General features: G+C 34.7%; 1 protein-coding gene across 1 annotated transcript; it reads right to left on the bottom strand.

Annotated features, from left to right (window-relative positions):
* Window positions 1-65,084: 65,084 nt before the first annotated feature.
* On the bottom strand, window positions 65,085-133,552 carry LOC111149188 (gamma-aminobutyric acid type A receptor gamma1 subunit). Its single transcript, XM_022506133.1, has 9 exons — window positions 133,285-133,552; window positions 119,091-119,239; window positions 105,287-105,354; window positions 85,101-85,321; window positions 84,197-84,279; window positions 80,670-80,807; window positions 80,411-80,563; window positions 75,030-75,241; window positions 65,085-65,937 (listed from the first exon to the last, which is right to left on the bottom strand). The coding sequence occupies exons 1-9, from the start codon at window positions 133,386-133,388 to the stop codon at window positions 65,668-65,670; spliced, it is 1,398 nt and encodes a 465-aa protein (XP_022361841.1). The 5' UTR covers window positions 133,389-133,552; the 3' UTR covers window positions 65,085-65,667.
* Between the last annotated feature and the right edge of the window lie 10,627 nt (window positions 133,553-144,179).

The following is a 144,179-nucleotide window of genomic DNA, read 5'->3' as shown; positions in this document are numbered from 1 at the left end:
CCACTTTGGAAGTGGTCCACACATCTGGAGTTCAAAGAAGGTGAACTCAAGTAGGCTTAAAAAATTTCTTCTTTTGAGTCTCTCACCTCCATCTTGCCTGTGTTCTATTATTCTGCATGCAGTTCAACCCGAAATGGGGAGTAAAGGAAGAATCAAGGACGTTCTGTCATCTGACTTCTTATCCTCTCTTTTCTGTCTTTTCTTCTTTCTTTCAATGTCTTAAAAGTGCTCATTCTTTTTGTTCAGTGGGTGAAAATTCCCCTCTGTCTCATTTTGAGACCTGTATTCATTGAGACTTATACAGTCTTTAGGGGCTTGACATTTTTGACGTAAAAATGAAATCTGGTGAGCCTGGGTGGCTCAGTCAGGTAAGCATCTGACTTGATTTCAGCTCAGGTCATGATCTCAGGATCCAGAGATGGAGCTCCAGGTGGGCTCCACACTCTACACTCAGCACAATCTACTTGAGATCCTCTCCTTCGCACCCCCCCTCTCCTAGGTGCACATTCATGTTCTTTCTCTCTAAAATAAATAAATAAAAATAAATCTTAAAAAAATGAAATTTGAAAAACCCTTTGTCTCTCTACACAAAGTCTGTCATTTGAGGTTATTATCTTACTTTACAGACACACACACACACACACACACACACATACATCATATTTCTTATAAGTTAACAGCTGATTACTGTACACCACCCCCCGACCCTGTGCTTTCTGACTATGACAATTCTAGTTCTCCCTTAGGCATTGGATGATTGGGTGACTTGGGTAAAATATAAGTTAGATCCTTAGGTGGAAAAATACTGGAGAAAAAGGATATTAAATTTTTAAAGATACTATTCTATTTGATGAATATGAGAAATATTTATAGTTGAAACTGTATCTTCCATTTATTCTCCCATTCAATCCGGGAAAATTTGTGTTGAACTCCTACTATATGCAGTCACTGTGTTAGAAAGTTGGAGAATAAAACAGGAACAAAATGGAAATAGTCTCTGGCCTGATGGATAAGGCAATCATAGAACAAGTAATTAAAATTGTGATAAGGATCACATAAGGAAAAATGTAGAATAGCTTTGAAATAATTGAACATTTCTTTTAGGATTCTTTTGAAATGTAGAAATTTTAATTTACTTATCTTATTAGCAGAGTCAATTATAAAAATGATAACAAGTACACATTTTCCCCCCAGACTAGTAAGCCTTTCTATTAATGAAGAATATTTCATTACCTGAAGAAAACTTTTAAATGAAATATAATTTTTAAATTTAGCTGAATATAAATAAAGGACGAGAACATATTTAAGGAATGACTCCTGTGAATTGAACAAGAAACACATTAAAATAGATTGAATAAGTTTGTTGTGGTGAATGTCTATGTTTGCATTTTTATTAACATTGTCATTTAGAGTGGTGATAATTAGACTATGCCCATTAAGGCAAATGTGAATTATAGATTTATAGCCCTTAAACTGTATAATTTTTGATGTTTAGACAAAAAAAAAATTTGGTTGCATGGCAAAAGTGTTCTCTAAGGACAAAAAGAAGCTGAGAAATGAGAGAGCCAACCAATCCAGCACCATCCAGAACAAATATGCACTTGTGTTCCAACCTGTTCTTTGTCTAACACTACACAAATGGAACAAACATGCAATGATGAGACAGGTTATAAGACCATAGTATGCCATGTTTCATCACCTCTACCTGACTGAGAATGCATCAGTACGATAAATTATATCAAAGGATAGAAATAATTTTATGCACCATTGCTTTGATTTAGGATTCTGAGTCCCAAAAATGCTGGACCTCTCCAACATACAGAAAGCTTTCTGGTTTAACTTTGACATAATATTTCAAATATATGGGGCTTTAGTGGTATCAAAAATCATTTCTATCAAAGTGAAATATATACACCTTTCTCTGGAAGAAGAAAAAATGCTAACTGTCATTTACTAAATACTTATACTATGTTGGGCCTTAATATAAAAAATATTATATACATTATGTCACGGAAGCATCAACAAGCCCTATGAGGAATAATTATCCTCATTTTTCTAATGAGAAAGTGAGTTTTGAAAGGTTAAAAAATTGCTGAATAGTATAGACAAGTTAGTAGCAGAATCTGTCTGATTTCCAAGTGCATGCATTTAACTGCTAATTTTCCTGCACATACTTTGTTAAGGCCATACTTCATTGGAATTGCAATTTGTTTTTTCAAATACCTATAATGTTCACAATCTTATTAAAATGCCCTGAAAATTAGGTAAGTTTAGAAGGGCAGGTATTTTACTCCCACTTTATATAGTTGAGAAACTTCAGGATAAAAAAATCATGTATTTTGGTATGATATATATATCATATATATCATACCATATATATATATATATCCATATATACCATATATATAATACACACACACACACACACACACAATTTACTAAGTGATAGCAGCTAGACAAACCATGACTTTTGGGCTCAAACTCACTTTTTTATTTGTTCATTGGCTTGACTTTGCCTCACACACGTTTTCTTTGTTTAGAGGAGAGAAGCCAGGAAGCTTGGGCTTTCATGCTCTTTGAACAAATTCAAAGGAAGGTAATAAGCACAACTACATGGAAATGAGAGGGGGAAAAAAATAACTTTTAACATTCACGCTCCTCTCTAAACATCTTCTACTCTGCTTTTCCCCAAATTGTAACCCAACTCCTTGATACATGATCTAAATTTTCTCCAACACCTGAAATTTAAATATTACCCAAAACCTAAATCATTGACATTTTTATAGGTAAGAATGCCATAGATTTCTCTTTTTTCTTCCTTTTGGTAGGATAGCCCCTTTATTCCAAACTTATGTTAAGCTCTTGAGATACACTAAAAGGGGGGGGGCATTTAAAAGGAGTTATAAAAGGTAAAACCCTATTTTAGAGATGTCTCTAAAGAGCAGCTTTCTCATTGGCCTGTAAGAGCTTCTAGTGGGACTCTGTCACCTTGTAGAATATAGGCACAGCCGTGAGAGGGGGAACCTACTTGCCTCCATCTAAACAAAAAGGGTCTTTGAGTACATGAGGAGGACCCCTACTGCAAAACTAAGTTTTTCTGATCACCAGGACACACCTAACTCCTTACAGTTCCTGACACAGAGTAGGAACTTGACTGAAATATAGCAAAACTGGTAACAGGAGGAGCCAACTTGAGAGTTCAGTCCATTGTAAGAAGGCTAGGCACAGAAGCTTCATACTCGTGGTCATCACCAAGAGGCGTTCTTTGCTCAGCAGGGTTTACTGAGCATGTCACACCCACCCCATCACCACAGCCCATGATTTCCTTTTTGTTCAAGTCCCTGGGAGGAATTTTCCAGAACCCTAGCCCTGGAATAAGAAGAGAAATCTTAAAGGAAAATGTTCCTGACTTGGGGGAACACACTCTCACTTTTTACCTAGAGGTGTTTATTGGAATAAGAATATTTGGTTGTGTGGAAGAAAACAGTTTGAGACCTTTCGCCACTTATTACTGGCTGAACAAGTTCTTAGCTTCCCTCCTCCAGGAAGAAGCAATGAGAGGGAGAAACCTCCACAAAGTTTGCATGGGTGGGGAGCCTATCCTGGATGAATATGAAGATAAGCAAATGCACAAGTTATACAAGTTAATGAAGTACTGAAGAGGTCTTCAGTAGGGCTGGTAAATCATTGATTTTGAAAAGAGGTTTCTTGGGGTGCCTGGTTGGCTCAGTCGTTAGGTTTCTGCCATCAGCTTAGGTCATGATCCCAGGATCCCCGGATTCCTGGGATAAAGCCCCCCATTAGGCTCCCTGCTCAGCAAGAAGCCTGCTTTTCTCTCTCCTCTCCCCCTGCTTGTGTTCCCTGTCTCCCTGTGGCTCTCTGCGTCAAATAAATAAAATTAAAAAAAAAAAGAGGTTTCTTGTACACAAGAAATATCTATTATTTTTACTATAAATGGAATAAGCTAGCCATTTTCCTTAGCAAATGGATGATAATGATAACAGAAAAAAATATTAAAATCCCACTGCTATTAAACTTTTCTATTAATATTTTGTTCCTTCATTTCCAGATGTGAATATGAGAATTGCAACTGCCTATGAATAACTATTATATCAATTCTGTAAGCTATCACAGTGCAATATTATGATTTTGCCCCAATTACACACACAATTTTATTTCAATGGCTGAATATAAAATGTGTCAATTTATTGAATTTCCCTTCTGAATTTAGAATTGTTTACATTTACAATAAAAGCAAGTTAATAAAATACTAAAATTTAGTAAGTTGGCTTTCAACCTTGTTTATGAAATATTAGCAGTCACTTCTGATGAATTTTTAAACTATAAATATATTTTTTTATTTAAAAGTCTGAAACAAAAAGTAAAATTTGGCATTTCTTGTTCAAGAGAGTTTTCATTCATCTTGGAGTGGTTCTGTATACGAGGCACCCTAAAGAAATCAAACCTAAACTTAGCAGTTATCAATCGCTCAAAATTTTTTTTACTAAAATACTTTATTTGATTTTGACCAAATATAACTCTATCAATCTATATTATTTACAAAAACAAAAACTGATTCAATTAAAACCAAACCTAACATTCACATTGTATGTTAAAAAATGAATTAATCTTAAATTCTGTGGTAAACCTATTGATTCCATTCATATTATTCAAATCAGCAAGATACCATAGGCTTTAATGTAGTTAGTGAAATCTGTTTTTGTTTTTATTTTATAAATGATTTTGTAAATGTTTTTATTTTATAAATGATTTATAAGTGATTTCATAAATGAAGTTGTCTGCTTCCTATAAGCAGGCTTATATAATGTTCTAAAAATTCTTGTTAGTGCTCTGGTTATGATTATAGCCCCCCACACACACACAATATTTAACTTGGCATTTAAACACACTTTTACATCTTTAAAACAGATATATTTAATTTGGGGGAAAAAAACACAGGAAGTACAAATTTCCAGCTCATAAAATAAATGAGCCCTGGGTTTATAGTGTACAGTATGGTGATTGTGGTTGGTATTACTGTATTGTATATTTGAGGGATGTGGAAGAGTAGATTTTGCATTTTCATCACAATAAAAAACATTTGTAATTATGCGTTGTGATGAATGTTAACAAGACTTACTGTGGTGATCATTTCTCAGTGTATGCATATATGGAATTATAATGTACACAATTGAAACTAATACAATGTGGATGTCAATTATCTCAACTTAAATTGTTTTAAAACTATTAAAGAATTTAATAAATTTTTGCTTTATAGCTTAGAAGTTTTAACGTCTTAATAATGTCACTTTGCCAATGTTATAATCCAAAGGACATCAAGAGGTGGACACTTATTTGTAAATAGATATTTTAAATAAGAGTTCCCATTTTCTATTATTTAGATGGGCTCTAGGCTAGCATGAATGCTGGAAATTTATAAGAGTTAGATGTGGATGTGTGTAAACAGAATCATCCACCTTCAAAGAGGAAAGGAACATCCCTTACTGTTCAGCTGCAAATCAGTGCTATTAAGAAAATGCCCTCCGGAGCAAAAAAGGAATGGATTTGAATTCTGACTTTTCTTTTAACAGTTTTTTGATATTGACAATATAGTTAACCTTTCTATGCCCATTTCCTTATATGTATAACAACAATGCTTACTTTCTATGATTGTTCTGAGAACTAAACAAATGAATAATTATTGAACCTTAGATCAGTGAAAAGCACATGTTAGGTTAGGTTGAAGCATGTGAAATTGTCATTTTTATAACTAAAAAAATGATTACATATCAGTAATTCCATATATCCCAACTGAATGTCATTATTATTGTCTGCCTAGCTAACTACCACTCATTACTTAAGATTCAGAGCAATGACCCCTTCCTGCTTCCTCCCAGAGCCTCCCTAACCCCATGCCCTCTGCTTTCTGGGGCTAAATTCAGTTCCACATCTCTTTTTTGCTACCATAGTGCAGAGTGTATATCTCTATTAAACCTTAATCATGTGTATTCTCCTGTTTTTTTTCTCAGTCTTGAAATACGTTTTTCAAGATTATGCTTTTTATTTCTGTAGTCCTAGCACTTACCATATATTTCATATGTTAACATATAAAAAATATATTAGAAGTGACAATAGCAATATTTTTTCTTCTCACATTGCCATATGTTTCACACCCACCCTGAGAGCCTATCCCGAAACAAGCCCCTGGCCTAGTTTGCAGACTGCTTTCTGTACACCAAGGGACTGCCTGTCCAGCCACTTGGGATGCAGGGACACGGCAGAAAGCAGCACAGTCACCTTTGCTAAATGCAGAGAAAGGGACAATAAAAAGGAGATTGATCCCACCCTTAGAACTGTTGGCAAGACAATCCTCCAGAATGAATTCGTTCTTTTCAAAAAGTAATTTCCTGGATATAAAATTATGGCTACAGGAGTCATGGGACATTTCATGCAAGCAGAGGGAGCTCGTGATTTCTCCGACAGATTTATTGTCATACAGTGAAAGACAAACACAGCAATAATACAGATTTCTAATCTTGAATACAGGGTGCATTCCATTTCTAAAAGAAGAAAAAATAAAAGACCAAAAGGACACAAGAAAACAAGAAAAAAAGAAAGGAAAGGGAAGGGAAGGAGGGACAGAAGGAAGGAAGGATGGAAGGAAGGGAGGGAGGGGAAAGGACAGAAAAGAAGAAGGGGGTGCCTGGGTGGTTCAGTGGGTTAAAGCCTCTGCCTTTGGCTCCTGGCATCAAGCCCAGCATCACATGGGCTCTCTGCTCGGCAGGGAGCCTGCTTCCTCCTCTCTCTCTGCCTGCTTCTCTGCCTACTTGTGATCTCTGTCTGTCAAAAAATAAATAAAATCTTAAAAAAAAAAAAAAGGAAGAAGGAAGAGAGGAAAAATAAATATAAAATTAACAACAGAGAAAAGGATTTTTCTTTTTGCCATGTGTGCAAGTATCTCACTGTGAACATGATGATTACAGTATCATGAACAGAACAGGAATATAGATTAGGTTCTAGAATCTTCACGAACTTGGTTTGAATCATGTCCTGGCCAGTTATCATCTATGTAATTTTCTGCAAGTTATTTTCCTCTCTATGCCTCAAATATAGCTATACCTCAGATATACATACATGTATCATGCAGTAGCATAGCATCACCAAAGGGTTCTGCTTCACATATGTATATATATGTGGGTATTTTTTATGTATATATTTGTGGATAAATATATAGTATGCATACATTAAATATATAAATGGGGATTATAGTAACTACCTTATAATATCATAAAGAGTAAACAAAGTCACAGGCACAAATTACTTAACACAATTCCTAGAATGTAGTCATGCTTCAGTTAAAGTTTACCACTGTGTGTAAGAGGCAACACACGTTCAAAGTTATGTATATTTTAAGACACAACAATCTTGGATGGGAATATTTTCAGAGACTATCAGAGATTATTATTCAAAGGAGATTTCAAAATGGTTTTAAAAAGTCCTAACAACTATTATTTTATTATGTATGATTAGAACTCTTATTTTAGAAAACGCGAACATAAAAGAATTTAAATTCACATTTGGTGAATGACCCTTGGGGTAGTGTAGAACTTCCCATATAAGCCCATAAGTGGGATCTTAAACAAGAAAGATGTTGATTTCGCTCTTACCTAACTATATAAAAGAACCAAATCTGATTTAGAAGCTCTGCCCTGCTAGAGATCCAGGTTCTCTCCACTTTCTTCTGCCTTTCACAGGATGTTGCTGCTATGCATTTGTTAGTCAGGATTAGCTATCTTAAATTAACAAATTAACCCTGAAGTCCCAGAGGTTTAATGTAAATAGGGTTATTGTCTACTCCAGCAGCAGCATACCCTCAGCAAAGGGTTTTTGCTCAAAAAAGTGACTCAGGACCACTCTGGAAAACAGCATGGAGGTTCCTCAAAATGTTGAAAATAGAACTACCCTATGACCCAGCAATTGCACTGCTGGGTATTTACCTTAAAGATACAAACGTAGTGATCCGAAGGGGCACGTGCACCCGAAAGTTTATAGCAGCAATGTCTACAATAGCCAAACTATGGAAAGAACCTAGATGTCCATCAACAGACGAATGGATAAAGAAGATGTGGTATATATACACAATGGAATACTATGCAGCCATCAAAAGAAATGAAATCTTGCCATTTGCGACGACGTGGATGGAACTAGAGGGTATCATGCTTAGCGAAATAAGTCAATTGGAGAAAGACAACTATCACATGATCTCCCTGATATGAGGGAGAGGAGATGCAACATGGGGGGTTAAGGGGGTAGGAGAAGAGTCAATGAAACAAGATGGGATTGGGAGGGAGACAAACCATAAGTGACTCTTAATCTCACAAAACAAACTGAGGGTTGATGGGGGGAGGGGGTTTGGGAGAGGGGAGTGGGGTTATGGACATTGGGGAGGGTATGTGCTATGGTGAGTGCTGTGAAGTGTGTAAACCTGGTGATTCACAGACCTGTACCCCTGGGGATAAAAATATATTATATGTTTATAAAAAATAAAATTTAAAAAATAAAGTGACTCAGGGACATGGGCTGATGGTGATTCTACCATCTTATAGCACCATCAAATGGAATATAAGTCTTCCCTGGTCACCCTGGCAGAGGAAGAGAATGCAGATTGTCACCAGGGTTTTTCTCTGCCTAAGCAGGTTAGTGATCTCTCAGTCACTTCCCCTCAGAAGTAGGGGGGTAGGGAGAGGGTGGTGGGGTTATAGACATTGGGGAGGGTATGTGCTATGGTAAGTGCTATGAAGTGTGTAAACCTGGTGATTCATAGACCTGTACCTCTGGGGCTAATAATACATTATATGTTTATAAAAAATTTTTAAAAATTATAAAAAAAAAAGAAGTAGTCATTTGGTCCTACCTGATGACAAGGGCTTGGGATATGGTGGGGTTGTACAGAATGTTTTATGAACATTTACTACCTCTGCTGCAGATTCTATTTTCTAAAAGAGCTTGTCGCCATAGCTTCTTTCAGCCATCGGCAAGAGATCAAAAGGAAAGTGGAAGGTATTCTCCTTTTATCCAAGAACAAGATCCGAGAAGATGAGCACATACCTATATTCACAAGTAATGAACCAAGCTTAGTGAGGAGGCTATACCTACCTGTGAGGAAGACCATAGAATACAGTCTTTATTCTGATACCCATGTATCTTGCTAATGTTTAAGGGTTCCCTAACTTGGGCATCCAGGTGGCTGAGTTGGTTAAGCATCTGTCTTATGCTAGGGTTGTGATCCTAGAATCCTGGGATTGAGCCCCACCTCCCGGGCAGGGGGAGAAGGGGTTCCCTGCTCAGCAGGGGGTCTACATCTCCCTCTCCCTCTTCCCCTCTCCCCTGTTCATACTATCTCTCATTCTCTCTCTCGAATAAATAAAGTCTTTTTTTTTTTAAAGGGGGTGCTTTTACTTAAAAAAAAAAAAAAGGAGAGAATGTATACTGAAATAAGAATTCCAGTCCCAGAGGTGCCTGGGTGACTCAGTTTGTTAAGCAACTGCCTTAGACTCAGGTCATGATCCTAACCTCCAACCAGGTTCGAGTCCTGCATCTGGCTCCCTGCTCAACAAGGAGTCTACTTCTCCCTCTGACCTCTCCCCTCTCATTCTCTCTCTCAAATGAGTAAAAAAAAAAAAAAAAAAAAAAAAGAATTGCAGTCTCAGCGGCAAAATTTGTGGGCAAAATTATATAATAAGTTCAGTTCATTTTTAGGAAACATTTGAATATCTGGATTCTGTTATAAATAAAAATTCACAATTCGAAGCAATCTTAAAGTACTTCCTATGTGCCACCAAAATAATATTTTAAAATCAATAAGTAGTCCATTGATCTATTGAAATATCCTCCTTTTTTTTTTTTTTTTTTCCTCTTCACAAGGAATTTCTTCTGAATTTACTAGGTAATGTGCAGGCTTTTAATGACAAGAAATCTTTTGGATGTCAGTGAACTAAAGTTGAATACAGATTAAAGGAGAATGAAACACAGATTTATGGCTCATGGTTTATCTTTCTTTGCAGTTAGACAAGGAAAAACCAGTCATCCATTAAAACAGCTCAGCAGAGTTTTGATGGCTTCTTTTCTCTCTCAAGAAAGGCTCAATTCTTTAAAAGACACACGTTTGACAGTTCCAAGAACTAATGTTCCAGTCCTGTAATTATATCAAAATCAATTTAAGAGAGACAGTTGCTGGTTGTTTTCTTTTTCGACTTCTTTTTTTTTTTTTTTTTTTTTTAAAGACAAGACAACCATTGCCAAAGCCCTTTGTCTGGTTGAAATTCATCCTTAGATATCATTTTTTAAAATATCTTTATCATGGGGCCATCTAGGGATTGCATCAATGTTAATCAATGTTAATTAATTAGTCGAAATTTTATTATTATGCTTACCCTTACAACCTGAAAGAATATTTCAGGCAGTGAATATTTCCTACAGGAAATCCACCCGGCTATCAAGGAGACCTATTCTTCCCTGTTACAGATAACTTCCTTGCAGACTGATTTGCAGTGGACTGGCTTCCTTCAGAATGCCACCTGTCTTTAGTGAATGAATTGATTAGAAATGTGTTCTAGTTAGCACAAAAAGTTACAATTCTAAGGCAAAGTATTATTACCTTAAGTGTGCAACTCAGTTTATGTAACTCTCCAGGTTTGCTCAGCCATCACTTTCTGCTCTATGTTTGTGATGAGCCTCCAAGATTGTCTGGAATTATCTTCATTCTGATAGGTTTAATATTGGTGAAAGGAAGTCCTTGTGGGCTTTAATGCCACCTTGTGGTGAGACCCACGTACAGGTAGCTAGATTCTCAAGCCATGGCTCTTGGATCACCATGTTGTTTATCGACATGAATGGACAGCATTTCACCACACATCTTTAGCTACACCATTTGCTTTCTACCATGTGTTCTCCTATGAATACCATAGAGACCGGCTTTGAGATGGTCTTCTCCAAAAGTTGCCCAGTAACACTGGATGACAAAACCTAGAGCTCTGAGTGTCAAGAACTTTATGAAGTAAACCTGGCCAGTGGTTGGTAGGAAACAGGAACTCAGCACACAGTGGTTGTCTCAAATGTCCCTCACGCTGAGTGACTTGTGCTTGTTTCTGGCTATATAGCCAGCTCAAAAATACATCCTTTCATATGAGGTCTTCCTCTGTCCTCACCTCATTTTACCTCACTCCAGTTTTCCTGGGATTTCACTCACCCATAAAATGTCAACATTTAAGTTTTCACTTCAGGTTTTGTTGCTTTAAGAGAACCTAAAGTGAGACTTCCATAACTTAAATATTCCTAATGGGAATTAAGGATACCTACATTTCTCTTTCTTCCATTTTCATACGTCTCTTCTTTTCTCCTATATTCCTTCCTTCTTTCATCTCCAATTTTTAATCTCTTTTTTTAAATTTTGTAACTCATATTTAGGCTATTCCACAAAGTTAGAAAGAGCCAAAACAAGTTTATAAACACTTGAAGTAAATGTAAGTTATGCTGTTTTTTCCTTTAAATGGAGCTGATATCTTAAACAACCTCCACATAAATATAAATTATTGCTCTCAGTAGAGAGAGCAGCAGAAGATCACCTAGGAAAGTTACTGTCAAGCTATGGGGTCCTGCTCATGAGAAAACGTTATTTATGTGCTCTTGGCCAACATGAAAGTTAACACATTAATCTATATTGATATTTTTTGTATTTTTGTATTTCTTTTTTTTGTAGTTTTATGGTTTTATTAACAAAATATGACATGCACATAAGCTGTCTGTCACATATTCATTTTCTTCACTGCACAGCCTGGCTTTGGGATTGGTGACTCTGATAGCCAACTGCTCTTTCCACAATGGCTTTGCAGTTCTTGGAGGAGACATTGTGAGCAGTCTCTGCACAGGGAGATTTGTTGCACATCAGAAGCCCTTCAAGTTCCTTAACACAATGGATTACGAACTATGGGAAGCCACTGGGCAGCATGTGCTTTGTTTTCTTGTCAGTGTTGAGCATCAAGATCTGGCCCTTGAATCTTCTGCAACCCTATTGCTAATGCCTCTCAATTTCCTCCAGTTGAGGTTAATTTTGACATATTCATCTCACTGGTGCTGGAGAATACTTACTTTTAACCACTGGCATTTAACTGTAAATGTATAAAATGTAATTTTAGGGACTAAAGAGACCTTGGCATTCACTTAGTCCTAAAGTCAATTATTATATAAGGCAATTAAGTCTCAGAGAGACTTAAGTGTCTTTTAAAGACATAATAGCTTCCCAAGTTCAGATTCAGCTAGACCCAGGTCGTCATCTTCATTTTTCTTTTCTTTTCTTTTTTTTTTTTTTTAAGATTTTATTTATTTATTTGACAGAAATCACAAGTAGACAGAGAGGGAGGCGGGGGGGGGGGGTTGGGGGGTGGGGAAGCAGGCTTTCCGGTGAGCAGAGAGCCCGATGCAGGGCTCAATCCCAGGACCCTGAGACCATGACCCAAGCCAAAGGCAGAGGCTTAACCCACTGAGCCACCTAGGCATCCCTAGACTCAGGTCTTCTGTATCAAAGACCAAAGCTCTTAAGTCCCTTGTAGTCATTTTGCTATATGCCTCACCTTTAATGTTCTCTCTACTCTGAATTTTTAGAACTAGAACTAGAAGAGGTAAATTAAACAAATAAAACAACAAAGAAATCTAAAACTGAACAGAAGATTTTGAAACTCTTGTTAAAGAGAGAGATTTTATTTATTTCTCCCTTTAGAGAAATGGCCCATATACTCTTTCTAAACTATGTACTGAAAAAGAGAGAGTTGTGGATTCTAAATTATTTAAACTTGTGTCTTTCTGGAGGCATGGCTTTAAACCATGGTTTCTGACCTAGGCTGCTCTGGAATGTTTGGGAAAGTGTTCTTTTTAACCCATACTTACACTCTGAGAGATAGATGGTTTTCAGAAAATCTTCCATATACAGATAATGAATGACAGCAATTAGGGAAATGTAACAAATTTCTGCTTGCTTATACATGTTTTCTAGCTAGGATGAGCATGTGCAACACTAGCCATGTTTGTTTGTTTGCTTTTTTAATTTTGCTTTTTTTTTCTTCATAAAACAAAATTTTGTTTTTTATTTGAAATGTAAAACATAGTAATGGTATGAAAAACAGACAATATGATTGTTTTTAAGATTTATTTATTTATTTTGAGAGAGACAGAAAGCATGAGTGGGAGCGACAGTAAAAGAGGGAGCAGGAGAAGGAGAAAGAATTCCAAGCAGACTCTGCAGAGCCTGACACAGGGGTCGATCTCACAACCCTGAGATCAGGACCTGAGCTGAAACCAAGAGTTGGAGGCTTAACTGACTGTGCATCTAAGGTGCCCAACAATATTATTAAGATAAAAGGTTGAAATAATACTAGTATCTTGCAACCCAGAATTGGCCAATATTTTGGAGTTTCCCTTTCCAGATACTTTTCTATTCATATATAATTCATTTTTACAATCATGAGATCTTACTATAAATACAATTTTAAGTTGATTCTTTGATTTAAAATGTATAAGGTACATATTGACAAGTTTGAATATTCTTCCATACATTCATGCTAAATGCTTCAAAAATATTCCATTGTATAGACTACATCAAAACGGAAAGGAAAAAATATATAGATAGATATTTTTTTTAAAACAAAAAGTAAACACTAGACTTTGAAAATTCTTGTTAAACCAGTAGATTTTATTTATTTCCATTAAGTAGAGGAAAAAAAAACAAATTAACCGATTTTCTTTCTTTTTTGATGTGTCAGTCAAAAGATGTATACATCTATAAGACTTGTAATATATATATCTTTTATAAAAATAATAACGAGAAAAGTAATTAATGTTGACTTCATGCTTATCGAGGGCCAGAGCTATCACACTGATCAAAGTTACATATTTTTATTATCTTTACAGAAAAAGAGCAGAGACTCTTGAATAGAAGTAACTTGCTACTTAGTTCAGATGATTTTCTTTTATCTTAAAAATTTTGTTTTAAAGTCAGGTTTAGTTATACGTGTCTGTGTATGTATCACAACAGTCCACTTCTTTTAAATAGATAGTTTGAGAGGTTTTTACAAATGTACATTGTAAGGACCTATTTTATATTTTTATATTTTAGCCAGAGGCTTCCATTGAGGTTAAACAATAACCTTGTTGTTTAACCCTTAAACTGTCCCTGCTCCCCTTTCCCCAGGGGACTTGCCTAAAAACAAGTCCCAGAAACCATTCTCAGGTAACAAAGCACAAATACAAGGATGGGTCAGGCCAGGTGGAGACACCCGATCAGTGGGGGGGGTTGCATACTGTCTCCCTAGTTACCAAGGAGTATGGGGCCCGCCCTTTGGGAGCCTTTTGGGCACCAATCCTAACCAAAGTGAAATTGTAATTCAATTGGTCACCTAGCAACACTGTGCAGTTTTCTCTGTGTGTTAGAATTTTATTGGCCACCTGTGCATGGCCAGGCCCAACCACATGGCCTTTGCCCTTAAAATCTAGTCCTTAAAGGAGAGCGGGGTTGCCCTCTCTGTAAGAGGTGCAGCCCTGGCCAGTCAGTTTGATTCTTGATGCTTGGTGCAAAATAAAGCTTTGCTTGACCTTTGCTTTCGTGAAATAAAGATTTGCTTGACCTTTGCTTTGTATCAGTCTCTCTCCTTTAATCATGGACCCATTATTGGGGCATAACATACATGTCATGTCAATAATACCACATTAATGTATAGAGCATTTCTGTCACCCCAGTATGTTCCTTTGTCCCATTTTAAGGTGAATCCCTGGTCTAGGCTACAACTGATAGGCTGTCTCCATTTGCGTTTTCAGATGCCATATAAATAGAATTATACAACATGCAGTTTTTGTGTTTGGCTTCCTTACTTAGCAGAACGCAACCAACATCAACCATGTTGTTGCATATATCAGTACCTCATTCCTTTGCATTACACAGCATTCCTCTGAATGGACATCCCATGCCTTACTTATCTACTTAACGTTTGATCAAGAGTTTCTTTACAATTTTTTTGTGATTATTAATAAAGAAAGGGTTTTTTTGGTACTTTAAAAAATTAATTACAAAAAGAGGTATGTTGAAATCTCCAACTATAGGAGGGCCTGGGTGGCTCAGTGGGTTAAGCCTCTGCCTTTAGCTCAGGTCACGATCTCAGGGTCCTGGAATGCAGCCTCACATCAGGCTCTCTGCTCAACAAGGAGCCTACTTCCCCCTCTCTCTCTGCCTGCCTCTCTGCCTACTTGTTATCTCTCTCTCTGTCAAATAAATAAAATCTTAAAAAAACAAAGAAATCTCCAACTATAATTGTGAAATTATTTGTCTTTCAATTTTTGCCTTGTATACTTCAAACTCTGTTATTTGATGCATTTATATTAAAATTATTTTGTCTTCTTGATGAATTGACTCTTTTATTACTATGTGCTATCTTTATCATTGGAGTATATTTTGTTCTAAAGTCAACTTTCCTGGTATAAACTTTCTTTTAAGTTTTTATTTAAATTCCAGTTAGTTAACATACAGTGTAATATCAGTTTCAGGTAATATCAGTGTATTATCAGTGATTCAACACTTCCATAAACACCCTGTGCTCATCTCAAGTGTTCTCCTTAATCCCTACCACCTATTTAACCCATCCCCCACTCACCTCCCCTCTGTACCAACAGTTTGTTTGCTATAGTTAAGAGTAAGGTACACTGACACTGTGTGTTGAGAAAGCAAGTCTTCTAAACTCCTTTTTTAAATCAATGATTCATTCTTAATTATAACAAAAAAAAAATCTTTAAACATTTAATTATGTAAAATATTGTAAAATCTAAAATAGTAACAGATACATATGAAATTTGAAAAGTCATGGAAGTATTTTGGAAAAAATATAAAAAATTGCAAAACAAAGTAAGAAAGTGTACTTCATTGTTACTTACATATATGCATAAGGAATTTTTTTGGATTTCAAAATAACAATTTATTGGATGATAAGGATGTTACAGAGATTATAGCAGGTATGATCATAGGTACCCTAGACAGAATACAATAAACATCAAACTGAGAAAATATTTAAATATGTACATATGTAATTATTTCCAAACTTATTAACTAGCAATTCTGGAAAACAATACACAGCACATATTTTGTTAATCATCAGTGATGATGTCATTATATTACATAGTCTTCAGAAAAACTTCACTCATGGGGACAAGAGTGAGAGTGAAAAAAAGCAAATCATGCCTTAGTATTATATATATATTCACATCTCACAGACCTCCTGAAATGGTCTTAGTCATCCCTAGGACCATAATTTGATAACCACTGCCATAGTGTTCCATTTCCACTTTTAACAATTTTATAATTTTTTATTTTTTTAAAGATTTTCTAAAATTTATTTTTACAAGAAAGAGAGAGAGAAAGCACACAATTTGGGGGTACCAGGGAAGAAGCAGACTCTTCAGTGAGCAGGGAACACAATATGGGACTCGATCCCAGGACCCAGGAATCATGACCTGAGCTGAAGGCAGACACTTAACTGACTGAGCCACCCAGGTGCCCCAATTTTTATTTTTAAAAACCAATTCCTGGTTACCATTTCTTCTATTAAATTTTCTCAGCTAAAATAACTGGCAGGATTCTGTCTAATTTATACCAATCCAGTGAATGCCTCCTAGGAGAGCACTATGAAGGTGAGAACACTTTTTACCATACTCCCTGAAAATAAAGGCATTGTCTTTGGCTCTACCCTAGATATGCTATATATTAGGTTTGGTTGGATTTAGATTATGCAGAGATCCCCCCTGCACTTGCTCGTCAAAAGTTTAATCACCAAATTTTCCTTCAACAGCTTTTATCATAGATTCCATGAGTAACTCAAAATGGTGAAATATTTCTGAAAAAATGAGATTTAGAGTCAAGTGGCAGACTCAGTATCTCAACTTCATAACTCCATTCAATTTATTTTATTTCTATAAGCCTCAGTTTACTAATTTATGACATGGGAATAATATTATTACCTCTCAACCATAGATATTTTGAGTTAAATGGGCTAATATATTTAAAACTTTCTTAATTTTTAAAAGATTTTGTTTTTTATTTAAATTCAATTAATTAACATACAATACATTATTTGTTTCAGAGATACAGGTCTGTTATTCATCAGTCTTATATAATACCAGTGCTCATTACAACACATACCCTTCTATGTCCATCACCCAGATACCCCATCCCACCACCTACCTCCCCTCCAGCAACTCTCAAAACTCATAATTTTCAAAGCTTTGTAACACTACAATAGTTAGTTATGATTTTTGCCCATATTTAATTATTAACAATTGCATATATTGGTCAATAATGTAAAAGAAACTAAAACATTCATTGAAAGTTTATTTATTATTCAGATGTGTCATATAAAAAAAGCAAATAGCTGATTGGCTAAAATTGAATTTTCACACCTTTTTGATATTACAAATCACAACTTCGTGTTGAAGAGGCATTCATTAATTTAATAAACACTTCTTACATACCTCCTAAAAGCCCATCACACAATTTCTCTTAATTTGACCACTGTACATATGGCAAGGAGAACCTCTCCAGAGATATGGGATGAAGTAATATATTTTACTTTTAGCTATGTGAGTCTTTTACTAAGAATGAGAATTATTTTTGTGGTAGAAAAGTATTTTTATAAAAACTATGTAGAAATAAATGTGAATAAATTATTTTCCCCCTGGAAACAGTGACAATTGCTAATTTTAAATTTTTACTATATGGCCAACATTGTGCTAAGAATTTGGACGTACATTATCTCCTTATTCTTCAGAAAACTTAAATATATAAATACCATCATAATTCTCATTTTACAGTTAAGGCTATTCAATCTCAGAGTAGTTATGCTTCCTCAAAACTGAACAAGTAAATAGCTAGACTCTCAGAATTTTTATACCATTCCAGAACACATATCACTCCAGAACCTATACTCTCAGTTCTGTATTGCTTGTAAGTAGTAATAATAGTAATAGTAATAATAATAAAAATTAATAATAATGTCATTATTTCTTTTTGGTGTGGATATAATACTTTTAGAATTATTCATACCACCACCCTTGTCTCTCAACATTTTAAAATAATAATTGATAGCATAATTTTTAAAACACTGTATATAAAGCTTTGGGTTAATTTAGTGAAAAACTGTTAAAGTCATTTGTGCTGCATTAACTTTACAACTGGTTTTACTGCCAAAGATGGGATTTTTATTAGCAAAAAAAAAAAAAAAAAAATTTCAGAGGCAGTGTTTTATTTTGCTGGAAAACATTTGTACTAATAGCTAAAGAAGGCAGTGACTTGTTCTCTACCTTTAAATACGTGGACCTAAAATTTGAGTACACAGAATGGTTTCGAGATTTCTATTTTTTTATTGCTGAGAAAAAGAGGAGTCAACACTCCTTTATCACAATTGAAAAATGTATCTCAGTTTTCTCTATAAGAAGGAGCTATTTAAATAAAAACTTAAAAAAAGTAAAGAGCATTTAGAATCTCTCCCTTAAGAAAAAAAGTAGTTCTTTATTCTTCGGAGAATTTGTGCTAATCTGGCAGAAACAAAAAGGGAAATTTTTTGGCTCATGTAACTCAGAAGTCCAGAGGTAGGGCTGCCTTCAGGCACAGCTTGATGTACTGGCATAAATGACATTCTTAAGCATCTGTTTTCTCCTCACCACTTGGCTTAACTTGACTCTTCATGCCATGGCTGTGCTCTCTAACAGGCTTAGAAAAACTAGCTGTAGGAGGTCAAAACTTTATATTCTTTCAGCTTCAATTCCCTTAGGAAGAGGCAATGTTCTTTCCAATACAGTTACCATGAAAATCTTATTGTATCTCATTGATTTAAACTGGATACCAACCTTAAACACAAATGTATAACAGGAGAATATGAGTCACCAATTGTCTTAGGGCTAGGTCATATGATTTTCTAGAAGCTGACCCTGAAGACAATGATCCCTCTGTAGGCGATTAAGGCAATACTCCTATGAGAAACCAGAAAGGAGGATGGGGATAGGAAGGAAACAAAGCAAGAGTGTGATTTCAGACAGAGTCCAGACAGAGTGTGTTTCAGGCACTATCCACAAAGAGACATCTTTAATCTTTCTTGCAATTTACTCCTACACTTTTCAATTCCTGGACACAAGTAAACATAAGCTCCAGACCTCCTGTGTGTGAGGTCAGAGCTGGGTGGAGTTGTCCAGGGTCCTAAGGGCAGTCCTCCGAAGAGAAGTCTTATACTCAGGCCACTGGAAGCAAATGCACGTGGAACATGGGCAGGGACACAAAGAAACTCAAAAGGATTGGAGCAACAGTGTTTGCTGCAAACCCTAAGGTCATAGAGTAGCTAGGGATTTTGCCCTGATGAAAAGCAGAATGCAACTACCAGAATATGGGTAAAATGAGTGCTGTGTAGTACAAAACAAGAGCTGTCCACTACATTCTCCAATATAAATTTTAGAAACAAATAAAAATATTGTTTAGTAAAATGTTGGTTAAATGGTTAATTTTGGAAATTTTGTTCTTATATTTTAAAGGGCAGTATTTAGAAAATTAAGCAACTGTTGAGGAGTGGAATGAGCATAAGATTTAGGAAAAAGTTCTGGTTTCAGCCTCTCATTAAGAGTGTAAATTTGAACAAATTAATTAACCTCTCTGAGCCTCAATTCCTTTACCTACAAAGTGAAAATTAAAATAAGACCTCCAGCACTAGTTACAATGAAGATCAAATGAGATAATGAATGCAAAAGAGGTTTTGAAATGGTTACACTGCTTGGAAAGTTAATGGATCCACCTTGCCCATTAGTGTGTAAATGTCAGAAGACCAAGACCTTATCCTCCTCAACTATTCTGTGTTTAGCCCAATACTTATACTTACTTTACCTGAGAGATTTAATAAGGTAACATATTTTTGGCAGGCAAAATTTTTGCTTTGGTATTTATATATTCATAGGCATGACCGTCTTATACCAAAAAACAATCACTTTAATGGAAATATAATAGACTATTTCAGATTTTTTGAGAGAGATAGAGTGCACACATGAACACACAAATGGGGAAGGGCAGAGGAGAAGGGAAAGAATCTTAAGCAGGCTCCACACTGTGGATCACCTAAGGTCGATCCCAGAACCCTATCATCAGAGTTGACATCAGGAGTCAGATGTTTAACTGACTGAGCCACCCAGGTACTCTACGAAGCCATCCTATATACTTTTTGAAGAGAAGAAACAAAGACTATGAGGCAAGTGCTTTTTGATTTTGTATCCTCTGTCTTAAGGCATTATACATTTCTGTTTTATTGAGCAGGAATTAATGAGGCATAAATTCCAAATACTCAAAATAACTAGCAGTCATTTGCTGTCAGAGTAGTAGTCTGGTTCCTCTGGAAAATTAAGCTTATGTGTGTCTAAAAGGAAACCATTAGTGTTTTGCAGAATTAAAAATCACCAAAATGGTCTTAAAGAAAGGAATAAGATATAAGGGAGTGGGGAGAGAGATAAATATAGGTGAAAGAGATTCTAGGGTACGAAGAGTGGCTCATTATCTAGACTTCAGAACCAGGCTACCTGGAGTTATTAATTCAGTTTTGTGCCTCTACTTGCTCTTGCTCATCTATAAAAGGGAACAGTAATAGTATTGCTCTCCTAGGTTGAGGTGGGAACTAATTGTTTTAATACATTCAAAACATTTTATCAAAGCTTATGCCTTATTTTACCCTAAAAGTTCATTGTTAACCTAAAATTACCGTGGGACAAAAGACATTGGACACTGTAGTATCCACAAGGATTAACTGCAGAATACATTAGCACCTATAAAAGCAATACAAATTAAATACAAATTAAAAATAAGAGGCCTTATTCTCCTTGTTAAAATTGAGGGAAAAGATTTCCCTCTCCCTCTACTGCCTTTTTTTTTTTTTTTGACCATTTGCTTAAGAAAATTTGTAATTGTAAATTATTTCTCTCTCATGAATGTACGGAAATTATTTTAAAAGTTAAGGAAGAGTTTTGTTAGCTGTATGAATGGACAGGAATTGCTTTCTCAAGGACCTGGGAATATAAACATCCAAGAAAGATAGGATCCAGGTCTCCCAGTTTCTGTGGGAGGACAGGAGATTAATTTCAGCTGGCTTCAAATTAAAAAACTGTCTTCTGTTACAGGGATATGGAAAGTCTATTTTTCCTTTGAGTAAAGCCAATTAACTAACATAGATGGTCACCCTAATCACCAGGTGATCACACATGATCACACTAAGTGTGTTCTTGATGCGGTCAAGCCCTTTTACTCGAAGACTAGTTATTGTTTACATTGAAAACACATATGCAATAGGTTATATCTGCCTGACTATATGAAAAGATAACTTTCCCTTTTTATCTTTGCAACCTGAGCATACTGTCTCTCAAGCACATCACATTCTGATTGAATGCTTACTCAGTAATAAACTGTTTTCTTTCTCTACTATGTTTGTGGACAGGTTTTCCGGATTGACAGAAGATTTTGCTTTCAATTATATTTTACCAAAGTACCTTTCTCTTTATAGGTGGACCAAGAGCTACTTGGGCATTTATAGCTTTAGAGAGAGCAGACGACAATCAGCAAACAGTTCTGGATTTCTCCCTTACTTATGCTTCAATCATTTTTTTTCTCCTCTGCGTATAAAGCCACAGTCACAAAATCTGACACATCCAGGATTCAGAAAGACAGTCTTTCTAAAGTGTTAGTAAAGAACTGATCCCTCAGAATCACTTGTTCTGTTGATAAAAGTGAAGATGGGGAGCCACTGCTTCTAACTTTGCCCAAGTCCTACTGGCCTTCGATTACCAATCCCATGGATAAATAACTGTTCCAAGTTTCACTTTAATCATCATAAAAATGGGGCTAACAACACTTATTTCTCTGGGTTGTTATGCTTAGTAAACCTTCCGATGCAGTATGTTAGTCCATTTTCACTAACACTGTGTTGTAGATTTGCTGTCCTTGTCGTTATTCTTTTTGTTTCAGTCATGATAATCTGTAATTATCACTGAATTTCTTAGTTCCACTAAGGACATCAGTGATTTGTGATTGTTAATGCCAAAACTGCCAGTTAAAAAAAAAAAAAAGGACTTCAAAAGTCTTTAAAAGATATCTACATTAATATAAAAAATATCCAAGAAACTACTTCAAATCAACAAGAAACCACAGTTCAATACATTAGAAAAAATGGACGAAGAATAGGATTAATTTACAGAACAAAACCCCAATGGCTAAAGCTATATGAAAAGACAATTAAGTCCTCTAGCAAAGAGAAATGGCAAGACCATAGGGATATACCTTTAATCAGACTGGCAAACTGGCAAACCCTATGATAAATATCGAGGCTTGTATAGTAGATAGCAAGATAGTGATGTGGCTGCGTTCCTTTTGGAATGAAAACTGGTATAAGTATTTTGGAGAGTACTTTAATAGGATGTAGTAAAATTTAACATGCATGTTTGGAATGACCCAGCAATTCCACTCCACATCCAAACTGTACAAGCAAGCCTCAAAAGAGAATTTTGTAGAATGTTTACTGCATTACTGTTTGTAGAAGCAGAGTTGAAAATAATCCAGGTGTCTCTAACAAGGAAAAGTTACATAAAATGTAGTTAGTATGTATCATAGAATGGTATGTAGCGGTAGTTGTTGGAAACAATGAATAACATTTTTACACTCTTGGAGACAGATCTTAAAAATGTAGTGTCAAGTGGAAAATCAAGATATGGAAAATAGATCTACATCACAATGCAACACATATAGAGACAGTGTACATAAAGGCAGGTTAAAACTTCCAGATTCAATAGTCACATTATCTGGGTAAAACTTCTTGTTAGCTGTGTGAGCTCTTGCTCTTGTTAGCTCTTATCTGTAAATTAGCTCTTATCTGTTATCTCCTTATCTGTAAATAAAATAAAAAATGATAGTATTTACACAATAAAATCATTGTAAGAATTAAGTAAGTCAGTATATGAAAACTTTTTAAAAGATTTTATTTATTTATTTCAGAGAGAAAGAGAAAGACAATGAGCAGGAGTTTGGGGCAGAGGGGGAGAGAGAGAGAAGCAGATGCCCTGCTGAGCAGTAAGCCCAACATGGGACTTGATCCCAGGACGGGGAGATCATGACCTGAGCCAAAGGTAGATGCTTAACCAAATGAGCCACCTAGGTACCCCTGAAAACCATTTTCAAGGCTGAATAATTCTTAAGACTTTATTATCTATTTTAAGACGTATTTAAAACATGTATATATACCCAACAATATTGCCTGTTTTTCAAAAGATCTATGCGTTTTCCTGGTGATATATGAACATGAGAATCTATTTACAGGGAGGATGGGTATAAAATAAAATAAAATGCAAGAAATAAATAAAATATAATATATCATATGAGAGAAGGCTTGTGAAGATTGATGATGATAGAGTCCTATGAATGGAAGTGCATGCTGAACTAAAATTCTCTACTGAGGTCTAAATAAAACAACTCTGCTATTTTAATAACTTCAACTGTATTCAGGCTTTTTTAGGACAACTTACCTCAATTAGTTAGAATACTATTTTTGTACAAATCCTTAACAAAATTTGCATTTGATCATGTATATAGAGAACAATATCTTAAAACCTTAAAGGAAATCAAGTAAAGACACTCATCAAAATTCAATGTTTTGGGCGCCTGGGTGGCTCAGTGGGTTAAGCCGCTGCCTTCGGCTCAGGTCATGATCCCAGGGTCCTGGGATCAAGTTCCGCATCGGGCTCTCTGCTCAGCGGGGAGCCTGCTTCCCTTTCTCTCTCTCTGCCTGCCTCTCTGCCTACTTGTGATCTCTGTCTGTCAAATAAATAAATAAAATCTTAAAAAAAAAAAAAAGAAAAAAATTCAATGTTTCTTGGTCTTACCACAACAATATACACATACAAAACTTTTGATTGTAAGATAAGCTATTTTTTAGTGTGTAGAAAGGGAAAGGGAAATTCTGGAGTGTAAGCATGTAGTATTTTTTAATAGTTTTAACACTAGCACCTGGAAACATGTCTGACACTTCGATTCTCAGTTATTAACTGTTGAGTTAATGAGTAGATATTATAATCAGATTCTCACTCCTCTCTTACTGGTGGATTTCACTTGCATATTTAAGAAGTTATTCTTTCCTAGGGATTCAGTGATCACTATTTCACCAATAACAAATGTAATCATAGTGCTTTATGATCTCTTTCTCTTCATGCCTGTGCTGAGTTGCCCAGTTAATGAAGCCTGACAGATGCCGATGTAGTTCCTTTCTGTCCCCAGGCAACTAACAATGACCCTGGTAGCGTATTAGAAGCCTTTGGATGTAACGGATAGAGTCAGCGTTTTGTTTTCTGTCTCAAGCCCATTATCTAAAATGGTTAAAGTGAGGCCCCAGGCCTGAATTGAATAGCTCCCCATTCCCCTCCCTCTGCCAAGTGTACAAAATCTGCATGAAGAGATTTCTGCCACAGCATTTTGATTATGCCCTCATTTCATCCTGAACTTGTCAGGAGCTATAACAACTTGTTAAAATCCTCATCAGTATTTTTCCCATGGTTGAGAAGACTCGATTCACTATGATCTCAGTGAGACTTAGTCTCATGATCTCCCCCATTTATGCTTAGAAATGCCTATGATGCATAGGTGCCCCCTGCCAGACCAGTGCCCTCAGATATTTAGTGGGTGTGAATCAGACCAAAGCTTATGCGTTCCATATCTCTGGGTGCAGTGTTCTGGGGCCTTCTCTTGTCAGTTGCTCAAATCTTGGCCATATCAACTCCCAAGCAACTTCCCTCCTCCTGCCCTCCTGATTCCCATACTGAATTGTGATTGGGGGTCTGCGCGTTAACATGACAAATTGTCTGTGTAAATGTGTTTGCTATTTTCTTTTCAATTATCAAAGATCAGCAACCCCAACAGAACTCTGTTAATTAAAACAGAGCATATGACGGTGAGTGAATATGTTTATGGCTTGAGCCGTAACTATAATAAGCAGTGTTTTGTTTTGTTTTGTTTTGTTTTTTTCCTGATGAGAATGTTTATTGTCCTGAGTATTCAAAGGACATAAAACTTCAGGTTCTTCCCTTTGAGTCACTTCAATAATATATAATAATAAAATGTTTTGTACTGTATAAAACATGTCATCATTAACAGACCCTTTATCTCCTCTTATTCTTCGTATTTATTAAGAAATTAGACCTTGGTTTTGAAATTTCCTCACTGCATAAATCTGACTTAGTATTTAAATTTATCATATGTGTCTTTAATATGTATCAAGTACTAATTGTGGAATGATAGCAATGATGAAAACAAATACAGCAGTAATTATAGGTTTTAAATTTGAATATTATGTTTTTGGATCAACAAAAAGTGTTATGGGCATATCTTAATTTCTCTCCAAGTAGATACTAGCACTACTTATCACTAAGGATTGCGGTAAGAATTAAATTTGTTACATATTAAGTGCTCAATACATGTTATATATGATGTCATTGTATACCACAGTGCCATACACTGTATAAGAGAAAATAATCAGCACAGTTTTATATGAAAACACAATAACAAAACAAGTGTGATGCGTGGTAATAATATTCATTCAGGGATTACATCGTTGATAATAGTGGAGAATAATATTTACTGTTTCCTGTGGGTTTTCCTTAAAACTAGCCAATCTAAACAATTGATTTTATCTGTGAATATGCTAATCAAGGCTTTAAAGATTTATTTATTTATTTTAGTGGGGGAGAGGAAGAGGAACAAAAAGAATCTCAGGCAGACTCCCTGCTGAGCACAGAGTTCACACAGGGCTTGAATTCAGGATCCTGAGATTGTGACATGTACCAAAACCAAGAGTCAATCACTCAACTAACTCTGCCACCCAGGCACCCCACTAACCAGGGCTTTAGAGTTGAAATTTCATAACAAAATCTTCTTCTGACATCTCTTATGGTGGACATCACCACTGGTCATGGAACACAATGCCCATCTCATCATGCTATGAAGGAAAATAACACAACAGATTCTTTTCCATGTTGTATTGCTTAACGCGGTTTGTCCTTTTTATTCAAAACCAAGGTCAGAATTTTCAGTAATCAGGATGGATTTTGTGCTTTTTTTCTTTTTCAGTTAGAAAGCTGTAAGTAGTGTCTTTTATACTAATGTAGTTATATAGCCTTTGTTTCATGTACAAAAATTCAAGCTGCAAGGTTTATTTTATGCACTTGCTTGTTTATTTAATGTGCATCATAAATTATTCTGCCACTATATTATCTATTAAATCAAATTGTTTGAGGTTTACACAGTACTTGCTATCTCAAGATTGCAAATAATTTCTCAGGCAACTCATGGGAAGTCAGAGAATCTCTATGAAATAATAAATCCAATATTTATGAATAATGATATTTCAAAAAATACATAGTTAATATTTTTGAATTCCACTCCTGAGAAAATAAAAGTCAAGCAAGATTTCAGCAGGCCATTTTGAACAAGCACAGTTTCACTTTACCACAGCCAGACCTGCATATGAAATTGGAGGGCATGGTGAATTTAGAAGAGATTTTTTTTTCATATTCCCCAAATCTGATGAAAATATTGCTTTTCTACAGTCTTTTAAGTGATTGCAGTCATGTGAATTCTTAGCAATTTCACATGGACATCTGGGACTAATAGAGTTCAGAATTTGGAATTCAATTATTTGTTATGTTATATATCAACATGTAACAATCCAAACTGGTGGAACCACATAGTTTACTACTCAAAAAAAAAAAAAAAAAAAAAAAAAAAATTAACAGTTTTCTGACTAACCTCTAGAACAGTAGCAAATTGTAAAATGAAATAACTCTTTTTTAAAATAATAACTTTTTTAAAGATTTATTTATGAGAGAGAGAGAGAAAATGAGTGGGGAGAGAGACTGAAGGAGAGGGAGAAGCAGGCTTCCCAGCAAGCGGGGAGCCCAATGTGGGGCTCAATCTCTGGACTCTGGGATCATGACGTGAGCCAAAGTCAGACACTTAACCAATTGAGCCAGCCAGGTGCTCACATTTTTTTTCTTTTTAATTTGGATCTTGAGACAGGATGATATACTGCTGAACAGTATAGGTTTTGAAGTCACACTACCTAGTAAGAATTCTAACTTATCACTGCAGATTATTTATCTGTGCATCAGATTCCTGATATCTAAAGTAAGAATAATAACAGTGCTAATTGCATGGGTTAGTCAGAAAAAGCACATGTAAGAGTGATAATATAAGCACTCAAAATAAACTTTGATATCATAAGCTAACATGAAGAACAAACTAGAAAAATTGTTTGCAACAAATATGATGATAATTGGTTATTCTAATTTTTCTCACAAATTTATTAAAAGATAACTCAAAGAAAAGAACATACATTGATTATGGGGAATACAAATTTCACTAGTAAGCAAACAAATCTATATTGAAAACAATGAAATACTTTTTTATCTTCTAAAGTAGCATAGATACAGGAAAATACAAGAATACATTATGCAGGAAGTTTACACTTAAAAACATTCTTGCATTTATATTGCCATTTTGGAAATCATTCTGGCAAAATTTATCATGTAAATTAAAATATTTTTATTATTTGACCTAAAAATTACATTTTGTAATTTTGTTTTTAGGTTACAATAATTTTAGGCAAAAAAATAGTGTAACATAATTTGTAACTGTGAATTTTTTAAAACAATATAAAAGTACACAAGTAATTGTTAAGTATGTTAGTTTAATTTCAATTATTAAAATGTATTTTGGAAAAATATGAAATGTTTATGGGGAATTATTAATTTAGAAAAGAAGGCTCTAAGGGTAGACTATGTGCTATGCTCATGTAGATGCAAGGCTGAGAAAAAGACATCAGAACGTCCGAGTAATAGTTCATTGTGTATATACTACCTCTTCTTTAACCATTCATCAGTTGATAGACATTTGGATTCTTTCCATAATCTGGCCAGTGATGATAATGTTGCTATAAACAGCAGGGTGCATGTGTCCCTTCAAATCAGTATTCTTGTACTCTTTGGAATAAATACCTAGTAGTACACTTGCTGGGTCATAAGGTGACTCTATTTTTTTAGTATCTATTTTTTTTAAGATTTTATTTATTTATTTGAGAGAGCAAGTGAGAGAGAGAACATGAGAAGTGTGGGGAGCAGAGGGAAAAGGAGACTCCCCGCTAGCTGGGAGCTGGACATAGGGCTCAATCCCAGCACTCCAGGATCATGACCTGAGCAGAAGGCAGGCATTCAACCAACTGAGCTACTCAGGCGCCCCATAGAGTAAGCCTATTTTTAATTCTTTGAAGAATCTCCATACTATTTTCCAGAGTGGCTGCACCACTTTGCGTTCCCACCAACAGTGTAAGAGGGTTCCGCTTTCTATGCATCCTTGCCAACATCTGTTATTTTCTGTATTGTTTATTTTAGCCATTCTGACTGGTGTGAGGTGATATCTCATTGTAGTTTGATTTGTATTTCCTGATGCCGAGTGATGTTGAGCATCTTTTCACGTGTCTGTTAGCCATCTGGATGTCTTCTTTGGAAAAATGTCTATTCATTTCTTCTGCCTATTTCTTAACTGGATTGTTTTGGGGGTGCTGAGTTTGATAAGTTCTTTATAGATATTGGATACTAACCTTTATCAGATATATTATTGGAAATATCACCTTCCATCCCAAAGGTTGCCTTTAATTTTGTTGATTGTTTCCTTTACTATGCATAAAGCCTTTTATCTTGATAAAGTCCCAATAGTTTATTTTTGTTTCCCTTGCCTTTAGAGATGCATCTTGCAAGAGGCTGCTGCAGCCAAGGTCAAAGAGGTTACCGCATGTGCTCTGCTCTAGGATTTTGATGGGCTCCTGTCTTACATTTAGGTCTTCATCATTTTGAATTTTTTTTTTTTTGTATCATATAAGAGCAGTCCAGTTTCATTCTTTTACATGTTGCTGTCTAGTTTTCCCAATACCATTTCTTGAAGTGACTTTCTTTTTTTCCATTGGATATTCTTTCCTGCTTTGTCAAAGATTAGTTGACCATATAGTTGTGGGTCCATTTCTGGGTTTTCTATTCTGTACCATTGATCTATGTGTCTGTTTCTGTGCCAGTACCATACTGTCCTAAGCACTATAGCCTTGTAATGCTTCCAGCTTTAGTTTTCTTTTTCAAGATTGCTTTGGCTATTCAGTTCCAAAGTGGTCCCATACAAAGTTTAGGGTGATTCAAGCTCTGTGAAAAATGCTGGTATTACTTTAATAGATTGCATTAAATGTGTAGATTGCTTTGGGGAGTATAGACATTTTAACAATTTGATCTTCTAATCCATGAGCATGGAATGTTTTTCTATTTTTTTATGTGTCATCCTCAATTATTTCATGAGTGTTTTAGAGTTTAGAATACAAATCTTTTACCTCTCTGGTTAGGTATATTCCTAGGTTTCTTACAGAATTTGGTGCAATTGTAAATAGAATCAATTTCCAATTTCTCTTTCTAATGCTTCATTATTGGTATGTAGAAATACAATGGAGGTACCCTGGGTGGCTCAGTTGGTTAAGCATGGAACTCTTGATTTTGGCTCAGGTCATGGTCTCAGGGTCATGAGATCCAGCCCTGTGTCATGGCCATGCTGGCCATGGAGCCTGACTAAGATTCTCTGTCTCCCTTTCTTTCTGCTCCTTCCCCCACACTGCCCCACCACCACTTGTGCTCTCTTTCTCTCTCAAAAAAAAAAAAAAAAAAAGGTAACAGATTTCTTTATATTGATTTTGTGTTCTGCAACTTTACTGAATTTGTGTATCAGTTCTCGCAATTTTTGGTGGAGTTTTTTGGGTTTTCTATATAGAGTATCATCTCACTGAAAATAGTGAAAGTTTGACTTCTTCTTTGCATATTTGAATGCCCTTTATTTCTTTCTGTTGTCTGATTGCTGAGGGTTGGTGCTGTGGTAAATAACACTCATTTGTGATTCTGTTTATTTGGGTCCTATCTCTTTTTGATAAATCTTGCTAAGGATTTATCATTTTTATGAGTTTTTTCAAAGAACCAGTTCCTGGTTTCTTTGATCTGTTTTGTTCTTTTTTCAATTTCCCTATCACTTATTTCTGCTCTAATCTTTATATTCCCCTTCTTTGGCTGGCTTTAAGTTTATTTTGTTTTTCTTTTTTTAGATCCTTTAGTTGTAAGGTTAGCTTCTTCTTTCTTTTTTTTTTTTTTTAGGATTTTATTTATTTATTTGACAGAGAGAGGAATCACAAGTAGGCAGAAGCAGGCAGAGAGAGAGAGAAGGGGAAGCAGGCCCCCTGCCGAGCAGAGAGCCCGACGCGATGCGGGGCTCTATCCCAGGACCCTGGGATCATGACCTGAGCAGAAGCTTAACCCAATGAGCCACAGAAGTGCCCGGAGACTTTTCTTGCTTCTTGAGGTAGATCTGTATTGATATGTATTTCCTTCTTAGGACTGCTTTTGCTGCGTCCCACAGTTTTGGGCCATTGTGTTTTCATTTCCATTTGTTTCCATGTATTTGTTTTTAATTTCTTCTTTAATTTTTTGATTGACCTATTCATCTTTAGCAGGATGTTCTTTAACTTCTGTGTATTTGTGGTACCTCCAATTTTTTTTCTGGTGATGACTGCAAGTTTCATAGTGCTGTAATCAGAAAAGATGCATGGTATGATCTCAATTTTTTTGTACTTGTTGAGGCCTGATCTGTGACCTAGTATCTAACCTATTCTGGAGAACGTCCCATGTATACTTGAAAAGAATGTCTACTCTGCTACTTTATGATGAAATGTTCTTAATATATCTGTTAAGTTCATCTGGTCCAGTGTGTCAATCAAAGCCATAGTTTCCTTGTTGATTTTCTGCTTAGATGATCTGTCCATTGATGTAAGTGGGGGTATTAAGGTCTGCCATTATTGTTGTATTATTCATGGTTACTTTATGTTTGTCATTAATTTTTTATGTATTTAGATGCTCCCAAGTTGGGGACATAAGTATTTACAATTGTCAGATCTTCTTGTTGGATAGACCATTTTATTATGATATGCTACCCTTCTTCATCTCCTGTTACAGTCTTGGGTTTAAAATCTAGTTTGTCTGATATAAGGATTGCTGTCTCAGCTTTCTTTTGACATCCGTTTGCATGGTAAATATTCTCCTTTACCTCACTTTCAATCTGCAGGTGTTTTATGTCTAAAATGAGTCTCTTATAGGCAGCATACAGATGGAACTTACTTCCTTTCTTTTTTTTTTACTCCATTCTGGCACACTAAGTCTTTTGATTGGAGAATTTAGTCCATTTACATTCAGAGAAATTACTGATAGATACGTATTTACTGCCATTATATTACTTGTTTTGTCATTGTTTTTGGAGATTTTCTCTGGTCCTTTCTAGTCTTTGTCACTTTGATTTTTCTTTCCCACTCAAAGAGTCCCCTTTAATATTTTTTCAGGGCTGGTTCAGTGGTCATTAAGTCCTTTAGTTTGTATTTGTACGGGAAAGTCTTTATCTCTACTCCTATTATGAATGACAGCCTTGCTGGGTAGTATTCTTGGCTGCATATCATTCCTATTTAGCACATTGAATATATTATACCACTCTCTCTTTTCAAGTTTCTGTGGATATATCTGCTGTTAAATATAGGGGCCTTCCCTTGTAAGTTAGGAACTTCTATTGTCTTGCTGCCTTTAGGATTTTTTTTCTTTATCACTATATTTTGCAAATTTATCTAAAATATGTTGTAGTGTTGGCCTGCTTTTGTTGATTTTGATAGGAGTTCTCTGTGCCTCCTGGATTTGGATATCTGTTTCCTTCCCCAGATTAGGGAAGTTTTCAGCTATTATTTCCTAAAATAAACATTCTGTCCCCTTTTATCTCTCATCTTCTGGGACTCCTATGATACAAATGTTATTATATTTCATGGAGTCACTGAGTTTCCTAAGTCTACTCTCATGATCCATGCTTTTTCTTTATCTCGTTTGCTCAGCTTCATTATTTTCCATAATTCTATCTTCTATATCACATATTCATTCCCAGGCTTCTTCCAACCTTGTGGTCATTACATCCAGTCAGTTTCAAATCTTGGTCATTGCATTTTCCATTTCTGCCCAATTGTTTTTTAGCTCTTTTATCTCTGTGGTAAGGGCCTTCTTGAAGTCTTCCATGTTTTACTCAAGCCCAGCAAGTATCCTTATGACTATTTATCTAAATTCTGCATCAGGTATATTTCTTATACCTGTTTCAATTAGATCCCTGGCCATGACCTTTTCTTGTTCTTTATTTTGGGATTAATTCCTTCATCTTGTTATTTGGTCTAGGTCTCTGTCTTATTCTATGTGTTAGAAAATCCTATTATGTTTTCTGTTCCTGAGAGTAATGGCTTTATGAAGAAGAAGTCATATAATAATGTTCAGGGTCTGGTGTTTCAGGAAGTGTCTTTGATGTGTGCTGTGTGCACTCTGTTGCTGTGTTTTGGTTGCTCTAACCCTCAGGTCAGTCATCTGCTGAGGTTCTCATTACTTGCTGTGGGTCATATTTGGACCTTGCCCAGCCTTGACCAGAGTGTGGTGAGTTTTAACTAGTTGTGCTTTTTTAATTTTTATGTTCTGTTTTGTTTTTTGATATATATATATATAGAGAGAGAGAGAGAGAGAGTGCGAGCACACGTGCACATGCACAAGTGAGAGGTGTGAGGAGAGGCATTCTGAGAGACAGAAGCAGCCTCGTCACTGAATAGGAAGCCCAATGTGGGGCTTGATCTCTGGTCCCTGGGCTTATGGCCTGAGTTAAAGGCAGACACTTTACCGACTGAGCTACCCAAGAGCCCCTAGTCTGCTTGTTAAATTAGACTTGATGCTGTTTCCACTAGAACTGAAGCTTTGCAGAACTCTATGGTGTATAGACATGGTACATGTGGGGATTTGTGCTGATCTTCTGGAGATAGAGCCCTTTGTGCTGGACCTTAGGTACACTTGCCCAAGTACTAGCAGAGGACAGGGGAGATGAACTTGGTATAAGGATGTGAGGCCACCACTGATGCTTCTGTGTTATTTGCTGAACTTGGTTTATGCCAGGGGTGGAGGAGAGAAATGGTGCCAGCAGCTCCTTTGTCCCTGGAGAAGATAGTCTGTGCTTGCTGCTCTCAGGGAAGCCTTTTCAGAAGAGCAAATAATTTTCCCTCATGCATCCTAGATATTTGTCAGATCACTGCTTTCAGTCTCTGTCTCCAGGTTGCTTGCCTGCCTGGAGCAGTGTTGTGCACTTTGGGCTCATTCCAGCCAAGCCAGCAGACTTTTAAAACTTCAAACATTAGGGATCTGGTGTGGTGGGGACTTGCGCTGGTCCACTGGTGGATGGTCTTGTCATGTTAGGACCAATGCAGATTTGACCAAGAAGGGCAGTTATACCAGAGTGCAGGGGCATGGGCTTTGGAGAAAAGCAAGCTACATAACCAGTTTCCAGGTTAGCTGTGCTCAGTAGGTGTTTCTGTGCCTAAACTGAGGGGTGGGAGATGGAAATACTGTCTGCTGGCTCCTTTGTCCCTGGAGAGCCAATGCTAGCTCTCACAGATGCCCTCTAAAAAAAAGTAAAGTCTCTAGATGTGTGCCTTAGGCAATTCTCAGATCTCACCATCTTCCCAGGTTTGCTTGTTTGCTTGTGTGCCTTCTCTCCAGGAACAGGGCGGTATCCTCAGGTCTCTATCCCAGCCAAGCCAGGGACCTCTAAAACTCCAGTCTTTGAGCCCTACTGGTTGCAAAAATTCATGAAAATCAGCCCCTCTTATTTTCCTATCTTCCCAATGACTTTAAGAAAGCATTCTCCTTGTGCATATTGCAATGGGCTGCACTCTCTCTTGCTTTTCTCTAGGACCAGGATTCCCTCTCCTCTGTAGCATCCATGATCTGTTTCTCCCCTAAACCATGTCTCCACAATTCCTACCTTCCTCTATGTAGCTTCTTCTCTCCCTCCAGTTGTGCCGTGTGTTCTATCAGTCCTCAGGTCTATTTCTTGAGTATTTAGAATGATTTGATAGTTATCTAGTTGTGTTTGAGAGACAAGGCAAGATTAGGGTCCTCCTACTAAGCCAGCATCTTAGCTTCTCCATCAGATCTCATTTTTAATCCATATATTTTTAATAATAACACCTGAGTATCATGTCACTGGTTAAAAAATTATATTTATTTTCAAAATGGTCACTATGGATTCTCTGTAAATATCTTAATTTTGAACTTTATTTGTTTATTAAATTATTGATTTTAAAATCATTTTATTAATCATAAATTGAAATTCAGAAAAGCAAGATAAGTGTCCTTAGGTAACTTGAACACATAAATGGTAAAACTGAAACCCTGGGGTATTCTGATGTTAAATGTATGTGTCTTGCCTTCTACTATGTGGGTGCTTCTCCTCTCTTATTTGTAAGAAATAAAGGGATAAGAAACAGATAAAATATTATACCCATTTTGTTATTTATTCAACAAGTATTCATTGAGTATAATTAGCATCAGACCATTGATAAATATTGACATTGAAAAGTAAATCATTATCCTAAATACATGAATGTTGAAGTTTTTATGGTGACAGGCATATAAAAATATAGGAAATGTCATCCTGGATGTATGTGCCAAATACATACAGGAAACACTACCATGGAGGTGTGTGCCAAGTGCAATGAAAATATAGTAGATTCATAAGACTGTCAACCTGGGGAGTCAGGGAAGCATTCATAGAAGTGGTAATCTATTAACAGGATTTCACCAGATTGAAGAGGAAGTAGAGAAACAAAGTTTCAAATGAGGTGACGCTTTAGAGAACAGTAGGCAGTCCTCTAAGCTGCAATTACAGTGGACTGAAAAGGTTATACATAAAGCTGGGACATAAGCTCATTGTGGAATTACAGGTGATTCAAGTGAGATTAAAAAATATGGCGTAGTGAAAAGTACATTAGCCTGAAAAGTAGATTCAATTCCAGTATTGCCTTTCTTTTATAAGCAATTATGGCGAGTCTTTTATGTGCTAAACACTGTACTACTTGCAGAGCTTATGGAAATTAACAAGGACAAATAAAAGCCCTGCCCCAATGGAGTTCATAGTCTAGTGGATAAACATACGTTTGTTTTTTTTTTTAAAGATTTTATTTATTTATTTGACAGAGATCACAAGTAGGCAGAGAAGCTGGCAGAAAGAGAGGAAGAAGCAGGCTCCCCACTGAGCAGAGAGCCTGATGCGGGGCTCGATCCCAGGACCCTGGGATCATGACCTGAGCTGAAGGCAGAGGCTTTAACCCACTGAGCCACCCAGGCGCCCCAAACATACATTTTTAAAAGTATTTACAATACATATTATAGTTGCTAAGTGGTATCTGGGAAAGGGGTTGGTGTATGTAAGGAACTAAGGCAGTATACAGGAGATATTAGTGGCATTCAAGTTCTGACCTCTAATCTGTAGGAGCTAGATTTAAGGGAAAAGTAGAAGTCCATTTAGAGCAAGAGAATAGCATTTACAAAGTCCAGAGGCACGCAAGAGCATGTTGAGGTCAGTAAAGGGTAGTGAATAGCCCTTGAGAAGGAGAGATGAGAAGAGTTCAAGCAGAAAATCAGAAGTGGTCAGATGAGTCACAGTCCTGTAATGGAGTTAGAGGTTACTTTAAGGCAATGGTAAACCTTAGGGATTTTATGACATCATTGTGAAGAACGTATTTTTGAATGATCACTCATTTATCAGTGTGGGGATTGGACTGAAAAAGGCAAGTCTAAAGGCAATGATAACACTAACTAGGTGGCATAGTGAAGAGAAGATATAGTGGCAGTTTCAAGTCACTAGGGTCACAGAGATAGGGAAGGCAATTTCACTTTATCCTCCTGAGCCTCAGGTTCATCTTCTAGCAAATAGAAATGTTGAGTTGGATGGACTCCTATTATCTTTCCAATGCAAAAATTCACCCCAGAGTGTTCAGCTGATGTACTACAATGAAAGGAGCATCTCATTCCCACCAGGGGCATTCAGAGAGTGGTGCAATGAGAATCTGACTTACCACATAGCTATGAGGGTCTAAGCTATAAGAGTTTGAAAGAAAATAAATAAATAAATAAATAAATAAATAAATAAATAAAGCAGCCACAAGAGAAATAGGAAGGCTAATAAAGTGGATGTCTGGTGGGAACTGCTTCACATAGGCTCAGTTGTGAAGATTCCTGGGGGAAACCAACACACTAGAACAGTGTGAAATTTTTATCAGAAAACTCCAAACCACATGAACACTCTTTCCTTCTACTTTATGCACAAATGTCATGCCACAGTGAATTCATTCAGATTTGGGGACTATTTTCCCCTTAGCCCAGGAACCTTTCATCTAAGCAAAAAAGAGAGACCTGTTACCCTGTCCAGAGAAAGTGCTCTCACCAGGTTGATTGTGTGCTTGCAGTCTATCAAGAAGTGGAGATTTGACGTAGGTGTTCGGCTTTTTTGTGTTACCACATGGAAAATCAGAGCAAGCATATTTTAATAATACCTGAAAGGAGAACCAGGTTCCTGCCATTCATGGTGGGAATGGAGAAAGAACTGGATAAAAGTTCTCAGTTAGCCTTCCCATTCTTACATAACATTCCCCAACTCTGTTGCTACCCTCCCCATCATTTATGACCTTTCCCCACAAGAGGTCCATACACTTTTCTTTTCACCTGGTTGTCAGTATTTCTTTGGTTTGGTGATCTACTGGGCCCACCTCCAGCTCTGGGGTGCCTCTTTTGCAATCTGCCCTGTACCTACTTATTCTGTTATGACCAGATATATAAAATCGTTAACTTCAAAGATCTTTAAGAATCTGATAATCCTGGGGTTATAGACATTGGAGAGGGTATGTGCTATGGTGAGTGCTGTGAAGTGTGTAAACCTGGCGATTCACAGACCTGTACCCCTGGGGATAAAAATATATTATATGTTTATAAAAAATAAAAAATTTAAAAAAATCTGATAATCCAACTACTTATTCGTACTGCCATAACAACTGAGTTGGGAGTCTATGGCATCTTCTGCCTTATCAACCCTGTTCTGAACCAGGACTGAATTAATGGGAAAATGATGCTACATGCTGAGTCACAATACTGATTAAGGCTCCTTTCTTCTTTTACCAAGAAGGCATCCTCTTTGCCATCATGCTGAATTTAACATAGGGAAATAAAATGGTATTTCTGTTTCCAAAACTTTCTAATTCACATATTAGTGTTTTTCCTGAATGTTAGAACTCATTCTGCCCCTATCTTCATGGAATTTTACCCTGGGGGTTAATTGTGAAGTTCTTGATGAAAATTAGTTCAGAAAAGCATTAATGTATATCAACATTAGAGATAATTGATCTATTTATTCCCTACATCCCATAAACTTTTATTCATTATATTTTTTCACTCATTATTTTTTTAGGGCTCCTCTTGTGCTGTTCACTCATATATCTCATTACATGTCTGTCTTCTTTTTAAACTGTAAGCAACTTGATGGCAGAACCCATGCATTCTTCATTTTTATATTTTCAACCTCTAAATTGTATCTAGCAAATAGGGCTGAGTGAATAATTGTAGAGTGAGTAAATAATTCGGTTTTGAACTGAAGAGACAGTGTCACCTATATTAAATAGAGGTAGTATAAAAATCATGCAAAAATACATATGTCAATGAATTTCATTTAAGATAACTTTAGAGCTTTGGTGTTAATTAAGGCATGAGAGAAATTTGAAAAGTCAATTTATGCTACTTTTACATGCTTCCAATTTCTTTATATAAAACCAGGAGAAAAATAGTAAAAGAAGAAAATCATATAAATTGTGTACTCTCTCATTTTTTAAAAATAGTATGCAGTTTTAAGAGTTAGTGGCTTGAAGGGACACCTGGGTGGCTTAGTCAGTTAAGCTGCTGCTTTCACCTCAGGTCATGATCCCAGTATCCTGGGATCGAGTCCCACATCGGGCTCTTTGCTCCGCAGGGAGCCTGCTTCTCTCTCCACCTCTGCCTGCCACTCTTCCTGCTTGTGCACTCTCTCTCTCTCTCTGAAAAATAAATAAATAAATAAATAAATAATCTTAAAAAAAAAAAAAAAAGAATTAGTGGCTTGAACTGGCTCGTCATTTCTACCAAAAGAAATTATATATCTATGTAGGGTCTGCAAAGAGTTTCTCTGATTTTAAATTTGTATAATATAATCATGAGCATAGTCTTCAGCAAAAATTATATTACATAAACTAACTTCAATTTCTACATTTCCAACTACTCTTTATTCATTCAAGGCTAACATAAATTTTTCAACAATGGAGGTAGATGTGTAGTAAATGGAGCTCTCACACATATAGTAACATTTTGCATACTGTAATACCAAGTCTTCTTATGCTTAAATTCTTTCTGTTACATAAGGAAGACAAATTCTTGAAGACTGAGGAGGCAACAGTTTGTTTGTTCCCTGTATTTGGTGTTAAAAAGAGACTTGTATAAATGATCATTAAGTCATTTAAGTCACTGACTAGGATTGCCTAATACACATTGAACCATCACCTGCAAGCTATAATCTGAAAGCAGTGAAGATCCTCACCAGCAGACTGCCTAAATTTGCCTTTGGATCTTGTCAGAAGAATTTATCCTTGGATGTCTCCTTTCTCAAGGCAATAAAGAATCCTTCTGTATAGTTTGCACATGTGAAAATATGTTTCCTCTAGCTTTGCCCCTGCTGCTTAAGGGCCCCATCAACAAACTGGGAAACGTCTTTCTGTAGAAATGATCTAGAAGAAGATTCTTAAAATGTATTCTGTGTAATACTAATTTGATTAGATTTTCCCTTTTCAAAAGGGGAAAAGAATTCTGTGATCAAATAGTTTAAGAAAACTGATTAGACAGTGTTATGCATTATCTATCCTGAGAAAAGAGATAAAGAACATAGTGTTTTCCAACCTGAATGAGTACAAACTTTATTCAACTCTAAAACATATTGTGGAAATAGTGTTCTGTTAAAAAACACTTGCAAAAATTGCATTCATGCCAATGGAAATGGAAATGAAAAGAATAGTCCATTAGTCGAGAAAACCAAAATGAGTTCAAAAATTAAAGTCTTCTTCAGAGAAAAAGAATACATTCAAATGACAAAAATTATCATTTTATGCAATAATGACAACCAAATACAGTAAAATTCTTTTCTTTCATTGTTCTGTATTTGTTTTTTCTTCCATGGTAAGAATCCTGGTTCCCATCAATACCTGTGTTTGCTCATTTGCTCAGTCCTGTAATACAACATGGTTTAATTTCTGTTTCTATATTCCAAAAGAATATGTAGCAATGGAAGTACTCCCAGTGAGCATACCTCACAGCTTCTCTTGTAGATACTGCTCCTCAAAAAGCACCAAGCAGGAGTACTTAGGGTGATGGCTGATTACAAGATAATTCTAAAATATCTTACTGAGCCAGAAACTACGCAATCACTCAAAAATGAGGGGTCATGTGCAAATGACACAAGAGCCAACTTGACGAATTTCCCACTGACCAAAGCTGGAAAAGGAAATCTTCAAAATAAATAATGACAGTTATGGATTAAAACATAATGAGTATTTTTAACAAGTAATACAGGGAGCAGAGATGTACAGGAAGATAAGATATATATATATATATATATATACACACACACACACACACACACACATACATACATACACTATTTATACACACTCACACATACATACAGTTGATCCTTGAACAACGAGAGTTTGACCTGGGTAGTGCATTTATTATACAGATTTAAAAAAAAAACATAAATAAGTACAATACTTGTTTGGAAAACAAGCTGTGAGGTGCACTCACAGTGACTGTAATTCCATTGCTTCTATATTATTTTAGAATATAGAAATAGGAGGGGTGCCTGGCTGGCTCAGTCTGTAGAGCCTCTGATTCTTGATCTTAGGGTCATGAGTTCAAGTCCCATGTTGGGCATGGAGCCTACTTCAAAAAAATATAGAAACAGGAATTATGCCATGTGTATTGTAAGATTGAGCAAATGAGCAAATCCATTGATGTTGTTGGGAGCCAGTGTTTTTTTTATGGAAGAAAAGACACATAAATACAGACTGGGGAAAGAAAAACCTTACTGTATTTACTTAGCATTATCAGCATCAAGGGATAATTTTTGTCATTTGAATATATTTTCTCTTTTTGATTTTCTTAATAACATTTTATTTTATCTAGCTTACTTTGTTGTACCAATGCATAAAAGTGTTGGTTAACTTTCTTATCAGCAAAACTTCAGGTCAACAGTAGGCTATTAGTAGGTAAATTTTTGGTGAGTCAAAAATTTTATTCATATTTTTGAGTTGACAGGACATTGGCATCCCTAAACCCTGTGCTGTCAAGGGGCCAGATAGAACTAAAGTTACATGGGGAGTATTTTCTTGTAAAATTAAAAATAACTGAGAAGAATGATATTTTCTCTTATATACTGTATGCTAAATATTTTAAGGTATTTACTTCTTCATAGTTTTTTAAATAAGTAGTTTGCTACTACCCAGGGATGTATGAAAATAAATGAGAAGAGATTTGGTCAATGAATTTAAAAAAGGCCACAACAAGCATGAAAGAATTCATAAATCACATATTAACACTAAAAACCAAGCAGACAAATAAATTCAGGGAGAAGGGAAAGCTGTTCTTTAGAGTAGAATGCCAACTAATAATTGCCAAAGACCGATGTGGTCCAAAAACTCACTATTTTGCAACCAATATAGTAAGAATAAATTCAGGTGTTGCATGGGTGGCTCAGTCAGCTGTAAGCAAATGACCCTTGATTTCGACTCAGGTCATGATCTCAGGGTCATGAGATCAAGCCCAGCATCAGGTTCCCTCTTGGGCATGGAGTCTGGTTAAAATTCTCTCTCCATTTCACCTCCCCCAGCTCATGCTTTCTCTCTCTCTCTGTCTTTCAAAGAAAAAAAAAAAAAAAGAATAAATTCAGCTCAGGATAATTTTTCATAGTATGTTTTTCTACATTACCTTTGGCTTAATTCTTTGTAACCATGAGCGATAATGACCAAGTGTAGTTCACACAAATATAAAAGGAGGTTTTATAGAGAAGATATATTAAAAGTCTTGATGCAGTGTTGCTGGCTTTCCTTTTTTTTATTTTCTCCAAAACTATGCTGAATTTCATGTGAGTTAGAATTCTTAGCAATATTTTGGCCAATTATAAATCGAGTAGTATTCTCTACTTCTGTCTCTAATCTTCAGAATCTTTAACTCTTTTCTTGAAGAGTTCTGATGTACCATATGTTCTTTCTCAATTTTTATTTTTGTATTTCAGCAAACTGCTGGTAACATTAAAATATAAGATTGGTATTTTACCTATAGATTCTATTTCTCTTCTTTTTTTAATAGTTGTTTTGTTAAGATATTTCTTTCCTAACTACCAGATATAAAGTACTTTTCCTCTGTTTTATTTTTTTTAAATTGGTTATATTTGCTAAGTTGATGAAAATTAAGGAAACAACAAGAAGCAATAAGGAAACCTATCAGAAATAATACTAATCTTATAAGAAAAATTCATAGCAGCTTTCTGAATTTATCACTTTCCCCAAGTTGAATATTTTTATTATACTGACTAAAAACATCATATAATTTTCACATTCTAAAGTAATTAATGATATGCCAGCTGATTTTGTCATAATAACTAACAAAATTTTAAGTTTTTATAATGAAGGGCATTTTCTTTTCTTTTTTTTTTTTTTAATATCTCTTGTTTCCTTCTTAGTTTCTGGGAAAATGCAAGTATGCATCATGAGCCTAGGAGATAGTTTTGACTTGAGATTAAAAACTAGAAGTTAGTTATAGAAACAGAAATTCATGTGGCAATTTTTTGATATGATTTAAAGTTTTGTGTAGGCTGGTATCCTGTCATAATGGACATTTGTTTCATCATTACTTGAAAGCCTAATTTGAGGGGCACCTGTGTGGCTCATTCAGTTAAGCAGCTGCCTCGGGCTCAGGTCATGATCCCAGGATCCTACGATCAATAACTGCATCAGGCTCCTTACTTAGCAGGGAACCGGCTTCTCTCTCTCTCTCTCTCTGCCTGCCACTCTGCCTACTTGTGCTCTCTATTTCTCTGTCAAATAAATAAATAAAATCTTTAAAAAATCTAATTTAAGATATTTTTTGATGCTACAGTCATAAACTGACAAATAGGAAAAAACATCTTATTTCAGTATGGATAGTTTATTAGAATTGCTAGATCATTCTTTGATTTACTAGATTTCCTTGTCTTTCCTGGAGTTGGGAAGACAGACATCAAGGTATTTAAAATAGATCTCTACAACTAGAACTAGAACTTGTGTTATAAAAAACAGCTAACCTACATGTTCTAACATCTAACTTTATATTCTTATGGCCCATAATAACTAATATCATGTAATAATAGTTATTAAGACTCAACACTGCTTTAAATAATGGAAAATCTGATTTGTGAAGAAAATACAAACATTTTCTATTAGTGTATGTATATCCAGAGCCAATTGGATATACATTTAGTCTTCTTTGGGGGAGGGGAAAAAACAGGATAAGTAGTTCTGTTCTTCATGATTTAAGAATTACAGCAGATACTGTGTAAGTTTAGTTTCTTGAAATATGAATGTATCTATCTTGTAAAAGATGTAGGTAGAAGAAAATTATGTCAATTAACTTAGCAAGATATTGCGAGAACAAATTAGTCTTCTTTTAAATGACCCCAAAGCAGTTTCTCTCAAGGGAGAAATATAAATGTTAATATCAAATTTCACTGATGTGGAATTAGGAAATGCTATCTGAATTGCTGATAAATCAGAATCTTTGGAAAATTAAAGACAATCAGCTTCTACGAAGATCATAAAATATGAAGTCGTTTTAAGTGGTATTGACACATAAGGATGGTTTATTAGGACCCGCATTGTTGATTAGATCACAATTATAATTAGATTGGACATTTCACATTCTGAAAAAGATAAAAGCAAGAGCTAAGCTTTATTTATTTAGTTATTTATTTATTTACTACATATAGGAGAATTAACCTAGAGCCTGATGTATATAGAAAGAACAAAGCGGAAGTTTCTGCCTATATAAATGGCCGAGTGAAAGACAAAATGAATAACAATGTTTGAGGAGTTTGTTTCAATTGAACAAAATAGCTCACAAATTACTTTTTCTCCTATTATAATTCTTTTTTTTTTTAACATAATGGTAAACTCTAGCCCCATATATTGACTGTCAAGGAAATTAGAACAGGCTTCATCTTACTTAAAACAAATACTAAAAGAACATAAATTCAAAAGGATTTGTTGAACACCAGTTCTGGTTTGTAACACTATAGTTTTATACATTAAAAATCCTATGTAAGAAATACTTAACCTTGGTAATATTTCAATAAAATATTTAGGAAAAAACAATCAGGGAATACTCATTTGATTTAATCCACCATTGTCATGAAAAATAAAGGAGAAAAATTAAGCAGAGTGAGGCATTACCAACTGCAGTAGAGAGGGAGAAAATAAGTAGTTATTTTATGTAGGTCAGGGAAGGCCTCTTTCATCAGGTGACATTTGAACAGTGACCTGAAGAAAGTGAGGGCGCTAATTATGAAGATATCAGAAGGAGGACTTTTTAGGCAGAAGAAACAGCAAGTACAAAGTGTGGCTGGAGTACTCGTCTTGTATTTGAGCACATTGCAAGGAAACTGGTGCAGCTGAAATGGAGAGAATGAGGAAGGGACCGGAAGTACATAGTCTGGAACATAGTACCAGGTCAGTCCATGTAATTTCATAGCTCATTTTACAGATTTTGGATTTTTACTTGAAAGAGATGGGAAGCCATTAAAACATTTCAAGCAGAGGACTACAATGATCTGATTACTTACATTTCAAAAGGATCATTCTGACTGTGGTGTGGAGAATAGAGGATGCAGATGAAGCATCTGTTCAAGCCAGGCAAGACATGATGGTGACTTGTCACCATGGAGAGAGCTTTGGAAGTGCTGGGAAGTAGCCATAAGCTTGACAAATCTTCAGAAAGAACCAGCAAGATTTGTGCTTAAGCTAAATGTTTGGTCAAGCACAAACCCAAGGCATTTAGCCTGTGCAACTAACCAGAAGGATGCAGTTATCTCTTGTGAACATGGAGAAGACAAAAGAGGGAGCATGTTTAAGGAAAAGGGATTCAAGAAATTGGGTCAGGCTTTTGACGTCTATTGAAGAACCAAGGAAAGATGATAATTTGGCAGCTGACTATAGAGTTCAAGAAAGACATATGAATTGGTCAGCCATTAACATTTAGACTGTTTCCTGGATGAAATCTCTTAGGAAATGAGTGACTTAGTAAAGAAAATATTCTAACAGTTAAAATCTAAGTACAAATTCCTATACCCTCAAAGCAGAACATAAGATTAAAGTTCTTTCATCAAGACCTATCAAGTCTTACACTTGCAACAATTGAAAAATAAGGATATGTCTTAAAAATAAAGGAATCATTTGTTGTTTACACTCATTATGACTTGTCATTTATTTATTTATTTATTTATTTATTTATTTATTTATTTTAGAATTAAAAAAGAAATGGAATATATCTTGCCTCCACAGAGAGAAAGAGAGAACTATGTGTGAGGACTTTGGTTTCTGTCTACAAACTTAAGGGTGATTTTTTCAGGCCCAACCATGGGTAATTACAAACTCTCTACATGGCAGACCTTATGGGGAAAGCTGCTGTCCCCATATAGATTTGGGGTGAAGGCACTGCACTGCAGTTTCTGGAGGGAGTTGAAGTCAAGAGTTCAGGGCCCTGCTGTCTGGTTATGCTCTTCTCGTATTGGCATTACTAACTCTAGGACCTTCTTTCCTTATGTCTATATCTTGAGATCTAGGGCAGAGGTCTTCCTCTGCCTCTGTTGAGACCACCTTATAAGGGAAGGAAGAAGAAAACATCATGGCACTCTTACTCAGGTTGACCCAGTACTTTTCTGCCCCTAACCTTTCTCTCTGGTCTCCTCTGAACCCCAAAGTACATAAAATTGCCAGTGCCTTTTGTCCAAGGGTTCCTCAACAGTGAGCCAACCCAACACTTATGTCTTTGTCTTTGTCCAGTCACCTGGCACTGGACTGATGTGCTGTTGGGATGGGGAAACAGAGTGGGGGATTGACAATTTTTCCACCTTTATACTCTTATTTAAATTATAGCAGTAAGTAAAGCCTTGAAATTTTTATTTTTGGTTTGTTGTTTGAATGGACTATTCCAACACCAGTGGCTCTGTTCTTATTCTCAGTTCAGCTGAGCTCTTGACAGTGTCAATAATCTATTTGTTTATATTGTTTTATCAGAACAAACTCAATATAATTTACTAACATTGTGTAGATTAAATTTTATCAAGATATTTTTCTACATTTAAAATATATTATGATTTCAACATTTCTTGAAGTTCAGGTAATTATTCCAAAAATTCCATAAGCACTATTTTTTGTAGGAAAATACTGCTCTGGCCTTCTGTTAATGCTTATATGTTCCCACTTATGCCTTGGCAAAAAAAAAAAAATTATAGACAAATCATAATTTACTCATTAAGATCTTTCTCCTGCTAATTCTTTCTAATAGCATTATTAATAATTATATACCCAATGAATTAATGGTAAGCCATTAAAACTTGGTTTTATACAAATTACTTGAGTATGACTATATTTAATCAATTTTCTCAAACTTATTTTTATTGCTTATTTAGTACTATAATTGATAAACAAAATTTAATCTACATGAAAATTTGTCATTATTGAACATATAACATGTTCTAAGATTCTCTTAGAAAGACAAATACCAAAATTCAGTCAAATCCAGTTCACTTTTATTCTAGATATGTAGAAAAAAAATACTTATGCATCATTATGAAAAATGAAATGTGTCTATTAAGATTACTTAGCTTTTACTCAGTACTTCATGTTTCAAAAGAATTATAATATTATTTAAACATTATTCTTAATTCTATTTTTAATGTGGTCAATAAGACTCAAAAGACCAAAATGTCCTACACAGGACAAGTATAGTTCACTGAGATTTATGTAGAGAAGATTAAATAAGGATAGGTATAAAAAGCTGGTTCTGTTTTCAGCTCTGGAACTTGGTAGCTGAGGCATTCTACCAAAGTCACAGAACTTCTCTGAATTCCAATTTTCTTAGCTCTAAAACTAAATGTCAAAACACTATTTTATTTCAGGAATCAAATAAGTTGGTGTAGTTTTAAATGACATGTATTATGACTACTCAATCCTTCATTATCTTTATTACAATATTAGATTTGTAGAGTTTCTTGGTGAAATGTATTGGATTGCTTATGTGGTAATAGGTCCATGGTACCTAGGCAAGTTTGTAGTCTTCCTTTTCCACTTCTCAATACCTTCAGCTCTTCTCCACTTTGCTTCCTTGCTACCCCTAAGAATGATCTCAGATAGTCCTTTATCTGAAGGATATTTGCTCTTGCGGGCCCAGTCTCTTCTCTCAGAACGCTTTGTCTCTTTCCTCACATCCCTCAAGGCTAAATTATCTGGGCTGGCTAAAGTGCAAAGTCACTAATAGAAGGGAATGGTGTTGTGGTAGAAAGAACTCTGGAATTAGCTCTGAAATGTCTCAAATCTTTGGTCTTCAGTAACTACTTTTCTAAATTCCAGAAAATAATCAGTTCTGGTTTTCTTAACTGCGCAGTAGGGTTAGTGCTAGTCTTTAGCTACTTTTCACATATGAAGATCAAATGAAATAAAGCTCCCTGCAGGGTGCCTTGTAAATAGTAAAAAACACAAAAAGCAAGTAGATATTGCAGTTCAGATTAAACGTATCCATGCCAGTGGAAAGAAGCCAGTGACGAATCTCTGAAAAACTTCCATCATTATGAAGAGGTGTTTGAGTGTGAGTGTTTAACAGAGGCCTTCCAGAGGTAAGATCTGTTCTCTCTTGTTGAATTGAAAGGAATGGCACCGAACACTGCCTAGGAATGAGATACAATTAGTGAAGAAGGTGTTATGTGTATCATTTACATATTAAAAAATGGATAGCCTTAAAAAAAAAAAACCCTGATAACCTAGGTGTACAAGTATACCATTTAATTACAATATATACAAGTTTACTATTTTAAAAAATCATGCAAGGTAGAGATGGTAATGGTAATTCCTTTGGCATCACACCCAATAAATCTCTTGCATACAATATCCCATCATAGCTTTCTCCTTCCTGGAGAACCCAACCATCCCTCCATACATTTACATGTGCCATCCCACCACATCACACACACATTACTTCAAAAAGGTCACATTTAAAAAGTTAGATAAATATTCCTGTAGTTTGGAACCAGTAATAGAAATAAGTTATTGACTCTCTGGTGAGATGAAGCTATAGTGTTACTCTTAATAACATCAACTGAATTTGAAATTGCTTGATGGTTCTTAATTTCTAAGGTTAGGTCTTATGACTCCAAGTGTTTCTATACTAATTCTCAAGACTAATAGATACCATGCTGTGTCCAGAAAAAGTTTCTGAAACAGAAATGAATAACAGATGGTTTTTCATATATTGGAAGGACTTTGATTCAGATGTTAAAGATGATATTCCAAACACTTGGATGGTATCTAATTGTTCTGGAACTAGTAAATGGAAAACTCAAGTGGTTTATTTAATGTGATTGGATAATAGGAGATGGATAGTGTTCTGTTTGACTCTAATTGCACATGTTTTCCCAGTGTATATGGAAACATTAGTTGTACGACATGTTAAATGATTAACATTAGAAAATACAGTCAGCATTTCACAAAACAAACAAACATAACAGAAAATATTTCCAATTGAAAATTGTCTACATACTTTTGCGTAGATATCCATCAAAATTCAATATTGAGTATTTAATGAAGAATTTCTTCATTTAGTAGAATTGAAAATTAGAAGTGATTCATGGAAAAGTTGGTGGAGGCAGAAGAGGAAAGTTGAGTCCAGGTTTTTGCTTGTTTGTTTGGGGTATCCTATAACCACTGAAAGCCATTGTGAAAGAACATATTTAGATTCCAATTAATCTGAATAGGCATTAAAACAATAGCAAGATTCTTGGGGCATCTGGGTGGCTCAGTGGGTTAAGTCTCTGCCTTTAGCTCAGGTCATGATCTCAGGGTCCTGGGATTGAGCCCTGCATTGGGCTCTCTGCTCAGTGGGGAGCCTGCTTCCCCCTCTCTCTCTCTGCCTGCCTCTCTGCCTACTTGTGATCTCTCACTGTCAAATAAATAAATGAAATCTTAAAAAACAAAACAAAAAAACAATAGCAAGATTTTTTGAGTACTTTGCAATTATCACAAACAGGCTGATGATTCCATTTTTTTCAGTTTACTAGAAGAGCTTAAGTTTTTTATTTATTTTTTATGGCTTTTAAAGGTCTTATTTCATTTATAGGTGCTCTCATCAATCCTGAGGACAATTTGTCTTCACTTTATTAGTTTCACTTCACTTCTTTTACCTATTAAGGCACATTGGGAATGTGAATATGTTTGTATCTGTGGTATTTCAGCAATATGGAAATAAAATATTGTTCTAAAACAATACCATTTGAAAACGTAATCCATTATGTTTATAATATTTTATATTGAGATCCACTGTTCCTAGTGTTTCTGTGACTTAATTGTTAACTTATTTTACTTTTTATCAAGGTAACCACATTTCTTTCATTTTTCTCTATATCAAATTGTGAAAGAAGGAAGCACACACACAAACATGCATTATCATTAGCCAGTCTAATCTAACTTCAAGTCTTACTCTGCCATTTACCAACAACGTGACCTGAACAGATAACTCTACTACCAAAACCTTCACTAAATCATTTTACTTTTTTTTTATTTTTTAAATTATTTTAAAGATTTTATTTATTTGACAGAAAGAGACAGCAAGAGAGGGAACACAAGCTGTGGGAGAGGGAGAGGGAGAAGCAGGCTCCCCGATATCATTTTACTTTTTTAAATTTTTAAAAACACTTTACTTATTTATTTGAGAGACAGAGAAAGGAGGAGAGGGAGAGAGAGAATCCTGTTGAGGGAGGAGCCCAATCTGGGGCTCCATCTCAGGACCATGACAGAGATCATGACCTGAGCTGAAATCAAGAGTTGGATGCTTAACAGACTGTGCCATTCAGGTGCTCCTTCACTACCTCATTTTAAAATAACATAAGAAATGATGTCTGGGTGGCTCAGTTGGTTAAGTGCCTGCCTTCAGCTCAAGTTATGATTCTAGAGCCCTGGGATCGAATCCCACGTCAGGCTCCTTGCTCAGAGAGGAGCCTGTTTCTCCCTCTGCCTGCTGTTGCCCCTGCTTGTGTTCTCTCTCTCTCTCTGACAAATAAATAAAATTCTAAAATAATAATAATAATAATAATAATAACATAGGGAAACTCTAGAAATTAAATGAAATAATGTATAATATATGTATATGTATATACATACACATATCTATAATAAGAATATATAAAGAATGTTTCATAATGTATTTAATCCATGTCTTCATGATTTCTGTGAGGTATTGGTAATCACAATTCTTTCAGATTTTCATCTCAGAAGATCTTGGTGATATGTAGCCAGTAATATTCTGTCAGTCATGGAATTATGTCTGCTAGAATTTCATATAAAATGTATTACTGACACCTATGTAACAGGCCTGTAGTTTTCTTAGTTCCTCCTTTTTCCCCGATTTTAAATAAATTTTGTGGAAAAGTCAAATTGAAAAATTTTAAAAATTTATTTCTAGTCTATTCCTTGAAATGTAAAATGATTCCTTGTTACATTTCTCTGGCTCCAGTGCCTTTTCTTCTTGATTCACGTTGTTATTACGACAGTTCGTACTTCCATGTCAATCTTGGGCATTCTTGTTGCCTTGTTACTATTGTGTAATTGTACAAAGTACTTTAGATGTCTCAAGTCTTTCTTTATCTTATGTTTTATCTTGCTTACATTTCCAAAATTGATTACGAATTATCTTTTTATTCTCACTTGTTTTATCAGTGCTTTTTCTTCTTTACTTTTTAATTGCTTGCCTGTGTTAATCCACTCAATTCATGTCATGTTTATCAATTTATAATTTTCTGTCTTTGTAATTTTCCTCCATCTTGGTTTTTCTTGCATTTGTTATATTATTTGATTGATTTTTTTATACAATAATTTTCTTTTTGTCTCATTGGTAATGATACATTAAATACTGTCCATTTGCTTGATTGATTATATCTTGCATTCCATACGTTTTTAAAGGAAGTTTTTTACACATTTGTTGACTTATAATCAGGGTATCATTTAGCTTTTCTGTCTTTGAACCATTATTTCAATATTGTCTTTCAAACAATAGTTACTAATTTCCTCTTATGTGGCAGCTATTTTGGACCTTGTCTTTCTGAAGTTTACAACACAGAAAATAGACAATCAGTTAAGCAATAGATCAATATTTGTGTACATATTTATAAAATTTACTGCTTATGATAAATGCTTCAAAGTAAATAAATGGGACTCAGGTCAGTCAGTTTTTGAGAACAGAGAATAATTGTGGGGGGGGTCGCACATTTATAGAGTAATCAGAGGATGCTTCCTTTAGATTACAATTAAGCTTAAATATAAAATATAAGAAAGGGACAACAAAGCAAACTATAAGGGAAAGAATAGTCTAAGCAAAAATAATAAATTTTGACAAAGTTCTTAGTTATTAACATCCCAGTGTCTTTGGAATGACACTAGACAACCTTATGAGGTTGGCAAGGCCATATGTTATATGACTTTCTAGTAAATGAGTAACTGAATGAATTTATATTAACAAACAAACAAACCTCAAATTGTGTGGAGCTCAGATTGCAATGAATAAGAGTGAAAGGGGAAACATCAGAGTATTGAGCCAATTTAGGAGTTCCAGAAACATTGAAGAGATTGTGTCTATGAACACACAGTGGAACTAGAGACAAATAAATCATGAAGGTAGAAACAACAGGTGTATGTGTTTTCCCAGACTATTGAAACACTTATTAATTTAAGTACCTTATTTAGGATATATGCTTTTCAGTTTGCTACTGTATCTACTAATACCAGTCTTGGGCAGGCTGCTTCAGAAATTGTATATTTAAATAACCCAACTGGCCTAGAAGGCATTTAAATTAAGATATGTATTTTAATTTAAATATATATCTCTCTGCATTCATGAAGCTCACATTTATTCAGAATTGGAGAGATGATATAGAATAAATATATAGGTAGTAACATTACCATCACTAAAAAATCCTAGGTTCTATCACTCAACGTTCCTTCATTTCTAAAGAAAGAAATTTGCAGTAGTTACTATTACTGCCTAAAATATATTAAAACTTAGTGCACGAAACACTCCTGTCAGTATGCTCTCAGGTTTTATAGATTAAGAATTCAGATATGGCATAATGGGGATGATTTGTCTTGATTCCACTATGTTGGGGGCCTCAGGGAAGATTAAATGGTTAGAGGCAATTCAGTGCCTGAGGACTGGATTAATCTGGGGACATGTTCACTCACTTGTTGAGTAGTTTGATTCTGTCAGCTGGGACCTTGGTTGGCCTAATGGCTAAGAACACCTACATATTATCTCTCTATGTGATTTCTCTGTGTAGCTATTTTGGGCTTCCTCAGAGTATACTAGCTAGGTTGTAGGATGAATACCCCAAGAGAACTAGGAAAAAATTGTATTATTTTTTAGGATCTAACATTGGAATGCTTGTATTGTTACTTCCGTTAGAATTACAAGCCTTGGGGCACCTGGGTGGCTCAGTGGGTTAAGCCTCTGCCTTCGGCTCTAGGTCATGATCTCAGGGTTCTGGGGTCGAGCCCCGAATTGGGCTCTCTGCTCGGCAGGGAGCCTGCTTCCTCCTCTCTCTCTCTCTCTGCCTGCCTCTCTGCCTACTGTGATCTCTATCTGTCAAATAAATAAAGTCTTAAAAAAATTAAAAAAAAAAAAAGAATTACAAGCCTTTCCAGATTACAAAGAAATAACATAAGTTCTACCTCTTAATTGGAGGAAACTCAAAGTCACATTGTAAAAAGGACATGTGCATTTGGCAGTGTTGTTGCAACCATTTCTGAAAAACACAATCTACCTTGCTACTGATACAGTAAATAATGGGACTCTGGAAACATAATTTGCTTTATACAAGACTTGCAAAGAGCCAGTCACATCATTACTCCATTGCATGTTTCATCTTAGTTTAAATGTTATTTTAATTTTCATCTTAATAGCTTAAGGTCATGGTTGAAAACCACACCATTTAAAGACCATTAGGAAACACATTTTTCAGAATAGTCAAAGAAGCATTTCAACTTATTAGCTTTCCTATGATGAATCACAAAATGAATCAGCTTTATACTAGGAAGTCAGCATGGCTCAATAAAGTAATCAATGAACTAAGGCTTCAGCATATGGTATACACACTGTACTCCCCCCAAGATAATTTAGGCTCATTAAAATGGTCCAAACCGGATGCATGTACAATTTTTTTTAAGGCAACAATGAAATCCTTACCAAAAATGATATTTTTGCAAACCTTTGAAAGTCCTCACAGTATATTTGTATGCATTCTTGAATGTCTACTTTCCTATTGTTCAACGAATCAGTCAGAATATATTGGAAAAATGATGTATTTCCTGTAAAAAAAAAAAAAAACCTGGGGAAACCTGTAATATAATTGGCCTCTTACAATTATGTATTTATTGGTAAAAGTTAAGGAAGTGATAAAAATATTGAATTGTGGCTCACATGGAGATAGATACTAATGCATTCTTCTTCCAGCATGTATTCTGCATCATAGAATATGAAATAGAAGTGTCATGAGAGGCATATTCAACTTAGCACACATGTCTGTCAATAATAACATGCTGCAGGCAAGTCACTGTGTTAAGTGCTTTCCTTCCTTTGCTTCATCTAATGCTTGTGATATGCCTGTACAGTGTCTTTAAAAATAGAGACCTATTTTTTAACTCATAAAGACAAGAAATCCTGGGATAAGCAGTCTAAGGCTTATTAGACAACTCAGCAATGCTCTAATTCCTGTTCTTCCTATACATGAACTTTTATACCTCCAGGTCATGTGTCTAAATTTGACGGGGGAAGAAGGGAAAGGCCCAAAGCTGACAGATCTAGGGACTGAACGTATACATCAGCTTCATATAATTCTTAACAAGAAAATGAAAAGTTTGCTGGAAGGAACACTCAAGTAATTTCTTGCACTTAATTAATGGGGATTGGATCACGTGGTCACCTTCAAATTATTTTTGAAAAGCATGAGGAGACAAATATTTATTTTCTTCTTTTGGATCTATAGGAGAGCAAGGCTGGGGAAAGAAAGGAGCTGTGAATATTCTTTTCGGCGTTCACTTCACATTGTCTACCGCACATCCTATGGAGTCATTGCATTTATTGTCATCTGTGATTTACAGTTGAGATGAGGGTGGTTGGCAGGGTGAAGTAGTTTCCCCAGTGTCATATGGTCAGTAACTAATGGAGCTGGACCACAAACTGGGCATCTAAATGCAGAGTCACATTTTCAACTGCTATACAATGCAGCTTCCTGTTACCACCCTGGATCAGAAAGTCATTATTTCAGGAAATCTCCTTTTCTTTCTTTCTTTCTTTTCTTTTTTAAGATTTTATTTATTTATTTGACAAAGAGACAGCCAGAAAAGGAACACAAACAGGGAGAAAGGGAGAAGGAGAACAGGCTTCCTGCTGAGCAGAGAGCCTGATGCTGGGCTCGATCCCAGGACTATGGGATCATGACCCAAGCCAAAGGCAGGCGCTTAATGACTGAGCCACCCAGGCACCCCAGGAAATCTCCTTTTCATAACTCTTCCCCCTCACATAATCATCAGAGCATATATTAATAATTCTGGATCATCTGAAAGATGCCAAAGTTTCTATAAAAGTTATCTTTATTAAATCAATTAATATATCTTTATTAAATCAATTAAATAAAACAATCAATTTTTAATTTTTTTAAATTTTATTTTATTTGTTTTTTTTTCAGTGTTCCAAAATTCATTGTTTATGCGCCACACCCAGTGCTCCATGAAATACGTGCCCTCCTTAATACTCACTACCATGCTCACCCAATCTCCCACCCCTTTCCCCTCCAAAACCCTCAGTTTGTTTCTCAGTCCACAGTCTCTCATGGTTGTCTCCCCCTCCAATTTCCCCCAACTCACTTCTCCTCTCCATCTCCCAATGTCCTCCATGTTATTCCTTATGCTCCACAAGTAAGTGAAACCATATGATAATTGACTCTCTCTGCTTGACTTATTTCACTCAGCATGATCTTTTCCCATCCCATCCAAAACAGAAAGGCTTATAAGTATAAGAAATTTGTCTGTGGCCACACAAAAATAAGGGCAGGCTAGGATTTGGTTCCAATTCCACATAATTTCAAAGCCCTTTTTTTGTTTGTTTTCATTTTGTTTGTTTTTACTACACAACAAGGGTTACAGTTTTCCTAAATATAATTACGGTTCCAGATGCCACCCTTTTACATCCACTCTGAAAGGAAGATTTGAGAAGCAACTTATCATCTATTTATCAATTCATCACCTATCAATCATTCTGTCTATCATCTACCTATCTACTAATAGATACATATTTAATATGGTGGGAAAACACAGAGTATAAAACTTACCAGTTTAACCATTTTTTAAGTGTCCAGTTCAGGTGTTAATTATATTTATATTATTTGCAACAGATCTCTAGAACTTTTACAACTTGCAAAATCAAAATTCTATGCCCATTAAACAACTTCCCATTTCCACCATCCCATGACAACCACCATTCAATTTGTTGTTTCTGCGAACTGACCACCTTAGATACCTCATATTAATGGAATCTGCAGTACTTCTCTTGTGGTGGCCGGCTTATTTCACTTAACATATTGTCACGTTTCCTCCATGTTGTAACATGCCACATAATTTATTTCTTTTTAAAAGCTGAATCAGATTCCTTGTTTTCTTTATCCATTCATCTGTCCACAGTCATTGAGTTGCTTCCACCTTCTAGCTATTGTGAATAATGCTGCAATAAACATAGGTGTGCAAATAATCCATTTGAGATCCTGCTTTCATTTCTTTTGGATATGGATAGTATTATTGGGTCATTATAGAAATAATTTTAATTAATAAAATGATGGAGATTGCCCTTTTTATCTACTCCTGCATCCTTGTAGTTTTATGTGAGAACAACTAACCTGTGGCCTTTGACTCTCCAGTTACATAGATCCATACAAATAATCTTGTTTCTCCAGATTTTTAGACCCTTAATGAAATCTTCTGCTTTTAATCCCATTCTGGACATGCATGTCTTGCTTATTCTATCCTTCAATGTCAGTGACTCCAGATGAAATGCATTTATAGTAATACTTTAGGCGTTAGGCTGGGTATGTGGAACTTAGATGTCTAGAGAGGCAGTTTTATAGTGTGATAGAGAGGACAGGATCTAGTTTGGGGTGCCTGGGTCTATCCCAGCTGTACCACTCGTTTTCTCTGTGTCTTTGAGCAAGTTTCTCAACTACCCTGTGCCTCAGTTTCCGTTTGTGTGAATTGGGATAATAATACAAGCTAATTCTTGGGATAATGTAAGGATTAGGCTAGTTACTATGAATAAAGCTCCTAAGACAATATCAAGTGAATATTATGTGCTGGCTGTATTACTTTTTTGTTGTCATAGTATTTGTTATTGCCCACTCATTTTTCATTCTCAGAAGCCATTCTGTTTTCCAAGTCCTCATAGAAGAACATGGTTGTTAGTCCCACCATAGTTATTCAACGTGCCACTTGCAATTTCCTATATTAATTATTTGTCAAAGGTGGTTAAATTAGAATTGAATTATGGTGTGTTCATGTTGAATCATAAATGTTCAGTTGCAGAGCCAGCCAATACTACTGATACATTTTAAAGCTCAACCTTGGTTTCACTTATTTGTGGAGCATAACAAATAGCACGGAGGACAAGGGGAGATGGAGAGGAGAAGGGAGTTGAGGGAAATTGGAAGGGGAGATGAACCATGAGAGACTATGGACTCTGAAAAACAATCTGAGGGTTTTGAAGGGGCGGGGGGTGGGAGGTTGGGGGATCCAGGTGGTGGGTATTGGAGAGGGCACGGATTGCATGGAGCACTGGGTGTGGTGCAAAAATAATGAATACTATTACACTGAAAAAATAAAAAATTAATAAAAAAATAGTGTAAACATTAAAAAACAAAACCAAAAAAATAAAAAAATAAAGCTCAACCTTCATTCATGATTGAATTTTGTAAATAATTCTGGGCACATAGTAAAAGCTCAGTGTATATACTATTTTATTCTGCTTTATAACAATTATCAAACTCAGAAAGTATGTCATATTCATTGTGATCTTAGCAAGAAAGGAAAAGCTAGGCTCAGATCTTGCCTTTCTTGGCCCAGCTTCTTTTCATTCATTCAAACTGTCAAGATAAAAAAATTGTACAGTGGAGACAAAGAAAAGGAACAACACTAATATTAACTGGAACTTTGGCAACAAATGTCAATTAAAAAAAGATCTAGTGAAGTAGTCCTTGACTTTTAGAACAAATATATACATAGAAATTTACTGCACCACTGTGCCAAGAATTTTACGTGCCAATAACAGAAAATGGAGTTGGAGAAATGGAGAACCTTCTTTGATGCATGAGTCAAGCTTGCCAAGGCATCTTGGTCCAGTCATGGCTATTGACCCTGCAGTAGGTACAACAGAACTCAGAATTGCCTGGGGTGCTTCTAACTCTTATTTTCCAGGTAGAGAGAAAATAAATATATGACCTTAAGGTTCATTAATTGTAAGCATTTCTGAATCTCCCAGTAGTGCTCTCAAATATTATTCTGAGTATGTTCCATTTCTCCTCCAAATCTCTCTAGCAGTCTGCTCTCTGCTCTGTGTCCCAGAAAACTGACTGTAAGGATTAGATCAAAGTCCCCCTTGACCTCTGGCTTTCAGTAGGGTTTGCCAATGATGAGCAAAGGGAAGCAAAGAGAAAGAAGGGAAGAGATGTTGGTGGGATATTTATTCTACAGATTCCCTCCAGCAGAGTTGCCATGAGATGCCAGTGCCCCTCTGCTAAAGATCACAGTGCCTGTCAAATGTCCTTTGGCCAACAGCTTTTTTTCTAGCTTTTTGCCTATTTCCTTCCCCTTGGTCCTTTAGCACCTGCTACTTCTTCTGTAATTAGTTTCAGGATTCTAGAAGATGCTTGGGGTTTTTTCTAACTCTTATCTGTACTTTCATAAAATGTTCTTTTATTAAACCCTTCTCAAATCACACAATTCAAATATCACATTATTCTCTTTCTGGGATCATGACCAGAAAACACATCAGAAACACTGAGGTGAAAATACATTTTCTTACAAAAAGGGGGCCAGACTTAAGGAAGATGAGAGGGATTATGCATGCTGTACAAATGGCTCAAATTCTTTTATAACATGCCTTAACATCCAGAGTTTACACTTGAAACAAGAATTTATAAGAAAAAGCTTTGACCTTAATGTAAGATGTTTACTAGGTCTCCCCTACTGTCTCATTCACTGTCTTTATTTGTCAAATGGAGTGCTTACTATTGGTCTCTCATTTCCCATAGATTTTGCTAATGGTGAGCTAAGATCATTAATATAAAAATACTTGTGTAGTAAAACAGTGTATTAATATTAATTATTTATATCAATGCAAAAGGAGGTTTTCAAAATTTTTATTATGAGTGTAATCTTTTAAAAAGACAAGTACGAATGAAGAATTGAAATGTTAGCACAATAATTTGAAGGTTAGAAGCTAAAAATAGTTAAGTCTAAATCTTAGTTTGAATATAAATATATATTTATAATATATATAAATATTCAAGTATACTTGAATCAATTTTCAGAAATTTGATTTATGCTAAATGATGAGTATATCATGACTAAGTTACTTCTTATATAGTATTATCTTAAAGAAGTGTTCCTATTTTATTCAGAGTGTACAATTTTTAACAAACTACTTTTGGTGACTATTTGAAATGTAAATTTTAATAATTGAAGTGCACATCCTGAAATGCAGAGGGAAAATACATGAGTAATGTGCACGGTAAGTTAAATATTTAATCCAGTGAAATTATTCAGAAAAGGCTGCTTAGATTTTAATACTGTGAAAAATGTTAAAAGCAAGATTTTATTTTGACACAAACAATTTTAATGAGGAAACATACTTGTTTTCTCAAGGGGGAAATATTAAAATTGCTTTAATATTTGCATTTATCATTTTCTTTTACTTAAAGCATCTTGTGTCAATTTTAGTGGCAACAGCAATCTTCTCCCTAGATTAATCTACTTTATCTACTTCAAATAACATTGAAATAATTTTGAGGAAGTGTGTATTTTCGTTAATAAAACATATTAACAATATTTTTTTTAACAAATTCTACATAAGAGAACTAGCCTCAATGTCTCTTTGAGAGGGGCTGAAACTATAAGGTACAGTGAAGAGTAATTTAGTGCATTATTTCACATAAGACTCTTTTTAACTAAGATCTTTTCCTTTTAAATTAAAATTTAAAAAGGGGCACTTGGGTGGCACAATGAGTTAAGCATCTGCCTTTGGCTAGGGTCATGATCCCAGGGTCCTGGGATCCAGCCCCAAGTCTGGCTCCCTGCTCTGTGGGGAGCCTGCCTCTCCCTCTGCCCCTCCCCCAGCTTTTGCTTTCTCTCTCAAATAAATAAATAAATAAATAAAATCTTTTTAAAAATTAAAATAAAAAATTAATAAAATGAATTTTTAAAGCTGTGACACCTGTCTAAATGTCACAAATAAAGTTATCCCAAATATAAGTTGGCAAACTTTCTCTCCAAAGTGCCAGAGAAAAATATTTAACCTTTACGGGCCATTTGATTTTTGTTGCACCTGCTCAACCGTTCTATTGTAGTGCAAAAGAAACCACAGACAGTACATACATGAATGTGACTGGCTGTGTTCAAATCACTAATGTTGTAGCCATAGTGTGCCAACTCCTTTTCTAGAAAGTCAACAGGCTGTATTATATTTGATTGGATGGCAGGAGAATTTTCCAGAACACTTTTAGTACATATTTAAAACATGTTAACTAAAATGAAGTCCACATTTGAAATTGGCTGGTAGAGATCATGCTCTTACTAAAAGAGTATTTTTGTGTTTTAAACAGAACTGAGTAGGTTGTGTTTTAGGTCTAAATTTCTCTTTCGTGAAGGAAATCTGTTAAGTGTTAGAATATGAACAATCACTTTGTCATTAGAGTAGTAACTGAAAGGTAAGTGTCTCTAAATTTAACTTCAGGTTACAGTCATATGAGTGTAGAGAATGATTCTAATATACCGAGCCTTGGTTTCCCCATCTGTTAAATAGAGCTCTTTGTTCTGAATACTGCATTATTAATATAAAATGCTTAAAGTTCCAGACAATGGCAGGTGCTCAATAAACATTAAATATTCATCATCTTTAGTATTTTACAGAAACAGCATTAGACCTGAAGGAAAACTCGTAAACTTTTTTTTAAGTCCTCTGCCATGGTGGCAGAAAACAGAGAACTGCAAGGGTGAAGCAGAAAAGACTCTGTTGATTTTCTGGCTTTTAATTCTCTGTCACTATTTCCTCAAACGAAATAAGACCGTTTCGTGGCATGGAGTATTTGGAATGGCCTGTATTATCCATTGAATAAATATTGCTCTCATTGACTCACTTGGGGAAGAGTATCTGGCAGTTCATAGTAGGATAAAATCACAGGTTGTTAGAATAATCCAGAAATTCATAGTCCTTGTAGTGAAAATCATGCATAAATATGAACTATCCTTACCTACCTTTTTATAGTTCAGTTCGTTCTCAGATCTATCAAAGAGAAACCTTACATTTATTTACTTCATTGAAAAAATGTGAAACAACATTGATCAGAAACTAAGTTCAATGCTAAAGTCATGATTATATACTATGAAACAATAAAGGGACATATCTGTAGGAAAACTATTTAAAAAAAAAACATTTAAGAGAATGTAACACTTTTTTTTCATTACAAGTTATTGACTTTATTTTGTACTTAGAATCATGAAAATACAGAATACTTTGAAAAGTCAAGATACCTTTGCCACATACTCACAAAATGTTCCCCAAAATGATAAGGCAGAAGCAGACAACAGAAGCCATTACAATCACAAGCCATAAGACTTTATTATATGAAGTGACTGGATATACTTAATAGAAGCAAATAGCTGTTATTACAGTGACTTATCAAGATCCAAACTACTTCCATTTAGGTCAACCTTATCTTTAAATTCTGTTAAATTAGACCTTTGTATTTAACTGCCTTGCAGTTTTCATAGGCTTAATCTCATCTATTCACAGATTCAAACTATTCATGATCCAGGTACATTTTATGGTCCACAAATAAAAATTTATTTATATATTTTGAGACAAATATTTCAGAAATTGAGACTCTAAGTCAACTTCCTGGATTTTTCTGGTCCAACAGCAGCCTAATTCTTTTGCCAGTTTTTCTCCCTCCTTTCTCCAAATACATTATTTTTTTTTCTTTCTCAGTTAGAAAGAAAGAAAATTATTTGATTAGAAATTAGAATTATTTGATAAGAAAGTCCTTTTAATGAGAAACATATTTTAATAATAATAATAATAATTAATAATAATAATCTGGAAAGACCTGATTGATGATTTGTATTTCAGGAGATTATTTATTTTTCTTCTATCACCACAGTTCTAACCTTCTTCCCCCCTCACCTCCTATTTTATAGTTACTTCCCAACTGGCTTTGCTTTTTCTTACTCCAAACATCACACACAAATAAGAGGAAAGTTCTGCAGTATTCATAATGGCTCTTTTCTACTTAAGTAGTTTCTGAACTCTCCATGAATTTAGAGTATCACCCAGCCCCCTGTGGTTTGTATTCTTGCCTCTTCACCACAGGGCCTGACCTATCTTTATTTGTCTCATCTTTAATTGCCTCTATATCCATCTTAACTTTCAATTAAAATGGAAATTTTATTTGTGCCCATGCTTCTGTTTCTTTATTCAAGCTGTTTATTCAACTGGAAGTGTGATCTCTACTTAACCTCACCTGGTGACATATTGAACCTTCAGGCTTCCATCTGTAGAAACTTTCCCAGAGTTAGCCTCCCTCCCATAGATTGTATAACTAATCCTCTCACTATATGTTTCTTGAGAGTTCATCTTTATATATCCCCTGCTGTACTCTATCCATAGAAAGGGCTGCATAAATATTGTGTATTAGGTTATTTTTTTTCAAAATGCAAAGAAAAATAAAGGCAGAACTAACATTATATTTACTAGAGCAATATGATCAATAATGTTTGGAAACTCCATTTGGAATCTTTTTTTTTTCTTTTAAAGATTTATATATCCATTTTGAGAGAGCGAGAAAAGGAAGGGCAAAGAGGGAGAGAAGAAGACTCCACACCGAGCACTGAGTCCCACTCAGAAAGTGGATTTTTCCACCCCAAGATCACAATCTGAGCTGAAACTAAGAGTAGGATGCTTAACCCACTGTGCCACCCAGGCACCCCCATTTGGAGTTTTTGATAGTGCCTTGGTAATGGTTTCTGTGACTTTACAGTGGCTTGTCAAGGGCTTCATAATAGTGAAAAACAATGACCAAAAGAAACATAGCACCAAAGATCTCTGGTCTTCATGTGGAAAGACATTGAGAAGTAAATTTGATGATGTAAAGAAAAATACCTTGGTCAGAAATTATCTTCAAAAATGTTTTTGGTGGGACAAATATTAACTCATTAGATAGCCACTGAATCACTTCAATTCGAGTGGTAAGTAAGATCAAGGAAATAATTGAGAATGTGGGATCTTGCTACAGGAAATTTTCCAAGGGCAAATGGGCCCTGGTATAGTAGTTTGATAATTTTATATATGTGCTTATTCATTTATTAGGTGCTTATTCAATTATTGGTTATTAATCTAAATTTTACTTGAGCAAAGGATCCTATCCAAATCTCCTTTTGTGTAACCAAAGTACAAGATGCATTTTGTTGTAACATATTGACTTGGGGGGGGGGCACCTTAAGCATTAGCTTTCAGCTCAGGTCATGATCTGGTGTCCCAGGATCTACCCCTCCTCAGGGTCCCTGCTTAGTGGCTAGTCTGCTTCTCCCTCTCCCTCAGCCCCTCCCTCCATTTGTGCTCTCTCTCTCACTTGCTCTCTCTCTCTCAAATGAATACATAAAATCTTTTAAAACAAAACAAAACATATTGACTTGGAATACAATTTCACGTTTTACAAGAATGGGCCTTTTGATGTGGGAGTACTATCAATCATTCTTTTTGATGCTACATCATTGGCAAACATGCAACCCTCAATTCAGCAAAATTGTAGCATATTCTAAGACTATAAATTAATGTCAGATATGGGAACACTAAAGGAAAAAACAACCTGGTGAGTGTATAGTTACACACATTTACTGTGTTTTAGCCTATAGTTGATCAGTTTTAGTAAGTCCTTAAAGAAAGCTATGTCTTTAACTTAAAAAATTTCCAATAAATTGATTTCTATTTCATTAAAACTTCATACTTAGTTAGATTTACTGAGGAATTTACTAAGAGAAGCAAATTCTCAGGGAGGCTAAGTTCTTTTTTTTTTTTTTTTTTTCTTTTCTTTTGCTTGCTTTCTTTCTTTTTTGTCTGTCTGCCTGTATTTTTTTCTTTTTTTTCCCTCAGAAACTACTTGGCATTTTAGGAATTAATTTCAAGTGTGCCTAAGTTTTTCTATGCAATTCAAGAATAAATAAAATATTATCGTGCAATTGTAAACTCAAGAGAATAAAATTGTTCCAGTCACAATTTCCCTTGTCAGAACTTGTAGATCCTGGTCACATATTTAAAGGATTGATCTATAAATTAACGTTTTCCCAGATGATTCTAAATCCTTCTGCTCCATTTATCTTTCCTATCCTTTATATCCACTTCTTTGGTCTGTTAGTGTTGAAACCACTTAAAGCAGCTAAGAAGCACAGATTCCAGTGAGTCCAATAAATTCAGATAAAACTCTGAAAGGAGGATTTTTTAGAAAGTTGTTTCTTAACATGGTAAAACTTGAAAGAAGAGAGGGACAGGAATTAGACTGCATTCCCTTTAAAAATAAGTTCGATTTGATTTCTTATAAACAGAATCTATCTGTATCATCACCTTTTTATTCTCATTTTTAGAAATACTAAGATTTGTATCCCTTTCTTTCTGACCTACATATTTAAATAAAGCTGTTTAAAATTTCACTTGCTTTGTAAACAAAGTGCTTGTTTTGATGATCTATACAATGAATGTATGTAGTAAAGCATCTTTCATATTTTTATTAATTTTATTTCCACTTGTTAATATTGCCAACATTTAAAGCCAAGTTAATGGAACACCAATGAGAAAATCAAAGCTATTTATATTAAGCATTTTAAAGTATTTTAAAATATGGTCATGCTCAGTTGAAGAATCCCAGAATTAAAATTTCCTGCATGAAAGTGAGCAGGTTATAGCTTAGAACATGGAAATAGCCATAATACATTTTAGTGAAGTGTTTTATTCTTCATGAATACTTCATTTTCCATTTATCCATAAAGGAATCTTCACATTATGAATATCCATCAATACTCAGTTATAAAAATGAATGCATGAATAATTTCTAAGTGAATATATACATGGCCAAAGTTTGATTTGGCTCTCCATTCAAAAAAAGTAGTGTCGGTGGATATTGGGCCATTATCACTCAATTCATGCTTACATTTTTTTCAGAAGTTTATAATCAAAGTAAAAAAAATCTGACATAGCTGAGGAATGCACAATGAAATGTATTTAGATTTTTAAAAAACCCTATATATTCTATAAAGATAAGCATAACCATGCCAGAGCCTCATTCATGTATTCACTCATCATGTGGGGGATTACTGCATTAAAAACTAGTATCAAATGCACAGGTGCTAGCTCATAAGCTAGCTCACATACCATAAGATAAGTTTGAACACAAAACTCCTTATCCTCATACTTGCTCTTGGCAATGGAAACAATTTTTAAAGGTTATCTCGGAGATCACGTAGTGATTTCCCAAAAAATTAGGTGGTGGTGAATGAATGTGGAGTTCTTATAAACAACGGATGTGCTTAACTATTTACAGGAATGTAGTGATTAAAGTCTAAATTTAACTCTCCTCTTAACGAGAGAAGCATTTGGGAAACTACCAAACAACAGGCTTTACACACAGTGTGCCTTTCTCTGTTCCTGTCTCTTAGAGTGTAGAAAGCTGCGGCACTCATGTTCCTCAGAAGGACCTCGAACAGAACTCCACTTTTAATGTGATCTTTGAGACTGCTTTCATTTTTTTTTTTTAAGAGAACATCATAACAATTTATAACATAGATATAAAACTGACAGTGTAGGAGCTGGCAAAGACAACATGTGACACACACCTAAAACTGTATTTCTAGGACACTTTTAGTCTGGCAATTATTAATAGTACATATTTAAGACCATATCCTCAATATGAACTGTTACTCAATTTGCTAGATAATAATTCTTTTCCCACAATGAGTGAATACAAACACTGTTCTTCATTTTTTTTTTTTTCCAATTTAGGGAACATAATACTTTTGTAGAGCAAAAAGAAAAAATCAATTCTTTCTGTATTTAATTTCAGTGTTGGTAGGTCTAAACATTTCAGTGTTAACTTCTTCATACTTCATAAATACTGTGAGCCAGAGAATAAAATGGTTAAATGTAACTTCTTTTTCAACTATATTTAAAATATAAATTACTTTGGTGGTTTTCATCCTACTTTGTAAATCACCAAAACTGAAGTAACTACAATACTATTTAATATTGTGTCAGGAAATGGATTTGATTAAAATACAGATAAAAATTGGCCTTTTAATAAGGTAATAATTGGTCTTTTATTCTAATTTAATTTGTTCTTGGGAGTAAAATATCTGGATATAAATGCCAGGAAATCTTGGCTTTATGGTTTTAATTAGCTCTATTCCAAACAGGCCATACAAATAAAAACTAAGAAAAAAAATCAAAATAACAACATTTTCTAAACAAAAAATTACTACATAACATTAGGCAGGAGGTTAAGTTCCCATTACAAACAATGATAGATTATATTTAAATAAAATATTATTAAAGTTATTAAATTATTCCATCTTTAAAATATGAATCATGGAACTTATGAATTCAAAATCCTAATGGGATACAAATAAAATAAATAAGATTAAGGTAAAAATATATAATAGTATTTTACTATACTTAATTCTGCAACTAATCTCTTTTACATATATTTAAGTAAATTAAAATGAAAGCTGCTGCTTTATTTACCTATGAGTCGGTAGAATAGTTACAATGCTTTTACATTTTAACCATTGGTTTCTCTGCATTTTAAATTTAAACTTCATATTACTGAAATGCAATAGATTATATTGGCTTTAGTTAAACTTCTTACGATTTTTGCCTGGTAAATAGAACTTATAAGTAAAGATAGCCAACCCAATAAACCAGATTGAACAGGGCAAAAGCTGTTGGGAAAAATATTCGAGAATAGGAGTCAATTTTAGCAATGCGTATGTGTATCCTTCCTTCCCTCCATGACCCTGTTCTGCAGTCTTCAAAGCAACAGAAGAAGCTGGCACAATCTTTGCCCTCCAAACACTGATACCCATAATCCTCTTCTCCATGGGGCAGAGAAATGTTATTCATTGGAATCAGAGTAGATCCAGGATGGAGTCCAGGGGACATCTGAGTAAAATAATAAATGAGTTTTTGAGAAAAAAATATAATAAAGAAAGATCAATTTGTCTCCTCAAGGCAAACCCTAAAAGACTGATATGCAATAAAAATAATCTTAGTTTACAGAAATCAAAGAGGTATTCAATCCTAATGTGTTTTTAGATTATAGTTTACTTTGTAAGACATAAATTACAAAGACCATGCAGGAAAAAAACCTCATATATGCAATATATTTTATAGCTTTAGAAAATTGACCTACCAAAATATATTATGTAATTTATTTATTTTAGTGATAATGAGAACAAATAGCAAAGATGACATTTTCATAATGCAGAAAAGCTCTGAGGAGCTGTGAATGAATAAAAAACACACAGGTTGGGTTTGTAACAGTGGATAAGGCATCATATTTTGGAGACAGAATATACAGGAGTTAAAAACTCAGGTTTGAGAACAACTGTGTTCAAATTTGACTTTTTCTACCAATATAGCTATACTCACAGCTAGAATTATATTAACACCTAATCTTTGTGATGGCTGTGATGAGTAAATTTCAGGGCTTATTTAAAAGATAACTGCTCCATCTTGCCCAGTTATAATAGTTATTATTATCAGGATTATTTGAGACACATATCAAATTAACTTTTTATGATACCAGGTTCTGAATAATACTTATATAATAAAAATATTTTTTAAAAAAATATTTAGAAATCAAGCAAGTCTAGGATACCATGAAACGCTAAAGAAATCACTTTGGAGTCAGTCAGGCTTGGACAGAAATCCCAGCTCTGGCCAGGAAAGCTATGTTGCTCTGAACAGAAAATGTTAGTGCTCTTCTTTTTATCCCTGTGTCTTCTCCTTTACAAAAGTCACAATAATACATAGATCCATTAGATAATTAAATGAGATGATGTACGTAAAGCAGAAAGCAAAACATTTTAAACATAGCAAGTATTCATCATAGGTAATCTTTTTGTTATTTTCATTGTCATTGACAGTGTGGTATAAAATACATGCTTAAATAAGGAACAATAACAATAATCTGGACCTCACAAAAAATGCTACTGGAGGAAAAAAAAAAAACCCATTAATGAACTCTTGAAAAAATGGCAATTAAAACATTATTGAAGACTGCAGCTTTAGTAACACTTCCTTCAGAATTCCTGCATATTTTGGGAGTTATTTTAAAATGTGAATCTTAAGATATGGTCCATATATACAATGGAGTATTATGCCTCCATCAGAAAGGATGAATACCCAATTTTTGTAGCAACATGGATGGGACTGGAAGAGATTATGCTGAGTGAAATAAGTCAAGCAGAGAGAGTCAATTACCATATGGTTTCACTTACTTGTGGAGCATAAGGACTAACACCGAGGACATTGGGAGATAGGAGAAGTGAGATGGGGGAAATCAGAGGGGAAGACAACCCATGAAAGACCATGGACTCTGAGAAACAAATTGAGGGTAGGGGTTGTATGAGCCTGGTGGTGGGTATTATGGAGGGCAAGTATTGCAGAGATCACGGAGTGTGCAACATAAACAGTGAATTTTGGAACACTGAAAAAATAAAATTAAAAAGTACAAAAAATGTGAACATTACAACTTGTTATAATTGGTGGCTTTATTATCTAATCACTAAATATAATGTTGAGATTATTAAAATTATTTTAACCTGATCTTAAATTCTTCCTAATGAAAATATTTGCAACATTTTTTATCCTACATTTTGAAATAAAGAAATTTCAAAGCCATGAAAATTAAACATTGTATGGAAAAGTTTTCTAAAAAATTAAACACAAAAAGTAATTTTAAAAAATTTGGATCTATATTCAAATCCATTTTGTTTCAAATCCAAACCACTAAATATTAAAATTCAGTCGATGTCAAAGGAGCCAATAATCATATTTAGTGATATTTTAAAAGATAAATGCATCACACAAGTCATAATAATAGAAACAAAATGTGCAGCCTGAAGATAAGGAATACATCCTAAACACAAATAAATTCATTACTCTATGTGCCTGGATGTATCATAAAAAGCAGAAGCAATATATTATTAAATGTTAATGACATATGTTTTGAGCTTGACACTTGGGGATACTTGACTAGACTCTGAAATTTTAGTGGAACACTAAAATCATGTACAAAATGAGGCAAATTGGTATTCATTTCCTTGTCACTTAATACTTAAATAGCATATGTTCAAATGCTAATCTGAGTGAAAATTGATTAAAATACAAGCTTGTTAGTTGACAATTTCAAGGTTATACGGCACAAAATGCGTTCTATATATCATTAGCACTGCCATAAATGGGAAGATGGTGTGTTTGATGGAAGATATCAATTGTGCATGAGGAAGATGATTAAACATTAGAGTGTCCAAAAGTGGAGAAAAACTGCAAGTGGTTCATTTTAAAACTGGACTAATCTCTGGTGGTCAAAATCAGGGAGAGCTTCTACTGCAGTGACACTTCCAATTGACAATTTTCCAGTTTCCTGCTTTCCCTTCAAAACACCACAAGTTCATAAAGTGAAAGAAGCTACACTTTAATGAATGGTAGATGTGAATAGAAATATGACTTCATAGGTGCTGAGAAAAATATCCTGAGCTGACACAGTAGCAATAAAATAAAATATTTCGACACAGATTATGACCTGGCGACCACTAATGATGGAGTAATCAGAAGAATATACATATTCTAAACCTTATTTATCTGAAGTGCAACTGTTTCATTTCTCAAGTAAAACTCCTGTGGCCCCCCCCAAAATAGCAAGCATTGAAAAAATAAGAAATAAATCAATTTAAGTAATATAAAAAGAAACTACATAACCAAGTAGGATTTTCTTTTACCTTAAATAATATAGTTTTGAGACTATACCATTTGTTATTCTTTGAAAAAGTCACTAGGAATATAACTGAATTTAACATTTTGAGAAACTGATCCCATTCTCATTATTAAAGATATATTTGTCTGGCTATATGTTATATACTACATTATTTATATATTAAAGGTTTATTTATTTATTATTTGAAGGGGCGCTAGGGGCAGAGGGACACAGAGAAAAAGAGCGTCTCAAGCAGATTCCCTGCACAGCACAGAGCCCAACATGGGGCTCAGCCTCTAAGACTATGATCTGAGCAGAAATTGGGCAGAAACCTACTAAGCCACCCAGGTGCCCCCCACCTCTATTTTTAAAAAATTTATTTATTTATTATTTGAAAGCGAGAGTAAATACTACATTATTTATATATTAGTAATAGATTTAAATATACAAAATATATTTCAAGCACCAAGATACACTAATGCCAAAGAAATATTAAGTAGTAAAGAAAATATTTATGTTAATTAAGTAGTAAAGAAAATAATTATGTATGTGTATTTGTGTATGTTTGTATATTATAATTATTACTTGTATCATATACTAATATCATCAATGTTATTAAATATTAGTAACATTAATATCAAACATTATTAGGTCATGTTACCAATATTATGAAATACTAATATTTCTGTTATTAATTTCCCATTTAAAACTTTGCATGGGAGAATGCAAGCCTGAGCACAGGTTTTCTCCACTCCACTTTTATAAAATTCCATTGAAGTATCAGTTGGGATTTCAAAAACTACAAAATCCACATCAGTGTTAAAAACAGAGAGGAAGTGGATTTGAGCAGCCAGTTAGCATGTCAGAATTTGTACTGTCTTTGAAAGACAAAGAACAGGTGAAAATAGGCCAACATTTCAGGAAGCCACATTTCAGAAGAGGCTCAGAAAATGGAAAATTTTTGTCTTTTTAATCTCCATTTATTTTTAATTTAATTTTTTTCAGTGTTCCAAAATTCATTGTTTATGCACCACACCCAGTGCTCCATGCAATACGTGCCCTCCTTACTACCCACCACCAGGCTTACCCAACCCCTCAACCCCCTCTCCTCCAAAACTCTCAGTTTGTTTCTCAGAGAAAATGGAAACTTGACTGTGGGAGCTATTGTTCCCACCCAAGACACTTCAGAAATACTGTAATGCAGGATGAATGGGGATGATAAACAGGATGGAAAACATGAGGTTAGTTAAACGTCTATCTCCAGAAGAGCTACCGCTGTTTGAACCACTGCTCATCTGTGTATATAAAGAAGAAGCGATGCTGACAGGTCAGAGGCTGCTTATGTTTAGAACTCTGTAACTTCTAAAAATAAATAAACAGATAAATTTATGCCTCTCCAGGGAGGATTAGGGCTTATGAAGCTGATATTGGAATGTTCTAGTGATATCCTCATCATCACTTAGAATGTACATGTGTATGTCTGGAAGCAGTAAGATGTCACACTTCCCATCCACACACATGAGAATGAAATGTGACAGTTGCACACTCAACAGTTACAGGCCAAGCTTGCAGGGCCTACTGGTGAAAAATCACAGAGAACTTCCAAGGTAAACTAACAGTACAAAAGAAAAACATGAAGACAAACAGTGAAGTGAAAAAATATATATATAATAGTTTTGTTTTTTTTTTCCGAATATTTATTTATTTGACAGAGGAGACAAAGATCATGCGCACACAAGCAGGGGGAGCAGCAGGCAGAGGGAGAGGGAGAAGCAGGCTCCTGCTGAGCTGAGAGCCTGACATAAACCTCTATCCCCGGATCCTGGGATCATGACCTGAGCCAAAGACAGACCCTTAACCGACTGAACTACCCAGGCAACCCTAAAAAATTTCTTTTACAATTTATATTCACTGTAGAAAATATTTTGCTTCTGAAAAAGTATGAAACCAGTCATATAATTGAATTAATTCCCCTATAGTATCTTTGTTTACTTCTGATTTTTAACTTGTATTGTACTTTATGTATAGTATTTTTTCCATAACTAGATTTAAAGATTAATGAAAGCAAACAAACAAACACATACTATTGTTTTGTGTGTGGGTTTTTCTTTTTTTGTTTTTGTTTTTTTTCCTCTCCAAAGTGCCTTGTCCATGGTTGGTGAAATAAATTTCCATCATTGTACATTTTAACTAAATTGAGAGAATACAATAAGTCAGTCTGTCCTCAAATGGGCTAAAACAAGACCCTGATATAGGTATGTATAACATGGTTTTCTGAGATTCCTAATCATCTACGGGAGGAATATTCTAGTCTCAACATGACTACTTTTTAATTAGTAATGAGTGGCTTAGGGCACCTGGGTGGCTCAGTTGGTTAAGCAACTGACTTCGGCTCAGGTCGTGATCCTGGAGTCCCTGGATCGAGTTCCGCATCAGGATCCTTGCTCAGCAGGGAGTCTGCTTCTCCCTCTGACCCTCCCCCTTCTCATGCTCTCTCTCTCTCTCAAATAAATAAATAAAACCTTTAAAAAAAAAATAATGAGTGGCTTACCACAATTACATTTTTATGACCTTTATCGGTTTCATAGTCTTGATTTCATCCTTTAACTTTCTTAACTTCTTAGATTTAAAAAAAAAGGTATTGACATAAACACAATCGAATCATATTCTTAACAAGTATAAATAAAAACACAATAATATGTATTAGATGGGGTGGAAATATGGACCAAATGAAAACATCATTGATATTCACAATAAAAAATAAAGAGAAAGATATGGAAATAAGGATCAAAGGAAGGAAGGAACAAAGGAAGGAAGGTGGGAGGTGAGGGGGGAGATGGAGAGAATGAGGCAAAGAGGAAGAAAAGGGTCTAATATATCCCATGTACAGTAAGGTAAAAAAGCATTTTTATTAATTTGTGTTTTTAAAAGGATTCATGGAAGCTCAAAACCTAAATTGGGACACAGCCAAATATTATCTCTTTTTAAAATAAATTAGAATATTCTGGGATCCTCAGTTAAGCAGTCAGACCTCAAGAAGTTGATTTTGGTTTTGCTTAATAAGACATGTTGATCTTCCCAGCGACTCTAGTCAAGGTCTTTTTTTCTGACTTACTGCCATAACCTATCTAGAGAACAAAAGGAGGAAATGCTAGATTTTGAAGTATTCAGAATTTTGAGCTTAAGAAAGAAAATGTGGATATGGAAGGAAGAAAGAGAGGGGGAGAAGAGGAAGAAGGAGGAGGAGGGAAGAGGGAAGGGTTAGGAAAGAAACAAGAGGAAGAGGAAGAAGAAGAAAAACAGAAAGAGGAAGAAGAACAACAACAAAGAAACATTTGAAAGGGAGATGAACCATGAGGAACTCTGGACTCTGAGAAGCAGAGGGTTTTAGAGGGAAGGAGGGTGGGGGAATGGATTGGCCCTGTGACGGGTATTAAGGAGGGCAAGTATTGCATGGAGCACTGGGTGTTATACACAAACCATGAATCATGGAACACTACATCAAAAACTAATGATGTACCACTGTATGGTGACTAACATAACATAACAAGAATAAAAATAAAAAGAAAAAAAAGAAAGAGTGCCAAAGCAAGATCCTTCAAGTCTTGTGTGTTTGATTGTCCTGGCTAGCAGAAGAAAATGCAGATTCTACCAACCATTAACTAGAGCACTTGAGACAACAAGCAGAGCTGTTTATTCTTCATGAAAGTGCATTCTGATTTACTTGATTAACAAGACCAGATGGCTGAACACTGAACCAAGCAGGGAGTCAGATTTGATTACTGATTTCAGTTTTTCAATCAAAATGTCATTTAGTATTTAAAGAACTCATAAATCACATAACTGAACAGAAAGGAAAGACTATAGAACTTTATTTTGGCTCTAAAGAAAATATTTTTTTGTACCCAGGTAGTTGGTTATATGTACCAATTTAACTTTGGATGTTTGAAATTTAGTTTTTCAAAGCTCATATTTATTTTTTATTCCATATTTTTTAATCTTTACTGTTTGCTTCCTGGGCTTGATGCTAAATTTTAAATACTTAATATAACCTTTTTTCTTAAATAACTATTCTAGAACATTGTGTAGGACATGGGTGTCCTTAATAAATATTTGGTGAATGAAAGATTAAAAAACATCATAATTTTAAGTTTTGCACTCCAATGTTTAAGGTTTCTGAGTAAATGTGACAGTCAAACTGATTAGCTATAGTCCCAGAATAGACACTTGGTTGAGTGTCTTTGATAATATAATAATAGTATGTACATTATATATTCCTAGAATGAAATCAGAGAATCTATGTGAGCTTATAGATGTCCTGATTTTATTCACAATTTCTAGAAGTAAAATTTTCAAAGTAGCGATTGAGCATAGCTATGGATGAGTAAATAATGAAATGGAAAATTCAGGGAGGGTACTTTGCTTTGATTAATGGAAAACAGTAGAAAACCTGCATTTTTATTTACTTAAAAATGGAGCAAATGGATATTCAAATTGACATCATTGCCCTCAGATGGTTTGTCCCTTCAGGGGCTACAATATGTCCCACAGATAAGCTAAAATAGGATAAACTGAGAGAGTCACCAGCTAATTCTGCAATGTAAGCTCTCAAATGTGTACTACCAGCAATGTGCCCTGTTCTCTTGGAATACTCTGGGAAACCAAAAGCTAATGCACATAGGGTTTGGTCCTTGGAATATAACATGGAAAGTAAAATATAATTTAAGAATATGTCAAAGTTTTATAAAGAAATTAATGAAAACTGGGAGGAGGGATGAAAAGCATTGCATCCTAGAACTTACTAAATTAGGAGATAATATGGAAAATTCCATGCTTTATTATATACGCTCTATGGTAGGCTTACAAGCTTGCCACTCAAGCATAGCTGTTGTATATAGTTCTCATTTATTTAGGTATTTGGGAACAAATCTGCTTTGAAAACATTTGCTGGAATCATCAATAAAGTGCTGTTTTGGTCAATATTGGAAAAATAGATGTTTGCTTTTCTGAGTCTTATGAGAACAGGAATATAAAGGAAGGATTACAAACTTCAGGCACCAGAAAAGGCCTGGGTATGAGTCTTGGATTTTCCACTTCCTCAGACTGTCTTTGTGCAAATTACTGAACTTGTACTCATAAGAGCATAAATGAAATCATGCAGGTAAAACACCTGGTATACTCAGGAAGTGTTGGATATTATTTTAAGGTTGTTGTAATTGCCATTAGATAAGAATTTATAGTCAATCACCCAACACTTAAGTATCTTAGAATTAATAGAACCAATTCTAATATATCAACTTGATATATTAGATTATAGATTAGATAATTATAGATTAGATATATTAGATGTTGTTATACATGTTGAAGTAGATATAGGATAGGGAAGGGGGAGTAAGGGCACAGAAATACATACAAACCAAAAACACTTTTTAGTTATGACTTTCAAACACAGCTGAATACTAACATTAAAGAGGGTTCTTTAACTCTAAAAATGAAGCAATTTTTTGGGCCACCTGTTGTTAGTACCCAAATCCTAAGAAACAAAATAGAATCAAAGAGAGATCTTAAATAATTTTTTCAGGTACTAAGAATCTACCACTGAGGAAAAAATCACAGCATAAGAAACCACTCTTTGAAAGGGGACCTTAGAGTCTTTTCTAAGGGGAAGTATTAATATATATTTTTCTTGACAGAATAGTCATTAAAATCTTAGGCTGAGTAAAATAAGTCAAGCAGAGAAAGTCAATTATCATATGGTTCCACTTATTTGTGGAACATAAGGAATAACAGGGAAGACATTAGGAAGAGGAAGGGAAAAATGAAGGGGAAAAATTGGAGGGAGAGATGAACCATGAGAGACTGTGGACTTCAAAAACAAACTGAGGGTTTCAGAGGGGATGGTGTTGGGGGGATGGTTTGGCCTGGTGAGGGCATGTATTGCATGGAACACCAGGTGTTCCATGCAAACAATGGGTATTAAAGAGGGCATGTATTGCATGGAGCATTGGGTGCTATATGCAAACAATGAATCTCAGAACACTACATCAAATCTAATGATGTACCGTATGGTGACTAACATAACATAATAAAAAAGGAAGGAAGGAAGGAAGGAAGGAGAGAAAGAAAGAAAACTCCAGTTTCATCTTAATGGGATTTGGCTTTTGTTAGACTATCTCAAGAATCCCTATTAGTCTAAGCGAATATAACATGAGTACTCAAAATAGTATTTCAAATAGTAAGTTTCTGTTTATAAAAATAGAGATTTTTAACATACCGAGCTTTTATTCTTTAGCTTTTTGTCTCTAGTAGTCTTTACTTTTTTGTTGCTGGTAAAATAATGCAAAGTGCCATATTCCATCAAGGCTGCAAAAACAAAAATGAAACAAACAGAAACAAAGAGATCCATCGCAGTCACGTAAGAAACCTTAGGTAAGGACTTCCTGGCGATTGTGCTCAGAGTTGTCATAGTCAGAACTGTAGTGATACCTGTGGAGGGAGGGGGAAGATACAAAATAAAACATAGCAACCCATTTTTATTCTTCCATCTGATTTGGCAATGTTGGGAGTAGAAAGAAACAATGGAAACAAAAGAATATGATTACCCGTGATTTACAGAAAAAATGATTGGTAACCATAGCTACCTTACTTTCAATGTGATCTTTGTGTCTGCAATGAGTTTTAATCATCTAAATTTGTGGACTACAAGTTGCTGACTCTGCACACTCATTTTCCCATTCTTCATAGCAAGAGACTGTCCAATTTTTAGCTGGTATGAAGATGAATGGAAGAACTTCTTTGCCACCTTTGCTCAGCTATGTGTGGACACAAGCTGAGATCTAGCCAAGGAGAATTAAGTCAAGAGTGTAAACAGTGTCCAACAGATGGCATTTAAAAATGCAAAAAGGGGGAACCTGGGTGGCTCAGTTGGTTAAGCAACTGCCTTCGGCTCAGGTCATGATCCTGGAGTCCCAGGATCAAGTCCCACATCAGGCCCTCTGCTCATCAGGGAGCTGGCTTCTCCCTCTGCCCCTTGCCCCTTTCATGCTCTCTCTCTCTCTCAAATAAATAAAATCTTTAAAAAAAATGCAAAAAGGGCATCAAAAGTTTCAAATTTCCAATTGTAAAGTAGATAAGTCATGGGGAGGTAATGCAAAAAGCATGGTGATTATAGTTAATAAGACTGTGTTGTATATTTACAAGTTTCTGAGAGTAGATCTCCAAAGTTCTCATCACAAGAAAATAAATTTTGTGACTATGTATGTTAACTAGACATGATACTGGTCATTTTGCAACATATACAAATATTGAAACATTAGGTTGTACTCCTAGAACTAATATAATGTCAATTGTATTTCAATAAAAATAAAAGATGGCATTAAAGAGATGGAAAATGCCTGTCTTTCCTTCTTCCTCATAGCTTTCTCCATGAAATGCAATGGCCAGGGCACCAACAGCCATCTTAGAACATTATATAATCATGAGAATTAAAATCATCCACAACACCAGCAGAAAACTGGAAGGAAACTGAGCCCCTCACATAGAAATCACCTTTTGACTACATACCTCTGGACTTCTCACATGAAAAACAAATACTCTTCCTCCTAATAAGCTACATTGATTTGAGGTTTTCTACCACACATAGTTAAAATTAATCTAAACTAGTACAGTGTTTCCATATGCAATAACTTGAATTAGCACTATTTTTTTAAAATCTCAAAGTTTAAGCAAAAAATACTGGCTAGCTTATGTCAATGGCTAAAAAAAAAGCACAGGGAAAATCTTTATATTTTAAAGAATCCAACATATAAATTGGGTATCTCCCTGGGCCTCAGCCCTGTGTATGTATCTCTGTGTATGTCCTTGTTTCTCTTTAGTGCTGCCTTTCTTATGGTTCTTACAACTGCTAATCTTGATATCCCCTAACTCACAGCTGTACAGGACACATCTCTCCTTACTTAAACTGCTGTAATTCTCATTCTATGTCCACCAAATATAGCTCCATGAATGGAATTATGTACTTTTCAAAAAGTATTTAATGTAATGCAAAACTCTTCATAATTTGGCCAATTATTTATACTGTGGCAACATCAATGATGGAAAAAAAATAGAAAGGGTCTCTTTAATATAATGAAGGCAATACTACCTTTATCCTCATGTCTCCTTTGAAACATGCCCTAATAATTCCTCTTACGCACTTGTCTTTTTACTTGTATCATCACATAGGATTGAAAAAAAAGTGAAGACAGGGGTATGATGTATTGGGAGTCATGGTGACAAATTTAGGTTCAAATTCTGACTCTTTTATCTATGAGCTCTGTGACCTTAAGGAAGTTTCTTAACTCCTCTGTGCCTTTCATCTAAAAAATTGACACAGAAATATCTTGCTTAGTTCTTATAATACATTTATACATAAGATATTTATTGTATTTATTAGATTTTAAGGTGGATACTTAGAATATTAATTTTATATCTTCCTTTCTAATATTAGCATGTAAAGCTATAATTTCCCCTCTAAGCAATGTTTTAGTTGCATCTCACAATTATTTATATATTAAATACTAATTACTTGAAATTTAGGAATATTTTCTAATTTCCAGTTTGACCCAAGTGTTATCTAAAGGGTCATTTTAAAATTTCCAACTAGATAAGGCCATTATTATCTATATTATTTATATTAATAATTTTTTTTTAATTTTTAGAAAGGGGGCAAGAGAGAAAGAGTGAGAGAGATGGAGGCATCGGGAAAATCCCAAGCAGGCTCCATGCCCCCACCACGAAGCCTGACTTGGGGCATGGGTGCCACAATCCTGAGATTGTGACATAACCCAAAATCAAGAGTCAAATACTCAATGGCTTGAGCAACCCAAGTGCTCCTATTTATATTAATTTTTAATTTACTTCCATTATGGTCAGAAAATATACTCTGGAAAATTTTGGTATTTTAAATTTTATTGAGATCTGGGTTAATGATCCATATGAACTTGAAAATATGATATACTCTGTAGTTAGGTGTAGTCTTCTATAAATATCAATCAGGTCAAGTAGTTGATAATTTCATTTAGATTTTCTACATTTTCATTGATTTTCTTCCATGTATTTTTTCTATCAGTGATGAAAAAGGATGTTAAAATATCCAAATATGATTACAGATTTCTTTTTTCCCTATTATCTCTGACAATTTTTGCTTCAATTATTTTAAACCAAAACGATAAAGGTTAGGCATATGGTAACTGCTAAATGATTTCCATGAATAAACAAGTCTTTCTTCTTCCTCACCTAATGCACTTTTTTTTTCTGGTAACTTACTAAATCATAACATTGTCACAGTCAGACAAAAGTAGATTTCCAAATGTATCCCTGGCTTCCATACTTACGTCCCAATTTACTAAAGAAAACACTTAAAGATAGTGTGTGTTTTGATTTCAATATCAATGACTGCATTAAATTTCACTTTATTAAAATACTATTACATTCCTATTCATAAAATAATGAAAACTAGAGCAGAATTTAGCTTTCAGACATTTCTTTAATTTAGTAATTATTATCACAGTGTTAGCTTAAAAATTGGTGGATTTCCTCTTAAATTATCTTTGAATCCATGATAATAAGAAAATCTTTGTGTTATTAAGCAGATTCATTTATATTTACTGCTCAAAATCCTACATGTCACATTGAGAATAAAATCGAAAGTCCATAAAGTAACCTACTAAACCTACATGATCTAACAGTTAGCCATATCTCCAATTTCACTTTTCTCTTTACAGTCAGTTCTAGCCATAGCTGTCTTTTTTCTGACCTTCAAGCATGATGGCAGGGAAGATCCCATTTTAGGACCTGGTGGTTCTCTCTGTCTGACCTATCTTTCTACCACATATCCACCAAGCTAGCTCCCATGCTATACTGGGTCTCTGCTACCTCCTCAAAGAGGTGTAGCCTGACTCCACAGGATAAAATAGCAAACATCATATTCACATGCACAATCTCCTGCCATTCTCTTGCCATTTATTTTGCTTTCTTTTCATAGCCCTTATTACTCACTGATGTTACATGCTCTTTATATTTGTACATTACCTGCACACCCCACTAAAACATAAATGCTATGAACATGGGGATTTTATAGCTACTGTTCACTGTTAGCACTGAAGCACTTAGAACACTGCCTGCTTCATAAAAAAAACATTTGGTAAATGTTTGCTAAAACACAACGTGGAATAAATGAGGTCAGGAAATTGTACTTCCATGACATGTATATGCATGTTTGTATTTGTGTGCATATACTTGCTTAAAAAAATTTTGAGCTCCAGATACATAGGGTCCAAAACTGTAAGAGATATTCTTCAAGTTAGATCTGACTATGACTTATCTAAATGTTGATATGCTACTATTAAAAAATATGAATTCATATAACAATACAATTCCACAACTGGCTATTCCCTTTGAAGATAAAATGCCTTGGTTTCTGGCTTCACACAAATATCATGGTAGAAATAATCTATTCAAATTTTCTTTGGGAAAAATATGACAATAATGTTTAAAAACAAAAATATAATATTCAAGTCATACTCATAGTATCATACAAAGAATCTAAAATAATTTATTTACATTGGAACATAAAATAATTTGAAATAATAATAGTTTAAATAGGAAACAAAACTCAGGTATTGAGTTCATTTTATTCACTAGCTGTAAGTACACTTCTCTTTAGACCCCACAAGGGACTGCATTTTCAAATATAGAGCTGGGTGCCTCAGGCTTTATCTTGCCACTTCTATATGATTTGCTTTTTACTGTATTTATTAAACGGAGTTATTCACGAGCTATCATAAAAACCACATGAAAACCTCATTATTGTTGAAAACAGACTGTCCCAACTTTATATATTTTAAGACACAGTTATCAGTAGTGTGATTCATGTCTTGCACTGATCTTGGGAATGAAATTGATCAATAAGTTATCTTTGTATATCAATACATAAATGGAAGTTATTTTCTTTTAAACAAACACACAGTAATTAGACACATTTTCTTATATGGTTTTGATTATTGCAATTGATTGCTAAAGAAAGAAACCAAAAGATTATTTTTTCAAGTATGAATTACAAATTACCCTCTTAATCAGTGTTATTGTGCAGACAACTCTCAAAATATTCATAGACTAATTACACATTTTATAGATTACAGAAGCCCAGAAGTTTCTTGCCCCTTTCAGTGACTTGCCTTTTAGAAAAGTTCACTGTTGATTAGCACCATTGTAAGAGCAAGGGATTTCAAAGCCTTCTAAACACACATTGGTCAATAAATACTGGCTATCAGTGAGTGAGCTAAAAAATAAAATAAAATCTTGATGAACAGTGATTAAAAATATAGACCAAATTGAGATTCAGGGATTATGTATGGGTTTTGTTTATTAATTCCTGCTGAGTATTTATGTTTCCTTTGAACTCCATTAGCAGGAAAATTTTAAATTCTTTGTGATTCTACTTCCTGCTTATTTGTCATATAGTCATTTCAACATTTTATAAAGCACTAGAATACTTGTAAATTTTTGTTTGATTGTAATGTAGAGAAATATTATAACATATTCAATGATGAACTTTCTTCACACTAAAATATTTTAACAGTCCCATGATACTATAGCATAATATTCATATCATACCAAGTGATGTTCTTGCTGGTACTGCATCCTTATTGATCCAAAAAGACACCCAAGAAAGAACAACGGTCAGGATACATGGAATGTAGGTTTGAATAGTGAAATATCCCATTCGTCTGCTCAGGTCAAAAAAAATTGTCATGATAACATAATCCCCTGGAAGAAAGAAGTTTTATTTTTGCTATTAAAATATATAAAAGTATAGATCCAAACCTATAGATTTAAATAAAAAATCATTCATTGATTGGCATTTCCTTCTTACCAGAGATTGTGTGAGAAATTTCAGTTGAGTTCCGTAACCCTACAAATGCAAACTGATATAATCTCCAGTATTTAGGATCAGCCACTTCTACAGAAGGTTTTTTCCACTTATACTCAATTTCATTTTTAGGGTACCCATCTAGGTAAAAATTAAAATAAAAATATATAGATTACCAAGATTCAAATCTGTTACTGCTTCAATACCAACATCATTCCAAATTCATTTTTATATTATAGGTATATCATGGCATAAAACATGGCATAAAATAGTTTGAAAAATCATATAACGATTAAATAATGATAATCCATGTAACTCCACTTAACTAAAAAAAAAAAAAAATAGAATCATGTTAGTGTCTAGGGAAACTCAAGTGTCCACTCCGATATAAAATTCTATCTCATAAATAGAGGTAACCACTAACTTGATTTCTGTGAAATCTTTCCCTTATGTTTCTGTTATTGATTTTCTGATATCTGTTTCTAAACCATAGTTTATTTTACATTCTATTTGAATTCTAGATTGTTGCCATACTAGATGCATTACTTTATATTTTACTTATTTTGATACAATATTTGTAATAGTCACCCATGTTGAAGTATACAGCTTTAGTAAATTTTTTCCATTATGAAGATGTTCTCAAATTTATCTATTTTTTTGGTGTAGACACCTATAATGTTTCTTGTTGGTCAATACTAACATTACTACTAGTAACATTACTATACATACTCACAAAATTCATGCATGCAAATTTCTTTGGCATATATATAGGTATGGAATAGCTGGGGTCATGGGTTACATATAATTTCTATCATCTCATAATAATTTATGAGACAGTTCCAACCTTCTTTTCATAAAGAGTATACCAATAAATTTTCTCAGCAGCCAGAGTATGAAAGTATACTTGGGTCCATATTCTCATTTAACTTGATATGGACAGTCTATTTTTACTGGTTTGGAAGCATATTTTATTTTACATTTTTCTGATTATGAATGAAACCTAGTAATTTTTTCATATGTTTATTGGATTCTTAGGTTTCCTCTTTGGAGAACTGCTTGTTGAATCACATATGCCTTTATTGGGTTTTCTCTCTCTCTCTCTCTTTTTCAGCCTGAATTAGTTTTATATCCTGAATACAAGATCATTGTTATTTGCATTGAAAATGTTTTTTCATCTTGGAAGTTTCTTAGCGTGGAGGTGCCTTCTCTCAAAAAAAATAATTTTTTCCTGCCACGTTTCAGAAAAATCCTTGGTAATCAAGTGAAGGAAATTTGGGCTGCAAATTCATGTGAGTGCGGGTTTGCAATTATATCCTCTCAAGGAGTTACTTCACCCTAGTTTGCTGATTGCAGAGTCAACTTTTCTTTTAGGCATTAGTGGTTTTGTGTGTGTATGTGTGTGTATACACATCTGTGTATATAGAAGGGGATGCTTCTTCATGTTACCCTAAGCGTCCAGCCTTTGTAACCCAGTTGTATGTAGAAATTATGTTCTATTAGAACTCTAATCCACAAGGCTGTCAAAGTCACAGCTCAAATTTACCTTGTTTGGCAAATGTCCTTGGGTCAAAATTGGCTATAACCTTTCTGGCTTCATTTTTTATGCTTCAATATCTTCCTGGGGATTTCACTTCCATGTTTTTGAGAAGATTTTTAATAACATAAAGTTTTAAATTGTTTTCAACAAAAGTATTGGTCTATCACATTACAGGAACAGAATTCACTATCAACTTAAAACATTTCCAAAACATTATATCATTTTGTACCAGGATCACCTCATCAGCCATTCAATGAAATAGCACATCTCTCCTCTAACTTATTAAAAATCTGTTCCCTCTTTTCTTTTTTCACATCTTCTTTTTGTTTTATAGGGCTCTAACCATTCTGCTTTTCCATATTTTGTACTTTTTAAGATTATCTTTATCAATGCAATAGAATATAGTCATAGTATATAGGAATATGGGCACAAATAAAAATAGATCGTTATTTTACTATTCTAAATTTCATGATGTTGACTTTTAAAATGGGGTTGTATTGAAATCTTTTGAATATATTTGTTGTGAAGTATTAGGTATAGAAACCTTAATTCTCTGCTGGATCCGAGTTGAATACCTGAAAAGTTAGCTATGATTATTATGTTTATGTTAGTGATAACCAATTACATTCACAGGGGCAGATTATTAATTTCTAGCAATGACAATCAAAGCCAAAGAACTATCACACTAAGAATTTAGTCATGGTGTCTAGGAGGCAAATATAACAATAATGACATTTTCAAATATTTGCATTTCAACTATTCCTTGAGTGCTTGGATTAATCAAGTCTTTGTTATGATTTGGGTGTTTTATTCATTGAGAAGTTAATGTTAGAAAATTAAAGCAGTGAGATAGATTATAAATTTAAAAGGACATTTTAATGAGACAAAAATCCTTAAGAAAAGTCAAGACAATCATTAATAGAAACAACAAGAGATAATTGGGAATTTTGTAAATGATTAAGTAGGATAATACTCATGAATACACAAAATCTATAGTGAATAAACAGTAGAATGTGATATATGAAAAAGTCAAGTTTCAATAGAATGAAAATAGTAATTTGTGGATATAGGCAGTAACACTTTTAAACTCATTTTACATGGTTTCAAGACTCGTTCAGTTATATATTATCTAGAAAAACATTTTTATAAAATTAAGTAAATGTGAGTAAATATGAAATAAAATCGATATTCATACAGAAAGATAATAATTATTTTCTTGGAACAAAATACTTTTTATATTCAAATTATTTAGTTCTAATCATTTCTCTGTGTTTCAATCTTTCTTTTGAATAAAATAAGCTTATTTCTACCTAGGCTTTTCCAATTCATTAAAGTCTTCTCAAAGATTTGCTATTCATGTAGTAAATATTATTCACCAAACCAATCTTTGAAATATATTTTAAAATCCAATGTAATAAAGATAAATCTTGCCTCAGGGAGATGAATAAAATTTGAATCAATATTATATTCATAGCAGTGTTAAAACATTTGAACACAAACCTATCTTCAGGACTACTTTATTTAATCAAAATAGGAAAAAGATACTTGGATAAACCCAAAGTTTTTAAGATGATATAATTAAAAATATACAATTACTATGCATTTATTGTCACTTTTTAATTTAAAAGCAAGAAAAATAGGTCATTTGTAATTATTTTATTTGAGAGACGAACATAATCCACACTTCTTAAAATTATGTTATATTTTATCTCATTTTATTTTACACTTTTTTAATAAAGAGTTTATTTATTATATGACAGACAGAGATCACAAGTAGGCAGAGAGGCAGGCAGAGAAAGAGAGGGGGAAGCAGGCTCCTTGCTGAGCAGAGAGCCCAATGCGGGGCTTGATCCCAGGACCCTGGGATCATGACCTGAGCTGAAGGCAAAGGCTTTAACCCACTGAGCCCCCCAGGCGCCCCTACTTTATGCTTTTAAATAAACAGAATCTAAGGCTAAAATTCTATAAAATGATTACATATTTTGTCACTTACAGCTTGAAAATTCCAGTGGACAGGAATGTTCATCCATGGGAAAGTTATGAAGCTGAAGGTAACATTCTGCATTAATTGTCAATCTATTCAAATGAAAAAAGTAAATATTAAATAATAGGAAATAGTTTAAAGCATTAAAAATCCTTTGTCTAATTTTCAAGAATTATTTTGGTCTCTAATAACAGACTATGATATATTAGAAAATAATAATAATTGTAATGTTTCGAAGTTTTAAGTGGTAATGTTATAGCATTCACAAGTAAGAAAATTTTAAGATTTTCCTCTCCAGCCAACTAAGCTGACACTATACAATTTCTGTTTACAGTTTAAATTTTATACTTCAGGATCACAACAAACACACATGCAATTAACAGAGCATACATGGTTAAGGATGGTGATTGTTTTCCATTAAATTTTCATAAACTTCTTTCCATTAAGGATGATTCTTAATAAGATTAGTATGATTCTTGATAAGGATGTGATGATATGTTCAAGACAATGAGTCAAATAAACTTGAATCTTCATTTAATCCTTTCTTAAGAATGTTTTACTACATTATTGAATTTTATAGCAGGATTGGCTCCTAGAGAAAATCTCAGTCAACCATTTGCATTATGGATTAAAACACATAATGTTCACACCACACTCTCTTATGTTTCAGAAGAGAAGGATATCAAGAAGTTTTGTTTTTTTTTCCCCCTTTGCTTTTAGTCCCTTTTATATACCAGGTACTCTGAGCTTAAAAAAGAAAGTTTCCAAAATATTCCACCATTTTAGATTTTAGTGTATGAAAGGAACTCAACATTTCTTTCTTTGTAAAATTGAAAAAGGAAAATTTGTGAGTTGATCAAGTATTAGTATGGAAAACAAATTAAAGCAACTACATTTTTTTCCATAATATTACCTTAGAGTATATAGAACTCGTCCATCATTCCAAATTCGAAGTAGACGATTAGGAGTTGTTATCCAATGTGCATCAGATTTTCTTGAGTTTCTGAAGAATGTGTCAGGAATCCAAATTTTCCCTACCATATTGCTGTTAAGCATAAGCACTTTCATGGTACTGTTGAATTTTAAACGACTGTCAAACCAGGTTTGGGCAAAAATTATATCTATTGTGTATTCCTGAAATATAAAAAGAAGGGTAACAACCTATAAGAGTAAAGTCACTATTCTAGATGTTTTCTTCAGACATTTAAATTTTTACATTATAAAGTCTCTGTAAGTAAATAACTCTTAAACTCAGTCCTTTCAAAAAAAAAAAAAAGTATGGCATTATCTTAACCTTTCTCTTTAATTTTTTACCTGAGACATATAAATAAAATCCAAAGTTCCTAGTAATAACTAGGTTATTACTTATATTACTTACATAACTGCTTCCCAGTCACACTGTAAATTTTACTCAAGATTTTACAATACATGAGATATAGTCACTTGATATAAAAACAAATTATCTTAATGTCAACAATTATATTAATTTTGTGATATTTACATGGAGCTGAAGCTTTAAAAAATCACAAATAAGTACAGAATCAACATGCAAATGCTTACCAAATTATCTAAAAGACCTTATATTGTCTTTTATCCAAAAAATTAATTATAAGTATGTGGATTCACGGTCTTCAAATATTTCAAACAAAGCGCGCACACACACACACACCCTTATTAAATGGGTATAACATGCCAAGCACTATGTTGAACTTTGCATGTATCCCATCCTTAAAACCTTACTTGCAACCCTGTGAAATAAGTATCGCTATCATCTTTATTTTAAAATCACATTTGGGATGCCTAGGTGGCTCAATTGGTTAGACGACTGCCTTCGGCTCAGGTCATGATCCTGGAGTCTCAGGATCGAGTCCCGCATCGGGCTCCCAGCTCCACGGGGAGTCTGCTTCTCTCTCTGACCTTCTCCTCGCTCATGCTCTCTCTCACTGTCTCTCTCTCAAATAAATAAATAAAATCTTAAAAAAAATAAAATAAAATCACATTTATTGAGTAATACAGAAGTAAAATAATTCTCCCCACATCACAGAGGTAAATAAGCAGATGATAAGGAGACTGAGTCACCACAGACTGAATCCCAAATCCACATCCACAACAACCACATATAATGGTGGTCCTAGTGGGGCCTGATGGATGCCAGGATTAGAGCACAGGCTGTACCCATTATCAGCAAGTAACTGTAAAGAGGAAATTGTGCAATAATGAGAGAAGCTTCGAGGAAGTGATTAGGTATTATCTACTTTTATACACTGACAAAATGCTTGCCATATTATAAGCATTAAACTTGATTTAATAAAATTAATAGATAAGAATGCAGTAATTACCAATGCTATTGAGGAAAGTGATTATAGTATGTGTGTATAACTTTGATATTAAGAGAAATAAAAGAGTAAATTGAAAACTATGAGGTATTATATAAGTTACTTCTGGTGGGAGAGATTGGTTGCTCACTCCTGATACAATGCCAGCAACTGACCAATTACATGGGTGGACATATTTAGTGTAAGAAATGGAAGTATAATTGGGAGTTTGACGAATGAAAAAAGGTAAGGAAAATAATAAATAAACAGACTGGAGTCAACTTGTTAATAGGGAAGTGGTGTCAAATCCCAATTTCCAAGCAAGATATTTATAATTGTAATTTACATGACTAGAATAGGAGAAAATGGAATAAAGAAGAAATAGAGATTGGAAAGGAAAACCTTCTTTTGTGTGTTTTGTTCTTTTTCTTTTTCTTTATTTATTGAATAAATTTGACATGTAACATTATGTAATTTAAGGTGGACAGCATACAGCATACATAAAGCTACTTTGATACATTTATATACTGTAGTCTGATTGCCATTGTAGCAATATTTATCACATTACATAATTATGGTATATTACTGTCTGTATTCATCTCTCCTATGCATTAGATCTCCATGGCTTACTTACTACTTATAAGTAGTAAATACCTATTTTGCAAATAAGTTTTTTTTTTTTTGCATTCTGCATTATTAACAGTAGTAAATACTTACTTCAAGTTTGTATCTTTAAACACCATCATCTTATCTGTTTTGGTTGAACAGTGTTGCAGTTTGGGAAATGCATATACATATTAGTAATTATTTAAAATCCAACAAAGCCCTAGACATTATGCAGTTGAGTATGAGTGTGCTTATAAAGGGGTTAAGCAATATAGATAAACTACTATGAATAATATGTCCATATTATAATGTAATATGTGATTATTCAGTAATCTCTCCATATATTTAGCCTCTACTATGTGTCATTGAACATGACATAAAGTCCTTAAACACAAAAACACTTGCATCGTGATCCCCTCCCGAAATAGTCTTGATTGCCATGAGGTTGCCAGAGTAATTTAGGGAGAGAGATGACTAAAAGTTAGTTCTTTCCAACTTAGTATGGAATGGCACTGAATCAAACTGTGCTGTGGAATAGAGGCTGAAGGTACTTTGCAACCAGGTAAGCTCTATACATTCCATTACCAACAACTTGCTGAAAGTCTTGTTCATAATTCAAGCTGAGTCATACTGCAAAACATATCGCATAAGACATAATGATGAACTATACTTATTCTGTAGATGCTTAATCATCTTATTTAGTAACATTAATGGATTGGACATGCATTTAGGTGGGCCAATGTGCCCTCATAAAATATCATTGGTGTACTCTCTCACTGAATCTTGTGGAAAATCCTTGGACAGTTTTACAACAGTTATCTTTAACCTTTATTTTTACGTCCTGCTTCTCAGGCCAGATGTCTTTGCTTTGAAATAAATCATAATTTATCTAAAAAACCATTCAGAATCTAGCAATGTAACCTCTGTTAGTCACACGCTTTCTGGTTTTAATAGTAAAGGCAAATAGAAGGAAGCCTTATACTCATTCTACAGTGGATCCTAAAAAGAGTATTTAATAACTTTATGTGGCAGAATTACTTTGTACTTTTGTATGAAATCAAACAGTAGAAACTGCTTAAGATAAAGGATGAGGCTTACATAACTGCTAGGATTATGTCTTGGCAAAGATCCAACATTGGTTGGTAAAGGAACATCGTGCTACCTGATAGGTATGCTTGGCTGCCCTGTTCCTAACTAAAAGAGCATTAAAGGCTGCACTTGAGAGGGAACTAACATGTATAGGAGTGGGGTTTAGCAAGTAGAATCCTGCTTAGCAGCTGATAGGATCTTTCTTAGAATACCTGTTGATAAAGTGTTAATCTCCATTGAAAGAGTTATGATTTCTACAGAGCAAACTCTGAGCAGAGAGTCTTGGGGGAAACGGGAAAATTTTCCTACCCATAATTATTCCCTCAACCTAGGACCAAGAAGAGAAAGATATAGAGCATGTGTCTTGATAATCCAACTTTCCTAAACCCTTTGCAGATGCTAATACTTCCAAGCTCTTTTAAATTGCTAATCCTTAATAAGTGCCTCACTGAGATAAGAAGGTCATTAAAGTTTGTGCTGTTTTATATGTAATCGAAAAATCCAATTTCATTTACTCATTTGTATTAGTCTAACTTCCAGAAAATGATCAAACTGTGCTATTGTCCCTCATGTTCTTCTTTAGAGGTTATAATTATCTGCATAAGAAATAAGCAAAGGAAATATGAAAGGGAATCTCCATTTACTCAGGACAATAAGTACCATAGTGTCCAGTATAAGCATTTTGCAATAAGGACCAGGGCATTTAACATTCAAGATCCAATGTACATTATGATACTTTGTTTTCTTGCAAGTTAGCTGAGAAAACAGCATGAGTGAATAAAGGTGAAGAAATGAGTCATCTTGATTTCTAACTCAATCAAATCAAAACATAGTTGATGAATGTGTGTGTCCCATAGTCTTCTTACTACATGGTTAGACTTGCAATCATGCACATGTCTCACATTTAATAGAACTAGTTAATTCAATATTATTGTCTTTCTACTAATGGAAGAAACTTTACACAAAATGCAGACCTGCCTAAGGAATTAAGATAAGTGCATAATCTCATAATGAAATTTGTTTAATCCTGATCTGGTCTTCACACCATGGCATTAATTTCTCCCTAAACTAGCTATTCCCGTGCCCAAAATAGCATGCTGGGCCAAATAATGGTTTAGAGTACATTAGATACTAAGGCTACGGACATATAAAGAAAGAGTACAGGCACAGCTAACCCACAGTACAAACACGTTAGTGGTAAAAGTTCATAGGTGGCTATTCCGCTTTGCTCAGTTATTTTTTTTTTTTTAAAGATTTTATTTATTTATTTGTCAGAGAGAGAGAGGGAGAGAGAGCGAGCACAGGCAGACAGAATGGCAGGCAGAGGCAGAGGGAGAAGCAGGCTCCCTGACAAGCAAGGAGCCCGATGTGGGACTCGATCATGACCTGAGCCGAAGGCAGCTGCTTAACCAACTGAGCCACCCAGGCGTCCCTGCTCAGTTATTATAAAAGCACTGGTTCTTGATACTAACACAATATGGTAAGTAAAATCTTGGTATTATTCTATTTTTCAAATAGAAAAAGAGTTATGGAACAAAGATGATTTATCAGTATAAACCATTGAATTCATCCAGAAAAACACTGAGAGATATTTAAAAAGTAGACATGAATCCTGGGTTCAGTTACCAAACTTTTGGGATCTTAAGTTTTATGTCTCTAAATGGAAATTTCCAAAAGAACATAGCATCATGTGCACTCATCAATTAATTTTTTAACAAATATTTTTCAGTGTTTAAGTTACTTCTTTGTCGTTCTGGGTTTACAAAGATGAAAGTGGATTCTACCTGTTATGAATACACTAAATATAAAATAAAAATTAGAAATTAATAAAACCTAGGAAAGGTACAGTTAAAGAGAAATGGAAACAGTAGAGGAAACTTTAGGAAGACTTTATGATAGAAGTTGTATTTAGCCTGAACCCTGAAGGATATATGAAATTCAGATACATGCCGGGGTCAAATAATAAAAGTGGGGAGGAAGTAAAGGTGGTAAAATGTAGGGCATAATGGAAAAAAGAATGTAAGTCATATGTAATGAAAGGAATAGTGTGTTTTCTGACCATCAGGGAATGTGCATTCCTCCGATATATAGGAAATTCTAAAGCTAGAAGAGTTTTTGAAAACAATTATCTAAAATTACCAATTACCAATAATTGACTCTGGAACCTAGACAGAGCTCCATCCCATGTATTGCTGAACTGAAAGTCTTAATACTTCATGTGTTCATTTTATGTACTATACTTAATCATGCATTTCCTATTAGATATTTATTCTATAATATTCAATATACAACTTGAAAGAGTAAAACATCAAACTTAAATAATCACAGATAGCTAAACCTTACAAAGGATAAAAATTTAAAAAATTTCCAGTCCTTAAAAAGTTTATAATATACTAGAGAAAATAGAATTAGATTCTAGATGTATATAACGAGTAACCTAAAATCTGGGGTGGGAACAATTCTTATGAACCTGTTTCAGTCAGAGTTCTCCAGAGAAATAGAAGCCATAAGGGGCACCTGGGTGGCTCAGTGGATTAAAGCCTCTGCCTTTGGCTCAGGTCATGATCCCAGGGTCCGGGATTGAGCCCCGCATTGGGCTCTGTGTTCAGCATGGAGCCTGCTTCCCCCTCTCTCTCTGCCTGCCTCTCTGCCTACTTGTGATCTCTGTCTGTCAAATAAATAAATAAAATCTTTAAAAAGAAAAAAAAGAAGAAATAGAAGACACAAGATAGATGGATGGGTGGATAGATGGATGGACAGACAGACAGAAAGACAGAATAAATAGATTTATCTTAAGGTTTTGACTCAGGAAATTGTGAGGATTTCAAAGGCAAAAACTTGCAGGGCAGGCCATCCAACTGAAAAACAGAAAAGAGTCCTTATTTCAGTCTTGAGTCAGAGACCAGTCTGGTGACAGAATTTCTTTATCCTGGAGGACCTCAGTCTTTTCTCATAAAGTGTTATCCGATTGAATGAAGCCCATCCACATTATAAAAGGATGTCTACTGATTTTCACATCTAAAAATGTCTTCACAGCAACATCTAAAATACCTGGATACTAAGAGCCAAGTGAACACATAAAATAGACCATCACAGAGATATAACAGCAGGAATAGACATTCATCATTTCGGGAAGTCTTAAAAAATTATACATATGTGTTTTTGCTAGACAAATTAAAATGACTAATTTTGTGGTACGAAGAATCATATTTCCCCTGCTCATGTTTCTGTGTAATTTACATTCTTCATTTTGCATTTTTACTCACTCTACCTCTCAGAGAAGTCTGTTCCATATTTTTCAATTGGCTAAATGTAATATATATATAAGTATATATATATATATATATATATATATATATATGAAAAAGAGACAAAAATTTGTTAAGAAATGACTATATATATAAAATTTGTTAAGAAATGACTATATGTATATAGTCATTTCTTAACAAATTTTTGTCTTTTTCATTCTCTGAACTCCAAGCTTGATCAGAATAATCTCTCAAAGTCAGTAGGTGCACAGGAGTGCTGACAAAGCCAGGAGTCCAGATTCTTAACTCCATTCTACATTCCCACTTTAATCACTAATTAGAAAGGTTTGTTTGCCTGTCTTCTATGCATATTTGTCAATGGATTCAGAATCCATGCAGAAGGATAACAATAGGAGATATTTTGGTCCTTTCAAATGCCAAATATGCTTCAGAACACATAGACTGCCATTTTTTGCCCCATACAGATATCCACTTGTTAAGAGGTTCTCAGATTCAATTTTGGCATTGTGTAAAGGTAATAAAATTTGGAATTCTATTTTCAACTGAAGGACTCCCAAATTAAGTCATATGATTTATGTTTATTTATGTCATATGTTTTGCAAAGTAATTCCAAAATGTTACCTGCCTTAAAATTACTCCATGGGATCAAGTATACAATATTGCCTATTCCCTGTACCATTCGTCGGATAATAAGAGTTGTGGCTGTCCTCATGTAGGGCATCTAATGCTAGGATGAGAAAAGTCTTGGGCATGTCAATAATATCTCTTTCTGTCAATCTACCATGAGAAATCCATTACTTCAGATCTTCAAGTTTTAAACAATAAGGTCCTCTAGGCATTTATAAATTTGTGAATTTAACCTTCCACAGTTAGACATGCCTTGAGAAGTTTCATCAAAATTATGTCCCATTGATACTGAGTATCACATGGAAGGACAATTTCTTGAAAAAATTCTAGGGGCACCTGGGTGGCTCAGTGGGTTAAGCCTCTGCCTTCAGCTCAGGTCATGATCTCAGGGTCCTGGGATCGAGTCCCACATCAGGCTCTCTGCTCTGCAGGGAGCCTGCTTCCTCCTCCTCTCTCTCTCTCTCTCTGCCTGCCTCTCTGCCCACTTGTGATCTCTCTCTGTCAAATAAATAAAATCTTAAAAAAAAAAATTCTAGGAAATTCTCCAATGCATAGGCATCAAAAGGATGTTTATGCCATTCTGCTTTTCTGAGATAGATATAAAAGAGGCACAAATACACACATGAAGTGTGTGCCATCTGCAACACAGGGAGCTGAAGTGAGGAACAAAAGACGATCTAGAAGGCAAAAGAAAGGCTTTCTAGATTCACCATAGCTGCATCAAGCACGAAGACAAAAACTTAAATGGCTGGAGAAAAAGCACCCAAGTGAAGAACCTAACATATAGTCAAGAAAAGTCCAAATTTTTTCAGTATGGAAATTTGGAGTTGAGAATGCATTTAGAAGGAGGCAGTTTAGTGTAGTGATTAAAGATGAATGCTACCATTGGGAAGACTTCCGGGGGTTGAATTCTGAATATAACAATTATCAGTTGCTTTGAGTATATTTCCCAGCTCTTTATGGCTCACTTCCTCCTCTTGGATCCCTATTGTCCATAGTATATAATATTCTTGCTAATATTTAACATAAGTTACTTAAAACAATGATTTCACACATAGCAAGTATTCTATAATATTGTGGTCATAATAATGAAGGAAAGACTTCATATCATTTTTAAAAGGGGGCAACAGAGCTTTTGCAAACATTCCCATTACAAAGATTATGAGACACAGAGCTTTTGAAAAAAAAAAAAAAAAAAAAAAACAGAGCTTTTGCAAACATTCCCATTATAAAGATTATGAGACACAGCCATATAATGCCTCCTCTGGAAGACAGGAACATTTTATAGACATAGTTTTATTTTTGAGGAAATTTCTTCATGTATAGAGACAGCCAGTTTCAATACCAAGATTTTAAGTCATAAAAATTACCTAGCTTCTGGAAAGCTATAAATATTCATATTATTAGCTCATTTGCAAAATTTGAATCAGTTAATCAGTTTTGTTTCATGAAATATTTGGCCCACTCAAAACTTGGGACACCGAGTCTTGTTTTTCTCCCGCCTCAGGGGCCACTCCTTTTCATTCTCCTTTGCTAGTTCCCCTGCCTCTTTCATATGCCTATGCAATGCAGTGCTTCAGTTTAATAACAGTCCCCTTCTCTCCACTCTCAGGATAATCTCATCCAATCTCATGACTAAGTATCATATATGTAGTCTGAAGAATGCAAAAGCTATATTCCAAATGCAGCTACTTCCCCTGAAATCCCAACATGCATGTATGACCACCTCCTTAATGTTTTCATTTGGATAGCTAATAGACACCTCAATCTTAAAATTTTGAAATAGAATCTTTGATCTTCATTATCCTCCAAAAAAAAAAAAATCTCTTCTCTCTCTTCTCTGTTTCATTAAATGACAAGTTTTCAGTGAAAAAATCTTGGAGTCATTCTTGATTCCTCTTTTTCTCTACAATTCCACTCTGGTCTTCAAAATACCTTGGCATCACTGTTTTCAAGTTACTTACAAAATCTGACAAATTCTCATTTGTTTCACTATCACAAGCTTTTCCCTTGATTATTGCAATTATTTGTAACTAGTTTCCCTGCTTCCACAATTCACTTTGTATAGTTTATCCTTCACTCAGAAGGATAATAGTCTCACTGAAAATATTAAGTCATATCACCACACTGCTCTAATCAACACTTTTATATCACATTCCCATACTCATTCAGCCAAAAAAAAAAAAAAAAAAAGGTAGGATCAGACCTGTAAACTCAACTCTTAAAAATAGTGTCTGGCATATAAAAGACCATAAATAGTTATTTATGGGATAAATGGAGATACATATATTTTAATCCCTGCTGTCTATAATGCATTTGAATTAATCTTCAAGAATTAGGCCAAAAATCTTATAAATTCATGGCTGAGTTCATAGTTACATAGGTCTATGATCTAAACTAGAGTTATACCAATACTTTTACCTCTGCAATTTGTGAGAGAAAGTTACAATCTAATTGGGGAACTTATAAATACACAGCATGACATCTGGAAAGAAATAATCTTCATGTTTACTATTAAAAGCATGGTAAGGAATTCTCCGCAACACATGACTGATATTCAAGTGAGGACTCTGCTTCCTAGAGAAGGCCTATCACGAATGAACATCTGTGTTCCATCTACATGGGTAATATTTGCCATTGATTGGTTCAGTCCTAGATAGCTAGATTCTTTGTTCCGTTGTCTTAGTGTGACAAGTATTCCTGAATCTGTAGTTACATTGCATTAAAAATATATTCCTCAAAATTAGTGTACTTGAAATTTGTTAAAAGGATAGATCTCAGGACGTCTGGGTGGCTCAGTCAGTTAGGCATCTGACTCTTGGTTTCAGATCAGGTCATGTTCTTGTGGTTGTAGGATTAAGCCCTGTGTTGGTCTCCTTACTCAGAGTGGAACCTGCTTCAGATTCTTTCTGTCTCTCCCTCACTCTCTCTCTCTCAAATAAATAAATAAAATCTTAGAAAAAAAAGGTTAGATCTTAAGAACTCTCACCATACATGCATGCACACACACACACAAAGAAAAAGAAAAAAAGGTAACCATGTGAGGTGACAGATATGTTAATTAGCTCAATTATGGTCATCAATTCACAAGGTGTATGTATATCAAAACATCAAGTGGTACACCTAAAATATATACAACTTTTATCTGTCAATTTTATCTCAGTAAAGCTGAAAGAAACATTTCTTGCTGTTAAAATTAGTCTTCTTATCTAAGCAAGATGGAACATTATATCTGGAAATGATATATTTAGAGAGAATTTGCATGTCTCATGTTTTAAATTATTTATATTAATTACCACTTTATAGATTCTTTCCATTGTCCATATTCTCAATGCAGAAAATGAATTTTCTGGCACTCAGTCTGCTGCTAGAATAGCATTGTTTGTGCTGCTTTAGAAGCACTGACTGCCAGTATTTACCTCAGTCGTTTGGATATAATTGTGCATATCACAAAGCTGAGGGTTCTTATGAGAAAATCCAAGGTTTAGCACACATTTGCAGAATTTCTATTATAGAAATTTGTCATAATTTCCATAATTACAAAAGATCAAATGTTAAGACATTTAAATAAGTCTTTTCTCCTTCACATTTTAATTAAATTGCAGAGCAATTGATATTAGTTCAGATTCACTGCCAATCTAAGACCTAAATCTTCAGTATTTTATTAAAATCCCTTCCACTAAAAAAATCTAAAAATAACACGTTGAATGAGAGCAAAGGCATTGTCTTTTAATTATATGTACAATTTTAAATACATGTCAGATAATCAACAAAATGGTTCCGGATATATCAAAAGAAGGTATTGTAGTGAGAAGTTGTGATGTAGTGTAAAGAACACTGGCTGGATGGAATCAGGAAATCATACCATAGTTCCAAATCTGTGATTTTCTAGAATATAATGCTGACCAAGTTTATTCTGTCTCACTGGAAAAATGAAGGCACAAGTCAAGATCGTTATTACCATCATCCTGAGTTCTAAAGTCTGGTGATCATGAGAACATTGTTGATCATGAGAATGTTATAAAATGTTAGAAATTATTTTTTTATTATGTTATGTAGTCACCATATGGTACATCGTTAGTTCTTGATATAATGTTCCATGATTCATTATTTGCATATAACACCCAGCACTTAATGATTTAAACATAAACAAGGATAAAGGCTAAAATGGACAAGATGTCTTTCAATGATCCTTCCTTATAAAAATACTTCTGAGATATAGGTGTTTTTGTTGCTTTCATTTAATCCTGCTTAATTTCTACTAAATTGATTGTTGAAAATGGTTTTAGGAAATGGCCATGAAACTTGGTTGACTAGAAGTCTTTGAAGGCCATTTCAACATTCTGATTCCAAGTCCCTGTCAGGAATTACTGAATCAGAATCTCCAGCAGTGATGACTGAAAATTTGGATTTTTTCTTATAAAGAAAAAAAGTGTTATTTTCTTATATAGTTTGGGTTATAAAGGTCTGGAAATTTTTGACAAGATTCTATCCCTTCCTCAATGCATTTATATATTATATCCACTAGTTTTCTGTATACCAAAAAAAAAAAAAAAAGAAGAAAGTAGAAGAGAGAGAGACATCCTTGTTATACAGAATAATAGATCTCTAACTGTGAACCTTAAGGCATTTAAACACTTTTTGCAGTCAGTATCTACAGATGGGAAAATTTATGTACCATTTCTTCAAACTGAACCATGTAGGCTGCCATCTCTCTAATTATAAGCTCCCTCTATTAATCAGCATATGAGAACTTGTGTGTGTGTGTGTGTGTGTGCGTGTGTGTATTTAAGAGAAGTTTGGTTTTTAGCATTCAACTAAAATATGTGCCTCTACACAATTTTAGGATGTAGTCTTCTATAGGCCTGTAATATTAACCCCTTAAAGTTACCTTAGGCCATGTCGAAGTACCACTACATGAGGAAAACTGCTTTTTCTTAGACATTTGTTGTTTTGTTATGTTTTTTATATTATTAGCAAAGTATTAACATTAGTCACTCTCCTCCTATAAATAAATTTTATGTTGAGATACAAAACAATTTAAGCGGTTGTCTATTAACTTTGGGTTCAGTATTGAAAGCCTCAGGTATGTACCATATAACCCAAATAATACAATTTCAAGCAAAGGGGTAAAAGAAGAAGAATCAAGAGTATGTCTGAGTCAACTATCAAAAATTAAATAGTGACTTGGAGCAGCTGGCAAGAAAGCAAGTCTAAAACCAGCTATTAATCACATATGAAAGTCACAAGTTGAAACAACTATCATTCTACCAGAACTTTCCCTTTTAAGCCTAGCCTGAGGCCAGATTTACCAAGCAGTAGGGGCTCATTCTACAACATTCTGTATTTAGTAATTCAAAAAGGACTCTAATTGGAGCTAACCTGGGAATCTCTACCTTGAGGCATATCATTAGAAAAGAATTCAAAATAGACACCTTCAAAATCTGACCAAGATGTACCAGAGATCTCAAAGGTGTTTATATGCATATCCTAAGGCAATAGTTATGGGTAGCCAAAGGATTTTGATAACATTACTTTTAATTACAACAAATTGGAAACATTCCAATTGTTAAATAATGGATGATTAATAAATTTCGGTACAAACACATCCCCTAATATTATGCAATACTTAATGATTTTTTAAAAAGTAATTAAGTGGAATAACAGTCATGATATAATAAGTGGAAAGATAAAAAATTACAAAATAGTATGTATAATAGAGCATTTATAAAACTATGCACATAAAGATATTAAAATGATAGTAACAATGTTTACCACTGGATAACAATAATCTAAATATTTTTTTCCTTTGACCTAAATGGAATTTCTAATTTTCCCACATTTCTTTTATTTTATTATGTATTTCTTTTATAAGAAGAAAAAAAATATGATTTCTTTAAGAAAAAAAAAAACTATAAGCTCACCATTTGTAACTTAAAATAAGTATAGGTTCGTACATGGCATTCTTCCTGGCATTTCCCCTTCTGTTTTGATCTGATCTGCATTATTTAGCCATCCTTCCCATTAGGTGTTATGCTTCTCTAATGGAAGGAGGTCATATCTTTTATAACTTAGCAGCCAATGCACCAACTGTCACAATACAGGTAGTAAATAAATATAAGACAAACAAAACCACACAGTAAAAATTAAAATGTAGTTGTTTACATCAAGAAATAATAAAATTATTTTAATAAGTTTTGAGATTCAAAGGTTAATTTAATTTTCTAATCTTAGAACTTTAGCTTCCTATGTATGGGGCAAATGAACATACTGGATCAAAGAAGCAGAGAGATGAAAATAACACTCATTCGTTTATAATTTTTAATTTTATCTCTCCTAGTGCTGAATCAAAAAATACCTAAATTTTATGCTGTTTTAAGATGAAGCTTGTGAAAAGAAATAGATTTTAGAGTATCTAATGCCAAAAGAATTAACATAATATGCAGAAATAAAAAAATTAAATCCATGGAAACAAGTCTTAAGATATTCTACAAACCAATCAAATAAACTTAAAATCGTTAAATATAAATGCATATTTTAAATACTTCAATTCATCATAGCCAAGAAAGCAAAAACTCTTTGTCTTCCCTCCATTAGCATATACAGATCAATTATCCAGATACAAAAGTGTATATATACATATATTTTCCATGCTTTTGCTGTTTCATAATTCCTCAACTTAATATACATGGTGAGGAGTGACTAATTCCTGTTAATATAGTAAAAGAAATAAACAGGGTTTCTTTGACATGTAGAAACTATGCCCAAGGCATTTTCTCCTTGAATCCAGAAGCAGCAGGGACAAAAAAAGAGAGAGAATGACCAGGGGGGGGGGGGGGGACCAGTTGAACTTTAGCGTCAATTGCATGAAACACTGAAAAAATGTGTTCCTTGCAGTGTAAGAAATTTTTAAAGAAAAATCTCTGTGTGGGCACCAGCTTTCTCAATATACCTAAAATATTTAAACACTAGTTATATGTCTGGGAAGTTTATTATCAAACATGAGTGATAAGATAAAGTAAAAAAAGACTTAAAATTCAGCCCTCACCATTTTTACACGGATTATTAACTATACCCCCTCAACATCACCCCCTCAACACACACACACATTTGATACTTGGTCGACCCACTTAAATGAATGGAACAAAATTTGATGGCCGGGAAATCCTTTATTTCCATTCCATAATGAATCATATTTATGACTTTTATAGTTCTACATATACTTTTGCTTAAGAGTGTTTTGTTTTGGGACACCTCAGTAGGTCAGTCAAGCCTCTGCCTTCAGCTCAAGTCATGGTCCCAAGACCCTGGGTTCAAGCCCCAGGACCCTGGGCTCCGTGCTCAGCAGGGAGCCTGTTCTCCTTCTGCCTACCCCTCACTTTCTCTCTCTCCCCCTCTCTCTATCTCTGACAAATAAATAAATATATATATATATATATATATATTTTTTTAAAGAAAGAGTGTTTTGCTTTTCTTTTATAGGGAATATTTCTATTTTCCTTTTCTGGTAAAAGGAATCTGAAAGAGGGGATTATTTTTAAATATGCCTATACTAGCCATGAGGAAAGCATCCTGGTTTTTGCCTAGTTTACTTAAGGGTTTGTGTCCTGCTAAACATCTTGTAGTCATCTCCAGCCAATAGTTACTTTGCAATTCAGCCCAGCTGGTGTCCCCGCTACTTTCTAAGTTGTGCTCCTCATCACTGGCGCCCTGATTCCTCTGCTCTGCCCCTGTTCCCAAGACCAATGGCGATTTAAAACAGGAAGAATCTATTCAGCTTCAGCTCTGTACTCTGGGACTATGTGATGTATCACTCTGGCAGTTAGAATGATACAAAGTAAAGTCTTCAGACATGAACTGGGACCTCATTCTTTTTTCTGGTTTTTAATTAAATGCCAGCTAGTTAACATACAGTGCTACATTTGTTTCAAATGTACAACAGAGTGACTCGTCATTTCCATACACACCTGGTGCCTATCACCTGTTTCACCCATCCTCTCTCCCCCTCCTCTTTGATAACCATCGGTTTTGTTTGTTCTCTATAGCTAAGAGTCTGTGTCCTGGTTTGCTTCTCTCTCTCTCTCTCTCTGCCCCCACCCCTTTGCTCATTGGTTTTGTTTCTTAAATTCCACATATGAGTGAAATTGTGTAGTATTTACCTTTCTCTGACTAACTTATTTTGCTTAGCCTAATACCTTCTAGATCCATCCAGGTCATTGAGTTTCTCTCTCTCTCTGAGCCCATGATTTCCAAATGCTCCTATCAGTAATCTCTTAATATTGGACTATATAAGGGTGTACCAGTTTCTATAAGTAAGCCCATGTCCAAATTATACCTGTAATTTTCTTCCTTATTTTTTATTGCCAGGAATATTCAGAAAGGTTTTTGTTGTTGTTGTTGTTGTGTTGTGTTGTGTTTTGTTGGAAAGTTTTATTTAAGTGTTTTGTGTCGCCTTTTAACCAACACCAAAAAGAGAAAAATAATTTTGCCCTTACAAACTGGAGTGTCATTTCAGAGAGGACTGGGCATGCATATTGAGAGCTGGGAAGTGTCTGCCTCCCTAGGCTGCTCTTCCCAGCCATGCTACCCGGGGTGGGATCGCCAGTCCAAGGAGTTCACTTTCTGGGAGCCCTGGGAGACCTTGGAATGAGTGAGGGAGCAAACTCCCATCCTGCAGAGAAGGACTTGGTCTCTTCTGAAGGTAGGGGCATGAGTCTGGTGGGGCCTGGTGGTTCCAGAGGGGAAAGGAGATCCAGAATATTCCATGGAAGCTCCAGGTCCTCCAGGTCTGTAAAATACATTTGCTGGAAAAATAAGATGCTTTGAAAATTTCTGCAGTCTGTGTTGTCCACCTACCCATGAGAAAACTACTCTGTTGACCAAAGGTGGCAGGAGGGAGGAAGCAGAGGCTGGAGGCCAGGAACTAGTCTGGCCCCAGTGGAGGATTCCAGAAGGGAGTGAGTCAGGCACTGGTCTTTGGTTTCCTAGGTCCTCTTTCTGGCAGCTGTAGAGGCTATGAAGACCCCAACCTAGCTGGCCCTTGAGGTATGGGCTCCCAGGTTGTGGGCAGTGCTGAAAGAGGAAGGCTGGCCATCCGTCAGAGGTCAGTGGGTGCCCAGGCCATGGATGCTCAAAAAAGTATGCCCAAAAGGAACAAGGCTAGCTGGAGGAACAGGGGTCCTGGGGACGGCCTGCTTGCCAAACTGGCTGAGGCACAGTGGTCATAGTTGGCACTGATGTAGGCCAATTAAGCTATCAGGTGGGGGAAATGTAGTTCTGCTTTGGATGGTGTGCAGCAGGTGTGCCATGGGACCCTTGGTGAAGACTGCCATGTCCTCCCTGTCATAGGTCTCATGGTGCAGGGCACAGGAGAATGCACCTGGTTACTGCGGTGAGCATAGTCCACCATGGAGACATACTCTCGCTCATGGCCTACCACCTTGTATCCAGGCCCATTGCCATACAGGATGGCAGTGAAGGGCTTCTTGTCTGTATCACTCACCATGGGGGCCAGACCAAAGATAGAGTTGCCTGGGGTGTACCTGCCAAAAATGAAGACATAGGAGTGGTCCACAGTGACAATGGTCAGTGTGTCTTCCAGGGAGATCATGGTGAGTGCCTACCCAATTGCCTGGTCCATTTCCACCACCTCATGCAGAGCCGCTTGGCCTTTTCTTCCAAGTTATACCAGGAATTTTCATCTACTGCTGTTTCTATACTTATTCCCCTTCTGTATTTTTATATATATATAAGGTGTTTATTTATTTATTTGGGAGAGAAGACAGAGGAAGGGAGAGAGTGAGCATGAGGGGTGGGGAAGGGGGAGGGCAGAGGGAGAGGGACAAGCAGACACCCCGCCTAGCAGGAAGCCTAACGTGGGGCTCTATCCCAGGACCACAAGAGTATGATCTGAGCCAAAATCAGACTCTTAAGTGAGCCACCCAGGTGCCCCTTATTCCCCTTGTGTTTAGCCTTCTTAGTTACCCATAATTTCATCTTGGATTCCCTAGATGCCTTATTGATTTTGACTTAATTCAGAGAATTGCTATGCCCCTTGAATGCTCTTTTAGCTAGTCAGAGGGTAAGCTGCAATTGTTTTGTTATCTTGAAATGCTTACCCAAAAGAGTAAAATCACATAATTTCTCCAAAGCCCCCAAAATTAAAAGGTTAAAAAAACATTTTAATTCCAGGTGAATAACCTCTATTAATTTTTTTTTGCCTTCAGTTCTGATTGTATATTTTTTCTGTTTATATTTAAGATTTTTTTTACTATTTGGGGCACCTGCGTGGCTCAGTGGGTTAAAGCTGCTGCCTTCGGCTCAGGTCATGATCCCAGGGTCCTGGGATCGAGCCCCGCGTCGGGCTCTCTGCTCAGTAGGGAGCCTGCTTCCCTTCCTCTCTCTCTCTGCCTGCCTCTCTGCCTACTTGTGATCTCTGTCTGTCAAATAAATAAATAAAATCTTAAAAAAAAAAAAGATTTTTTTTACTATTAACTTTTAAAAAATTTTAATTCCAGTATAGTTAAGATACAGTGTTATATTAGTTTCAGGTGTATAATGCAGTGATTCAGCAATTCTATATATTACTTAGTGCTCATACATAACACAGAGTTTTAATTAAAGCACACATAGTTGAACAGCCTTTACCCAAATTACTTTATTCTTGTTCAGTCCTCATTAATACATCTGTTATTCATTAATTTAAATTCTCAAATTGTAAACTACAGAATTAATCTATTTATTGACTAAATTATACATTTATTCAATGTTCAATTATTGAATATCTTATTTTTTTGATAGTGACATGAAGGCTGAAGTCATTAATCTAACCTTAAAAAAAGTAAAGAAAAGCATATCTTATTATAGAATAATCTTGTTTTAGGTCTTATCAGTAATCTAAAAAGAAATTATTTTTATGTAGCCAGGCTTAAAAATAAATAACTATCTTTCCTGAAGCCAAATTTTGGCTAATTTAGAAAATAAACTATTAAGCTAATACCCTAATTTTGTTCCTTACCAGTAACTTAAGTTGTATTAATTATTAAGGGGAGGGGAACCTATCCTCTTGGTTGCTTAATTACACTCAAATCTGTTTGCTTGATTACACTCATATTCAAAGCAATTTTGTTCATTTTATGAAAACTGAATTCTAATTTTCCTACATTGTTTAGTTACAAGTCTTCTATGTAAACTGCTCCTTATTCATCCCCAGTAAGACACTGTTTCTCTTTTAATAAACACTATCAAGTATTCTATGTCTTTTTTTCTTGTATGTGCTTTAATATCACTAGTTTTAATAGCAATTTCATTTAATTAGCTTTTTAAAAAACTATCACTGGCCAAGGTTAGAAGTGTGCAGTTTGCCTACTGGGAAAACTAAATCTTTGATACCATGAAACTTTGATATAGGAAGATCATCACAGAAGTTTCTCAGTAGCCTTTCTTGATAAAGAATCTCTGGAATACTAATACAGCCTTGAATCCTATTTTTTATTTTAATGACCACGTTTTTTAAATGAATTTATTTAAATTAAAGACAAGAGCCCAAGACTAAACATATACAATTCAGCAAATGTAGATGTCCATAAGCTCTAATGGGTTTATCCTCTTCGTTGGTTAATTGGAAATTAAACATTTTAACATTCCCCTAAGGAGAAAATTAACATTTTTAGTGATGTATCCCTTTATAAAATCTCATATTTGCATAATGTTAAATTAATATACACAGGTATATAGAATGCTTTGTCTTTACAAAAGTCAGCAATTTGTTTAGGAATTCAATTGGGGCAAATACTCAAATGAGTAAATACTCAAAAATGTATGTGAACTTCCCTTTCCCTTGGTTTCTTTGCCACTGTTTAACCTCCATCTTCTTGACAACCTTGTTGATTCTTCTATCACTTCAGATTCATCTTTCAGGTCCTTAAATGTATGTGTTCCTTAAGGTCTGATATTTATTCCTTTTTTTTCTTTCTTTACTGTAAGACTGTTGTTCCCATCTCTAAGAGGTTCAGCTAATTTCTGACAAATATTTGCTGCAGCTCTTTCTCCTGAGAGCTCCTCAGTTCCAATTCTCAAATTCAACCTATTTCCACAGCCAAGTCATATTCATTTGCAACAAGGAGACAAAGATGTCAGTTGTGCTGTGGCCAAAATGCCATCAGTACAGTAGTTGATGAGGCAGCTGTGACAGTTAATGACAATAATGTGACCATCATATTAAGTAAAAGAAAAAAATGTGGGCTTACAGTAATACTATAGGAATCAGCACACACAGCCAGTTGTTAGGCATGATGGCTATTCAGATAAAAAAGAGCTTAAGGCCTATAAGAAAGGGATGGTTTCACTGTTGTACTAATGAATAAATGAGGTAAGAGAGAAAATCAGTTTTAAGAATTGTCTTTGGATGGTGTTTTGGGCTGAACAGTATCCCTCTAAAATTCGTATGTTGAAGCCCTAAACTCTAGTATCTCAGACTATGAATTTGGGATTACCTCAGAATAGGAGATCTACTGCCCAGACTACAGCAACCACTTAACTGGCGTCTCTAACCCTCTTAATGGTCTTGTCTATCTTCTACACTGTTAGAAGGGTGATCTGTTAAAAATATAAATTCACCTATGATACCTTCCTTATGAAAAGTTTCCAACATTTCTCTGATCTAAGGGGATACAGTTCATAAAACCCACATTTCCTATTATGGCTAGGAAGAACCTCCTTAATAAGGACCATAAGCATTCTGTCAGTCTTACTTCCTTACTTGTACTTTATGTTCCAGTGTTATAAAACTCCTGGAGGTTCCCCTGATCTTATCAGGTTGTTGCATTCCTACATGACCTTGTGCATGCCCCTGGCTCTTCCAGTAAGTCTGTTTCCTTCTCCATTTTCCCCACAGTCCTTCTAGTTATCTCTTTCCAGATTTCTTCAGGGATCTCCTCTTGATGGATCAGGTGATAATTTTTCATGCCTTAACATAGTTCCTACCAACACAGCTCACTGGAGTAAAAGGCTACACGTTCCTAGATAAGGGATATTTTAGCACTAGTCCCTGAACTTGGCATATAGTCATTTCAGAGTTGCCCTGAATTCTTTCAGGATAAGTTATCAGAATTTGTCATATATTCATTCTATTATTGGGCATATATATTCAAGAACTCCATGGCAGACAATTATTTTTAATGCTCATCACTCACCATATTTATGGGATCAACTGGTCCAATGCTGTTTACATAAACATCAGTTTCAATTACAGTGGGCCTCACTGCAAAATACCAACATAAAGAATGGTCAAAAATAAGATCAGAGGTTGTGTTAAGTAAATCTTAGCTTTAAATAAATCTTCATAAATAACATTTATCATTTATTTATTTTTTTTTCAAAGATTTTATTTATTTGTCAGAGAGAGAGAGTACACACAAGCAGGCAGAGAGGCAGGCAGAGAGAGAGGAGGAAGCAGGCTCCCCGCCGAGCAAGGAGCCCGATGCGGGACTCGATCCCAGGACCCCAGGATCATGACCTGAGCCGAAGGCAGTGGCTTAACCCACTGAGCCACCCAGGTGTCCCAACATTTATCATTTAAATAATAAAATATTCTTCATTAGGAAATGAAGAAACATCACCCATTACAAAAACACAAATGTCTTTTGAACATTTCAGTTCACAAGTCAATTATGTATGTAAAAGTCAACATTTTTCACTAAAAACATTTTTTAAAGATTATTATTTTTTTATTTTAGGGGAAGAAAAAATGAGCATGAGCAAGGGGAGGGGCAGAGGGAGAGGGAGAGGGAGAATTCCAAGCAGACTCCATGCTAAGTGTGGAGCATGACTTGGGGCTCAATACCGGGACCATAAGATCATGACCTGAGCTGAAATTAAGAGTTGGATGCTTAGCCAACTGAGTCACACAGGCATTCCTAAAAACATTTTAGCATACAACATAAAAATGTTATAAATATCTAAATCCTTTTTAAAATTAAGGAAATTAATTTAATAATTAATTTGCTAGATAATTTGCTCTCTGCAATATGCTAGGATTTTAGAATTTGAATGAATATTAGTATCTAAGTATTACGCAATTCTATTTAATGCCTATCAGTTGTGTGCTTGTAACTGTTCAACAGCCTTTCTTCCATAGTGGATCCGGGAGAAGCCCTGATTTGTAGCTTTTGCCGATACCCATGGGTAAATATTCCCACAATGGCTGGTTTAAGGATACAAATGTGAAGTCACTGAATGCAGAGTTGGGATAGTATCTAATAAGTAGCTATCGTGAGCCAGTATAAGCATGCTCTAGCACCAATGGGACTCGAAGCATGGTTATGAGGATTAAAGGAGAGAATGTAAAGTATTTACCTTCAAGTCTGATTCTGATTCTTATGAGGAGCTTCATAAATATCTGTTCTTACTTCTTTCTCCCCTGTTAATAACATTCCTTTAAGTGGTTTATGTTGGCTTCAAACTTAGGTGCATTTTTATTTAAATTTCACAGAGTATATTGTATAGATATTTCTACGGATTTCATCTATTGTGTTGTATATATTACCATTTGTGTTTTCCCAGTTCATCTTAAATGGTATATACTGTATATCAGTATGTTTATAGTCTGTCAAAATGTGTAGTGCAGATCAGCCTTTTTTATCAAATTATCATTATCAAATGACATGATTTATGAATACCTGTAATACCCCCATATTAGATGATGATTTTTTGTTTATTATGAAAAATATTTTCATATAGTTTGCTTTATTCCCCTGTCCCACCAAATAGAATATAAAGGGTTCATTTATTATCTTAGCAAATACTTATTAAAGAGTGAATGTAAAGGGTTCACAATGTTGACAAGAAGAAGAAAACTATTTTTTTTATGAAAAAAAAAAGTCATATCTCAGAGAGATTTATTTAGAGATGATGCAAACAAAAAAAAGCAGATAAGCCTCCTTGAAGATTGAAAGTTTCTATAATAAAGGGCATGTTTAGTAACACTTACTCAGTTCTCCTTTATAAATTGTATCTGATTTCTTATTTCTGGACTAATATTTATCATTCTTAAAATTCAGACACTATGTTTGACCTGGAAGGACACACTTCCCCCTCTAACACATAGTTAAGCCTGCCTGTTAGAGTCTCTATTCAGCCCCAAGTCCCCTGTCTTGGAAATTTCCAATCTGGCAGATTACCGATGCTGGCAAGAATTCAGTGGAGAACTTGAGGTATTTTGAAAAAAACAGTATATAATTTTACAATATATAATATATTATAAATATATATATATCCTTTTGCAATTATAAAAAAATTACACTTAGAAAAACATTAAAATATTTGCATAGTTTGGTTTTCTTCAAGTAAAGATTTTATTATGTGGTATATATACGTTATTTAGTTAAAAAAGTAAATAAGATTTGTTAAAAATAGCTTTGGTATGCAAAACTATAGGTCTCTAGACCTACACAATACATGACAATGTAATTCAATCTGCTAGACAACAATTAGATTTCTTAAATAAAAGTATGTCATGTGATTTATAGCAGGCTTTATAATTTAACTTAGGCTGATGACTTCTGAGATGAATTCCTTTAATTGCCATTTATTTTTGATTGTGAATTGAAGCCAATAAATATCAGATAATTATGCTAGTTTTAGCTAGATTTATAGAATGGATTTTATGAAAGCTAATTAATAAAAAAATAGGTTTATTAGTTCCATTTGTAAGTATATTTATTTCCAGTTATAAGCAATTAAGTGCAACGTACCAGACTTATTTAATTAGATTTTTTTCAGTTCATCTGATAAATCAACAAACACTGAACACCTCTTTATTGCACGATAGTAAGGGTTGAATACTGTCTATGCAGATAAATAAATGATACCTGGGGGCATTTTTATTTATAGATCATACTTTTCACATTTATAGTATAGAACGTTTTAGATATGAGTCATCTATCCTGGTTTCCTAATACCAATATTTCCTTAACCAACCATGAGACATATATATAATATTAGGAAAATATAAACTCTTGCATTAGGGCATGAGCCACATTGAAATATTTCACGAGTAACAGAAATCAAGTTCATCTGCGATAGGATAAAAGAAGAATCACATTACTGAGTCCAATGTAGAACATTGCTGTTGATGAAGATATTCAATAAATAACTTAATAAATATATATTTGTAAACTATAAGTATGTCCTTAATTATTATGTACTCCATTTTTTAACTTGGGACTGATGGTATTTCATCTAGTTCTTTAAACTTCAGCCCCAAAACGTGAGGAAGAATAAGCCTGAAAGTGAACTAAAATATGTCAGATTAATTTTAAAACACCAGCTAGAGATTGTATGCTTCAAAATATATACTAAAGAGGAAAACAACAGAAAACTGTCATTGTTCCTTAATAATGACTCATTACCACTTTTATTGATTCATCCTATGAATAATACTTGTGGCTGAAATCACTTAAATACAGGCTTCTTGGTAGAGTGAGTACATTTTCTTAGCTCTATAATTTTGTCAATACAAAGTTTGTTCAATTGGAGGATTTTAATAATATTTTAAAAAGAAAACATCAGATTTCATTCAAAAATAAAAAAGGACACTAAAAAGAAATTGTCATTCCAGGCTCATTAAATGATCTTTAGGATGAGGGCAGAGATTATGTTTAATTCTTCAACGCACATGGAGATGAAAGATCTCCTTTTTTGTGATAAACAATGATGGGAAAAAAGTATTACCATAACAAATCACATTTTTGAGAGATGGAAAGGAGGTAGAGAGGACACTGAATTATTTTTGCAAGATCTCTTTCTGCATTGTGGTTCTAAGTACTTTGCTTTAAGTATCTCAACAGAATATAAGATAAACTCTCCGTGGGAGGGAATGAATATAAGAAAGAATGGACATTATGAGCAACTTAAAGAAAAAGCAGAGAACAGTAAGAAGAATCAAAAAAGAATTGAAAAAGAAGAAAGCAGTGAGATCAATGAAGTTTCCACACTCAACTTCCACATAGCTAGGGCAAAATTGAAGACAGCCAACTGTAGAAATAGGTAATCGGTTTTTAATCAGAAGGTACAAAATAAAACAGATTTTAAAAATACTTTCTTCATAATTATGTTTAACCATGCTTTCTTAGATGACATATTCAAATTACTCTAAGATATCTTTAGCAGATTATGTAGCTTCTGGCTCACTTTTGTATGTTAATTCAGATTAATTAATTAATTAAGGGTAATTAAAAATTAACTCAGGTCAATTAAAATCTCTAATGCTAGAATGTAAGTTTAACAGTCTTTTCTATTGTAACAGAATAGGCATTAAAAAAAAAAAAGAAATAGCCCCACTGATTTCTATATTACCATTATAACACACAGGTTTTGAAAGAACCATAACCAATATGTTTTTCTTGCTCTAGAGTAGAGAGCAAGGTTTCTCAACCCAAATATACCACTTTGGGTCCAGATACTTTTTCCCAGGCCTTGTTAACAAGGAAATGTCAACTAACACTCACCATCTCCTTCTTCAGGTTACATATGGACACATAGATAATTGGAAACATATGGATAAAAAGGTACATATGGATATATAAGTTCTTAAGTGCAATACAATACTTTAGTCGATAGATTCTGATACACAAAGCCTGAAACCATACTATCACAAATTCTGGATAGAAAAAAAAAATGCCTCCAAAGAGCTCTTCAACAGTTAAGTAATTTATTACTTAACCAAGCTACTATGCATGGTACATATGTCTACTTAAATTTAAATAGAAATTAAATTAAAGTAAAAATTTTTTCTCTTAGACATACTAACCATATTTCATGTAGTCAGTAGCCAATAACGAATATCAAGTATTCAATACACATACATAAGAGAATTTTAATATATATATTTAATTATCTATTTTAATATAATATAATGCAATTTATACATATATTTAATTATATATATATATACACACACATACACACACACACACACACACACACACACACATATATATATATGTATATATATATATATATATATATATATATATTCTTTTTTGGAAATGTCTTCTTAGAAAAATAGAAGATGGGCCTCTCATTCTATAGTTAAATTTGTCTTTAGGTAGCAGACTTAGTCACCTGCTCCCGCTCCTATATCTGGTGGGAGAGGGAGGGTGAGAAACGAAGGTAGAAAGGAACAATGGGATCTAAATAAACACAAAAGAATACTATGCAGCCATTAAAAAATGAAATCTTGCCATTTGCAAGAATGTGTACGGAACTGGAGGGTATTATACTAAGTGAAATAAGTCAATCAGGGAAAGACTATCATATGATCTCTCTGATATGAGGAATTTGAGAGGCAGGGTGGGGGTCATGGGCAGAAGAGAGGGGGAAAAAATGAAATAAGATGGGACCAGGGAGGGAGACAAATCATAAGAGACTCTCAATCTCAGGAAACAAACTTAGTTGCTGGGGGGTGGGAGGGGAGGGATAAAGTGGCTGGGTTATGGACATTGTGGAGACTATGTGCTATGGTGAGTACTGTGAATTGTGTAAGACTGATGATTCACAGAAGCAAATAATACATTATATTAATTAAAAAAAAGAATTAGGAAAACAAACAAAAAACAAACTAAAACAACAACAAAAAAGGAATAATTACACTAAAAAAAACCATAGGCAAGGGGGAAAATCAAGAGAATGTAAGTGAGATAAAGAGAGAACTCAGAGAAAAAGTGGCAAACAGAAGGGAGGCAGATTATGATTGATTAGCTTACATGTAACTGAAACCCATGCAAAAGAAAACTAAAGCAAATGGAAGAGAATCAAAATTCAACACTAGAGTGGAAAGAAGGAAGGAAGGAAGGAAGGAAGGAAGGGGAGAGGGAAGGAAGGGGAGAGAGAGGGAGGAGAGGGAGAGGGAGGGAAAAGAAAGAAGAAAAGAAAGAAAGGAAGGACAGAAAGAAAGAGAAAGGGAGAGAGGGAGGAAGGAGGGAGGAGGTAGCAAAGAAGGAGAGGGGGAAGGAAGGAGGGAGGGAAGGATGGAGGCAAAGAGAAAGACATTGCACTTTTAAAAGACACATCAGTTACCTAGAATAAAAGTTACTCAAAAAGAACAACTCTGAGATAATTAGTGTATTATTAATATAGTATAAGTATTCAACTGAAAAAAATATTCAAAAGGTCTCCAGGAAGAAAAGATGAAATAAATTATGAGGGCAAAAGAATTGGATTGGCATCAGATTTCTCAAAAATGATATGCAAGCAAAGAACTTTGAAATAGCCTGATAAAAGGAAAACAGTGAAAGAAAGCACAAGCCATATGCAGCCAATCTGTCCTACAAGCATCAAGTCAATGGAAAAAAGTTTTTGAGATATAGAAACTTTTTGGTAAAGCTACTAGTTTAAGACAGGACTGGAAAAACTTCAGAAAAAAGACCAGTGGTGAGTATTTTGACATATGTCAAGGCAGATTAAATACTAAAACAAAGATTGAAACAAGAGACTGAACCTAATTTACAACTGTTATAATTCCTGTAAAGCAGAAAATATGTTGACTAAAAATAATACAGCAAAAGAGAGGGAAACAATAGAAAAAGCTCACTGCTCTGTGCACAGTAGGTGGGATTTAAAGGATACCAATGACAACTGATAATCAAAAGAGCAAAAGGTTAAAAAAAAAAAACAGGGACTAATGCCATTGGGAAAGTTAAAAATATGAAGGAAAACTAGAACAAAAACACAAAACTTTCAAAATACTAAACTAAAAGTATTATTAAATGAAATCCAAATAATCCACATCTCATGCAAAAACAGAGCAAATATAACTAAAATATTATGGAAGTGTTGAGAACAAACCTATCAGTCATATCCACAAATGAAATAGAATTAATTTATCTATGAAAAGAAAAAGATGTTTTCATTTTACCTCAGAAAGTAAAACCTAATGATATGCTGCATACAGAAAGCACAGCTAAAATGAAGCGATTCATAAAGGCAAAAATTAATGGGGAAGGCAAAAAGATACCAGACAAATAGAAAAAATAAGAAGCAGCAGGAAATGATACTTCCAATGACACATAATTTAAGTCAAAAAGCTTTAGATGTGACAATTAAGGTCTCCTTTTTAATGGTTAAAGCCATAAGTAATTATGAAGATATTAACCAAGATATTTCTAAACTAAATAACAAAGCAGCTACTTTTATGAGGCAAAATCTACAAAAGAAGCAAGAAAAATGGATAGGAACATGATAAAAATTTAGAATGAGAAGAAATCATTAAATTCCCAGGTCAAAAACTAGAAAAACAAGAAAGAAGTAATACAGAATAAAATACAATGAAGGTTATAATAAAGACAAGATAGCAATTACAAGGAAGTTAATAAAAAAATGGTAGAACTTGGGACACCTGGGTGGCTCAGTTGGTTAAGCAGCTGCCTTCAGCTCAGGTCATGATCCCAGCGTCCTGGGATCGAGTCCCGCATCGGGCTCCTTGTTCTGTGGGGAGCCTGCTTCTCCCTCTGCCTCTGCCTGCCACTCTGTCTGCCTGTGCTCGCTCGCGCTCTCTCTCTCTCTCTCTCTCTCTCTCTCTCTCTGACAAATAAATAAATAAAATCTTTAAAAAAAAAATGGTAGAACTCATTAAGAAATGGGATTCTGGGCTTTGGGAGACATTAACAAAGTAGAGGAAAACACTATTTTAATTTTCTTGGCCAAAAAAAGGGTCAATAATATAACATATAAAGAAATTACAAAAGCAAGGGCACCTGGGTGGCTCAGTGGGTTAAAGCCTCTGCCTTTGGCTCAGGTCATGATCCCAGAGTCCTGGGATGAAGCCCGCATCGGGCTCCCTGCTCAGTGGGGAGCCTGCTTCCTCCTTTCTCTGCCTGCCTCTCTGCCTACTTGTGATCTCTGTCTGTCAAATAAATAAATAAAATCTTAAAAAAAAATAAAAAGAAATTACAAAAGCAGAAGTAAAGTTTGAAGCAGAAGAAATTTTTTAAAATCCTAAGAGACTACTTTGAAGACTGCTTTGCAAATAAACTTGAAAACATAGATAAAAGCGACATTTTTCTTAAGGAAATACAGATTACCAAAATTCATCTTGACAAAGTATAAAGTATAAAAAGAACAATTTCCATAGGAAAACAAGGTGATTATTTCCAAAAAAACAAGAGATCTGAATGATTTTACAATGGAATTCTTTCAAATCTCCAAAGACCAGCTGTCAATAAAGTTAAATAAATTGCTAGACCTTTGAGAATAAATGAAAACTCCCTATCATGAAACACTTATTAAAAGAATATCTAAGAAAGATGAAGAAAGTACTCAAATACAAAATGAAACATGAATATCATTCATGAATACCAATGCAAAATACTAAATAGTACCTTAGCAAACAAAATACAACACCTCATTAAGTATATACTACATTGTGGCCAGGGAGGCTTCACTCTAGGATGCAAATTGTTTCAATTAATATAATATACCATATTGATAGATATAAGAAGGAAAAAAATTCATAATTATTTTCAGAAATGCTAAAAATGCCTTTGACAAATTTTAATACCAATTTCCTGATTTAAAAACAAAATCAAGGGGCACCCGGGTGGCTAAGTCGATTAAGTGGCTGCCTTAGGCTTGATCATGATCTCAGGGTCTGGGATCAAGCCAGGCATCAGGCTGCCTGCTCAGTGGGGAGTCTGCTTCTCCTTTTGCCCCTGCCGCTCCCTCTGCTTGTGCGCTCTCTCTCTCTCTCTCAAATAAATAAATAATATATTTTTAAAAAGATTTTACTCAAAAAAATAAATAAATAAAAATTAAAAATATAAAAACAAAATCAAGAAAGTTGAGGGAAGATTTCTTAATGTAAATCTTTGTAGGACAAAACATTAGTCATTTCCATTAAGATCTAGAAAAAGGTAAAGTTACAATCTCCACCATTACTCAGTATTATATTAGAGATATTAATAAATGCTAATAGATAAGAGACATCAATTTGTTGCATATGAATAGGTAAAGAAAAAAAATTATCTATCTATTATCTTGATAGCATATTTCAAAAAGTCAGATAATGCTTAAATCATAAAAGGTTAGTAAGCAGGTAAGGTATAAAATAAGCATTCATAAATCACTAAGATTGATACACAAAACTAATAACCAGTAGAGGACATAGCTGAGAAACTATCTTTTACAGAAGGGAAAAAAATAAATACTTAGGACTCAATTTTAAAAATGTGAAAAACCTGTATGAGTAAATCTTTAAGATATTCCTGAAAGATACAAAATAAATATGAAGAATTGCAAAGACATGTTCCCATATTCGATGAACAATGTTATGAAGATTCTGATTCTCCCAGAGTTAATTTACAAATTTAACACAATCCCAATAAACATACAAACAAATTTTGTGGGTTTTTTAATGAAGCTAAATTTATTGTTAATAAAGCCCATATATTTTATGAAAAAATGTAAAATTAGGGTTCCTGGGTGGCTCAGTCAGTTAAGCAGCTGGCTCTTGATTTTGGCTCAGGTGATGATCTCAGGGTTGTGAGATGGAGCCCTATGTAGGACTCAGCACTGGGTGTCACGCCTGCTTAAGATTCTTTCTCTCCCTCTCTCTGCTCCTCCCACTCCCTCTCTCCCTCTCAAAAAAAACCCAAAACCCAAAAAACAAGCAAACAAAACAACAATGAAACAGAAAAACTGGAAGAAAAAAACAAAACAAAATGAAATCACGAGGTGGAACTAGTCTTACAAGACTTAATACAAAATGTTTTAGCCTCAATGTACTGTTTAAGCTCTATTATTAATATAGTGTAGTGACAAATAGAAAAATAGATGAGAGAATGGAACAGAAAGATCAGGAATAACCAAAGTTCACAAGAAAATGTAATATATGAGAAAGTGGGTGTCTCAAATAACGGAAGCAAAAATTGATTTCTTTCATAAATGATGCTTAGCCAACAGAAAAGCCACTTGGTAAAGATAAAAATTAGATTCATACTTCATACCATAGAGTAACTCCAAATGGATTAGGGAATTAAATATAAACAAATAAAACCATGCAAGTACTAAAAGTAGACATGGATGAATTCCTCTCAAAGTGGAATATAACCAGTAATACTTGAGCCAAACTGTATTAAAAGTGCATAAAATAACCATTGAAGGAAATAGGGAAGATAAGAACTTAAGTTTGTTGAACAATGTTTTAATTATATTTTGTAAAACTGAAGATGAAAATAATTGTACTTGAGTATTTTATTCCAGTTAATTTATTTTAATTGTCAAATGGCATGTTAAAATTTTAGAACTACATTTTATATTTACTGGAATTAAAAAAATAAGAAAATATACTTTGGATAAATCAGAGCCAGGTGTCTCACTGTTGACAAAAGAAATTACAAATAAGGAAATAGGAAACAGTAGAATGAACCCCATGGTGTTTAGTTCGGAAGCAGAGCTGTCAGTATGAACTCATGGTTTACAATACATGTAAAAAGGGATAGAGATAGAAATATAGATAACTGTGAATGTGTTTGTAGAACATATATTTTCTATTTCTCCTCACTGAAGTGGTTAAGAAGCACTAACACCCAGTATTAATGAATATACCTACTGCCCTGATCTTGATTTCTAAATACCTTAGAGAAATGGTGAATTTCACTTCTTGGATCAAGATGAGCCAGGAATATCTTATCAACTAAAAAGTAAGGATATGATCAGAAAATGATGGAGACACATGAAGGGACACAGAAGCCAAACATTTGGAAGTTTCAGTGTCAAATTTATTTTGAGCAACAAAATAATGATAGTAATGGGTTATAAGCTATAAAGTAAAACATATATATAAGTCTATACTGAGTATAAATGAATAGATAAATAAATGGAGGATAAACACAGCTCTTCCTTATAGTACAATTACAAATATTATGCATAGAAGGAGTGATGATAATAATGAGTGATGATAATAATGATGATAATAATGAGTTTGCCACTAGGCAAACAACACAGTAATAAATACTGTTACAGATAATAATCATTGATGGATAATGGACAAACATGGGCTGAGAAATTTTTACATAGTTGACTATCCTCCTGACTATACCTCCTCACAACATATGTATTAATCTAGAAGGGGAAAAATAATAACTTTACAGTGGAGAAACCTACATGAAACCACACTAACCAAGTGTTAAAATTAATACCACTAGTAATAAGATATGCTAACATCATGTACCTCCTAATACAACACACTGAAAGGGCACACCATCAATTCTGTGTTATCCTTAGCAAAAATATATCAACTCAGTGGAGTAATGAAAATACCAAACAAACTGACAGACATTCCACTGGCCAGTACTCTTCAAGGTTATCAAGTTTATGAAACATACAGAAAAATAAAAATTACATCAGATCAGAGGAAAATAAAAAGACACGAGAACAAAATAAATTGTGTGATCTTTGTCAAAATTCTGAAACAGATAAGAAGACATTAGTGAGGCACCTGCCATATTTTGAATAATGTTTCTAGAGTAGTTAATGGTATTCTTGATATCATTTTCCTGATTTAGTTTAAGATTTCTATGGTTATATAAAATGTTAACATTATGGTTAAAGGGTTTGTGGAAATTCCATGTATGGATACCATTTTATTAAGGCTAAGTGTTATTTTAAAATTAAATAATTAAAATAATCTAAGAAAACAGCAGATTGCATATGAGGAAATTAGATTAGCATAATAAGCCAAATGTTGTAAAACAATGAAATTTAAGAAGATTTTTCAGGGCCCTCAGGCAGCTCAGTCGGCTAAGCGACCAACTCTTGGTTTCCACTCAGGTCATTACCCCAGGGTCTTGGGATGGAGCGTCCCGGCTGGGCTCCCACACTTAGTAGTTTGCTAGTGGATTCTCTCTCTCCCTTCCTCTACCCTGCCCCCATGCATGTGCTCACTCTCTCTTTCTCTCTCTCTCAAATAAATCTTAAAAAAAAGAAATAAGAAAGTTTTTCAACAGAAAAAATTGACAAAGCCAAATTTTGATTTTATGGTAACACTAATAGAATTGAGAAAGTCTTTCAAGATTAATTCATAAATGAAAGAACAGATTACTAATATCAGAAATGATAAAGAGGAAAAAAGCTCAGATACTAAAAACATTAAAAATATCACAAAAGTTATTATGAAACAATTTAAAACTAGCGAATTTGAAAATTTATATTCCTTAAGAGGTTCAGTTTACAAAACTATTAAAGTAATTGAATTGTTAAAAATTCTTCCCCAAATTAAACTCTAGGCCAGCATGACTTCATATAATTCTCTAAATATTTAAGGAAGAAATAGCATCCATTTTGGACAAACTCTTTCAAAGAAGAAAAGTGAGGGAAAACAGAATTTATTTGTAGAAGTTAGCATGATCTTGGTTCCAACACTGAAAGACATATTACAGGAAGTTAAATAAATCTCTAATGTCCTTCATCAACATAGATGTAAAATTCCAAAACAAAACATTATCAAACTGAATCTAGTGATATTTTTTAAGGTTACTGTATCACAACCAAATGCCATTTATTATAGAAATGAAAATTTGGTTTGAGGTTTAAAAATCAGACACTTACTTACAGAACAAATGGTAAGTAGAATACGGGGTGATATAAAATTGATATGATTATTTTGATAGATGTACAGAAATTATTTGAAACATTAAGGAGGAAAAAAGAACTCCAGCAAAATAAGAAGAGAAAGGATTTACAAAGATTGTCTTAAAAAAAAAAAGCCTATAGCAATCATACCTAATAGTAAAATATGAATTGCTCTCCCTGATATCAGGAAAACCCAAAACTATTCAAATTTACTCCAGTCTTAGCCAATGCAACATAACATGAAAAAAGTATAATTTTGGAAATAAAATAAAATATTCATTATTTACAAAGAGACACTATTTGCAATGTAGTCATTATTTGTAAGTTATTATCTTTGTAGAAAATCTAGCAAAAGATAACAATAAGCAATTAAAAGTGAGAAAAAAATTTCACAAGTTTCCTGTAGACAAAATAAATATGCAAAATAACTTTTCTATATACTGCTAATATAAAATTAGAAAATAAAATTTTAAAAATCTATTTACACTTGCAACACAAATTCCAAATATATAGAATTAAATCTAGTAAAATATATTCAATACTTCTTCACAGGAAACAATAAAAATAAATGCATAAATAAAGAAATATATGATGAATTTGAATATGAATTTATTATAGTAAAAATTCAATATGGTAATGATTTCAATTTCTCCATATTGACCATAGATTTAATGCATTCCCAATGAAAATGTTGGCTGGTTTATAATTTTTGTTTGTTTTTAATATCATTAGGGGGACTTAGAAGTTAATTATTATAAAACTTATACATAAATGCAAATGACTAAGAAAAAAAAAGTAGGATTACCTACACTATTATAGGTTTATAACTAATTAAAACAGTGCTGCATTTGCACAAAATTAGAACCCAACTTACATTTTTTTTTTAAAGATTTTATTTATTTATTTGTCAGAGTGAGCACAGGTAGACAGAGTGGCAGGCAGAGGCAGATGGAGAAGCAGGCTCCCGCTGAGCAAGGAGCCCGATGTGGGACTCGATCCGAGGACGCTGGGATCATGACCTGAGCTGAAGGCAGCGGCTTAACCAACTGAGCCACCCAGGCATCCCCCAACTTACATTTTAAACATTCTTTTTTATGAAATACCACTCAGCTTTTCAGGCAGTTTTATCAAAACTTGGCTGTTGTACCCTCTATTGTAGCAGTTGTAAAATAATAACTTCAGAAATATTTGTATGCCTTTCTTCCCACATCAGACTGAATTTCTCAACAGTGCCAATTAATTATCAAACCTAGCAGTCTCTGACATACATCAGATATTCAAGGAATATGAACTGTATGATTAAAATAATATCAGTAAAGTAGGTTTCCACCAAAATAAGGTCACCAAAATCCCAACATAACTCAAACTTACCTCCTATATCTGGGCGAAGTTTATTGTCATAGCCTTGAAGCAATGAGTTGAGAATTTGTGTTATATCTCCTTCATGAATCCTTGGTGCCAAGACCCAGGTTTTGTTCACTGTTAAATCCTCATCATCTTCGTCATCCACTTTATCAACACTAAATAATTAAAAAAAAATCGAGTGATAGAAAGTTCAACTAAATTCTGTACTGAAAAACACATTATTAGATAATCATAATTCCTATAATTCCTGTTAGGAAATAGTAAGATGAAAACAGGCATTAATAATATTTAACATTCAGTAAGGCTAATGCTTTCCTCCTATGAACCATCCTATTATAATAATACTCAAAATTAAGAATTCAGTACAAGAAATGAAACACATAATATTGAAATACTAAATTAAATCTTGGCCACCACAGCTGTTATTAAAGGCCATAGAGATTAGGCACTGAAAATGTGAATGGCAGTCTTAGATTTGTACAGTACACACTCTGCACAACTGTATGTGGTGACTCTAAACCACCATACCCCAAAATACAAAAATAAAAGGTAAATAAATACAAGAAAATTTGTAATAACTGGTGAGATATTTAAAAATGCATGTGTAAAAAAGAAGAATAAAGGAAAAAGTATTGAACACATCTATGATTCTTCCTTTCAATTCAGAAGAACTCAGGTATCACATTCCAAGAATTTGTCAAAGATTATCTTGTCATCAAATCATGAATGGGTGACTGACCTGCCACATTTATGGAGAGGGGCATGACTATCAGGTTTTATGACTAGAAGTGAGACTTTAGAAATCAAGTAATACCATTGCCTTTATTTTATAAATGAGAAAACTGAAGACAGTAGAGAACTAGCCAATGCACAAACTCACTTATTAGCAAGGCTGAGAATCAAGTCCTAACTCTCCAGTCAAGTCTTCTCACTATACCGTTGTGTTTAACAAGCATATGGATTCAGCTTAATTCTGCACCGTGGTAGAAAATGCAGCAATATATATATTCATCTACAATTCTTCAAAAATAAAACAAACTACTCTTCTCTTTATTACTCATAAAGAATGCCATCTTCAAATGAGTATGATCATCCTAGACTGAACATCTAGTACATCTAGTACATCTCAGTCCCCCAGTAAAAAGGGGTCCAAAGACTAAACACTTAGATTAGTGAAGTCAGGTAAATCCAAAATATATGAGTTATTTGTATATGTTTCAGAGATAAGCTTCCCTCTAGCAGTAAACATGCAAATTGGATTTAATATCTTGAGTTGATTTTTCTACAGTATCCTTTTAGATTTCTTCTGCTTTGTACATAAAACATCTTAGCTAATGCAGCCCTCACTGTCTTTATCCTTCTTAAATTTTTTTCCAGGGGCGCCCGGGTGGCTCAATCAGTTAAGCGGCCCACTCTTGATTTTGGCTCAGGTCATGATCTCAGAGTCCTGAAATTGAGTCCTGCTTCAGGCTCCCAGCTTAGAGGGGAGTATCTTAAGGATTCTCTTCCTCTCCTTCTGCCCCTCCCTCCACCCACATGCCCATGTGCGCACGCTCTCTCTCTTAAATAAATAAATAAATCTTTAAAAAAATTTCCAGTTTTATTGAGATATAATTGACATATATTATACTATAAATTTAAGATTTACAACAGAATGATTTGGTATATACACATATTGCAAATCCACCCTTTTATCCTTAAGGAGTACAAATTAATATTATAAATTAAATCTTCACCTTTAAAGTATTTGCTACCTCATTTTTCTCCATAGTAATTCTATGGATAGTTATTATCAACAGATAGTGGGGTGGGCTATTATTCTCAGTATTTCTACTCTCCTTCTTGTCAGAGAATTATACTTTTCACTCCACTGACTTCTGACTTGGTCATGTGACCTGAAATGTTCCTTCCTTGCTGGAGGATTATACTTCCCTGTTCTGTTGAACTCAGGTGTGGCCCTGTGATTTGCTTTGGCTAACGGAGTATGTGTGACATGCATCACTACTAAGCAGAAGGTTTAATGGCAGTGCACAGTTCACCGTATCATTCTCGTGCTTCTGCCAAAAGACCAGCCTTCATAAAGGTTTCACCATTACTTCACTCCCAGAGTGAAGACAACATGGACAGAGCCACAGTTGACCCACAAGGGACACGTAGCCTGAATGAGAAATCAGCATTCAGTGTCATAAGCCACTGAGATTTGAGGGTAGTGTACTACCACAGTACACAACTTAAATTCATGTGTGAACACTTATGGTACATTAAGTTAACAGGTTTTTAATGAAGAGCTTATTTATATTAATTGTCCTGCCATATTTAACTTTAAAAAGTATATAGTATAGAAATATAGTTGTATGATTTTTTTAAAATAATTTATTTCCTACAATAAAATACATACATACACATACACGCATTGGGCAACAGCCCAAATTCTAGAGCATCCATTTAGCTTTAAATCCCAGTTTTATAGAATGAAACATCTGGTGGTTAGAGGCAGGCCAGTGCACATATAAGCAGTGATCTTTCTTTGAAACATGATTGTAGTCAAATGGAAGTTTCCAGGGAAAAAAATAAAAAGCTTTTTCTATTTTTTAACAGTAGCAACATCCTGATAATCCAAAAGTGCATGCTCATAGTGATTTATATTCCCCTTTTCCCAGCTAGCTCAGAGGTTAAGATGAGAATCTCAGTGCTACCACAAAGCTAACTGTCCTCATTTTTGGCAAAAATAGAAAGGAAATTTCATTATAGTTAATTTTTTCTGCATCTTCCCTCCAAGCTTTCTAAATTACCTTCAGAATATTCATTAATTACATTAAGATCTTATTGGTATTATTTTGGTGATGAAAAAGTACTTGTTGTAATTTAAAAATAATTCACATAGTTTATCTGATGTCTTAATATCTCTTTTACAGGCTGGAGGACTCTTGTAATGTTTATATACATTGAGTGACCATTCATTTGGGGGAAAGAAGTATGATTCTTATGTAACACTGAGACTTTCTTTACTCGTGCTCAAGGACTTCTTTTAAATAACTTGAATAAATATAATTTTACAATTAATGGAAATGCATTTAGACCCCTGAGTATAAAATTTTAGTAACTGTTATTTTAAAGATTGATATTTTTTATTGTTACTAACAAAAGCTGAGTGCTTATACGGCACCATTAATTTCTTACCATGTCTCAGGAATTATGTGCTACATTCTTCCCACATTTTATTTCATTTAATCTAGAGTAATCCCATGAAATAAATATTAATATTTCTACTTTACAGATGAGAAAAAATAGATTTATAGGGTTTCCAGGACATACCCTATTAAATAACAGAACAGGGAAGATTAACTTAATTTGAAGGCTGTTTTCTCTCTCTCACGTTTTTTGTTTTGTTTTTTTGGGGGGGTGTTTCCATAGTATCATCTCATTTTATCTTTAATAAAAAATCCAGGTGGTTGGACTTGGACTGTGAGTTTTCCAATTCATAAGAATGCAGCAACACTTATGGTAGGTAATTAGTACATTTGGATTGTGCGTGGATAGGATGCTAATCACCATCCTTGAATTCCAAAAGGTTGGAATAATAATTTCGGGGAATCACACACACATTCTCTGATGAAAAAGACTTAATAACATGTGTGTTTAACTTTCAATCCAATGTTTTAATTCATTTATAAGGGTAATATCATGTACCGCAAAGACAAAGTTGTATTCCACATCTAAATTACCTTATTTTCTAATAAAGGAGAAAACTATTTAAACAAATGATACAGAAAACCATCATATGCGGGACGTCTGGGTGGCTCAGTTGTTAAGCATCTGCCTTAGGCTCAGGTCATGATCCCAGGGTCCTGGGATCGAGTCCTGGAGTCCTGCATCTGGCTCCCTGCTCAACGGGAAGCCTGCTTCTCCCTCTCCCACTCCCCCTGCTTGTGTTCCCCTTTTTGCTGTGTCCATCTCTGTCAAATAAATAAATAAAATCCTAAAAAAAAAAAAAAAAGAAAATCATCATATGCAAAGATGTTTATCACAGTATTATCTATGATAGCATAAATTTTAAATACTAAAAGTATGTTTAAGTAAATAATTATGTAACCCTATGATTTATGGATGTATCTGTTTAACTGACTTTGTGAATATCTACAAAAATAGAAAATTATTTTCATATTTTAAAGTTATATGAAAAATAACATACAACAATTTGTTTTTACCAAAACCTACATGTAAAATGGCTGAAGATTTAATGGAAAAGTGGCATAATGAGTACACTAAGAATTCTACACTAGCAGAGCTGCAGAAAATTGAATTTTGTCTATATGTTAATATGTGCTAGAATCTTTTTGTAGAATTTTATAATATAAATACATGAAAAGGAGGTAATTTGTCATTAATGTCTACCTAAAAATGAGTTGTTTTTTCTTATAAATCAGATAGTATTTTGAAATACATTTCTTTTTTTTAATATTTTATTTGTTTATTGGACAGAGAGAGACACAGTGAGAGAGAGAACACAAGCAGGGGGAGTGGGAGAGGGAGAAGCAGCTCCTCGCTGAGCAGAGAGCCCAATGAAGGGCTTGATCCGAGGACCCTGGGATCATGACCTGAGCCCAAAGGCAGACGCCTAATGACTGAGCCACCCAGGCACCCCTGAAATACATTTCTAATCATAAAATTAAATAATTAAATAGAGCCTTTTATGGAGAGAAGCAGAGCTTGATGCTCTGTTAAGAAAACAACAGTGATAGCCTTGAAAATTCGCTACTCAGTTCTTTCATGGGAACAGAGTTAACTGATATCCCAGCTGCAAACTCTCCAGACCCGACCTGCATGGGCACCAGACCCAAGTTTCCCCCAGCAGCTTTCAGCAATAACTGAACATAGACGCAGTCCTAGTACCTGTCCATTCCTGCAGGACTAGGGGCTTCTCTAAAGGACAACTCCTATTAGACAACTCTCACTGGCCTGGTCAAAACGTTATTGGAAGTGCCCAGGAGTCTGAGACTCCTCTGACACAAACTGCTCCCCCAACCCCCCAATCACCACAGAGGTGTCAGACCACTACTATCTGAGGCCCATCTCAGCTTACTTCCACTTCCTCCTATTTATCTTACACAGCATTTCTCCGAAAAATCTCTTCCACGTCTAACTCATCCTGGCATCTGCTTCTTCAACATTTCTGCTTCTCACGCTTTTTTAACTGACAGTACTAATTATTTACTAAAGAAAATTTTTGAGTCACCTACACCAATGTTGGTTTGTCTTTTTTTGCCTAAGCTATTTTAAGACATGACACAAATCAATCTGTTTATATAAGTTATTGTATGTGAAAAATTACTTTAATGAACGTATTACTGTTCTTAATAAAACAAGCAAAAGTTTTTAACTAGTAATAACAAACACAGGCTAAGTAAAACAAGGTATGTTATACCATATAATTATGAAGAGAATTCATCTTTATAGCTAGAGAAAAATCATATAAGTCTATATAGCAAGTCAATCAATTAATATAAACTATCTTTCATAAAAAAGCTTAACATTCATCAGGGTTTGCCCCGGATGGCTTTGGTTTACACCTGTTGTCCTAGAACAATAATAGCACCCTCTTTCACTCACAAAATGGCCTCATTTGGAAGATAAATTATATAGCCATCCTTTATATAGTTCATGTAGAGGTGACTGCAAATGTCCTGGTTCTGACACCTGGGGAAAACTCTTCCATTAATCTGTTTAAATGATGGAGAAGGAACTCCAAAGCCGGGCCTCATTTATGAGCTGTTGCTCATAACAGATTAGCATTTATTTATAAATACCAGATATATTTCTATAAGCATAAGTCAAGCTACAGGTTCCAGGAGAGAAACATACCCCTTTTAATGTTTCTGAGTAGAAGATATCCTAATGCCAAAGCCTACAGGAGCTAGCTTTTAAAGAGTAGTTAGAAGTATTGATTTTAGATCTGAAATTAAAAGATGAGAAAAACACAGTAAAGAATAAAAAAGAGAATTTTGTTTTCCTTTTTCCTTTAATTTCTAGTTGCTAAATTCTTTTGTACAGAGTTTCTTTCTATAGTTGTAGCTCTGAATAATTTTTATTATTTGTAAAAGTTAGTAGGGAAGCAAAAGAAGTAAAAGCATGATAGGGTTATAGATCTGAACTTTCAGAGTTTTAGAGAGGTGAAATGATAGTCCACTCAGTTGGATGATTTTTTTTTTTTTTTTTTTTTAGCACAGTGGAATACAGGATCCATCAATTAACACACATAGAGGCGAATACTTAGGAAATTCGAGGAAGGAAGAGGGAGCCTAGCCCCGAATATTAAGTAAATGTGTTCCACTTTGTGTTTCCGAAATGTCCAGGGCTTACCTCTCCCATGAAACTGATCACATTGTATCTTAATTAACTACCTTATTTATTTATGACCTTCTCTAAGCTCTTTGAAGACAAGGGTTAAGATTTTCAATGTGGTGTCATTGGTACATAGCACAACGGCTAACACATAGTAGGCGTCCAATAAAAATATTCATTGAATAAATGGAAAGAATATTAGATCTCATCTTGCTATTTGCAGCTAAAATTACAGTGAATCAAGGAAATAAACAACTAAAAACTGTAACTGTTGGCCTTAATGGGAGAATTTATTATTATAGGTAATCTAATATAAAATTAATTAAAAAAACAAAGTACCTTTCTGAAACCAGCACCAACCCCTCATAAATAAAAACAAATTTTTTTTCACAGTAACAATATGGCTTATACAATTACTAAGAGGAAATGTAATAAGGTAGGTATAAGTTTTATGTGAAAAAAATGAAGAATAAAAAAACAGAAAAAAAAGGCAAAGTAAACATTTTGGCTATAAAACAAGATTGTTAATATATTTTCCCCAAATTAGCTTATAGAATTAATGAAGTTTTAATTTGAATCCCATAGTTCAGACGTTAGAGGTTAAAATCATTATAAGTAAGTACAAGAATCAATACGGGAGTTTACAGAAATTAATGAAAAAGGGAATTGTTAGGTGAAATTTTCCCTGCCAGAATTAAAAAAAAAAAAAAACATATTTTTTAGAGAAGAGAAAATAAACCATAATTTTCATTAAGTCTATTAAAAATGATGACTGGGTTGAAAGTATATTAAAATAAACACTGAATTCTCTATTGTTCCAATTTATATATATAGATCTTGACAGAACATAAATTAGTCTTAGAAACAATATAATTCTTCATGACATTCATATTCTCTAAGCCTTCGATGCTCTTATGCATCAGATAAATTCTATAAGTGGGCTAAAAACTTTGCAAAGTGGAGGCTGATTAAATTAGAACACATATTAAAAGATCTTAAAATTAAGTTGAAGAAGGAAATGGCAATTAGTTCCTTTGAATGCAGAAAAATTACTTTTTTTCCTAAGTCTTGGGATTACAAAATGAGAGATTAAAATATTTTCATTGACATAAGGATACCTTCAGACCCATTCACTTAAAAAGAAGAGAATCCAAATGCATAGAACAAAAACAGCAAAACTATCTTTCTAGTCATTCCAGGTGTGACAGTTTGAAGGTTTTTCAAAAAGAACTCTTACTAAGGAAATGACAGACACAAACATACACTCATAAACCACCTGCACAGAGCCACAAATTAGTTTATAGAACATACATGTCAGAGTAACACTTAAATTTAATCTAGCCAATATGGTTACTTTGTTCTAGTCAATATGGCTATTTTGTGGAAAAGGCAATCTTTACACAAAACACTCTTCTTCATTTGTTGGAAGATTATTTTGATAATTATACATATCTAGGATGAGTGAGAGTTGAGTAATGTCCCTGTGGTTAAGCAATTCACAAACTGTGCAACCACAAGTAATAGTCCTAGAAATCTACTCAAATATTAACTTGTCCAGAATCTGGTTCTAGCAGTCTTAAAGCTACCTGGAGAACCAAATCACACCCTGATCATACCAATATTAAACTATTTATATTAGATTAACTATATTCCAATCATAGACTTTCTGAAATGCCCAGGTAGCTGCAGGTTAGAGTGCTTCTCTGTCCTTAATGCCTAGCACAATCTCTACTACTGTGTTACTCAATGTATTTGTCTAAAAAATAAGGAGAAAGTTTAAATCTCCAAATACATTTTATCCGGGAGGAAATGGATTCCTACAGTTTGGAAGTTCACTATTAAACTAAATGATACAGGCTACAACAGGATGTTACTATTTTATTTATTTATTTTTAAGATTTTATTTATTTATTTCAGAGAGAATGAGCATGCAAGAGAGAGAACATGGAGTGAAGGGCAGAGAGAGAAGCAGACTCCCCACTGAGCAGGGAGCCCCATGTAGGACTGGATCTCTGGGACACCAAGATCATGAGAGCCAAAAGCAGACAGCCAACAAACTGAGCTACCCAGGCACCCAGGATGTTGCTATTTTAATGCCACAGGTTAGATGACCAGAGTAAAGGATCTCTCAGAAGATGTAGGAATACAGTTTTCACTTTTAAAAGGCCTATTAAACTGTAAGACTATACCGCTGGCCACAGACTAATAATGTTCTCTCTGTCTCCAATCTCTTGGTCTCTCCTTCACTAATACTGATCCATGACAGCTGACAGCATTCAGTCTTTCCCCAGAGTTGCAACTGACGCCAGCTTCCTTGATGCCCCCATTATAGCTCATCTAGAATTCTGAATAGCAAATATAGCATTTTATCACCAACATAAACTACTAGAGTTCAGATTCTCTGGGGACAGGGACTCTGTCTTCTTTGTCCTGTGCATCTAGCACATATTCTTACATATATGCCCCATATTCAGGATACACACACTATTAGGGAAGGATTCTGTCTTACTTACCACTGCATCTCCAGTCGTTAGAACTCTGCTTAACACACAGTAGGCACTGAGTAAATATTTGTTGAACGAATGCTAATGCTCAGTAAATGTTTACTGAGTGAATTAATAGCTAAGACTATTTCCTGAAACATGAGGCTTCAGTTGGTTAAACTATTTTAGTACAAATAGAATTAGATTCTGAGATATTTAAAAATAGAAAGAGACATAAATTTCATCTGCCTCCCACAGAGTACAAGAACTCTAACAAGCTTCTGCTTGAAGAAGTCTAGTGATAAGACATCCATTATTTTGTTAAAGGCCTTTAGTGTTGAAAGAAAATCTGCCTCCCCGTAGCTTTCCCTACTTGCTTATGGTTTGTTTGCTATACCTATGTGTAATAAATTCAACCATGATTTTATATAGCATCTTTAAAAATAAGTTGCTATCTGAGTCCTCAAAAAAAAAACTTATCTGAATTCCAAATTATTCCTTTTAACTCTTTAACCTATGATATTCCTTCTAGATCAAGTGTTCCACTTTGTTGAAGTTTTTCCTAAAATAATTAATCTAGCACTACACATAATATTCCAGATTATGTGATAGGTACACAGTAGATTTTTATACTTACTATGCTTCTACCAATGACATTGTCTGTTCTTTCCTTTCCTTACTCCTAACATCCCTCTTTTCCTTTTTTTCTCATTCATCCATAGTCATGTTATTTGCTGTAACTTATATTGCATTTGTAATCTGAGAAGTGTGAAAGAATGCAGGCTCTGGGCATAAAACACACGGACTTGAGTCTTGGATTCAGCATTTAGCAGCAATAAGCACGTTCCTAAAAATTGCTGTGCCCCAGCTTTCCCATCTGCAAAATAGGGAGAAGAACAGTATCTGAGCAGTATTATCCCTTCATACTTGACTGGTTACTTGACTAAGTATAACGTTCTAGGTTGAACATTTATCTTTATAATTTTGGAAACATTTCCCCCATAGTCTTCTGGTACTGTGATGAGAAATCTCATGGCTCTCTAATTTTCTTTCCTTGACTGAGATCTTTTCTAACAGCAGACCGTTTTGTTCAGCCTTGGAATTCTGAGTGTATGTTTCCTTACTGTGACTACAAGATGTTTTGGTTTGAGTAATACCATAATCTAGGCCTTGGCAGTGAGTATAAACTACATATAGGTAGTACTCATGTCTAGTCTATTTGCCACTGTAAACCCAGCATGTTGCGCTGTGTATGGCACATAACAGGCTTTCAAGAAATATTTGTTGATTAAAAGAATGAATGAGGGGTGCCTGGGTGGCTCAGTGGGTTAAGCCTCTGCCTTTGGCTCAGGTCGTGGTCTCAGGGTCCTGGGATTGAGCCCCACATCGGGCTCTCTGCTCAGCAGAGAGCCTGCTTCCCTTCCTCTCTCTCTCTGCCTGCCTCTCTGCCTACTTGTGATCTCTGTCTGTCAAATAAATAAATAAAATCTTTTAAAAAAATAAAAGAATGAATGATCTCTCTGGAACCCAAAACATATCTAATAATGCATAAGGATTCAAGGACTTTACTGCAATTGAGACAACTTTAACCAGTATAAATAATACTAGAATCACTGTAATTCTCAGAATATCTGTTGTTGTATCTTTTCAGTTAAAATTTTAAGTGCTATGTACTTGGCACAAATTTTCTCTCTTGGTCTTGAAGCAAGCTAGAAAGGAGAATGTCATTTCCATTTTCACAAATGAGAACTCTCTGCCTCAAAGATCTTCCTGAAATCACCCTAGTGGGAAATGGTGGAGCTAAAACCAGAATTTACATTCTAATGGCCAAGTCCAGGATTCTCAATTGGTACCTTGTGTATATGTGAATTATCCCCCTGAGGCCCATACATTTAATTTATGCCCACCTTTCCTCTTTCTCTCATGATAGTCATTTATCATATTTTGATAATATCTCAAGAGCCTTTTTTCCCCACTTTTCCACCTTGCCTTGTCTCCTCTCCTTTGGGACCCTGCCATCATTAATATTTTCTTAGACAAATTCTAATCACCTTTATATAACTATAAAATATTAGATTAGTCTATTTCATGATTGAATGAAAAGTCTAACATTCGCTTTTGTTGCTTAGGCAGAGGTATGTCTGATAGTATATAATGAAACAAAATAGAAGAGGGATATAGCTAAAAGACTCTATACACAGGGGATTTTTCTATTATAGTATTTGCATTTTAGTTCCAGAAGAATTTTGTCTATTGGTTCTTTGAATATTTTATTGTCATGGAACATCATTATTCAGTAATTTTGTCCTCAAGTTTGCATCAGTATTTTATTAGAAAATTAAGTCAAAACTCTAAATGCCTAAAGAAAAATCATTCACTACCACCTCCACAAAATACATTACTGAAATTACTTGAAAATAATACATTTTATAAAGGAAGTGTATTTGAATATTTTCATTTGGGCAACTGACTGTTAAATTGTATGATTATTGACTCATGAAATTGTTTGGAAAAAACAAGTTATTTTCCCTGGGCTCTCTCAAATATAACTGCTTAGTCAAAGCTTATCATAAATTACTTCTTAGAACAACTAAAGCCTCCAAGCACTTTTTCAACTCTCCTTAAAAATCTGATTAGAATTAGATTTTTCCAACATTATAAATAAGTCAAATCTAGCTAAGAAATTTTAACCAACTTCTCAAGATGCCATGGAGCCTCACGGAGAATGAAACACAGGAACCATGAGTACAGCTTTCAGTTACAACAATAGGATAGGCTTTCATACTTCAGCAATATAAAAATCAATAGTGTCTCTCCTTTATGCATTTGATGGAAACTAATGAGGAAACAAGCTATTGTCTCTGATTAAATATAAGAAATAACAAATTCCAGTTTGGTAAATTTCTAAATAGGTGACTTTGAATATTTATTTTAGAAACCAACATAAGACAACAAAAGTCTTATATACAGAACCATTTATGATTAGTTTAAAAGAAAGGCCCTCCCAAATAAGAAAGGGAGATGAAAATATAAATGTAACTGGTTTATACATGTTGACACCAGTTATCTCCAGCTAAATATTAATAGGGTAAGAACTTCACCACAACTGTAGCTACTTTAAAGTGAAGATATAAACTCTCATCATGGAGGCCCTGACAGCTAATTATAACAGAAACATATAGATTTACTTTTGAATATTCTTTTTTTTTTTTATTTCTTTGACAGAGACAGATCAGAAGTAGGCAGAGAGGAAGGCAGAGAGAGGAGGAAGCAGGCTCCCCGCTGAGCAGAGAGCCCGATGCGGGACTCGATCCCAGGACCCTGAGACCATGACCGGAGCTGAAGGCAGAGGCTTTAACCCACTGAGCCACCCAGGCGCCCTTTGAATATTCTTTTATTGATTGGCCAGAATAATCCAAATTACTTACACTATTATGATAAAATCAATTATTTATCTATTTTAAGTGCATAACACTTCTCTCTCACTAACTCTTCCATATGGTAAAAAAAAAAAGTACATGGAATTCCAATTATATTTTACTCTTTAAAACTGCAAAGAAAAACCAATAGAGCAACCATTGAGTTGTTTTATGTTTCAGTTCAAGTCTAAAACATATTGATAATGTAAACTTGTAGAAATCACAAATGATCTACTGCCCTTCATTTCCTAGATGAATTAAGTATTTAAAGAAGGTAAGGAGTCTTGACACAGATCATGTCTCCAGACTTCCAGAACCCATCTGTGTCAGCTATACTACATAACTACCTCTGAACAGCTTGAAGAGAGTTCTGGAGCCAATTATGAAAATTGTAATGTAAATATCCTCAAAAACAAAAGATGTTATGCCTTTATTATTTCTTTAGATGCTTTGTTTTAGATATTTCAATGATCAGCTTGTCTATTAGTTTCCAAGGAAAACTTGCAGTTATAATGGCAAAGGAGCATACAGGTTGTTATTTCAGAAACCCACTGGGTAAATCTGTTTTTATTTATGAGAATACAGATTCATTTGTAATATTATGAAGATGCATGAAAACACTGATACATGATCAGCCAAAATATCTTCTATAATTTTATAATATATTCAAAGAAATAAGTGATTATGATATGACTTATATGCAAGAAATAATTAGTCAGTAGTATGTTTGTGTCCATGCAGAATAAATTTAAGTTTCTAGGGAGAAAGGTAAATAAACTAAAACTGTAATACTTTAAAAAATCATATGTCAAACATTTTCTGGCAAGTCTAATATTGCTTTGCATACTTTAATCCATTCTCTGTTTTTGGAGAGAAGATATAGTTGTTCTATCTGCTGATAATGACAAAAATATTCACTCTAGATATATAGTAAAGTTAATCATAATAATTTTGTTTTAGTAATGATGCAAGTAGTTATAAAGACATGTTTTCATCTGCATAGTGATTGCATTTTACTCTTGAGTTCTAAACAGTATCACATAATACAATAATATAATGTTAAATGTGCATTCATATAAAACACAGTTACATGATGGGAATAGTATGTCCAAGACCATAATAGAGTCTGTGTCTTAATATATTTTAACTCCTTTCAACCACTACTCTTATATCCAGGTGCAATACCTGGGCATTTTATTTTTCTGTCAGAATGATTTCAAAGTTTTATTGGAAGATATTACAGCCAAAGGAGCCCAGATCCTGTTCCTGTTAAACTGGAGGCTTGGGGTTGCTAATGTCTCTCTCTTTGTCTCTCTGTCTCTCTTTCTCTGTCAAACACTCACACACACACACACATTCAAAAATTATACAGATAGCTCAATAAAATATACATGTCATCTCTAACATAACACCCTCTTAACCCTGGTTTTTAAACCATATTTATAAGCTCTCTCCATATGTAACTTTGGGTTTTTCCAGAAAAGCAAAATAATAATAATAATAAAGGGGAAAAGCAATATATACTTATAGAAAAGCATCATACATACCATGTTGTGTAACAAGTCTCTAAAATAACTTTCTCTTTAAAATGCAGAATTATCCAGAAAGTTCATCAATGACATTCATTGGCTAAATTTAGTACCAAAATCATTTCTACTCCCCCTCCTAGGAACTGAACCTTTACTAGTTTCCACTGTGCCAAGTCAAACAAGCCAAAACAAAACAAAACAAAACAAATCCAAAACTGAACTGCCTCCCATGCTTTCACACATAGGCTCATCTCATCCTATCTGAAAATAAATGTATCTAACCAGAAAATAAAACGATGGTAAAATATTGCGCTTGTGCCCAGAGAAATGCAAATTACTTAACTTAGAATGATTTCCAAAAGAAAAAGAAATGAAGGGGAAGGGGGTTGATCCCAAAGAATAGTTTTAAGTCCTTGAATTTACTCACCAGTTTCCCAGATGCAGGGTCAGTAACAAGAACATGAGCCTCACCACTCTACTTTGACTCCACAGAAGAAAAGGAGAGAAGAGAAAAGCTTTCCAAGAACCCATCAGGATCGCTTTCTCCGCTCAGTTCTCCAAGCTAGGACTTTTTCTCCCACCTCAGCACCAGCCAGGAGAGTACGGTGGGGATGAGTGTGGCACGGCAGTACACCTCCCAGCCAGGTAGGATGCGACTCCCAGCGGAATTGAGCCGGGGAGCCAATCAGACACAGAGGATGCTGGCATAAATTGTCTGAAAAAGAGTTGGACCAATCTACGGCCCAAAGAGGCGGGGCTTCTCCTACTAGAAATCGAGCCCAGTGGGGAAAAGGGCTCCGTTTTTCCCAAAAGAAAAACAAACCTCTTCTTTCTCTCAGCCTCAGAGAAACGTTTGCGTGGCCTTGACAGATTCCCTCCCTGGGGAAAGAAGCTCCCTTCTTCCCCCTGGCCTTCCCTCCTGCCTGACACTATTTCGGGGGCCACTGCCTCTCTTTCTCCCGCGTTTGAATTCTGAGTCTGCCTTCCCAGAGAGACGCGTGGCAAGCTTACACAGTACCTAATCCGTTTTCCCCAGGCTCACGATGGTTCTGCTAATTTTTGTTAATTATCGTTGTTAATTGTGAGTGTTGGGCGTTGTCTCATTTCGCTTTGCAGTCCCAGCACCTGGCACAGTGCCCGGCACAAATGAGCTCTCAGGAGATGCTGAATATCTAATTGAATGAATGAATGAGCGGGCTCGGTGCATTCCGGATAATCACGTTTCCACCCCCCTTCCGCTGCCTTTATGAGTGAAAAGATTGGCAGTCTCCTCTCTCAGGGCACTAAATCATGCTCCGGAATAATGCCTGGCAAGAACTATCTCATTTTACAGAAACAGAAAGAAAAAATTCTATTTTAAAATGGTCCTCTTAGCCACAGGAGCTGAGACCTATTACATGGGTAATCCTTGCTCTCTGCTCCCTCCCCAGTTGCCTTCCCGTTTGTTGAGCTCCCGTGTTTGGTACCCAACTTCAGAGGCTCTGCTTTGAGTTTGCAGCAGAGCCCAACAGTTGCCATGGCAACCAGAAGCCTCTGGCAGCTTGAACAACTGTAGAGGCAAGACAGTGGTGGTGCTGGTTGTAGAAACAGGCTGTCTCTGCCCAGCCATCATCTGCCTTTATGCCTTCCTCAATCCCTGCTTCCCACTGAAGCCACCTGGAGGTGAGGTCTTAGGCTGTCTCATTAGTTACCCCACAACCACCTGCAATTGACCAGTTTCAGGGTGAACAGGCAGATAAAAAGAGAGTATTTGTCTCCAGGCAAATAATTCAGGGCAGAAGAAACAGTGTTTGTGCATAAGCATAGGGTAACTCTTGCTACCTTATCTTCTGAAATCACTTAAAGGAACTGGATGGCAGGAACAAGGCTACAGATATTTCCTGGCCCAGAATAACGGTGCAGTACTGGGCTTTTCTCTCCTCTCTGACTGATTCTCCATCTTTTTAGTCTCTGAAAATAGTATTGACGTCCTTGTTTTTCTTCTCCTACTAAACATTAATTAGGCAGCATTATTCTTTTCAACAAAGCATGTTAGTCAAGGTAACTCATACCAAATAATTTATTTAACAATAAAGTTTCATTATAATAGATTGTGAGGTGAATAAATTTAGTTAAAAGTTGAAGTCAATATAAATCTGAGTAGATTTTCTTTTTCTGCTTTAATTAGGAATGTACTTTGTATAGCTATTTAACTGTTTCATTGGATGCCCACACTAACTCACTGATCTGATTAGCCAGGGAACTAGAAATTAATTCACTAGAGGTATGTAGTGAATAGCAAACACTTGCCTTGTTACTCTTTGCATTATGCTAAGATTAGGTAAGATTTTTGCATATTTTAATGGGAATATGATACTGCATAGTGTTATACAATAGTAGTCGATAGTTCTTCCATCAAAAATTCTTAACATGGTTTCACTCTTATTGTTCTTATATATAACTGAAAGAAGCTGAGTACAGTTAAGTGAAATTAATAGAGGAAGGGTGAAGGATATACCCTTGCATGATTACATGTTGCCTATTTACTCTTACGGAAGATAAAGGCCTGGAGTAATTTCCAGACTGGGAAATTTCCTATATTTTCCAAACTCTGGATTTTTGACAGTTTTATGCTGAAATATTTTCAAATTTATCTCACTCCTTTCTTTCAAGCAATTTTATCTATTTCTATCTCTTTGATTTTATTTCCTTTCTATAACATATATCTTCTGGAAAACTGATCCAATTCTGCTGCCATTGTTAATTATAATTCCCCGTAAACTGAGTAAAAGGGATCTGAGACTTCCCGAACCTAAAGAAGGAATAATTATTTTGAATATCAGCCATGTCTTGACCCTGATATTATGTTTCATTTGATTTAATAAACCAGATTGGAGGGGTGACATATATTGTGAGTCCCAGAAAAAGCCAAGTAAGTATACTATACTTATCAAACAAAGCATAGTATCTCACAAGATAATACTCAAGAGAAAACAGATCAGGTGTCATGCACAATTCCAGATTCTGAGGCCAGAAATTGCTATAGGTGAGGAACTGCAGAAAGCTCTCTGTATTCCATTGTGGCAGTCATTTCCAACTTCAGTCATTTGACCCCATGAGCTATTTACCAATATCTGGAGATATTTTCCATTGTCACAAATTGGGGGGTGTGTTGTAAGCTACTGGCATCCAGGAGTAGAGTCCAGAGTTGCTGCTACATGGTCTAAAATTCAAAAGAAAGATGTCCTACAACAAAGAATTATAAAGTTCAAATTGTAGATAAAATGAAGTTGAGAAGCCCTGAAGTATGTATGAAGGAAACAGGTAACCAGATTCCACTGTAGTTGATGATTCCTTTACACTGTCTTTGAAGTCACAATTCCCCTCCTCCTTCCTTTGATAGTCTGAGCTACAACCACCATCACTCATTTTGTATCTAGCTGCAATGACTATCAACTCATGGTGCACAGGAAATTTCTGTTTTCCAGAATTTGTTCAGGTAGTATCTTAGAATAAAGTGTTTGAGATTCCCTATTAAAAATGCAGATTCATGGGCTTCTGTCCAGACTTAATGAATTAAGATTTTCAGGAAGAACCTCTGGAAGTAATCAGGCATCAGAAAGTTTGAGAATCATTGTCCTATAATCATCTCATAATATAACCAGTGAGACAGTGACCTGATTATGTATGTGCAACCCTAGCCCCAAAAAAGTCAGGTTTTGACATGATTCATCTGGTCATTATTAATTTATTTGTTAAAAATATGTATTGAAAAATTCTGATGTCAGACATTATGATGCCTGACCTTAAGGATAAAATGGTGAACAAGACTTACAATTTTGTGCCTCAGTTTCTTCACTTGTAAAAAGGAAATAAGAATTATATTTAGCTGATAGGGGCGCCTAGGTGGTTCAGTGGGTTAAGCCTCTGCCTTCAGCTCAGATCATGATCTCAGGGTCCTGGAATTGAGCCCCACATGAGGCTTTCTGCTCAGTGGGGAGCCTGCTTCCCCCTATCTCTCTGCCTGCCTCCCTGCCTACTTGTGATCTGTGTGTGTGTGTGTGTGTGTGTGTGTCAAATAAATAAAAATCTTTAAAAAAAAAGAATTATATTTAGCTGATAGACTTGTTTTAAGGATTAAATGGATTGATATATGGGATCACTTCAAACAGTATGTGTATATTAGAAATTACTAAAAAATGTGAATGGGTAAAGAAGATGTGGTATATACATATACAATGGAATACTATGCAGCCATCAAAAGAAATGAAATCTTGCCATTTGCAATGACATGGATGGAACTAGAGCATATTATGCGGAGAGAAATAAGTCAATCAGAGAAAGACAATTATCATATGATCTCCCTGATATGAGGAATTTGAGAGGCAGGGCAGAGAGTTGTGGGGGGTAGGGAAGGAAAAAAATGAAACAAGATGGGATGGGGAGGGAGACAAACCATAAAAGACTTCTAATCTCACAAAACAAACAGGGCTGCTGGGGGGTGGCGGGGCATGGATAGGGTGGCTGAGTTATGGACATTAGGGAGGGTATGTGCTATGGTGAGTGCTGTGAAATGTGTAAACCTGGTGATTCACAGACCTGTGCCCCTGGGGCAAATAATACATTATATGTTAATACAAAAATTTAAAAAAGGTCATTGTGGTTAACTCATTGAAAGTGGGTTTCAAATCTAATTCATTACTCCAGCCCTAAGCAAAATGCTTGTCATCAAGTAGTTATTTCTAGTAGCTATAGTCTAATAGGGGGAGTGGAGAGTGTTGGGGGACACTTGTTCTCACCCCACCTTCAACGTTATCATGATACCTGGTTTCTCCAAAACAAGAAGACACTAGTATCCTGTTCTAGTTCTCTCAAAGCACTTGTACTTCAGTCAAAACAATAACAGGTTCCTAAATTTATTCCTCAGTATCATACTTGTTTTGTCTTGTCAGATGCTCCTCCTTTGGTTCAGGAGGACTTTCCTCCTCATTTGCCTGGTTTTCATTCTTCCCGGTTAAATTTAGGGCTCATCTTTTTCCCCAAAGCCCTTATTGTTTATTCACTCCATACTAGTCTGTCCTATAATAATAGTTAAAACCTACTGAATGTTTACTATGTATCAGCAGGGATTGTATTAACAGTTCTAAATTACATGTGCTTATAGTCCTCTATTTACTTAAAGCAACAACTTTATATGGGTAACATAGAATATACTACCATTTTTGGCAAGTATCTGGATTGCGATCCAAACCTTCAGCTTTGTGCTTTTAAATTTTATACTAAAGAGAGGCATAGTGCTTATCAGACTTCATATTATAATCTGTGTATCTTCACCTTTCTCTCCCTAGAGTGCAGCACAATGAAGGCAGAGATTTCATTTATTTTCATCACCCCCTTTGTCCAAATCAGTGGCTAGCAAGTAATAGACAATAAGTGTCTGCAGAATAAATAAGTATTCAATGTAAAATCAAATGAATAAACACATTAATGGCTTTAATCCTTTTATATATTTCTGGAGCCCTTAAAGAATCTTTCTTCAACACCATCAGTCTCAAGTGCACATCTCTAGGTAGATGAAATCTAGATTTTGTTGCTTAATTTATTTCTTCCAATGGGACCATGAGAATTAATTACTTCTAGTTATAGATCAATATGATCAAAATTAACAAATCAAGTCATCTTTATTTATATAATCAAGTTATTACTTGAATCAAACAGAAGAGAGAGCCAGCACAAAGAGATTTCAAGACTGAAGGCACAGACTCTTGTCAATCTGTTCAACCTCCTGAATCCTGTATGTGGCCTCTGAAATGCAACCAAGAGAGGGAGTTCAGAAGCTGATCCTTGGTGGCAGATGGCAATGGATCTATAGCTTATAACCCTAAGTCCGTCCCATTTTTTTGTTTGGTTCTGTATTGTAATTTTTTTATAAAGATCTTATTTATTTATTTGACAGAGATCACAAGTAGGCAGAGAGGGACACAGAGAGAGAGGAAGGGAAGCAGGCTCCCTGCTGAGCAGACAGCCTGATGCAGGGCTCGATCCCAGGACCCTGAGATCATGACTTGAGCTGAAGGCAGAGGCTTTAACCCACTGAGCCACCCAGGCACCTCTGTATTATAATTTCTTAATACGGCTTTCCGCTGCTGGTTATCTCTACCTTTTCTTGTTTCTTCCATATTTTCCATTCTATCTGATTTCCCCACTCATATGCAAATATGCTTATGTATAACATTAAAATATGCATACATACATATTAACCATGTCATTTCCCACTCTGTCTTCCATGGTTATCACTTTCTCCCATTAATAGCCATCCTTCCCTACTTCTTCAACATTCATCACTCACCAAACTCTGTGGTCTGCCTTCTGCCCTCATGACACCAATACCTCTGTTTTGCTAGATCCAGCAAATGTTCTGCTTAGTCAGCTTGTATGATCTTTCATCAGCATTTGATCCAGTGGGCCATTTCCTCCTTCTTAAAACACTCATACATGTCATGATACCATGCTTTCCTGGTTTTTCTCATGCATCTTTAGCTAACTGTTTTTAAGCTTCTTTACATATCTTCACATTCTTTACATCTTTACGTGTTTGTTCTATCTGGTCCCAACGTTGCTCAAATATCAGTTCAACTTCTTTTTGCATCACACTCTCACATGCAGCAAACTCATCTATTTCCTGAGCTCTATATCTATATCTATATTTATATTTATATTTATATCTATATCTATCTATATCTATATATAACTTTTAAAAAAGGAAAGTGGCACTTGGTTAAGCAGTTTTTTAAGCACCTGACTCGATTTCAGCTCAAGTTATAATCTCGTGGTTGTGAGATCAAGTCCCACATCAGGCTCTGTGCGTAACAGGGAGTCTGCTTGAGATTTTTTCTTCCCCTCTCTGTCTGCCCCTCCCCATTCTCTCTAAAATAAATAAATAAATAAACAAACAAATAAATAAATAAAATAAAAAATAATAAAAAAAATAAAAAAATAAAAAAAGAAATTATTCCCTTCAAATCACATTGTAAGTCTGGAATTTTTACTGGGCTTCAGACACATATATCCAACTAGTCAAACTGAAACCTCACAGTTTTTCTAGATCTACACATCATCTAATATATTATGAACTCTTCCCAGATCTTATCTCCAGTCTATCCCAGATCTTATCTCCAGTCTATCCAGTGTAAATAGATAGCAGTGACTCACAGTCTCATAAATAAGAAGGTCCTTGTTCAAACTTAAGATTGGCTACTATTGGGGTGCCTGAGTGGCTCAGTTGGTTAAGCCAATGCCTTCAGCTCAGGTCATGATCTCAGGGTCCTGGGATCGAGCCCCGCATCAGGCTCTCAGCTCAGTAGGGAGCCTGTTTCCTCCTCTCTCTCTGCCCACTTGTGATCTCTCTCTCTGTCAAATAAGTAAAATATTTTTAAAAAAAGTTTGTCTACTATTAATTGTGTAAAAACAAGAATCTTACTCATTTTTAATACCTTAATTCCCACAATATTGCAAGAAAAATGAAATTAGTCAACTTATATAAAGCTCTTAGAACAGGGATTGGCACACAGTAAGCACTAAGTTAATCTTAATTATTGCAATTGTTATTATCATTTTCCAACTTCTTTCTATTTCTACTGCCAATTAATCCAAGCAGCCATCCTCTTTTACTTGGACTACTAAAACATCTTCCATTTCCAATCATACCAACCTCTGATTTATTTTTTATATAATTACCAGTTGGTATAAATTGATTATGTTCTGTGCAAATCATTCAATGATTTCCTATTGTAGGATAAAACTGTAATATTTGTATTATGGCCTTTGAGAACCTCTAGCTTCTGGTCCTTTCCTCTCTCCCCTACTCCATTTAGCACCCCTTTCCTTTCTTCAAAGTGTTCCACCCAGAACGACCCTTTTTTGTTTTTTTCATTGTTGTGAGTCATTGATACCTTTGAGGTTTGCAGGTGATTTACCCATACCTGGATCACTCCATTCACCCTTCACCCTTCAACTGTTTATTGTCCTCTTTTCAGTCAGCTTAACTGGTACATTTTCAAGCAAGCCCTAGTTCCCCTATTTAAATTAAGTCCTCCATTATGCCATCCAATAGCACGCAGTACTTTTCCTTCCCTTTTTTTCCTTCCATCGGTACTTTTCCTTTCCTTCCTCAGTACTTTTCCTTCTTTCCTTCACTTGCTATATTTTATAATTCATTGATTTATATGATTTAAGAAATAGTCACTAAGCACTAGGGTTTCAAGCATTCTTCTATATACTAAAGATGCCATAATAAACAAATCAGTTTCATGCTCTCATGGAGCTAGCATTTTGTTGAGCTCCCTATAATGTAAATTGCATATATCTTCATTTTTAAACATATTTTCCATAAACATTTGTTTAATTTTTGTCTGTTTAGGCTGTCACTCCTTGATAACAAAAAAATTTATCTCTTCCTCTTTTTGCCCACTGTCCCCAATATCTGGTATACTGCCTCATCAGAGCTATTTTCTGAAGGAATCAATGAATGAATGAAGGAATGAAAGTACATGAAATTTGGAATTACATAAATAAACCTTGTAAACATCACAAATCACATAATTAAGTTATATTTGCAAAAAGATGGAATGTAAAATTAGGTCACATAAATTTAAATCCTGTCTACATTATTTTTGTGATTTTTAGCAAGCCATGACATCTCTCAGTTATCTCACTAACCTAAGGATTCTTAATTGGAAAATAGAGATGACAATTACTTCTACCAAAATGGATATGAGGGTTGAAAAAATAACTTTAGTATTACTCTTTGTAAATCATTAAATAATATAGAAATATTTGTTGTTGATATTATTATTATTATTTGATGATCAATACAAAATTATAGTAAATAAAGAAGACATGACAAAGAAGTACAAGATATCAAGAACTAAAAATGATACAGTCCTCTATTTCTCTAAACACTGGATATCTTAAATTATTTAGATATCTTATTGAAAGCCTATAACAATCCTGGGAGACATTTACTACTACAATTCCTTTGTGGTGGCGAAACTAAACACTAGAGATTTACTTCCCCACATCACGTAACAAGAGGTAGAGCTGAGATTTAAATCTAGAGGTTCAGGTTCCAGAGCCCATGTGTTTGACCTGCTATGTGGTATCACCTTTTAGATGACCAATAAGTCATGATCTCAGCTTTGAAGGAAATCGTCCCTATGTCTGCCAAGACACCTCTCCCCTCTCAGGTTAACCAACACTGTTATTTCAGTGACTACATACTAGGGCATCATTATTGTGAAAACCTTTCATATTTTATTTTAAAGGGCCAGCCCATAAAAATGTCAAAGGTGGAAAAGAGTTTTGAAGAATGACCCTCAAGCAGCCATGTTTCAAAGGAATATAGTCCTGTTCAGGATATGAGACACTAACAGGAAAGAGATCCAGCCCTTGGAGATTCATCAAAGCCTGACATTTAATGAAAAACCTAAAGGTCTTGATGGAGCTTTATTATATCAATTACTCATATAGTCTAACATATTTTATTTTTAAGAAATGCCTTGCTGGCAGGACTGGCATTGAAATAGTAGCCCCAGAACATCTTTGAATGGCCTTATCCAATACCTAACTCCCTTAACATCCAGTTTATAGACCACATTTTGTCTATTTGTGTCGTTTTGACTAGCAGCTAAAAAATAATATAGTTTCTTATGGCCATTAAGGTCCAGGGGTCCCTCAACATGCTTATTTCCCCCATCTATTGTCTCACTATAGCCCTTGGTTCAGCAAGAAACATAGCAACTACAGGCAAATACTGGAAAACCATGTATAGCCTTCAAGTCTCCTCTTAGCTGTGTGATGAAGTGCTATGCATGCCAAAAGGGTTATTTTTATTGACAGAAATCTGGGGAGTCTTTATAAGTATAGATTCTAAGTTTTTTAGATTATGGTGGAAGGATCATAATGTTGGGTTGTCAAAATGTGTTAAATGAGCCCATGTACTAAGCAAAGATTTTGGATTCAATATGCTAAACAAGGGGCTGAGAGTATTTGTAGCAGTTTGCTTTAATGGTTGATTAAACCTTTTACCAAAAGGTAAGGAATGATGACGTTAAAATATTTGTGATATTGTAAAATAAGTATCCAAATTTGGGGGAAGAAATGGTTGTTAGCATGGATTTGTCCCACTCACCAACTCTAATCTATGCACCTCAGTTTGTCCAAGGACACTTCCTTAGCCTTAATGTATTCCTCAAGGAAGCTCCAGCAGCCAAGAAAAATTCTGGAGTAGCTATTACCTGTAGGCCAGGGATGACAGTGGCAAATGGTGCCATTGAACTGGATTCCCAAAATCCAATGGGGATAATGGGATCCCAGGATTCCCCATATTCAGTGGGTGTGATAAAACCCCAGGACAGCAGGAACTGAGTGACAGAACTTAATCACTAGAATTAAAGTGGGTATGGCTACAAAAATGGAAAGTATAGGCAGTACAGTAATCATTATGGTTTGATCTGTAGAGGTCCTCATTGTTAGTCAACTGATCATGGTATCCTTAGGACTAAAGCAGATGGTCAGTCTATAGAATCTTATTGATTTGTATAGTCAGAAAAACATTAGGTCTGGTGAAGAGAGATATCATTTGATATGCCACAAGATAGTCCAAGCCCCTCAACCTATTTTTACTCTTGAGACAGTTTTCTGGACCCAGAGTCTCTTAATAAAGGGGATATTGGATTCCCTTGAAAAAGGTTAAGACCACACAGACAAAAACTTATTCTGTAAATCTACCTCTTAGCCTTCCTCCAAGAAATGTGGCCAATGTTTATCAGAGTGACTATGTATAGTAGAAGTTGCCTATCTAGACAGTGAGGCTCTAAGGCCCTAGTTCTAACTGACAAGCAATTCCTGGAAATCCAAAATGCAATGTAGTCCAGTAAACATAGTAGACATCTATAGAGATAACTGGATGTACGGTTTGGTTACCATAGTAGGCCTGTGTGCACCTAAACTCATCATGTGATTTTGTCCCAGCTATAAAATACATGGTTGTGAGCACAGACTCAGCGACTGGCAGAAAACCAGATTAGTTCCTTGGCTAGTAGAGAAAAAAACAAGTAAAGGCTATAGAACTACCTTTATCTACCAACATAATAAGCAAGATGTAATACCACACTTCTACCACATCAAGGACTTAAAAGGTGAAGGAGTAGTGCTTCTTACGACATACATATTCAGTTTGTTTAGTTGGCTTATGTCAAAGGCAGACGGACGTGAAAGAATAACAGTGGATTATAAAATACCTAAGTAGGTAGTTATTCCAGTTAGAGCTGTTATCATATGTTT

The sequence above is a fragment of the Enhydra lutris genome, unplaced genomic scaffold (assembly GCF_002288905.1).
Source record: "Enhydra lutris kenyoni isolate GAN:26980312 unplaced genomic scaffold, ASM228890v2 scaffoldscaffold21, whole genome shotgun sequence".
Lineage (NCBI taxonomy): Eukaryota > Metazoa > Chordata > Mammalia > Carnivora > Mustelidae > Enhydra > Enhydra lutris.
The sequence above is the reverse complement of the archived record's forward strand: the minus strand, read 5'-3'. Positions and strand labels throughout refer to the sequence as shown.

Coding starts and splice junctions, on each gene's coding strand:
- LOC111149188 (XM_022506133.1), bottom strand. CDS start 133,388: ATGGGTTCTTGGAAAGCTTTTCTCTTCTCTCCTTTTCTTCTGTGGAGT. Junction 119,240..133,284: donor ACCCTGCATCTGGGAAACTG/GTGAGTAAATTC, acceptor TTAATTATTTAG/TGTTGATAAAGTGGATGACG. Junction 80,808..84,196: donor TCCACTGGAATTTTCAAGCT/GTAAGTGACAAA, acceptor ATTTTTACCTAG/ATGGGTACCCTAAAAATGAA.